We start from the raw sequence: 140,401 nt of genomic DNA, 5'->3' as shown, positions 1-140,401 counted from the left end.
ATGGGGGCTATACGAAGACGTGGATCTGCACAGACAATTTTCTATCATAGGCCATCGAATCCATTACAAACTTCAAATACCAAATTTTTAAACAATTCCGGTGAATAATGTCGTTGAAATCATCAAAATACCGAATATCGGGAGGTACCGTTATATGGGGGCTATACGAAGACGTGGACCTGCATAGACAATTTTCTGTCTTAGACTGTAGTATCCATTACGAACTTTAAATCCCAAATTTGAGACATTTCCGGTGCATAATGTCGCTTTAATTGCCAAAATACCGAAAATGGCGAGGTATCATTATATGGGGCTATACCAAAACGTGGACCTACATAGCCCATTTTCAATACCAAAAGTCCTGCAGACATATACATTTGAGTAAAATTTTATCAACCTACTTCTTTTCGTTCGGAATCTAGAGTGACGGATTGAGATCGCTAAATCGGGGGGTTTGTGAGGTTAATAAAGTATATTTCGAGGTGTTAAAAACGGAACGACAAACTTAATATACCCTCCATACTATGGTGGAGTATAAAATGGTATAAAAATGTGTTAGAAAATCGCACTGCAGATGGGATTACCGCCCGATCTCATATAAGCCTTGATTTGTACAAGTTATTGAATTATAGCAAACTCCTATTGTAATCGGTTAAATTTTGTCTGTACGTTATATTGTGAACAGGCCGTTTTCCCAGTAAAAAATGTTCCAAAATTATGTAATTGTTGTTTGTTTTGATTTTTTTAAAGAAATAATTTATAATTTTTTTTATTCATACACTGATAAAAAATAATTTTATTTAAACAATATTTTTAATATTTGTTATAAATAACTATTGTAAACGGCTAACAATACGGTTGCACTCAGTCCCAGGATTGTCATTGCGTTCTTGTGATTTATTATCGACTCGCTACCATTGCACAAATCACCTTGACAGAAACACATATAAACTTTTTTGTAATTGTAAATTGTATTGGCGCATCGATCCTGATTGTCGTCTGGTCCACGTTGTACACACATCCGTTGTATGGCCTGATCGTAATCTAGAAAAAAAAAAAGAAAAACGATATGTGGATGTGGATCAAATACTAAATCTCAAATTCATTATTCTTACCATCAACGGCATAAGTGCCACCGCCTTCAATTACTTTTCCGCACCAGCCCGATGCACATGGAATCGCAGTAACACCAGATTCTTTTTCCACATCGGTGGCATTGAATGTGAATGGGTCCTTACAGCTGCCTAATTCTCCACGGGATCGACATTGAAAGCAGCGTCGAAGTAATGCTGTAATAAGATGAAAAAAAAAGAAAATTTAAATGTAATATAAAGTACATTGGGAGATAATGTCGTTGAAAGTGGTGATGTGAGGTCTATGTGAGCTATGCGGAAATTGGTCAATAGAAACATATTCGTAAAACAAGATATTCGGTATTTTGATGATTTTAGCGACATTATTCACCGTAATTGTTTCAATTTCGGTATTTGAAGTACGTAAGGGATACTACAGCCTAAGACAGAAAATTGTCTGTGCAGATCCATGGTACAATGATATGAAGGTAGGGCTATGATACCATATGATATCAATTTTTTTCTTTATTTGTTTATGTATGTGTTTTCTTTTCAATAACAAAAAAAAAAATTTTCAGAAAACATTCAAATTCGGGTGTTTTCAAAATGTTTATTTCAACGTATGCATCGACAAAATCTAGAGTTTTGTAGCGAAATAATCCTTTAGAGATATATAGTACATGATTTTGAAAAGAAGTGTTGACCTTTCATTCAGTTATCGCGTTTTTCAATTATTTATTCAAAATAAATGCAACAAGTTGTTTGATTTTTTATTGTTTTGATACTATTTCTGACATTACAAGCCAAACAGGTAAACCTCTATACTTGCCATTTTTTCAAAGTTGACCTACCTTCTCTTCATTGTACCATGTGCAGATCCATGTCTTTGTATAGCCCCCATATAACGGTACCTCCCGATATTCGGTAATTTTATGATTTTAGCGACATAATTCACCAATTTTTTTTAAGTTTCGCATTTGAATATTTAGATGGTAGATTTGCAAATTAAAGTTGGTTTTGGAAAGGTGTACGAAAATTACTAAATGGTACTAAATTGGTAAATCCGAAATAAGCATCTAGTTCTCTGCAAATTACACACATCATAATATTTTTTATTAATCCAGGATGTGGTGTGAAGATGTAATATATGGGTCTATTCCTGGTACCTCCCCCAAAAGGGTAAAATTTTTGAGTATCCGTGAAGCTCATAAAACGAGAACTTAACATCCGATTCCATTCAGACTTGGTACATCTCAATATTTCCACCAACACAAGATCTGTTATAAAGATGGTAGAGATCGGACCATTCATTCTGGAACCTCCTCCACATAGAGTTCAAGATTTTGAAAAACAAAATGCTCACAGAAAGCGAGATAAGCATCCAACTCTCTTCAATTTTCACACATCCAAATATTTTTGCTACTACAAGATCTGCTGTGAAGATGATATAAATCCTCCTTCTGGTACCTCACCCACAAAGCGTCACAATTTTCAATACTTTTATCAGTAATAACTTACGAAACAAGTCGGCGATTCTTTACAGCTTACTATATCTAAATATATCTCTCGAAATGAATATGGATTTTATGATTTCGCATAAAATTGAATATAAATTTTCGATTTTCTTGTAATTTTGCCCATATAAATATTTTTATCTGTATTAGGTGGAGTATGAAATTTAATATTTCGGTCGAAATTATCTGATACCTCACACACATTTTAGCATTTTCTAAAAATAACATATATCATATAAAGTGAAGGAAGTAGTCGATATATAATCCAAATCTGGCACGTCTCAATATTTATATCATATTTATTTAGGTCCGATGCGAAATGGGCAATATTGACCATTCCTTCGGAAACTACTCTATAGAGGGTCAACAATTTGAATAGTCATAACAGAAGTCCAAAAATATTTTTATAATCTACTTGGGCTGAGGGTATATATCTGTCGGCAAATCCGACTGATTTTCTATAACCTGTTTTTAAAGAATTTGCCATTAAAACTTTGCGAAAAAAAAATTTAATTTAGAACTTATCTCTAATGAGTAGTTGAAACAAAAAGTCCCAGGGATTTGACAAAATGCTGCCATATTTTCCTTAAGGGTTCTTGGCAAACTTTTGCCAATATTGACACTCTATTTATTGGAGTAGACTCCAACAACTGAAATAGTATCATTAAAGTTAAATATTGGGTTCGCCCAGGCGAGTTCTCTTTTAATACACTTTGCCTTAAAATAATCTCTTTCAGTCACTCAATTCAAACTTTGACATTTCCTAAGCGAGAACCGTAAGAAATAACATTTAGAAAACAAGTAACGCACCTTCATTAAAATACCAAAGAAAAAACTACACGTTTGCATGTGTGTGCAGTCGTTGTGTTTACAGAGGCTAGTTCTTTTGCCAATGGGTCTTTCCAGAGGGTAAAGGAAGTGAGAAGTTAATCATTCGACATTGAGTATTTGAAGTGACAGAAACTACATTATTTGATGGTCTTATTACTCATAGTTGTACAAAGAAAACTCTGAGAATGACAAATAAAATAAACCCATAACAGTTATAATAACTTCAACAAAAAAATAAAAACAACAACAACACATAACATTAACACCACCAACAAGAAAGAGCAACATGGTACCATTTCGAATATATCACAATTACCAACATTGTACAGCGCACCAATTCACTTTTCCTCGTTTCACATAGGTATTGGTTTGTATGTGCCTTTGTATAATTGTAGGTATGTACGTAGATGTCTGTCTGCCTGACTTTGGTTAAACACAACAAAAGACTTCAACAAGACACGAACTTGATTTCTGTTGACCACTTTCCACAACCTTTTACTTTTCATTTATTTGGCCACTTACCATCCGATGAATGGAATAAACTTAAGACAATTATTATCACAGTTAATTGAACACTTAATTTGAACATTTTCGCGGTATTTATTTTCTATAAATTATATTTTCTTCTTCAAAATTGTATTTTCCATTAAATCTTTTGTGCAGAGTGGCAAATAAACATTTCTTTGACTGGTTCGATTGACAACTGAAACGTTTTGGTAATGCCACATTGTTAAAAGTCTTGCACGCCAAAAAGTGTTGCCAACCATGTATCGATAGTCATATTTGTGCTATGCACCGATAGGTGGTAGCATTGTAGAAATGTACGTTAAGTGACTTGCCAACAGTTCATCGAATAGTTGAGAACGGTTTTATCGACATTGATTGTAAGTCAATGACGTTCTTACCCTCGAATTGTAGATTACAATAAACAGATGGCGCTCGTCACAACACAATGAAATACTTTTCAACGTCTACCAATTAAAGACCGGAAAAAAGTATTATTTTTTCATCACAATTGTCTATAAATCACAATTCAATTTCTCTTAGTTTTTTTTCAGCACCAGTACCAGTGTTTTCTGAAAAACTTTTAGTTTATGTTCCAGAACTTGAAATAACCAAACATTCTAAATATCGAAACCATTAAGTAGTAAAGGTCAAAAGTAGGGCGGGGCCGACTATATAACATCCTACACCACTGTGCGTATTTAGTACACCTCAAGTAACAAAAAATTTTATACTAGGAATTTATGTGAACCTATGAATCAAATAACATTGATGGATAGGGCATGATATGACTTCGATAACGATTATATTAAAAACTATTTATTGGAGCAATAGATATACCGGACCGAGCTCCACCAAATTAGGTTGGATATGGAAAAATCTATTAAATTTGGGCTGATATTGCAAATATGGTGAACAATATCCGTAAAATCTGATGAAGATGTTTATCGAATCCATATAAACATCTAAACCGATCTCGGCAAAATTTGGCAGAGGTATTTTCAAGCAGTATCTGATGTCCGGTATCTAATATCATTATAGCTACATCTATTTTCTTCAAATTTGCTGTACTTGCTTTTAGACTGAATTCGGTCGGATGTGCTAAAATTCAGGTCATTTGGACATCGACGTTCTATCTTACAATATGACATCGACGAGTTATGGATAACCACTGGACACGCTATCAACGAGCACTTGAGTTGTCGAAGAGCTATCAAAAATCTATCCAAAAATATAGTTGCATTTCGAGTTTGGAGGGCATATTAATTTTGTTATTCCGTTTGTAAAATATATTTTTAAACCCCACAAATATAAATTTTAAACCCCACAAAGTATATATACTCATGATCAGCATGAAATTCTATGTCGATTTAGCAATGTCCGTCCGTCTGTGGAAATCAATCTAGCTACTCAACGAAATGAATTAGGTTGATAGAATTTTACTGAATTGTATATTATGTCTGCAGGACTTTTGGTTTTGAAAATGGGCCATGCAGGCCCACGTTTTGGTATAGCCCCCATATAATTGTAACTTCCTATTTTCGGTATTGTGATGATTTTAGCGACATTATTAACCGGAATTGTTTCAAATTTGCTATTTGAAGACCGTAATAGATACTACAGCCTATGACAGAAAATTGTCTGTGTAGGTCTACGTCTTCGTATAGCCCCCATATAACGGTACCTCCTGATATTCGGTATATTGATGATTTAGGCAACATTATTCACCGGAATTGTTTGAAATTCGGTATTTGAAGTTCGAAATGGATACTACAGCCTAAGACAGAAAATTGTCTGTGCAGGTGCATGTTTTCGCATAGTCCCCATATAACGGTACCTCCCTATATTCGGTATTTTTATGATTTTAGCGACATTTTTTACCGGAATTGTTTCAAACTTGGTATTTGAAATTCGTAATAGATACCACAGCCTAAGACAGGAAAGTGTCAGTGCAGAATCACGTATTCGTATAGCCCCATATAACGGTGCCTCCCGATATTCGGTATTTTGATGATTTTAGCAACATTATTCACCGGAATTGTTTCAAATTTGGTATTTGAAGTTCGTAATGGATACTACAGCCTATGACAGAAAAGTGTCTGAGCATGTCTGCGTCTTCGTATATCCCCCATATAACGGTACCTCCCGATATTCGGTATTTCGTGATTTTAGCCACATTTTTCAATGGAATTGTGTGAAATTCTACACAAGGAGTTCTTTGTGAGTACTTTACCGCCTGAAAGAGAATTATATATATGGGTCCACGATATTGTGTAGCCCCCATTTGACCCCCCGATATTCGGTATTTTGATGATTTTAGCCACATTTTTCAATGGAATCGTCTGAAATTCTACATAAGGAGTTTCTCGTGAGTACTTTACCCCCTGAAGGAGAATTATTTACATAGGTCCACGATATCGTATATCCCCCATATGACGGTACCTCCCGATATTCGGTATTTTGATGATTTTAGACACATTCTCCAATGGAATTCTCTGAAATTCTACACAAGGAGGTCTTTGTGAGTACTTCACCGCCTAAAAGAGAATTGTTTATATAAATCCACGATATCGTATAGGCCCCATTTAAGGTACCCCCCGATATTCGGTATTTTGATGATTTTAGCCACATTTTTCGATGGAATTGTCTGAAATTCCACACAAGGAGGTATTTGTGAGTAATTTACCCCCTGAAATAGAAAAATAGGTCCACGATATCGTATATCCGCAATATATCGGCACCTTCCGATATTTGTAACATTTTAACAGAATTTTTAATGGATTTTATTTTTTTGAAAATTTCTTAATTCGTTCCAAATGGTGGAGGGTGTTCAAAGTTCGGCCCGGCCGAACTTACTGCTTTTTTACGTGTTCCTTTATGACATCGGAAAAAATTCTTAGTAGATTTTTTCAGATTCAGGAACAGATCAATTTTTAATTTTACAATATTATCGTTTTGGGTGCCTACATTTTTTGCAAGAAGTTTTAAAATTAGCCTTATTTTAAATATGATAATTTATTTATTTTCTCCATTTTCCCATTCTACAAAAACAAATACCATAAGCCGGATAGAAACAAATGTATTCATGATGAAATTATAAGTTATATCAATGACAATTTTATCTGTTACATTGAAATGACTGTTGATGAATGTTCTTTGTTCCCTTAATGCTAACATGAGGAGGAGGAGGAGACACACACACCCACACACTCGTATAAATATATATGTAGTATATATAAATATGGCAAGTGTGTTGTACAGGACCCATTCCGTCATTCCATCACGATAATCATATAATTATATGCAAATAGAATTGCTTCCTTTTTATGTGATGATGATGACACTGCATAACGGCATCAGTTGTAATGTAAAGATGGTTGAACGAATAAAGCTGCGAATGAGCGAGAGAGCGAACGAATGGATAGATGGATGGATGGTTGAATATGACATTTTAAATAAATATAATACTGTTTAATTTACAACTCCATTATATTGCAATAAAATGTGAGAAGAATAACTACATAGTCTTATGTGTGGACTAACATACACTTGTACATAAATATATATAGACAGTATGTAGTATTTCTGTCTTATCAAATATAACTAAATTTATCATTATTAATTTACAATTTTAATTCGATATATATTTTAATTTCAATAAAAATAGATATATGACAATCATTGGGGGTGTAAGTTTCTATTAAATCTATAAACTATAGTTAAAGCAAGTAAGCAAAAGCTATAGTAGTGCGGGGACGACCATGTGATACCCTACAACACTACAATATGTTAGAAGCCCCTTATTATTTCGCTTTTGAAATTATGTCACGGAGCTCTGCCTAGATATTACACTTAGAATTTTGACCAGGGACATTTGGCCAATATTTACGCACTCCGTCGTCCTGTTAGTTGTTGTGGTCCATTTTACATCTAAATATAATCTAAAGGCCATCCATTTTGGTTCATTTGAACCACTAAATATTTTGCGATCTGCAAATTTAGTCTCATCTATATGATTTGCTTGTCTACGATATTTGCCTATATTCGTCAACGAAATCAGCGTAAAAAGCCAGAAGTTCGCCTTTTGTGTATTTATGATTTCGCATGCAAGTTATCTTCAGCGTTTCGGTAGAATGGAAATGTTGGTGTTGGTCGGCTGCAAAATCAGGAACATTTTTAGTTGTTCAACCCCTAAATATATTGCGGATATCTGTAAAAATAATAGGCTTAGCCCTTCTGAGCCTTAACCTACATTTGTGAAAAATTTCGTGAAGATCGGACGATAATTGCAACCTGTATATAAATAATAAACCCAACCTGTGTTGTAAAGTGCAAAAATATTACAAAATATACACTTCAATATTATAAGTCAAATTGAAAAAATCGCATGCGATAAAAAATATGAAAAAATAAAAAAACGTCACAAAGTACTACAAAATCTATATTAACATCATTATTTGCATCTTTTTATGCGATTTTTTTAGATTTTATACTTTTATGCCAAAAGGGCATTCTAATTTTACAAAATTTGTCAAAATAGCTCCAGCCATTCTGGAGATATAAGCATTCTAGCTAACATCCCCTTCCTTTCTATATATACATTGTATATATTTCGCCATATATATCCGATATTTTTACTATCGGCATCTACATAACGGTCAGAATTGACCTGTTCGTCTATTTGTGATTTCGTCGTCATTAAAAATATTAGCGGTTTAATGGAAAATTTGACTTTTATTTATCACAAATGCTATGGTCTATTTCAACCACTAAATATTACCCGATGACCATCAAAATTGGAAAGCTTCTGCCCAGCCCTAAGTTCTAGCCCCATGCTAACTTCCCCTTTGATTGGTCTATAATTGCGACCTGTAAAGCAACTGCAAAATCTGGAAATTTTTCAGTTTATGGTCCCTAAATATTATGCGATCATCTCCAAAAGAAATAGGGTTCTATTCTGACCTTAGCCCCACGAGGGCTCTATATTCTGACCTTAGCCCGATTAGGGCTCTATATAAAAGCCCTAAAAATATTTTTCCTTATAACTCGCACCCCCTTTTTGGGGTTTTGATCTACAAACCCAATTCCAATCCCATTGGAATTTCCACACCCCAGATAGACTGTCACGTCAGGAAATTTAATGACAATTTGCAGTAAATTAGGAAAAATTGATTAATTTGCCAAGAATAACAATTAAAAAAGAAGTAAGTTTGGCCGGGCCGAACTTTGAATACCCTCCACCATTTGGAACGAATTTAGAAGTTTTCAAAAAAATAAAAACCTTTTAAAAATTCTATTAAAGTCTTAAAAATACTAAATTATTTTTTATATATTGAGTTTTATACGACGTCGTGGCAACTCTTGTCATAAGCCATTGCAATATTCAAATACGAAGCTTGGAAAAAACTCCGGTTAATAATGTATCTAAAACCATCAATATATACAGGGTGAGATCGAAAAACTGCAACAAAATCAAGCGTAATAATTTTACATTTTTTTTAATTTTATTGAATGAAAGCAAAGAAGTAAAAAGACTTCGACCGGGCCGAACTTTTATATACCTCCACCATTGGGTTAAGAAAACATTAAAACCCATTATGACCAACAAAAAATGTGGCAAAAATCATCAAAATATCGAATATTGGGAGGTTCCGCTATATGGAGCTATACAAGAACGTGAACCTATACATACAATTTTTCGCCAACAGAGCTAGAACCCATTACGTCACACAAATACAAAACTTTAGACAAATCCGCGAAGAAATGTGACAAAAATCATCAAAATATCGAATATCGGGAGGTACGACTATATGGGGCTATACAAAAACGTGCAGCAAAAAAATACAATGTTTCGCCACCGCAGCCAGAACCCATTATGACGCACAAATACCAATTTTTAAACAAATCCGTGAAAAAATGTGGCAAAAATCATCAAAATACAAAAAATCGGGAGGTACCGTTATATGGGGGCTATACCAAAGCGTGGACATACAATATTTCGCCACACGAACAAGCACCTATTATGACCAACAAATACAAATTTTTAGACAAATCCATGAAAAAATGTGGTAAAAATCATCAAAATACCCAATATCGGGAGGTACCGTTATATGGGGACTATACCAAAACGTGGACCGATATATCTCATTTTCAATACCAACCATCCTAGATACAATACAAATTGTTCTGCTAATTTTGACGCTCTACGCCAAAAAAAGGTGGGCATTATCGTGATTTCAACAGACAGACAGACCGACAGACATCGTTAAATAAACATAGAATTTTATGCTAATTACGAATAATGCTGAATAACCTCCACCATTTGGAACGAATTTAGAAATTTTCAAAAGATAAAATCCGTTAAAAATTCTATTAAAATCTTAAAAATACCGAATGTAGCCATGAATAATGTATCTAAAATCAGTAAAATCCATAGGAATATAGGAAGGTAACCTTATATCGAGGCTATACGTAGACCTGGACCTGCATAGACAATTTTCTGTCATAGGTTGTAGTTCCCATTGCGGACTCTAAATACGAAATTTTAAACATCTCCGGTGAATAATGCCTCCAAAATTATCAAAATACCGAATATTGGGAGGTACCTATATATGGGGGCTATACGAAGACGTGGGCCTGCAGACGAAATTTTTTTCTCATAGACTGTAATACCCATTACGAATTCGAAATAAGAAATTTGAAACAAGTCCCTAAAATCGCCAAAATAACGAATATGGTGTGGTACCGTTGTATGTGGGCTATATCGTAGGCCTATATAGACAATAGTCTTCCAGGGGGTGAAGTACATAGAAAGAACTTCTATTATGGATTTATAGACCTATCCATTGAAAAATGTAGCTAAAATCATCAATATACTGAATATGGGGGATATACGATATCGTGGACCTATATAGACAATTCTCTTTCAGGGGGTAAGGCACTCAAAAATAACTTCTTGTTTAGAATTTCAGACAATTCCATTGAAAATTGTGGCTAAAATAATCAAAATATCGAATATCGGGGGGTACCGTTATAAGGGGGCTGTACTATATAGTAAACCGATATAACCCTCTTTGAACTTGACCTGCCAGCAGACAAAAGACAGATCTGTGCAAAATTTTAGCTTCCTATCTTCATTCGGACAAACGGACGGACGGGCAGGGCAAAATCGTCTTTGAATTTTACGCTTATCAAGAATATATGTACTTTGTTATTTCGATGAGTTACAACGGAATGACGAACTTAATATACCCCCCTTACTATGTATGGTGGAGGGTTAAATTAGGTAAATTCTGACGGGCCGGAAGGAACTCGAAACTTTTCAAAAAATTCCTAAAAATACCGCTCATATAAAAATCGATGTATAGGGATTATACGAAGACGTAGACCTGCACAGGTAACTCTTTGTCATAGGCTGCAGTACGAAATTTCAGGTACGAAATTTGGAACAATACCGGTGAATAATTTTGCTAATGTGATCAAAATATCGAATAAAAGAAGGTACTGTTATGTGGGGCCATACGAAAACGTGCACCGACATGGCCCATTTACGAACTCATTCTGCTAGTAAAATACACACCTGTGCAAAATTTTAGCCGACTATCTCAAGTCTTTTGAAAGACAGCGTGATTACAACACACACAGACGGATAGAGACACAGATGGACGGACATCGCTGAAATGTCTTGGAATTTTACGCTGATCCATTGTAGGGTCTATCAAGAATATTTCGAGGAGTTTCAAACGGAATGACAAAACTAATATACCCTCCATAGAATGGTGGAGTGTATAAAAATCGGTTACCGTTGTTAAAAATTTTACATTCATGCAAATCTTAAACAGAGCACTGCAGGGTGAGATAAAACATTGCAACAAAGTCAAACGCCATAATTTTTACATTTTTTTCTTAAGTGTTATTGAATGAAAAATGTCGGAAATAGCATCAAATTTTAGAATAAGTTTAGATTTGTTCGAATTGGTCACCTATGGCACGAATTATGGCCTTCAAACGGCCAATGAAACCGTCACACGCTGTCCAAATGTTGCTCTGCGGTCTTTTGTCCGATTCCCGTCAAAGCGCTTGCTTGAGGTGATCGACACTTTGGTATTTTTTAGTGCCAACCATGCTTTCCAAAATATTCCAGACACAATAGTCCAACGGATTGGTATCCGGAGATTTTGGGGGCCATTGTGCGCTGGAAATGAAGCGAGGAATCGCATTTTGTAATCATTCTTGGGTGGCTCGTGCTGAGTCCTGTTGGAATGTCCAAAGCTTTAATACACCCCAGAATATTTTCGCGACAATATTCGGCATTTATTCCGGTGCAATGCTCGATTAAAACTAGCAAGAACGACCATCGGCTGTTATGGCGGCCCACACCATCACCATGGCCGGCGCTTGAGTTCTGGTGGCCAACCGAAGGTGCACATTTTCACTGACCTCTTTGGCAAGTAAACACGATCATTTTTTCAATTTTTCAAAATTCGGCTGTTCGCCACTTTCGGCCAAGCGAAGCAACTCTTTAGCTCTTTAGAGTCTATTTTCTTTCTTTTGCGGTGTAAGTTCTTGCACTTTTTTGAATTTCTATGGCTTTACTCTGAGCTCATTTTTCAATATTCGCCGAATGGAATATTGCGATATGTTCAGCTCACGAGCCATTTTTCGGCCACTACGACGCGGGTTTCGATCAAGTCGCTTCTTTACTTTTCGAATCATTTCTGCTGATGTTGCTGTTTTCTTCCGTCCACTTCCTTGACGTGGGGCTATACTACCAGTTTTACGGTAACAAGCGATTTTACGAGACACAAAAGATTTATTTCCATTTAAATGCTGGAGTGCTCTAACGATAGCCACTTGTGGTTTTCCAGTCAAATATAAAGAAATCACGCTTGAATTCCACCACGAATAACTTCTTTTCTGGAAAATTCTCACCAAAATGCTTTTGTACGCTTATAAACAATATTAAGAGCTATCACTGGAATAATTTCAACAGCTGTCGGATGAGTGGCTTAGAAATGACAGCGGTCTGAAGTTGGTTGCAGTTTTTATACCCTCCACCATAGTATGGAGGGTATATTAAGTTAGTCATTCCGTTTGTAACACCTCGAAATATACATTTTAGACCCCACAAATAATATATATATTCTTGATCAGCATAAAATTATATGTCGTTTTAGCAATGTCCGTCCGTCTGTCCATCTGTGGAAATCACTCTAGCTTTCGAACGAAATGAAGTAGGTTGATAAAATTTTACTCAAATGTGTATTATGTCTGCAGGACTTTTGGTATTGAAAATGGGCCATGTAGATCCACGTCTTCGTATAGTCCCCATATAACTGTACCTCCCGATATGCGGTATTTTGATGATTTTAGCGACATTATTTACGGGAATTGTTTCCAAATTGGTATTTAACGTTTGCAACAGATACTACGGCTTAAGGCAGAAAATTGTCTATGTAGGTCCACGTCTTCGTATAGCCCCCATATAACGGCACCTCCCGATATGCGGTATTTTGATGATTTTAGCGATATTATTTACCGGAACTATTTTAAACTTAGTATTTGCAGCTCGTAATGAATACTACAGCCTATGACAGAAAATTGTCTGTGCAGGTCCACGTCCTCGTATAGCCTCCATATAACGGCACCCCCCGATATTCGGTATTTTGATGATTTTAGCGATATTACTTACCGGAACTATTTCAAATTTAGTATTTGCAGCTCGTAATGAAGAGCACAGAAAATTGTCTGTGCAGGTCCACGTCTTCGTATAGCCCCCATATAACCGTACCTCCCGATATTCGGTATTTTGATGATTTTAGCGACATTATTTACCGGAATTGTTTCGAAATTGGTATTTAAAGTTCGTAACAGATACTACGGCTTAAGACAGAAAATGCGCGATGTAGGTCCACGTCTTCGCATATCCCTCATATAACGGTACCTCCCTATATTCGATATTTTAATGATTTTACCTACATTATAAAAAGATTTTTTTTTCAAGTTTCGCATTTGTATATTGTAATGGCTTGTGACAAAAGTTGCCTATGCAGGTCCACGTCGTCGTACAAACCCTAATATAAGGATACATTCGGTATTTTTAGGATTTTAACAGAATTTTTAACGGATTTTATTTTTTTGAAAATTGCCAAATTTGTACCAAATGGTGGAGAGTATTCAAAGTTCGGACCGGCCGAACTTACAGAATTTTTACTTGTTTCATCTCATCTTGTTAATTATTTTGGTAGGCCTGGAAATATGGCCCTGGCGTATTTGGGTAATACGACCAACAAAGCAATTTACCAGCATGAAGAAGTTGAAGTTCTTGTGTATGCCGTCGAATTTTATGTAGCACTCTTGGTTCTTAAAATCGAATCGAATCTAAAAGTTCATTGACATGACAATAACTCGAAATTAGATTTTATTAACTCTTAGAAAAAAAAAACATTATTTTTGAACACCATAATAGGGATTACTTTGAAGCAATTTCTCATGTAAAATTCTAATAAGGATTCAGTTTATTGCTGTTGTTCTTGTCTGTTTGTTTGTTGCCCGTCACTTGCATTTGCTTATAATTCACTCAAGTGTACATCACAATCATCCATCCAATCATCATTATCTGCCTGGGCCTGGGTTCACATTACCATATTACTTTGTTGACAACTGCCACTGCCATCCAGTCATTCATTGCTCTCCCTTCTTCCTCTCTTTGATGGAAGAGAAATCCTGGAGGTGTTGAAGCGTTGAAGTGTTTTCGTTCATTTCATTTTAATAGGTTTTTATTCAAATCAAATCATATTTTTCCATTTCCTCTGTCATGCCATTCCATCATTTCGTTGCTGAAGAAACGAAATTTACATGAACGCATGTGCCTCTGGGTGTGTGTGTGTGTTTGTGCAAGTCCCTTTGGAGACCTAAGTGTAAAATTGTGAAAATGCCTTTGCCCTTCTGCCTTATTTGGCCCTATTCGCCATCATCATCAGCACTTGATTGTCTCCATTTCGACTACTACGATCTGCATATTGTCGTAATCATAACTGGAAAATTATGTTTCCCCTTAAAGCTTACATAGATGGTTGGTTGGTTGGTCGGATGGCTGAATTGCCTGGTTGTAAACACAGGGCAATATGCTTGTCATTGCCATGTGGGTATGTAAGCGCATGTAGTCGCAGTAGTGTTGATGTTGTTGACAGTTAGTTAATATTCATGGATTGGGAATTTATGAAACAATACACAATTTTGATTGGTTTCTGCCATGCTGCCTTGCCCCCCACCCAGTTTCATGGTAGGGAGGAGATCATGTAAAACCAAACAGGAACTTACATTAAGTATTCATGAATACGTTGTATGTGTGTGTGTGTGTGTGTGTGCGTGTGAGTCATTTTCACATTTCGATAACGAAAATGGAAATTTTTTTCCAATTTAAAATACAATTTTTACCAATCCTTGTAATTGACAAATGCGTCATAAAGTTGTTGAATTCTGAGGAATTATGCGGTACCCTTGAGAATTTAGAGACCCATATGCTTATTTGACCGAAACCAATATATTTGGTTATTTGTGGAAAAAAATTATTTTTCAGTATTTTGTGAAGAAATGTAAATTTGGAGTGGAATTCCGGACAGTGGAAGACGTCAACGTACCATCATTCTATGGAGGGTATATAAGCTATGTCATTCCGTTTGTAACTCCTCGAAATATTCTTGATAGATCCTACAAAGTATATACATTCTAGGACGATTTAGCGATCTCTGTCTGTCTTTTGTAATCATGCTATCCTTCGAACGAATTGATTTTGAAGGTTAAAATTCCCAGTAGGCAGGTTAAGTTCGTAAATGGACCATGTTGGTCCACGTGTTCGTATAGCCCCCATATAACGGTACCTCCCGATATAAGGTATTTTTATGATTTTAGTGACATTATTTACCGGAATTATTTCAAATTTTGTATTTGAAGTCCGTAATGGGTACTACAATCTATAATAAACATTTTTGTATGCATGTTCACGTTTTGGTATGACCCCCATTTAACAGTAGCTCTTTATATTCGGTATTTTCATGTCTTTAGCAGGATTATTCACTGGAATTTTTTCAAATTTCGTATGGGAAGATCTTAATGGGCAAATATAGCAAAAAAATTCGTATAGGTTGAGATGAAAAAACTGCAACCAACTTCAGACTGCTGTCATTTCTAAGCCACTCGTCCGACAGCTGTTAAAATTATTCCAGTGACAGCTCATTAAATTGTTTACAAACGTACAAAAGCATTTTGGTGAGAATTTTCCAGAAAAAATGTTATTCGTGATGGAATTCAAGCGTGATAGTTTGATTTCTTTATATTTGGCTGGAAAACCACAAGTGGCTAACGTTAGAGCACTCCAGCATTTAAATGTGAATAAATCTTTGGTGTCTCATACCATCGCTCGTTACCGTAATACTGGTGTAGCGTAGCCCGAAGTCAAGGAAGTGGACGGAAAAAAATAGCAACATCAGCAGAAATGGTTCGAAAAGGAAATAAGCGACATGATCGAAACCCGCATCGCAGTGGCCGAAAAATGGCTCGTGAGCCGAACATATCGCAATATTCCCTTCGGCGAATATTGAAAAATGAGCTCGGGGTTAGGCCATTGATATTCCAAAAAGTGCAAGAATCTACAGCGCAACAGAAAGAAAATAGACTCAAAAGAGCTAAAGAGTTGCTTCGATTGACCAAAAGTGGTGAACTGCCGAATTTGGTTTTCTCCGCCCCGATGAGAAAACATTCGTTGTCCAGCAGTTTGTAAACAAACAAAATGATCGTGTTTACTTGCCAAAGAGATCAGCTGAAAATTTGCACCTTCGGTTGGCCACCAGAACTCAAGCGCCGGCCATGGTGATGGTGGGGGCCGCCATAACTGCCGATTGTCGCTCTTCGCTCGTAATTATCGACCGTGGCATCAGAATAAATATCGAATGTTATCGCGAAAATATTCTGGAGAGTGTATTAAAGCCTTGGGCAGCGTGTGACGGTTTCATTGACTGTTTGAAGGTCATAATTCGTGCCAAAGGTGAGCAATTCGAACAACATTTTTGCCTTTATTTAACAAAATTTAAAAAAATAAAAAAAGTATGTCGTTTGACTTTGTTGCAGTTTTTTTTATCTTACCCTGTATTCAAATAAGATTATAATCTTAGGAGCAAATCGGGATTTTGGGAATTCTAAAACTAAAACTAAAAGAATACGAAAAGTACAAAAGGGATGAAACATAGCCCAGGAAAGAATCTCATTACCAAATAATGAAATGAAAAGGTAACTTATTACAGAACAGCATCCTACAACATTATTTAAACGCAGACATTTCAGGCAAGTAACTACCTACCAGGCAACAATCAAGAGCCAATAAATAAGTCGAAACAAGTAAAAAATCAGCTGATTTCGGATGGGCCGAATTTTTAATGCCCTCCTCTAATTCAAAGGATCTTAAAAAAATTTGTAAAAAATTCCATCGAAAAATGTCGCTCAAAGGAATTGAAATAGGACAGAGACAAAATCGACAATATTGACTCGCAGCTTCAGAACGTTCCCCATAAATGGTCAATAGTATGAATCATCATAACGCAAGTCAAAATATCTCTAACTTGTTATAATTTATTATTGGTACGGCCAACACGTGCCTCATCGAAATAACTGTTTACGCCCTAAGTCTCTTTGGACCAAATCCGTTTAAAGACATTCGGAGTCAATCGAGCGATGTCTGTCCGTCTGTCTGTCTGTCTGGCTGGTTCACACATTAACTCTCGAATAGAGTATCCGAATTGGTCCAGACCGAATATGGAGGTGGGTTCACTCCTTCTGGTATCTCCCCCACAATCACAGAACAAGAAAAAATCATCCGATTTTGTTCAAACCTTGCAAATCATAATATTTGTATCTGTGCGAAAATGGACAATGTAGGCCGACTTCTTCTAGTACCTCCTTCACAAAGGGTCACAATTTTGAATAATCTCAACTCTTATAAAATGTGAAATAAGAGCATAGACAAATTAAGGTATAGACTAAAAAGTTGTCTCATCTGTTATCTTCGAAAAAAGTGCTTCAATAGATGTCGTTCATGCTGTGAGAGAGCAAAAGTCTATTCACTCAATTCTCTCAAAATACAAAATATTGAATATTTTTATGATTCTTTATTATTTATCAATTAAAAACGAAACAGTGACTTTGTTTATTTTTACATTATCCAAATATGACGTGAAATATAAAAATAAAGAACTTAATTAGCAGAAAAATGAATAAATTGTTTTCGAAGTCGAGTGACTTCACTAGCCCTGAGTGACTTGACTGGCCCAAGATCAACAATAGTGACATCTGCCGGAAGGGGTAAATTTTAAAACTTTTTAGTCTATACCTTAATTTGTCTATGATAAGAGCCCAATTGTCTTATAATTTCGCATATCTCAAATTTTCTAACAACTATTGGTCTGGTATGTAGATGGGATATATCGCACCACTGCTTCTGATACCTCCCACATAACGGGTGAAAATTTTGAATATATATATCTGTCATGAAACACAATCCAATGCTCTTCAAATTTCATAAATTTGAATAATTTTATACCCTCCACCATAGTATGGAGGTTATATTAAGTTTGTCATTCCGTTTGTAACACCTCGAAATACACATTTTAGACCCCACAAATAATATATATATTCTTGATCAGCATAAAATTCTATGTCGATTTAGCGATGTCCGTCCGTCTGTCCGTCTGTGGAAATCACTCTAGCTTCCGAACGAATTGAAGTAGATTGATAAAATTTTGCTTATGTCTGCAGGACTTTTGGTATTGAAAATGGGTCATGTAGGTCCACGTTTTGGTATAGCCCCCATATAACGGTACCTCCCGATATTCGGTATTTTGATGATTTTAGCGACATTATTTACCGAAACTATTTCAAATTTAGTATTTGAAGTTCGTAATGAATACTACAGCCTATGGCAGAAAATTGTCTGTGCAATTTTTGTCATACTCTCATGTGAAATTGTTTTGAATACCAAACAACAAGGCGGTGTGCGATGTGTGGGTCAATGTCCCTGATCAAAAACTTAAGGGTAATATCTGAACAAAGCTCTATGATATTATTTCAAAAACGAAATCTTCCAAGATGGATTTCGACATAAGGGGACTTCCAATATATTGTAGTGTTGTAGGGCCATAGGGCGACTATGGCCTTGGCTTACTTGTTTAATATAATTCTTATCGAAGGCGTATCATGCACTATCTTATTTGGTACTAGAGACATAAGAGCATTCGTCAAATTTATTGAAAATCGATTCAAAGTTGGATATAGGTCCCAAATTGTGACTACTCTAAAGCCATGATACGTTGGTATGATCTATCTCACATAAATTCCCAATATAAACTTTTTTTGTTTCGGGAGCTCTACTAAATACGTAGGTTATCAAAAAAATTCAGGAAATATTTTTTTGTTGCAAAATAGTTCCCATAATTTTGGTTTTTATTAAAGCAACCACTGTTTAATAGTGGAGAAGGATGGTTATGTTTACCAGGGGGTAAGGCAGGGAATACTATGGTTTCGGGAAGAGCCAGCAATCCTTATCAGTTCCCTTGACTTTTTTCTGGGGATATTCTCACCAGGAGTTATTTTAAATTAAACTCCTAGACAGAAATGTTTTACCCAAGTGACGAAACCATGGTATTCCTGCCTTACCGTCTGGTCAGTCACATTTCTGTCTTACGGATTTTACCAAAATTGTCGTATGTGTCAAGTCATTTCATATGTCTTAACGTAAACTCTCCCCTACAGAGATACATAATTTTCCAAAAATAAAAAAAAATCCAACAGACTTTTCATCCTTCTAATCTACCAGTGATAACAATCTAGAACTTTAGTACAACATTTAAGATATAAATTGAATGCGGAATATAAACACACACACAAAGATTAAAAGAAAAAAAGAACTCGCCAAAATACTGTTTTGATTTTTTCTAATTTTGGCCACACACCCGGATCCATGCGCTGAGTCTCCTCCATTGAGTCAAATAAGCTATTCACAATTTGTGTTGAAAGAGATAATGCCGGTGTGTAAAAGCCGATAAGACAAACGACAGGTCCAATTATACTTTACTAGACAGCAGAGAAGAGGCAAAAAAAAAAAACAACAACAACTGCAGGACAGTGTCCACCAAAGACCAAGTAAGACACCCAAGGCGACCAACCATCCAACCACCCGGTCATACTTTAGAACAGAGAGAGGGTGTGAAATAATGAATACCACTTGGTTGGTTGGTTGGCTGGCGGGTGCATGTTGTGTTGGAGATTTTTTGCATTTGCTTCCTTGCGGATATGCGGCGGCCCATAGATTTGCTAGTTTGCCGTCTGTTTGGATGGTTGGTTTGTGTGGCTGCATTGAATGGTTTTGGGGATTTTTTGTTTTTGGTGGTCTGGCGTTGTGCGCTCTTTACCTGTTAACGCCGGCATTTATCTTCATTTCCTATCTATTAGTTTGCTATTTAAGTGCAAATGTTCGTAAATTAATTTCACAAATTGCATTTAATTCGCTACAAAATTGCATCGTAAACTCGATTTAATGTTTTGATAAGCATTTGGCGATACCTAAAATCTATTGGTGGACTTTGTGGGTATTGCTTGCTATGGAAGAGAATGTGTGGTGCCTTGCTATCATCTTTCGATTGCCAATAGTTGTCGATACATAAATATTCTCATTGACTTTGGTGTTGTTTGAAATCATCAATAAATCGAAATTAAATGCATTTCTGTTGTTCTATGTTCGGTTTGGAGTTGAATAATTAATTTATAATATGCGGATTTGCAGACAGGTATATGAGAGTCAGAATTGTATGTTATTAATTTTGTCTTATGGCAAAGTTACACAATTAGATCTGTGACAATCTGAATCTAATTTTTGTGCGCAAGCGTGATTTAAAAGCATGAGTCTAAATTTCCTAGAAAATGTTGATTGAAGGATTTTCGCATTTCGTTATATACCCTACACCATATGGTGGTAAGGGTATTATGCCTTTGTGCATTTGTTTGTAACATGGAGAAGGAAGCGAGATAAATCCATAGTTACTTTTAATGATATTCATAGAATCATTTTCTGAGTCGATTTATGCATGTCAGTCCGTCGTATTTATGATCCGATTGAGATTAAATTTTCCAAACAATATTCGTTTGGTCCAAGGACGAACGCTATTGAAATTGGTGAGAATCGGTTCAAATTTAAATATAGCTCCCACATATGTGTCTAATTCGATTTGGGGTCTTAAGTCCCTCACATGCTTATTATGCACTCACAACATGTATCAGATATCAGATACAGCTCAGAAATAAGTGTTTGAAATTTTGTCAAGATCGCTTCAGATTTAGATATAGATCCCATATATATCTTTATCCGATATCAGGTTATCATGCACCAAATGGCTAATACCATATTCATCCTCATCATTCAGGATAACACTAACTGGCACAAGGTCAGCAGTTAGAGTCGGAAAGGACCTCTCGGAGCCCTTCAATACCGAACGAGGGTTCAGGCAAGGTGACAGCCTCTCGTTTGACCTATTTAACATCCTGCTGGAAAAGGTCATACGAGATGCAAAGGTGAACGGAAATTGCACTCTGTACATCAAACAACACATGTTGCTCGTCTACGCCGATGACATCGACATAATGGGTCGAACATTGAAAGCGGTAACAGCCAACTTTGAACAAATTGGGAAGGAGTCTGCCAAAGTGGGTCTGGCAGTAAATGGCGAAAAGACCAAGTTGATGGTATCAACGCGCAAGACGTCCAGTAGACTCGGACCAACTGTGGAACTTGGAACTTGACCATATTCATCCTAGAATCAAATGCTTCACATTTGGTAGAAATCGGTTCAGATATAGCTCACATACGTAGTGTGCACTCCACAACAATGATATTTGGTACCAGATTACTTATGGAGCTCAAAAATACCTCTGTCAAATGTTATCGAGATCGGATCAGCTTTGGATATAGATCCCATATATATCTTTATCCGATATCAGGTTATTATGCACCTAATGTCTAATATCGATCCAAATGAACTGAATTTTGGCAATTCCAACTGAATTCATCCTAGAAGCAAGTGTTTTAATTTCAGATATTGCTATAGCTCCCATATATATGATTCATCCGATTTGGGGTCTCAAGTCACTCATATGCGTAATATGCACTCCACAAAAATGATCTTTGGTACCAGATATCAGATATAGCTCAGAAATAAGTGCCCAAAATTTTGTCAAGATCGGTTCAGATTTGGCCGGAATTCAGCCCAGAAGCAAGTACTTCAAATTCAGGTGAAAATCAGTGCAGATATAGCTATAGCTCCAATATATACGTTTCATCCGATTTGGTGTTGAAGTTCCTCACATTCGTAACATGCACCACAAAACAATGGTATTTGATACCGGACATCAGATATACCTCGGAAAAATCTCTGCCAAATTTTATCGAGATCGGTTCAGATTTTTATATACCTTCGATACACATTTTCATCCGATTTTACAGTTATTGTCCACCATATATGTAATATCAGTCCAAATAGGATAGATTTGTTCATATTCAACCGAATTTATCCATTTGGTGAAACCTCAGTCATATGACTAGAGAGGCTATATATCATTTGATACGGCCAAAGCGTGCCTCCTCGAAATAATAGTTTTAGACCCTAGGTCTCTTTGGACCAAATTTGTTTCAGGATCTAGCGATGTCTGTCGGTCCGAGTCCGAAGAGAGTATCCAATTTGATCCAAACTTGGTACATTGTCTTATTATTGTCAAACTTAGATCGAGTTCGGAGATGGGTAATATCGATCCACTCCTTCTGGTATCTCCCCCACAAAATGTGAACATTTTGAAAGAAAATAATTTACTGAACAGAAAGAGAAAGGATAATACGATTTTGTTGCAACTTTGCAAATCCTTATATATGCATCAGTGCTGGGTCAGGTGCGAAAATGGACAATATCGGTCCACTCCATTAAGTACCTCCCCTACAAAGGGACAAAATTTTGAATATTCATGAAGCTTATAAAACACGAAATTAACATCCGATTCCATTAAAATTTGGCACATCTCAATATTTCCATCAACACTAGATCGGCTATAAAGATGGTACCTCCCCCACAAAGCGTCAAAATTTTGAAAAACCAAAATGATAAAAAAAATTCGATATAAGCATCCGGTCGGTGAAATATATCGGTCTACTTCTTCTGGTGCCTCCCACACAAAGTGTCAAAATTTTGAATATTCATAAGTCTCATAAAATACGAAATTAGCATCCGATTCCATTCAGACTTGGTATATCTCAATATTTCCATCAATACGAGATCTGTTATATAGATGGTAGAGATCGGACCATCTCTTCTGGTACCTCCCACACATAGGGGTCAAGATTTTGACAAACAAAACGCTCAAAGCATGTGAAATAAGCATTCAACTCTCTTCAAATTTCACACATACACAAACATTTTTGCCAACACAAGATCTGTTGTGAAGATGATATATATATGTGAACCACTTCTGGTACCTCACTCACAAAGGGTGACAATTTGCAATACTTTTATCTGTCATAACTTACGAAACAAGTCAGCGATTCTTTTCAACTTGCTGTATCAAAATATATCTCTTTTTGTCCAGAAACCTGAGATAAATATGAATTGGATATAAATATTCGATTTTCCTGTAATATTGCCCATACCAAGATTTTACATTTTTTTGACGAAGCATGAAAATGGAATACTTCGATCGACTATATCTGGTACCTCATGCATATGTTCGCATTTTCCAAAAATTATCATATATTTCATGTAAAGTGAAGGATGTTACCAATATAGTCCAAACCTGACACGTCGCAATATTTATATCATATTTATTAAGGTCCGATACGAATTTTGGCACATTCCTTCGGAACCTACTCCATAAGGGGTTAAATATTTGAATAATCATAACAGAAGTCAAAATATTTTTAAATAATCGTACATTGGATGATGGTATATATCTGTCGGCAAAGCTGACAGATTCGTTTTAACTTGTCATGATTAATATAGAACCACTTTGTATGCCGATTATGCATGTTCGTTTGTCCATCCGACTGTTGGACCCATTGTACAATGTTTAGAGTTCATAGTCGAATCTTAATATTCGGTATTTCTAGTTTGTAATTGAAATTAACCCTGTTGACGGAAAGTTGTCTGGATAATCCCATATAGCGGTACCTCCCGAATTATTCAACGCATTTGTTTCAGATTTTGCACTAGGAACACACAACAGATAACTAATCCTATAGCTACAAGTTCACGTTTTGGTATAGCCCCCATGTAACGGTATCGCTTTACAACTTTATGATGTTTTGAAGACTTAGACTGCTTTCTCCAAGCGATTATTCCTGACAGTTTTATTTTAAGCTTTCATATACCTGACGATGGCTTTAACGCTTTTTTAATTGTTGATATTCTAAGGGAGTCTGCCTGATTTTCATACGATCTACAATGAAATTTTGTCAACAATGTCGACAATTTGATACGATCTTTAATATGTACAAACATATATATACATGTAAATATGATTTTGATATATATATTTTTTTGTAAGCAACATTCCACTCTCCAACACAATGCGAACAGATAATTATTTGTTTGACAACAGGAACAAGAATCTTCTAAAAGCCTATCATAGGCTTTTTTAAAGTTTCAGAATGTTGTTGATGTCGTTGCTATCAGTGATGTTCTTTTAGAGCTGTTAAGGCAACATCATTTGAATAAAATCAACGTTTAGAGGAAAAACAGCATCGACGACGAACAATGCAGACAGTTCGACGACGTCTGTTGGTGATCCATGCCATACATGTTAATAAACATATTGTTTGAACTCAACAAAAAAAAAAAAAATTACCACTCGATCGGAAATTGAATTTTATCTCAACAACCCGAAAGACATCGGGCATGTGCCACAAAACATGTTGTCACAACAACAACAATAACAGCAACAACAAGCTTAATGCATGTTGTCACATTTGCATCTTCAACAATGACCAACTTGGTCAGCCAGAACGTTTGTGCGTGTGTGTGTTTGATCTTGGCTTCAAAGGCTTGTTAATGCGTTTGGACACTAACACACAACTCTAGCCCATTAAAATGACGTTTGAGCGGCTCGAAACACTTTGAGATAAGATCAGATTTATAACCAAAGTTATTGAAGGGTTCTTGTGCGAGAGACATATTTTATAAACAAACATACATTACAATGGCAGATGTGTTAGAGCTATTAGGAATAATATGTTCAATACCACAACTTAATTATTTAATTAATTATTTTTTATTAACTTTTCTCTATTTGCTTTTTCTGAGAACTTTCAATATCGTGGTGTTTATAAAATATATAAGTACTTTATTAAAACTTTAAATTATTAATATAATGTTAATTAATAATGATTAGCATTTCTTTGGTTTTGTTCTATTTGAATGTAAAAACAAATAAAATAGTATCAGTAAATTTTGTGGACAGATGTGTGATTCTTGAGTTATGGTTATTCAAACTGTTGACCCTTTGTGGGGGAGGTTCCGAAGCAGTTGGCCAATATTGACCAATTCGTATCTGACCTAAGACTGATATAAATATACAACGTTCCAGATTGGAAGTATATCGAGTACTTCCCAGATATGTGCAAAATTTTGGAAAATGTGAAAAATATGCGTGGGGTAACAGATAAAGCGGACCGAAGTAGTCCATTTTCATAATTCATCTAATATAGCAAAAATATTGCTATGTGCAAAATTTCAAGACAATCGAACAATTTTATCCAAATTTATTCGAAATCATAAATTCCGATAAATTCCAAATTTAAATTAGGTTCCTGGTCGAGAGAAATATTTAGATATATATCAAGTTGTAAAGAATCGCGGACTACTTTCGCAAGTTATGACATATATAAATATTGGAAATTGTGACCCTTTGTGAGTGAGGTACCAGAAGAAGTTGGCAGATCTTGCGTTAGCAAAAATATTTGGATGTGTGAAATTCGCAGAGAGTTGGATGCTTATTTCGCTTTCATTGGACGTTTTGTTTTTTTTTTGGGGAAGGTCTAGAATAAATGGTTCGATCTATACCATCTTTATAACAGATCTTGTGTTGATAGAAATATTGAGATGTACTAAGTCTGAATGGAATCGGATGTTAATTTCTCGTTTTAAGAGTTTCATGGATATTCAAAATGTTGACTCTTTGTGGAGGAGGTACCAGAAGGAGTTTACTTATATATCCCATCTTCACAGCATATCTTATGTTAGTAGAAATTATGTGTGAAATATGAAGAGAGCCGGATACTTATTTCGGATTTTATGAGCTTAATGGATATTCAAAATTTTGACCCTTTGTGGGCGAGGTACCAGAAAGAATTGTCCGATCTCTATCGTTTTTATAACAAATTCTGTGTTGATGGAAATATTCAGATGTGCCAAATCTTTACCTACCAGAAGGAGATGACGGATATATCCCATCTTCGCAGTATATCTTGTGTTAGTAGAAATAATGATGTGTGAAATATGAATAGAGCCGGATGCTTATTTCGGATTTTATGAGCTTCATGGATATTCAAAATCTTGACCCTTTGTGGGGGAGGTACCAGAAGGAATTGTCCGATCTCTACCGTTTTTATAACAAATCCTGTGTTGATGGAAATATTCTGATGTGCCTAGTCTAAATGGAGTCGGATGTTATTTTCGCGCTTTATGTGCTTAATGGATATTCAAAATTTCGACCTGTTGTGGGGGAGGTACCAGAAGGAGTGAACGGATATATTGCCTTCACATCAGATGTTATGTTAGTAGAAGTAATGAGATGTGTGAAATATGAACAGAATCGGATGCTTATTTCGGATTTTATTAACGTTTAGGTTATTCAACATTTTGACCCCTTATGGGGGAGGAGAAATAAATGCTCCGGCCTCTACCATCTTTATAACAGATGTTATGTTGATGGAAGTATTGCGATTTCCCAAATCTGAATAGAATAGGATGTTAATTTCGTGTTTTATGAGCTTCATGAATAATCAATATTTTCACCCTTTTTGGGGGAGGTACCTGAAGGAGTAGACCGATATATTTCATCTTCACACCAGACCTTGGTTTAATAAAAATATTGTTATGTGTGTAATTTGAAGAGAGCCGGATATTTATTTCGGATTTTATAAACGTTATGGTTATTCAAAACTTTGCCCTTTTGTGGGGAAGGTACCAGAAGAAATAGTCCGATCTCTACCATCTTTATAACCGATCCTGTGTTGATGGAAATATTGAGATGTGCCAAATCTGAAGAGAATCGAATGTTAATTTCGTGTTTTTTGAGCTTCATGAAAATTAAAAATTTTGACCCCTTGTGGGGGTAGGTACTTGATGGAGTAGACCGATATTGTCCATTTTCGCACCAGACCAAGCAAATAATGCAAATATTAGGATTTGTAAGGTTGGAATAAAATCGGATTATCCTTTCTCTTTCTGTGCAGTAAATTATTTTCTATGAAAATATTGACATGTTGTGGGGAACGAGAAGGAGTAGATCGATATTGCTCATCCCCGAACTCGATTTAAGTTTAACAATAATATTACGATGTACCACGTTTGAGTCAAATCGGATACTCCCTTCAAGAGTTATCGTGCGCGCCATCCAGACAGGCAGACAGACGGGCGGACAGAAGTAGTTAGATCGACTCCAAATGTTCTGAAACGGATTTAGTCCAAATAGACCTAGGTCTACAATCGTTATTTCGATGAGGCACATTTTGGCCGTATCAAATTACATATACCCTCTTTAGCCATATGGCTGAGGGTATAAAAAATTACTCATATACCTATCAAATTTTTTTTGGGCTTGCTAAGGCGGTCACGTTATGTTTTTGGATAACGTTACGCTCAAATCAAATACACGTGTCTTTAATTTCTCAGCCAAGTTCAGTTACTATTTTCCATCAACAATTATTTGTATTTCCAAGTGTTATTAAAGACAATAATTTGCCTGGAATTCAAAAAATGTTTCGCCCGATAATATCTTGACGCCATATAAAATGTTACTGCTTCCGTATTTAGTAAATTCAAAATTATTTTCAAAATATTTGAAACATCTAAAATCTTTGAAATCAAAAGCAACCCATGGTTTTTTCCCCAAAAATTCGTATTAAGTTAATTTTTCACTCTGTAAGACACCGATGTTAATATTATTAGTTAATTGTCAGATTTTCGATATTCGTTAATTCAAACGTTTTCCCTCCTGCTGTTCGAAAGAAAATTTATGGGCACGCGTACCACAATATTAATACGCTGGCCGTTACAGAAATTTAGAGCTGTAATTAAATAAAGATTTAGTTCAAAGCTTTTAAATTTAAATCATGGCCTTTTTTTGGGATGTCGTAGAGTCTATGCCGAACAAATTTACCATGAAAGTTGCATTTAAAAGCAATCAAAATAAAACGGAATTCGGTGGCTTGATTTCGAATGTTATTCGCGCCTTAGGGTGCATCAGCTTCAGCCTTTTCAACTTCTTCGTCTTCGTCTTAATTTAAAGATGGAAATTATAACAAATGCTACCGGAGATTAATTTAAAAGTGGAATAGCAACACAGTAGCCAATCTCTTCGGAAAAGGTCGGACACAAAGGTATGTGTCGGAGTGTGAGTGAGTGTCTGTAAATAGTAGAAGGAGGGGGGAGCTTCTTTTGTGTTGTTGATTTATCCAAAAATTAATTACAAATAAATTGCTTTCAAAAATCATTATTATCGATTCCATCACCCCTTGACACGCCAACAGGTCGAAGAACAGCCACTCCACTCTACCAACCTACCTAACGGATGAAAGAAATTAAGACAATTTTTTAAAAATAAATTATGATACATCAATTTTCAGATGAAATCGTCGAAATATGAAGTTTGAAGTAGAAGAACAAAGCGATGACGAAGGATTAGGTTGGAATGAAATTTTAAGACATAAAATACAGGTCACCTCCTAAATCGTCGCATGCAATGTAAGAAACCAGCTAATATATCCGTCGATTGCGTGTGGAGATTCCAAAAAATTGCCATTTTGATTTCGAATTCAGAAAAGTTTAATTGGAAACAAAAGAAATTCATTTCTTTTCGAAATGATTTTGAATTGTGTATATCAACAACGCTAATGACTTATAAAATGGTTTTTGAGGGGGTGAGGGAGTGATTTAAGGTTTGAGACATCGAATTATTTTTGTTGTTATGAAATTTAATTGGAAACCGGATGAAATTAGTCAAAATCAAATAAAATGGTTTAAGTTGAACAATTTCGTACTCGAAGATCCGAAATAACAGGAAATACTACTAATTTAGGTTGAAATCATTTTAAAGGTACCAAGGGAAAAATACTGTTGTTCTCAGGCAATAAATAAATAAAAATCCAGTTAATCTTCCCTCAAAGAACCCAAAATATTAATAGGAAATTGTTGCCGAAATTTTTAATTAACCGAAAGATAGGTTTTGCTCTTATAATGTGGCTGTGTCAAAACGTAGACCAACATTCAGTTTTAAGCGAGGAGTAAAACTAAGCAGAGAGAGAGTTCCAAATGTCAAATTACAGTCGATTTTTATACCCTCAGCCATATGGCTAGAGAGGGTATATATCATGTGATACGATCAAAATGTGCCTTATCGAAGTAACGATTTTAGACCCTAGGTCTCCTTGGACCAAATCCGTTTCAGAACATTTGGAGTCGATCTAGCGATGTTCGTTCGCCCGTACGTATACCTGTCTGGCTTGTTTGCGCTCATGATAACTCTTGAAGGGAGTATTCGATTTGGTCAAAACTTCGTAATATTATTATCAAACTTAGATCGACTTCGGAGATGGATCCACTCCTTCTGGTACCTACCCCACAAAAGGTCAAAATTAAAAAAAAAAAAACAGATTTTACTCCACAACAAGTTAGTAAGCAGCTAAGTTCGGCCGGGCCGAAATTTTTATACCCTCCACCATTCGGAACTAACATGAAAAATATCAAAAAAGATTTCTATTTCTATACGAAGACGTGGTAATGGATAAGTAATTTTTGTTCGTAAGCTGTAGTAACGATTCCGAACTTCAAATACGAAATTTGACGCAATTCCGGTGAATAATGCCGCTAATATCATCAAAATGCCGAATAAAGGGAGGTACCGTTGTATGGGGGCTATACTAAGACATGGACCTGCATAGACAATGTTCCGTCACAGGTTTTAGTACCCATTACGAAATTCAAATACGAAACTTGACTCAATCCCAGTGAATAATGTCGTGAAAATCTTGGAAATACTGAATATCTCGGGGTAGCGTTTTATGGGTGCTATACTTAAACGTAGACCTATATAGACAATTTTATTTCAGGGGGTAAAGTACTCAGGGGGAACTTCTTATGTCAATTTTCAGACTATTCCAATGAAAAATATGGCTAAAATAATCAAAATACCGAAAAATACGATATTGCGGACCTATATAGAGAATTCTGTTTCAGGGGGTAAAATACTCACAGAAAACTCCTTGTGAAGAATTTCAGACAAAAACATGAAAATACCTGTTACGGGAGGTACAGTTAAATATTTTTACCAAATTTGATATAATACGAGATAGTCGACATACATGGGGGACCTAAAAAAATTGCAGCAAAGTCAAAATCCATAATTTCTACATTTTTATACCCTACAACACTATGTGTTGGGGGTATTATAAGTTTGATTGGGCCAGAATTTATGTAACACCTCGAAATATTGGTTTCCCATATAGGAAAGTATATATGGATCTTCCTAGCTCGCCGAGCTGAGTCGATCTAGCTATGTATGTCCGTCCGTCCGTCTGTCCGTCTGTCCGTCTGTCCGTCTGTCCGTCTGTCCATGTTAATTTGTAATCACTCTACAGGTCGCAATTAAGGCCCGATCTTCACGAAATTTAAAATGGAGGTGGGGATAAGGTCAGAATAGAACCCTATTTCTTTTGGAGATGATCGCCAAATGTTTAGGGGTTGAAATGGACCAAATACTGAAAAAATGTCGGATTTTGCAGTAGCTATACAGGTCGCAATTATAGACCAATCGACGCGGAATTTCGCATGTAGCTAGAGTTTAGGGCGGGGAAGAAGCCTACCAATTTGGGTGATTATCGGATAATATTTAGCGGGTAAAATAGACCATATCTTTTGTGTTGAAAAAATTCAAAAATTTTCATTAGACCGCGAATATTTTAATTCCGGCGAAATCACGAAGCCATGACAAGGTTACTTCTGATCTTTACATTGATGTTAACATCCAACAAATCGGATATATAGCAAAATATGTGCGATATATATGTCTATCAAAGAAGATATGCTTGAAAGATCTCTTATATGTCGAGAACGGCTGAACTCATTTCGACAGTTCTCATTAATTTAGAAGGGCCTCTTGGCAGGAAAGAAAAACGTCTTAAAAAATCGCATAAAAATATCTCTCTAAAGATGAAAATGTTGATTTTGTAAAATTTTCTCACATTTTTTCAATTTTGTCATATTTTTGGCATATTTTCATTTTGAATTAAACATTTGGTAATATTTCTACAGCTAACAAAACTAAGTAGTTAGGATATCAAATATCATATACAGATCGCATTTATGGCCCGATCCTTACGAAATTTTGCATGGGGATCAGATGAGGGTCAGAATAGAAGCTTACTCTTTTTGGAGATGATCGCCATATATTTAGGGGTTGAAATGGACCAAAAAACTGCAAAATTGTCGGTAGGTCGTAATTATCGCCCGATCCTCACGCACATTTGAATGGGGGTTACCGGACATTGCAAAAGCCAAGCAGTTTTGGATGGCCATCCAAAAATATTCAATGTGTGAAATAGTTTGCCAACTTTTGTAGACAAAATACGAAAATGTACATTCCAGTGACTTTTTGGAGAATTCACAAATACAGGAAAGACACACTTCTGACTATTTCGTTAACGATGATTTCGTTGAAGAATATAGTCAAATGTCTGTATCTCATATAGATGCGTTTCAGTCAAAAATCAATAATAAATGTTAATTTTTTCCCACTTCTGAGAGATTATAGGTCTTTGGGAAATATTGGTTCCAGATCTAGGAAGACCATTTACGTGCAACATCTGCCAATAAATTGGAAATGAGCAAATTAGTTTAAGTTGCTATTATTTGAAAATTAGAGAACGAAACCTAATGGTTTTCTTTTATTAATTGTCACAATATCTTGTGTAATTCTTTCGAGTATCTCGCCTATATAAACTGTATCGTTTATTATAGTGTTGTAGGGTATTCAACGGTCGGCCCCGCTCGACTGTAGCCTTTGCTTACTTGTTAATTCCTCTTTTTATTAGCTTCATGGTTATTTAAAATGTTGACCCTTTGTGAGGGAGGTACCAGAAGGAATAGTCCGATCTCTACTATCTTTATAACAGATCTTATGTTATCAGATATTATGTTAATGGAAATATTGAGATGTGCCAAGTCTGAATGGAATCGGTTGTTAATTTCGCGTTTTATGAGCTTCATGAATATTCAAAATGTTGACACTTTGTGGGGGAGGTACCAGAAGGAGTGGACCAATATACTCCATCTTCACACCAGACTTTGGGTTAACAAGAATATTGTGATGTGTGGAATTTGAAGGCAATCGGACTCATATTAGCTCATTTTATAGTGCTTATAATTATTCAAAAATGTTGGCCCATTGTGTGAGAGGTAATTGATTGAGGGGACGGATAGTGTCCATTTTTGCACCTGGTGCAAATTGTAGGATTTGTAAAGTTGGAGCAACCTCGGATTATCCTTTCTCTTTTTGTGCTGTAAAATACAGGGTGAGATGAAAAAACTGCAACCAACTTCAGACTGATGTCATTTCTAAGCCACTCGTCCGACAGCTGTTAAAATTATTCCAGTCACAGCTCATTATATTGTTTACAAGCGTACAAATGCATTTTAGAATTTTTCGGCAAAAACAAGTTGTTCGACGTGGAATTGAAGTCTGATAGTGTGATTTCTTTATATTTGGATGGAAAACCACAAGTGGCTATCGTCAGAGCCCTCCAACATTTAAAAGTGAATAAATCTTTTGTGTCTCGTAATGGTTCGAAAAGTAAAGAAGCGACTTGATCGAAACCCGCGTCGCAGTGGCCGAAAAATGACTGGTGAACTGAACATATCGCAATATTCCATTCGGCAAATATTGAAAAATGAGTTCGGGGTAAAGTCATTGATATTCCAAAAAGTGCAAGAACTTACACCGCGTCAGAAAGAAAATAGATTCAAAAGAGCAAAAGTGTTGCTTCGCTTGGCCGAAAGTGGTGAACTGCCGAATTTGGCTTTCTCCGATGAGAAAACAAAATGATCGTGTTTACTTGCCAAAGAGGACGGTTGACCACCAGAAATCAAGCGCCGGCCATGGTGATGGTGTGGGCCACCATAACAGCCGATGGTCGCTCTCCGCTCGTATTAATCGACCGTGGCATCAGAATACATGCCGAATATCATCGCGAAAATATTCTGGAGGGTGTAATAAAGCCTTGGGCACGTAAACATTTTGGCCGCAGACCTTGGACATTCCAACAGGACGCGCCACCCAAGAATGTTAACAAAATGAGGTTCCATAATAATAATGGCCACCAAAATCCCAGGATACCAAGCCGTTCGACAATTGTGTCTAGAGTATTTTGGAAAGCAAGGTAGGCACTAAAAAATACCAAAGTATCGATCACCTCAAGCAAGCGCTTCGCCGGGAATGGGCCAAAATACCGCAGAGCAATATTCGGGCATCGTGTGACGGTTTCATTGTCCGTTTGAAGGCCATAATTCGTGCCAAAGATGACCAACTCGAACAGATCTACTTATTCAAAAATTTGATGCTTTTCCCGACAATTTTTTCTTTCATTCAATAAAATTAAAAAAAACAAGTAAGCAAAGGCTACAGTCGAGCGGGGCCGACCGTTGAATACCCTACAACACTATAATAAACGATACAGTTTATATAGGCGAGATACTCGAAAGAATTCCACAAGATATTGTGACAATTAATAAAAGAAAACCATTAGGTTTCGTTCTCTAATTTTCAAATAATAGCAACTTAAACTAATTTGCTCATTTCCAATTTATTGGCAGATGTTGCACGTAAATGGTCTTCCTAGATCTGGAACCAATATTTCCCAAAGACCTATAATCTCTCAGAAGTGGGAAAAAATTAACATTTATTATTGGTTTTTGACTGAAACGCATCTATATGAGATACAGACATTTGACTATATTCTTCAACGAAATCATCGTTAACGAAATAGTCAGAAGTGTGTCTTTCCTGTATTTGTGAATTCTCCAAAAAGTCACTGGAATGTACATTTTCGTATTTTGTCTACAAAAGTTGGCAAACTATTTCACACATTGAATATTTTTGGATGGCCATCCAAAACTGCTTGGCTTTTGCAATGTCCGGTAACCCCCATTCAAATGTGCGTGAGGATCGGGCGATAATTACGACCTACCGACAATTTTGCAGTTTTTTGGTCCATTTCAACTCCTAAATATATGGCGATAATCTCCAAAAAAAGTAAGCTTCTATTCTGACCCTCATCTGATCCCCATGCAAAATTTCGTAAGGATCGGGCCATAAATGCGATCTGTATATGATATCTGATATCCTAACTACTTAGTTTTGTTAGCTGTAGAAATATTACCAAATGTTTAATTCAAAATGAAAATATGCCAAAAATATGACAAAATTGAAAAAATGTGAGAAAATTTTACAAAATCAACATTTTCATCTTTAGAGAGATAATTTTATGCGATTTTTTAAGACGTTTTTCTTTCCTGCCAAGAGGCCCTTCTGAATTAATGAGAACTGTCGAAATGAGTTCAGCCGTTCTCGACATATAAGAGATCTTTCAAGCATATCTTCTTTGATAGACATATATATCGCACATATTTTGCTATATATCCGATTTGTTGGATGTTAACATCAATGTAAAGATCAGAAGTAACCTTGTCATGGCTTCGTGATTTCGCCGGAATTAAAATATTCGCGGTCTAATGAAAATTTTTGAATTTTTTCAACACAAAAGATATGGTCTATTTTACCCGCTAAATATTATCCGATAATCACCCAAATTGGTAGGCTTCTTCCCCGCCCTAAACTCTAGCTACATGCGAAATTCCGCGTCGATTGGTCTATAATTGCGACCTGTATAGCTACTGCAAAATCCGACATTTTTTCAGTATTTGGTCCATTTCAACCCCTAAACATTTGGCGATCATCTCCAAAAGAAATAGGGTTCTATTCTGACCTTATCCCCACCTCCATTTTAAATTTCGTGAAGATCGGGCCTTAATTGCGACCTGTAGAGTGATTACAAATTAACATGGACAGACGGACAGACGGACGGACGGACATACATAGCTAGATCGACTCAGCTCGGCGAGCTAGGAAGATCCATATATACTTTCCTATATGGGAAACCAATATTTCGAGGTGTTACATAAATTCTGGCCCAATCAAACTTATAATACCCCCAACACATAGTGTTGTAGGGTATAACAATCGATTCCATTTGGACTTGGCACATCTCAATATTTCTATCAACACAAGATCTGTTATAAAGAGGGTAGAGATCGGACCATGCCTTCAGGTACCTCCCCCACAAAGGGACAAAGTTTTGAATAACCAAAACGATTATAAAATCCGAAATAAGCATTCGGTTCTCTTCATATTTTACACATCCCATTATTTCTAATAATAAAAGATCTGTTGTGAAGATGGTATGTATCGGTCCACTCCTCTTGGTACCTCCCTACAAGGGGTCAAAATTTGGAATATCCATGAAGCTCATAAAACGCGAAATTAACATCCGATTCCATTCTGACTTGGCGCATCTCAATATTTCCATTAACATAAGATCTGTTATAAAGATGATAGAGTTTGGACCATTTTTCCTGGAATCCCCCCCTCCAAGGGTCAAAGTTTTGAATAACCAAAACTGTTATACGAAATAAGCATCAGGTTCTCTTAACATTTCGCACATCCCATTATTTGTACTAACACAAAATCTGCTGGGAAAATGGGATATATCGTTCCACTCCTTCTGGTACCTCTCCTACAAGGGGTAAAAATTTGGAATACCCATGAAGATCATAAAACGCGAAATTTACATCCAATTCCACTCAGACTTGGCACATATCAATATTTCCATCAGCACAAGTTTTTTTATAAAGATGGTAGAGATCGGACCATTTCTTCTGGTACCTCCCCCACATAGGGTGGAAATTTTTGAAAAACAAAATGCTCAAAGAGATCGTAACAAGCATACAACTCTCTTCAAATTTCACACATTTTTGCTAACACAAGATCTGTTGTGAAGATGATATACATCTGCGAACCTCTTTTTTGGTACCTCACCCATAGAGGGTAAATATTTCTCTCAATCAGAAACCTGAGATGAATTTTTTGATTTTGTTTAAAATTTAATATAAATGTTCGTTTTTCTTGCAATTTTGCCCCTGTAATCATGCCGAACAAATTATATAATTTAAATGTTGTGGAATGCAAGGCATTCTCTGGAATGTAAATCAAATTTTTTTCATAGATATTTTTAAGATCGGACATACCTACAGTTAATTATTTCCATTTGTCAGTAATAACTTCCAGGAATAATAAGCTCACGTTGAAAAATCATTTAATTATTTAACTATTATAGACTACATCATCGTCATCAGTGCTATGGTATTTATCGGCCATACCTTAATAGCCTTGCGATGGCGTTAAAAGTTTTAGCTTTTAATGCTGACCGACATTCAAAATTGATATTTCTGAAAAAAAAAAAAAAACAAATCACACAATGTTTGTTGTGTTAACTTGAATTGTCGTGTGGCGTCAGTCAGTCATTTATTCTTACGATGGCGGTAATTATTTAAACGTCGGTGTATTTTTCTGGATTGGGGATCATAAAAGGCCGAAAACCTAAATCACATTTAACATACATCCTGCTTAGCTTGCAAGCCGTTCTGAAACTTTAATCCTTTCGGTGCTTTAATATCGCTCAATGTTTTTTGGTGTCCCGTTCAGTTTTTTTTTTTTTTTGCTGGGAATGAGAAAATGATCTCTGAGTGTTGTTGTGGCTTTGAGTGATTGCGTTTGAAAATTGAATGCTCACCTAATTGTGACTTAACACAACATTTACCGCTTTTGTTTGCATTAATCGCGTTGATATTTCGCCGGCTCTCAACAAGTTTTGACCTTAATATGCCGCGCCTACATAAGCCTGCGTTTGATGAATTATTGAAAAGTTTCTTCGTTTCAACATGGGCACAAACATGTTGTGTGCCCTACAAGCTGGGGTGAGAAGAGGTTTTAATGTTGAAATATTATATGTTATGAAAATATTTTCGGGCCAGGGATCGATTGTTTTTAGTAGAAGACACTTTTTTCTATTCTTCAATCGATCTGAGAACCCAAAATTCATCCACAGGAGTAGCCATGGGAGCCATTTTGTCCTTTAGGAAAAAATCGAACCTTTCCATAGAAGGAAAATCAGTCCTCAGGATCAGGAATTAGAAAAAAATCGCTCCTCATGACCCATTTTTTTTCCCGTATAGAAAAAAAATCGCTCCTCATAACCCATTTTTTCCCGTATAGAAAAAAATCGCTCCTCAGGACCCATTTTTTTCCGTATAGAAAAAAATCGCTCCTCAGGACCCATTTTTTTCCGTATAGAAAAAAATCGCTCCTCAGGACCCATTTTTTTCCGTATAGAAAAAAATCGCCCCTCAGGACCCATTTTTTTCCGTATAGAAAAAAATCGCCCCTCAGGACCCATTTTTTTCCGTATAGAAAAAATCGCCCCTCAGGACCCATTTTTTCCGTATAGAAAAAAATCGCCCCTCAGGACCCATTTTTTTCCGTATAGAAAAAAATCGCCCCTCAGGACCCATTTTTTTCCGTATAGAAAAAAATCGCCCCTCAGGACCCATTTTTTTTCCGTATAGAAAAAAATCGCCCCTCAGGACCCATTTTTTTCCGTATAGAAAAAAATCGCTCCTCAGGGCCCATTTTTTCCGTATAAAAAAAAGCTCCTCTTCAGGACCCATTTTTCCGTATAAAAAAAATGCTCCTCTTCAGTACCCATTTTTTCCGTATAGAAAAAAGATCGCTCCTCTTCAGGACCAATTTTTTTCGTATAGAAAAAAATTCGCTCCTCTTCAGGACCAATTTTTTTCGTATAGAAAACCTAAATACCTCTTGTAGGGTATAGAACTGCCAATTCAAAACTTCATTCATAAACGTCAAGTCATTTGGCGGAATGAAAAAGTTAACGCAATGTTGTTGTAGTGATCGCTAAATGACCATCAAAGTTCCGCTATTATTCATTCACTCATTCATAATTTTCGGTTTTTTTACCTTCTCTGATTCGCAGCTTATTTCGCTTTTGGGTTTTTTTATTCATAATTCATTCATACAAAATCCATCACATTCCATATGACCAATCCGTCCTCGTCCCCGCCAAAAAGTCCATTCATTAATATCGTGATTATGGCATTTTAAGGCGTTAACTTTGCTTCAGCAACCTCATCTTTCAAACGAAAATTCATGAAGAGAAAATGAAGAGAGAATCCATATAGCATGGGTGTGTAGGTATATGTAGCCTCTAGGACTATGTGTTGGTGCACGTGATTTCATTCACATTAGAAATTGTTCTCAATCATTAGTAGCCACTTCGACATAATTATCATTGGCGGTTTTTTCGTTGCTCTCTCCTTCTCTCTCCCTCTCTCTCTCTTCTTCCAACTGTAATCAAATCATAACCTCCATGCCGGATTTCTAGCAAAAACATAAAAATCTTGCCGCATGTCACGTCACGTCATGTCATTTCATCAACAACATCATCGTCAACAACAATTGGACACAAACGAGTTCTTGTTTCGCCACAACTAAGATTCCCCAAAACCCAGCCAAGAATTATATTCGAAATTGTCTCAAAGAAGAAAATTGGAGAAAATCTTCCATAAAAATCCCCCCAAAAAAGCCAAAATAGCTGGTTTTAATCACGCAATCTTGTTGTCGCTGTCGTTTGCGTTTTGTTAGATCATTCATTCAGTCAGTCAGTCATTCATTCATTGATTGTTCGTTTGGGTCGGTGTCTTTGGTGTCTTGATTTGTGTTCGGACACAAAAAGGGCCAACATGATTTGTTAGGTGTGTGCGCGCGCGGATCGTAGTGCTCGTCAGCTGAGGGGGGATTAAAAGATTTACCACACCACTACTTAATCAAGTGAGATTTGGTTTGGCCCAATTCATTCATACATTGAGAGGGCTTTTTCATTGAAATTAAGAGTTGCCACGTTTTCATATGAAGATACGCAGAGGTGATGATTTGTTGTTTCCAGGTGGTAATATATCATCGGGATACTCCCAATTTTGTCCAAATTTTATTCGTCTTAATAACTGTTTTAGACCCTAGGCCTCATTGGACCTAATCCGTTTCAGAGCATTTGGAGACGATCTAGCGATGTCCGTCTGTCTGGCTGTTGCGCGGGATAACTCTCGAAGGGAGTATCCGATTTGATCCAAACTTGGTACATGGTAATAATTTTGTCAAACTTAGATCGGGTTCAGAGATTGGCAATATCGGTCCACTCCTTCTGGTACATCCGCCAGGTGCAAATTTTCATAAAAAAAAAACTTTTTCTGCACAGAAGGAAAAAGGATAATCCGATTTTGCTCCAATTTTGCAAATCCTAATATTTGCGTCAGTGCTAGGTCAGGTTTGAAAATGGACAATATCGGTCCACTCCATTACGTACGCCCCTCACAAAGGGTCAAAATTTTGAATAACTACAACTCTCATAAAATGTTATGTAAGAGTCCGATTGTCTTCAAATTGCACACATCCTAATATGTTTATGAACCCAAGATCTGGTATTAAGAGGGAATATATCGGTCCACTCCTTCTGGTACCTCCCCCACAAAAGTCGAAATTTAGAACATCCATTAAGCTCATAAAACGCGAAATTAACATCGGATTTAATTTAGACTTGGAACATCTGAATATTTCTATCAACATAGCATCTGTTATATCTATCTTATATCTGTAGATATTGAACCATTCCTTCTGGGAACACAAAGGGTAAAATTTGTGAATAACAAAAATCCGAAATACACATCATGTTCTCCTGATATTTCACACATACAAACATTTTTGCTAACACAGGATTTGTTGTGAAGATGGGATGTATCGGTCGTCTCCTTCTGGTACCACCCCCACACCCTAAGCGGTGGAGGTACCAAAGAAGTGTCAAAACGGTCTATTTTTGCACCTGACGTAAGACTGATACAAATATTATTTTAACCAAATTTTACATTTTCATGTGAAACCCAGATAACTATCAGTGTAGATACAAACAAGTTGTCTGTTTTAACATGGCTAGATCGATTCCAGATTTCATCCATAGACCAGAGCTCTCGCGGTAACTTCTTCTGTGACGAAATTCATGTCCGTCCTTGGGCCAAACAAATATTGTTTGAGAAACTTCATCTCAATCGGATAATAAATGCGACCTGCATTTTGTTCACAAAAATACATGGACAGAAGGACGGACAGACGTATGGACGGGCAGACGGACTAATATGCATAAATGGACTCAGAAAGTGATTATACGAAGATTCTCAAAAATAACTATTGGTCTATCTCCCTTCCTTCTCCACGTTACAAAAAATACGTAATGACATAATACCCTTACCACTATGTGTTGTAGGGTATAAAAATATATAACGGAAATATTTTTCCTTTTCATATTTTCATAGAACAAGAATCCAGCTCCAGATTGAACCGATTCGTTTTAAAACGCAAAAGCAAATTATCAGTTTGCCCCCTGATGGCAACCCTTCTTCGCATATTTTGTCAATAAAGTTCGTTGGCTATAAGTCAACTAAGCTGTCTGTGTGCGTGTAGTTGTGAATTTGATTTGACCCTCATTAGGGATTTGTTCAGACAATTTTCAAAATTTTATTAATTGGCTTTCATATGTTTCATGAATTAAATCTCCAAACAAATGAGTGTTACAATTATTAGTGAGAATTTCATATTTAAAAAAACGACGAAATTTCGAACCCAAATTTTAAGAAGATTATGAATAGTGATTTAAAAAAATAGTGGCTATTTAATTAAACGAGAAACATTTTTATATTTAGTTTATTTATTTTAATAGTTATGGCCGTATTTGATTTTAGAAGAATTAAATCATAATTTCCGTTTGATCTGTTCCCTAAAAAATAATATATATTGCGCTGTAATTATACTCTACACCACATAGTGCTAAGGGTATTATGTCTTTGTACATTTGTTTGTAACAGGGAGAAGGAAGCAAGATAGACCCATAGTTACTTTTCAAGATCTTCATAGAATCACTTTCTGTGTCGATTTATGCATGTCAGTCCGTCTCTCTGTCCCTCCGTCCATGCATTCTTGTGAACAAAATGCAGGTCGCAAACAATATTTGCTTGACCCAAGGACGAACCCCATTGAAATTAGTGATAATCGGATCAGATTTAGATATAGATCCCATATATCTTCAATCGATTTGGGGTTATTTGTGCACCAAATGGCCAAAATCAGTCCAAATGAAATGAATTTTGGTACATCCCACCGAATTCAGTCTAGAAGCAAGTATATCAAATTTGGTGTAAATCGGTTCGGGAGCTATAGCTCCCACATATATGTTTTATCTGATTTGGGATTTAAAGTTTCTCACATTCGTAATATGCACGCTACAACAATGATATTTGGTACCAGATATCTTTTGAGCTTGGAAATACCTTTGGCAAATGTTATCGAGATCTGCTAAGATATGGGAGCTATATCCAAATCCAAATCTATATCCTAAATCTAAATCTATATCCTTAGTCCGATTTCAGGCTTATTGTGCAAATAATGGCTAATATCAGCCCAAATGGAGTGAATTTCGGGACTTACGTTTCCATTTTGCGGAACTCAGCTCTGATATATAATTTTTAAATATACGACTTTTCGAAGTGATATCACGCACTCTAAAGCAATGCTATTTGGTATAAAATCTACTTGAAATAAATTCTTTTTTAGCTCTACTAAATAAAGCAAGTAAAAAAGCAGTAAGTTCGGCCGGGCCGAACTTTGAATACCCTCCACCATTTGGAACGAATTAGAAAATTTTCAAAAAATTAAAATCCTTTAAAAATTATTTTAAAATCTCTAAAATATCTAATATAGGAAAGTGCCGATATATGGGGGGATATACGATATTGTGGACCTATAAAGACAAATCTATGTCTGGGTGTAAAGTACTCACAAGGAACTACTTGTGTGGATTTTACGACAATTCCATTGAAAAGTGTGGCTAACATCATCAAAATACCGAATATCGGGGGGTACAGTTATATGGGGGATATACGATATCGTGGACCTATATAGACAATTCTTTTTGAGGGGGTAAAACTCCCACAAGGAACTCATTTTGTGGAATTTCAGACAATTCCATTGAAAAATGTGGCTAAAATCATCAAAATACTGAATACCGTGGGGGTACCGATATATCGGGGCTATACGATATTGTGGACCTATATAGATAATTCTCTGCCGAGGTATAAAGTAAACGCAAGGAACTACTTGTGTGGATTTTCAGACAATTCCATTGAAAAATGTGGCTAACATCATCAAAATACCGAATATCGGGGGCACCGTTATATGGGGCCTATACGATATCGTGGACCGATATAGCCCATCTTCGAACTTGACCTGCCTGCAGACAAAAGAGAGATCTGTGCAAAATTTTAGCTTCCTATCTTAATTCGTTTAGACTGTAGCGTGATTACAACAGACGGACAGACGGACGGACAGCGCTAAATCGTCTTAGAATTTTACGCTGATCAAGAATATATATACTTTGTTGGGTCTAAAATGATTATTTCGATGAGTTACAAACGGATTGACGAACTTAATATACCCTCCATGGTATGTATGGTGGAGGGTATAAAAATTCATTTGGCTACAATCATCAAAATACCGAATACCGAGGGGGGTACCGTTATATGGGGATATACGACAATACTCTAGCAGGGGTTAAAATACTCAGAAGGAACTCCTTGTGTGGATTTTCAAATAATTCCATTGAAAAATTTGGCTACACTTATTAAAATACATCGTTATATGTGAGCTATACGATATTGTGGACCGATTAGCCCATCTGTCCAATATTTTAGCTTCCTATCTTAATTCATTTTGATTTTAGTGTGATTAGAATAGACGAACGGATAAGGCTACATCGTCTTCGAATTTTACGCTGATCAAGAATTTATATACTTTGTTGGGTTTAAAATTATTACTTCGATGAGTTACAAACGGAATGACGAACTTAATCTACCCTCCATACGATGAAAATGGTCTACGCAGCAAAATGGAGTTTACATAGATAAGTGGACATTCTACTTTCGTATAGCAAGTTTTCATACGATGAGAATCTACTTCAAGAGGATTTATTTCAAGTATATGTAATGGATATGACAGCTTTAATCCAAATTCAGTGGGTTAACCCTCTGTAAACGTATTGTAAAGCAAATAATAGACTTTAATTGCAAATTTTGTGAAAAAAGATTTATATCCTCAAAAATGCATTTAAAACCTTGAAAATACCTTAAACCGACAACTTATATGGGAGCTATGTGCTAAGGTGAGTCAGTATTAAACGACTATTTCCGAAAATGTTTTACTATACTCAAAACCTTAAATGTCAAATTAGAATGTTAGGAAATAAAATTATATGAGTGATTTATCTAAATGAGTACTGATATATACCGTTTTTAATATCAATCATTCTAGGAAGTATATAAAAGTCTGTGCCAATTTTTAATGACAACTAGTCCTTTCTAATTTTTCTGATAACTCAATTTCAGTTTCTCTAAATTCCATTTGTAATAATCCTCGTTAATATACGGGGTTTTCATTTGTTGATCCTCGTTGTTGATGGCCTAAGTGGCGTTCTTTACAAGTTGTACAACATGTCGTTGATTTGTCATCTTCATGTCCGCCAACCCTAACAAACGGTACTTACATTTGAAGTTTTGACCTAATTAATTAAAATATGACCAATTGCCAGCGAAGCATTTGAAACTTCATCTAATTAATGTCACTCCACGTAAAATAGTATGACATTAAAGGCAAAACAACGGTTTATTATGTTTTGTTAAAATTTTATTTTGTATTTAAATGTTCATTGTTTTCTTAAATTAGGTCAAAAAGTGGTCGCAATATTGAAAATTTATTTGTTAATTAAAAATACAGAGAAATAAGAATGGCAATTTTAACGGGGTCATGAGTAGATGGTTAATGATTTTAATTTGTGATTTTGCCAACTTGCTGACATGGTCGAATTAGATAAAGTTTCTGAAAATAATTTTGAAATAAGCATCGGTAAAAAATAATCTAAAGAGGGTATTTTTAAAGTTTTAGTAAGTCTTCAAAGAGAATTCACCAAAATAAAAATCATAAGTTAGTAAACCGTAGACCGTAGATCAATGAATTGCAATACTGTCAAATCATAATTTTGGAAGGTCGATATCAGAGACGAAAAAATCCTCATCAAATTTCAAATTTGCACTGCCTATTAAAAATATGTGCAACAATCTTTCAAAAAAAAAAAAAAAAACAAGTTAAAAAGCAGTAAGTTCGGCAGAGCCGAACTTTGAATACCCTCCACCATTTGAAACGAGTTTGGCAATTAAAAAAAAAAAAAATAATAATAATAAATAAAAAAATCCGTCAAAAATTCTGTTAATATTTTAAAAATACAGAATATAGCCGTAATTTTGGGGTCTATACGACGTGCCTACATAGGCTTTGTTTGTCATAAGCCATTACTATATCAAAATTCGAAACTTGAAATAAACTGTGAATAATGTAGCTAAAATCATAAAAATACCGTATATAGGGAGGTACCGTTATATCGGAGCAATGCGAAGACCTGGACCTGCATAGACAATTTTCTGTTACGGGCTTTAGCATCCATTACGAACTTCAAATACGACATCTCAAACAATTTCGTCGAGTATTGTACCTAAAATCGTCAAAATACCGAATATAGTGAGGTACTGATTTATGGGGCCTATACGAAGACCTGGACGTACATAGACGATTTTCTGTCACAGACTGTAGTTCCCATTACGAACTATAAATACGTAATTTGAAACTACTCCGGTGAATAGTAAACCTAAAATCGTTAAAATACCGAATAATGGGAGGTACAGTTATAAGGGGGCTATATGAAAACGTGGACCTACATGGTCCATTCACGAACTTAACCTGCCTACTGGCAAAATAAACATATGTGCAAAATTTTAGCCTTCTATCTCAATTCGTTCGAAAGATAGCGTGATTACAACAGACAGACGGACATCGCTAAATCGACTTAGAATTTTATGCTGATGGGTCTGACATGAGTATTTCGAGAAGATACAAACGGAATGACTAAGTTAATATACCCTAAAAAAATGGTAAGGAAAAATCAAAAGTCGGGCGGGGCCGACTATATTATACCCTACAGCACTATGCATATTTTGTAACAAAAGAATTTATTTCAAGCGGATCATACCATCTACCAACATTTGGTATTAGAGCAGTTTTGAACTAATATATGGCAGGCATATCCGATTCTGAATCGACTTTCACTTAATTTGACGGAGACATTTTAATCTTTTATACCAAATAAAAAATATAGAGTGCAAAGGATTATATTAAAAAATATATATCGGATCCGAGTTCCGCAAAATGGAAACGTACGTCTCGAGATTCACTCCAGTTAGGGTGATATTAGCCATTATTTGCACAATAAACCTGAAATCGGATTGAGGATATATATGGGAGCTATATCCAAATCTTAGCCGTTCTCGATAAAATTTGGTAAAGGTATTTCTGAGCTCTACAATGTGAGTGACATAAACACCAAATCGGATGAAACATATATATGGGAGCTTTAGCTATATCTAAGCCGATTTTCTCCAAATTTGATGTACTTGCCTCTACACTGAATTCAGTCGGATGTGTAACTATTTACGAATTTTTGGCAGATATTGGCCATTTGGTGCTCAGTTAACCCGAAATCGGTTAAAGATATATATGGGAGCTATATCTGAACCGATCTGTCGGATGTGCCAAAATTCAGGTCATTTGGACAGATATTGGACATTTGGTACACAATTAACCTGATATTTGTTGAAGATATATATGGGAGCTATATCCAAATCTGAACCGAATTAGAATTTGACAGTGGTATTTCTGGGCTTTACCTGATGTCCGGTACCAAATATCATTCTTGTGGAGTGCATATTACGCATGTGAGGTACTTAAACCCCCAAATCGGATGAAACATATATATGGGAGCCATAGCTATAACTGAACCGATATTCTCCAAATTTGATGTACTTGCTTCTAGACTGAATTCGGTCGAATGTGCCAAAATTCTGGTCATTTGGACTTATATTGGCCATTTGGGGCACAATCGGTTGAAGATGGGCCGCTATATCTAAATCTGATCCGATTATCACCAATTTCAATGGGATTCGTCCTTGAGCCAAACAAATATTGTTGGCAAATTTTCATCTCAAGCGGATAATAAATGCGACCTGCATTCACAAGAATACATAGACGAACGGCGGATGACATGCGTAAATCAATGAAGATTCTCAAAAGTACAAACAAATGCACAAAGACATAATACCCTTACCACTATGTGGTGTAGGGTATAAAAAAACACCATTCGGCCATCTGGGATTTATATCAGCTTAATATGAAAATGAATCGATTGACTAAAAACACGTTCTTTCATCACAATACCCGTACACCCGCTCACAGGCCTTTCCTTAATCGAAATGTTGTTGAAGATAAATCTTTTAATTTGTTGTTAACACACACAGAGACACAGAGATATAACCAGCTTTTGTTCACCACGCCACTGCAAACTCAACCCACCTCGCTCATAGGAAGAAAATGTCGCACCGAACTTCATAAATTATCCACTGAACCAATTTACACAAATTAAGAACTTCCGCTTTGTCGCCTTTTTCCATTAGGGCTTTTAACCAAAAAGGTATGAGGGTGTGTGTGTGCTCGAGTATTGGGGGAACTTCGGCTTTTTCTCTTTATCTGTCAGCTTTGTAAAAAAAAGAAATATGGCTAATTTACATAAACAAGAAAATAGACAAAAAAAAAAAAAAAAAAAAACAACATACAGCACTAGCTATATGCACTTTAATCTACAAAAAAAAAAAAAAAAAAAACAAGCGTTAACACCCGACAACAATCTCAAATAACCTGCATTCATTCATTTATCGACAAAACAAAAGCTTTACCATATGCTAAGAGACAAGTTTAAATTTTGTAAAGCTAAGAAATCTATAAATCTGGTCGGATGTCTATCGTGGGAGAACAAATGAGCAAACCACTTAGAAGACACATTTTTGTTTAAAATACCCATGAATCAAATGTGTTCTTTAGATTACGCTGTGCAACGCAAAAAAAATAATTTCAGAAATACAGGGTGAGATGAAAAAACTGTAACCAATTTCAGACTGCTGTCATTTCTAAACCACTCGTCCGACATCTGTTAAAATTATTCCAGTGACAGCTCATTATATTGTTTACAAGCGTACAAAAAATTGTTGGTGAGAATTTTCCAAAAAAAAAGTTATTCGTGATGGAATTCAAGCGTGACAGTGTGATTTCTTTATATTTGGCTGGAAAACCACAAGTGCCTATCGTTAGAGCACTCCAGCATTTAAATGTGAATAATTATTTTGTGTCTCGTACCATCGCTCGTTAACGTGATACTGGTAGCGTAGCCCGACGTCAAGGAACTGGACGGAAGAAAACAGCAACATCAGCAGAAATGGTTCGAAAAGTAGAGAAGGGACTTGATCGAAACCCGCGTCGCAGTGGCCGAAAAATGGCTCGTGAGCTGAACATATCACAATATTCCATTCGGCAAATATTAAAAAATGAACTCGGTGTAAAGCCATTGAAATTCCAAAGAGTGCAGAAACGTACGCCGCAACAGAAAGAGAATAGACTCAAAAGATCTAAAGAGTTGCTTCGCTTTTCCGAAAGCGGTGAACTGCCGAATTTGGTTTTCTCCGCTCCCATGAGAAAACATTCGTTGTGCAGCAGAGGTCAGCTGAAAATGAGCACCTTCGGTTGGCCACAAGAACTCAAGCGCCATTAGCGCCATAAGAGCCGCTGGTCGCTCTCCGCTCGTATTAATCGACCGTGGCATCAGAATAAATTCCGAATATTATCGCGAAAATATTCTGGAGGGTGTATTAAGGTCTTGGGCACGCAAAATATTCGGCCGCAGACCTTGGACATTCCCACAGGACTCAGCACCATCGCACTCAGAACGAGCCACCCATGAATGGTTACAAAATGAGGTTCCTCGCTTCATTTCCAGCGCTCGATGGCCACCAAAATCTCCGCATACCAATCCGTTGGACTATTGTGTCTGGAGTATTTTGGAAAGCCAGGATGGCACTAAAAAATACCAAAGTGTCGATCACCTCAAGCAAGCGCTTCGCCGAGAATGGACCAAAATACCACAGAGCAACATTCGGGCAGCGTGTGACTGTTTCATTGGCCGTTTGAAGGCCATAATTCGTGCCAAAGGTGACCAATTCGAACAAATCTAAACTCATTCTAAAATTTGATGTTATTTCCGACATTTTTTGCTTTCATTCAATAAAATTAAAAAAAAATGTAAAAAAATATGGCGTTTAACCCTGTAGTCCAGCTGATTATGAAATCAGAGTCAAAAATTTAAGTTTTAAAGGAGGGGGAACTAGCACCTTTTTATACCCTACACCACAAGGTGGTCAGGGTATTATGTCTTTGTGCATTTGTTTGTAACAGGCAAAAGGAAACGAGATAGACTCATAGTTCCTTTTGATGATCTGCATAGAATCACATTCTGAGTCGATTTATGGACATGCGTCCGGCCGTCCGTCCGTCTGTCCATGTATTTTTGTAAACAAAGTACAGTTCGCATTTATTGCCCTATCCAGATGAAATTTTGCACAAATCAATTGTTTGGCCCAAGGACGAACCCTATTGAAATATATATCTTCGTCCGATTTGCCTTTTATTGTGCACCAAACGTGTAATATCAGTCCGAATAGTATGGAATTTTGCACATACAACCAAATTAGGCCTGAAAATAAGTATGCCAAATTTGATCGAAATCGGTTCAGATATAGCTATAGCTCCCATACATATTGTTCATCCGATTTGTTATTTTTGTCCTCCGCAGCAGTAATATGCACTCTGTAACAACAATATTTGGGGAAATATATATAAAATACAGCTCAGAAATATATTTGCTAAATTTTATCGAGATCGGTTCAGATTTGGATATAGCTCCCGTATGTAACTTCGTCCGATTTACCTTTGATTGTGCACCAAACGTCTAATATTTGCCCAAATGGGATGAAATTTGGCACTTACGACCGAATTGAGTCTAGAAGCATGTCAAATTTAGTGAAGATCGGTTCAGATATAGCTATAGCTCCCATATATATTGTTCATCCGATTTGTCATATTTGTTACCCACAGCCGTAATATACACTCCGTAACAACGATATTCAGGGAAATATATCAAATACAGCTCAGAAATATCTTTGCCAAATTTTATCGAGATCGGTTCCGATTTGGATATAGCTCCCATATATATCTTTATCCGATTTCAAATTAATTGTGCACCAAATGGGCAATACAAGTCCGAATTGAAAAGATACAAATGCTTCGGCATATTTAGTCCTTTGAACTTTAAATTATAGTTATAATCATAGCGTGTATGATTGAATTCTCCCATAAAAACTTTTAATTGTTATGCACAGCTCTGCTAAATTAGCAAAGTGGTGTAGGATATCATAAAGTCGGCCCCGTCCGACATTAAGACTTTCTTTACTGGTTTAAAAGCTATGAATATTTCAAATCACGAAAAAATGTTCATAGTTTAAGCATTATTTTCTGCACAAATTAGCTTGAGAGATAATTCGAACACTTAATACTGAAAAAAAGTTGGAGAAATGTTTATCTAGCACTTTTATCTTTTACGAATTAACCCAACTTTTTTTTAAACAACACAGACTATCTCCCTTACTTACCTAACCCCATACACACTAACTAGAAAAGGGCAAAATCTGTGCAATTATGGATTACGACACCTTTTTTTAAGCTCCGGGCTGCCAGCCGTTCCATTAAAATCCCTTTATCTTTTTTTGGTATCAACGACGATGACGAGGAAAGCAACACCACCAAAGAAAAGCAATGAAGTTTCATTCCCAAGGGAAACAACACTTCTCCGCACAACAACAACAACAACAATTATTATTGGGATGTTTTTGTAGCAAAGACAGTGAGTGTATGGGTTAAAAGGAGATTTACTGAAAGAGAGTGAGGAAGCTGTAGCTATAACGCCATTAGATTGGTTACACACATCCATATCCCTGTTTAAAAAGGGGGATGAGGAGACACTGCTGGATGGTGGTTGTATATCCTGGGTGGTTGTATCAACCGCCCATCCTCGCAGCTTTATCATCACAACAACAACATTTGCCAACATTAACAGCTTTAGTCGTTTGGCAAAAAGGTCGGTGGCAAAGTATTTTTGTGCATTTGTATGCACGAAGTATCATTTGTGGGCAATTAGCAAACAAGTGTGAAATTCCCTTTTTTGCCAAACGTTTCCAAAGAAAATGTAGAGAGCTGGCTGGCTGTTTGTGTCCTGCGTCCTTCCATTTGGGGTTGCTGTTGTAGCAATTTTGTGTTATATACACACAGTTCAGCCTAAATAAGGTAGGTATATAAAAAAGTATGTATATGCTAAGGGTTTGAGTTTGAGAAAATTAGTCGATTTTTTGTGTTAAGACATCGGAGATGGGTAGCTATTTATATCTAGGGCTCTTAAAATGTCAGGATTGTCACTTGAAAACTGGAAAAAAATGGGGAGTAAGATATTTATATAATTGTAGGGAAGAGGTATTGTAGTACTGGTGCTTAGGAGTATTTAAAATATTGTTTCGCATAGAGCAAAAAATGGTGTAAGCCCTTAGCGAAATAAAAGACAAAAGCAGGTTCTAACAGCGAATAGGCATTGAGAGTTTGTAACGGTTTTTCATCGGCATTGCGAGCAACCATACCACCGTGGCATAATTTATTCTTATTTTGTTCAGACTCCTCTACAATCGATGGACTCAATATTGACGGCTGTTGGGTTAACTTCTTCAGTCATAGAATCGAAGCTTTATTCGAACAAATGAACATTGATACTTTACACCGCGGTTGTTTTGGCTTCACCTTGAGTATCATGTCTTGGCAAGAGTATCATGTTTTTGTGCATTTGTTTGTAACATGGAGAAGGAAACGAGGTAGACCCATAGTTCCTTTTGGTGGTCAGCATAGAATCACATTTTCAGACGATTTATGCATGTCCGCCCGTCCGTCTGTCCATGTATTTTTATAAACAAAATTAAGGTCGCATTTATTATTCGATTGAGATGAAATTTTCCAAATAACCTTTGTATGGCTCAAAGACGAAACCTACCGAAATTTCACCAATTTCTGTCCAAATTTAGATATGGCTCCCACGACCGATTTCAGGTTTGTGTGGCCCAAATGATTAATATCAATCCAAATGTAGTGAATTTTGACATTTCCTACCGGATTCAGCCAACAAGTATGTACTTCAAATTTGGTGAAAATCGGTTCAGATATAACTATAGCCCCCATATGTATGTTTCATCCGATTTTAGGATTCTTGTGCACCAAATGGTTAATATCAGTCCAAATGGTGTGCATTTTGGCACTTCCGACCGATTTTAGTACTTTAGTAAATTTTTAGTACTTTAGTAAATTTTATGAAAATCCGTTCAGATATAGCTATAGCTCCCATATATATGTTTCATCCGATTTGGTGTTTAAATCTCCAACTTTCGGAATATGCACTTAATTTGTAATCACTCTATAGGTCGCAATTATGGCTTAATCCTCACAAAATGAAAATGGAGGTGGGGTTAGCATCAGAACAGAAAACTATTGTTTTTGGAGATGATCGCAAAATATTTAAGGGTTGGAATGGACCAAAAACAGAAAAAAAGTTGATTTTTCTGTTGCTCTACAGACCACAATTATAGACCAATCTACGCGGAATTTTGCATGGAGTTAGAGTTTAGGGCTTGGCAGATGGATGGTCATCGGACCATATTTAACGGGTAAAATAGACCATAACTTTTATGTCAACAAAATACGAAAATGTCCACTGAACTGCGAATATTTGATATCCTCACACGAAAATGTCACTTTTGACCGTTACATTGATGCTCATATCCAAGATCTCGCGTATATAGCAAAATATATACAATCTCATATATCAGAGAAGGGAATATTAGTAAGACCGCTTATAAGCAAAGAACCGCTGGACTGATTTTCACAATTCTCATCAATTCGGAATGGTCTTTTGCCAGAAAAGGATAAAATAAAATATAAAATATGCCAATAAAAAAGTGAATATTTTTTGTGACATTTTTATACCCTCCACCATACATAGTATGGATGGTATATTAAGTTTGTCATTCCGTTTGTAAAACCTCAAAATATACATTTTAGACTCCAAAAAGTATATATATTCTTGATCAGCATGAAATTCTATGTCTCTTTTAGCGATGTCCGTCCGTCTGTGGAAATCACTCAAGCTTCCGAACAATGAAGACAGATAAAATTTTACTCAAATGTATATTATGTCTGCAGGACTTTTGGTATTGAAAATGGGCCATGTAGGTCCACGTTTTGGTATAGTCCCCATATAACGGTACCTCACGATATTGGGTATTTGGCAGATTTTAGCGACATTATTCACCGGAATTGTTTCAAATTTCGTATTTGAAGATCTCTATGGGTACCACAGCCTATGACAGAAAATTGCATATGCAGATCCAGGTCTTCATATAGCCCCCATATAACAGTACCTTCATATGTGCGGTATTTTGATGATTTTAGCAACATAATTCACTGGAAATGTATAAAATTTGGTATTTGAAGTTCGAAATGGATACTACAGCCTATGACAAAAATTTGTCTGTGCGGGTTCATGTCTTCGTATAGCCCCCATATAACATTACCCCCCGATATTTGGTATTTTGATGATTTTAGCGACATAATTCACTGGAAATGTATAAAATTTGGTATTTGAAGTTCGAAATGGACACTACAGCCTATGACAGAAAATTGTCTGTGCGGATCCACGTCTTCGTATAGCCCACATATAACGGAATCTCCGATATTCGGTATTTTGATGATTTTAGCGACATTATTTACCGCAATTATTTCAAATTTAGTATTTGAAGTTCGTAATATATGCTACAGCCTGTGACAGAAAATTGTCTGTGCGGATCCACGTTTTATAACCCCCATGGTACCTCCCTATATTCGGTATTTTAATGATTTTAGCTACATTATAAACAGATTTTTTTTTTCAAATTTTGCATTTGAATATTGTAATAGCTTGTGGCAAAAGTTGTCTATGTCCACAACGTCGTATAGACCCTAATATACGGGTACATTCGGCATTTTTAAGATTTTAACAGAATTTTTAACGGATTTTATTTTTTTGAAAATTGTTGAATTTGTACCAAATGGTGGAGGGTTTTCAAAGTTCGGCCTGACCGAACTTACAGCTTTTTTACTTTTTTTTTTTTGAAAATGTTGAACATTTGTGTGGATGATATCAGATGGAGTGACCCGATATTGCCCATCTCCGAATTCTACATAAGTACTGTAAAAATGCTACGATGTACCAAGTTTAAACGAAATTTGCAAGAAAATTATTGTGTGCACGGACAAACGGGCGGCCATGGCTATATTGACTAAAACGGAATACGTCCAAAGTGATCTAGAGTCTAAAAACCATTATTTCGATGAAGCACATTTTCGCTATTTCAAATTATATATACCGTCTGTAGCTATGCGAAAGAGAGCATACAAGTTCAGAGTTACATTTCTTCGCTATTTCTAAGGGTAAAATATTAAAGCACTTAATATTTTTTAATACTCAAAATCAAACATCAGATTTCAACTCCATTTCTTTTGCTAGGGTCAACATTTAGCAAGTCAGGCTTTTAATGTGAACGAGTATAGAGATAATGGGAAGGATTTGAAATAGGTTTCCCTGACATTGCAAGCCATGCATCTTTCAGATCGCCAACATTCACCGACTCCGGGTATACACAAAGAATCCGATTTCAGCTCTAATAGAAAAATTTTACCTCGATCCAATTTTTTACTAATTAAAATTAAATCAAACCTAAAACATTTAAAAGGCATAACAAAAATTAACCTTTTTTCGTTTTCCCCTTCAAAAGTTTCCCCCCATTCGAAAAGGTAACAATAGTTAATTATATCATTTGTAATTATGTTTTTATTTCAACATTTTCGTAATAACATCTTCGAAGACTACCCAACGGCTTCAATCAGTTGTCATGTTTGCTTTTGGTGTAGTTGTTGTTGTTGATTAGGTAGCTATTTCAAGTTTTCAGATTAACCTCCCTACTTAATTAACACGTTAAAGTATCATTAACGACGAAGAAAAGTTCATTAATTATAACCACTTCCAGTTGGTGCCATTTGGTTCAGTTACAGAATACAAAACTTCAAAAAAAAGAGATGAAAACAACAACAGTAATTAGGAAAGTTTCCTCAAACCTAACGCTAAGCCAAAAATAAAAAAAACTATGGCGTACAGGAAACGGAAGTCTGGGAAAATTTTCGGTTTCATCTTACAAAATAGCGCTTAAATCTTTGGCCCGAAAAACAAAGACAATGTCGAACGTACGAAAATATCATTACCAATACCATTGTCAGGCGAAAAGCAAAATAGAGGAAACTTCAAGAGAAAAAAAATCGACTTGTTTGTATTTCAATTAAGCCATTTTGAAAAGAAAAGAGGGAAAAACAAACACCACGAAGAAACGAGCGAACGAACGACATACAATCAACTCTTTCTCTCGTTTGGCCCAGGTTCCGTCAGTTTGGTTTTTGGGCGTCAGAAGAAATGAATGCCAACGCATTTAAACTCGGTAATAAAACATATAAATGTGTGTTTATAAGACCATGGAAACCCCTCTTCCATCTCCTCCCCTTTTGACAAAAAGGCAGACGAAACCCATCCCCACGAAACACCCAAAACACCAAAGTCTAAAAATAAAACAAACAACAATAAAAATGCACGACGCAAAGTTACGAAAAATGCTTTTGACATCGATATCGAAGAGTTTAAAGTCGCTTGAGTAGGTACGTGAAAACAACAACAACAACGATCTGAGCTCCCTTCACTTACAATTTATTTCGCATAATGTAAAATACCTACACATACAAACAAAAACATCTACCCCAAACCAAACGAAAAAGGGCCTTCGAAACAAAAAACCTCTGAGAGATGTGATGATGGGTCATCACACACACAAAGATAGAGAAAGAGAGAGAGGATAACAACAACTACGCCATCTCGCATCAATGGCCCAACAACATTGGCAGTTGTTTGTTTGTGCAACTTCATCAAAACCATCATTATTTAACTGGCGTCAATTTACTGTTTAAATGTCAAACAAAAAAGTGTTAAAAGCCGAAAAAATAACAAAAGAAATCTCTACCTACCAACCTACCCAACCAACGATTCTCTTTTGAAAAAGTAAAACAACAATTTCGTTGTTGTAACAGCCAGCATCATTGCGTTAAAACTCCCATTCGTTTACCTTACACAGAAACAACAATGGGTGCGAAAGAGACAAACAACTCTCAATGAGAATCATGATGAGTAGAAGCAAAAACCCGTTAGACCAGATGAAGAGGCGTGGCTTGGCATTGTTGTTGATGCAGAGGATGCTGTTTGTGGGTAATAAGAAAAAAAAAACAACTGCTACAATCTCTTTGCAATTAAAAAAAATCTCACAGAGAGAGAGAGAGAGAGTTTAAATGAGAAACTTATTCCCCTTGAAAGTGTATGGTGTGTTTTTTTTTGGTGGTTTATTTTCATTTTCTTACCTTTATTGTGGTAGACTTCCCCTTTATTTGCTATAAAATGGTGAGTTGAGTTCTTTGTTTGTTTCTCAATTCCACCACACTGCCCCTGTATTGTTGGAGTTGAATTAAATACACTTTTCTTATGGCAGTTTTTTTGGTTTTCGTGACAAAATGGCTGTTATGTGGTGGATAGCTATATTGTCGTACATTGTGTACATGCAAGATGTTATTTTCTATTTTTTACCATGTTCACCGTCCTTAGCGTTTATATTTGACCTTCAACATGACCTAAATTGCTGTAATTTTGATTAAAGAAAATATAAACTATTTAATTACCAAACGAGTAAAATAAGAATATTATGGAATAACTTTGAAGGTGTGTACTTGGGTATTCCTGCCTGTAAGGAATACAAATAACGTGAATTGTAAAATACATTTTTGTGAAAACTAAAGCGTTTTAATAACGAGTCAAATTAGTTTATATTCCATCGGATATTATGGTTATGATAATTGTTTGAAATGTTCTTATATTGACAATTTTTTTTGTAAAATTAGCTAAGCTTTTTTTGGAAGCTGTAGGGATACATTTATTAGCCATCTTGTACGAATGAGAAAAAGCCTGTTGTTTGGAAAACAAGTGAGCAAAGGCTACTGTCGGGTGAGGTAGGTAGATCTGAAACCTATGTGATTAAATATAAAAATTTGAAATTTACATTTTGTCATTGTGGGCGAAACAAGGCATGTTCTTGGATACGTTAAATTTAAAATACTCCTAACATTTTTAAAGTTAACAACTTGCTACAAAACTTCTAGTACAAGAATATGTGTGTAAAACATTTAAATATTTATTGAAAAATATAACAGATTTTCCTAAAGGCGAATAACTTCCATTTAAACATAATAAGTAACCGGAAATTGAAAAAATATGGTTAATCTATAATCTAAAATATTTTTTAAATAACAAATACAATGATTTTATAGTGCTTATTCATTATTTAGTACATTCAAATATATTCAAGTATAGAAGATCTGTCGACTGTAGCTGTCCTAAAGTCGTTCGGTTTGACATATTGAAAAAAGCGAAATATTAATATTAAATATTAATTATTAAATATTTAATTTTCCTACACCAGAAGGTCAGGGTATTATGTCTTTGTGCTTTTGTTTGTAACAGGCAAAAGGAAACGAGATCGACCCGTTTGATGATCTGCATTGAATCACATTCTGAGTCGATTTATGCATGTTCGTCCGTCTGTCTGTCCATGTATTTTTGTAAACAAAGTACAGGTCGCATTTATTGCCCGCTCCAGAAAAAAATTTGCACAAGTCATTTGTTTGACCCAAGAACGAGCCCTATTTAAATTGAAGACAATTGGTCACAATTTAGATGTAGCTCCTATACATATCTTCGTCCGATTTATTGTGCCCCAAACGTGTAATATAACTCAAATAATATGGAATTTTGCATAGACGACCAAATTAAGCCTAGAAATAAGTATACCAAATTTGATCGAAATCCGTTCAGGTACAGCTATATCTCCCATATATATTTTTCATCCGATTTGACATTTTTGTCCTACGCAGCTGTAATATGCACTCTTTTACAACGATATTTGGGCAAAAATATCAAATACAGCAGAGAAATACCTTTCCCAAATTTTATCGACCTCGGTTCAAATTTGGATATATTTCCCATATATAACTTCGTCCGACTTACCTTTTATTATGCACCAAATCTGTAATATTAGCCCAAATTTGATGGAATTCGGTACTTACGACCAAATTGAGCCTAGAAAGAAGTATGTCAAATTTGATTTCAGATATAGCTAGAGCTCCCTTCATATGTAGACATGAGTTTTAACTTAGCTTCATAAAAAATAGTCAAAGAGCGAACACCATCACACGATATAGGCAGTCAATTAAACGATCTCGAACGTAAAGTAAACCGATCATCGAACTCACTTTTCAATAAGTCCATTAGAGAATCTCATCTTATGGGAGCGCTCAAAATTTCACAGTAACGTTGCGATTCGCAGCATATTTGAGGAAGTGCGGTCCAATGATACACCAAACTGTGACTTTTTCTGGATGCATTCGTAGCTTCTGGCTGATCTTTACCAAAAAAATTTGACAAATTTGCTTATTTACATACTCATTGAGCCAAGAAATGAGCTTCGTCCTTCAATGGAAAAAAAGCGCAATGAATTTTCTTAACAGAATAGGCATTTTGATAATAAAATTATATGATCTACAAATTTCAATGGACAACAACCACTCCACCGGTTTTAATCAGGGCTAATTAAAAATGGACGTCTTAACACTGGCAACCATGGTCACGCTGCTACGATACCATAAAAAATTGCCGATGTCGAGCGACTTTAATGGATGCAATAAAAGTCTCTTATGCGAAAAATACAATTTCGAATCGAATTTTAATTTTTCAGAAAAAAAAATTATAAATGATTTAGAAGGGTTTGTTTAAGTGAATCTGAAAAATAACAGAATCTTCTGACAAACATCCCCACCAACTCACCGGTTCATTTCTCGAAATAATGTTGTCTTTAAAATGTGGAATACATCGGTCCACCCTTCTCGCACCTACTCCAAAAAAAAAAAAAAAAAAAAATCATCACTACAAAAATAAATAAATAAATAAATAAAATAAAATAAAAAAATAGATGCAACTCTTTTAAATAAAGTGGATGAAGTAGTCGATATAGTTTAAAACTGCCACACCGCATTTTTTATTTTCTGTCAGACTTAGATTTGATGCGAAATGGTAAATATTTTGGCCCACTCCTTCGGTACCACCCTAATAAAGGGCCAACATTTTGAACAATCATAACAGAAGTCAAGATATATTTTAATAAACGGGTATAGGCTAAGGGAATACATCTGTCGGCAAAAACGACAAATACGGGGTTGTGAGCTCCTGAGCACATTTTATATTAATTGTGAGATATACATTTTTAATAAATTTCTAAACAAAATATACAATTTTCTAAAGATATGTTTTTTTTAATATTCTGGAAGTTCCGATCTGCTCAAGAACTTCTTTTGCTTATTGTGATCTTTTTTTTTGTCATATTTTAAACTTCTTTAAGTTAGGTATGAGAACGAGAGAGCGATATTGTACATCTCCGAACTCAATTATAGTTAGCACGGATGTGTTTCCAATATGTAAGAAACATCCTTGCATAAAACTCTCTATATAGGTCTAGGTTTTGGTATAGTCCCCATATAATTGTTATTTTGATCATTTGAGTCACGATTTTCACCGGAAATATTTCAAATTTGGAATTTGAAATTCCTTTGTACAGCACTCATATAACGGTTTCAAGTTTCTTATTTGAATATACTAATGGCCTAAAAATTAAATATACTCCTATATTCGCGAGATTTTAGCAGTTTTTTTCGACGGACTGAAAATTTGCAAAATCCCCCTAAATGGTGTAGGGTATTCAAAGCTCGGTTCGGCAGAGTTTACTGCTTTTTCACTTGTGTTTATAACCTTCACCATGGTATGGAGGGTGTATTAAGTTTGTCATTCCGTTTGTAACACCTCATACATTTTAGACCCCACAAAGTATATATATATTCTTGATCAGCATAAAATTCTATGTCGATTTAGCAACGTCCGTCCGTCTGTGGAAATCACTCTAGCTTCCGAACGAAATGAAGTAGGTTGATAAAATTTTACTCAAATGTTCTGCAGACCACTTTTGGTATTGAAAATGGGTGATGTGGGTCCATGTTTTGGTATAGCCCCCATAAGTACCTCTTTCTTTTTGGTATTTTGGCGATTTAAGCGACATTTTTCACCGGAATTGTTTCAAATTTGGTATGTCAAGTTCGTAATGGGTACTACAGCCTATGACAAACAATTGTCTGTGCAGGTCCACGCCTTCGTATAGCCCCTGAATATCGGTACATTCCTATATTCGGTATTTTGATGATTTTAGCTACATTATTCACCGCAATTGTTGCATATTTCGTATTTGATCGTTGTAATGGGTACTACAGCCTGTGGCAGCAAATTGCCTTTGCAGGTACACGTCTTCGTATAGACCCCAAAATAACGGTAACTCCCTATATTCGGTAATTTTAAGAATTTAATAAATTTTTTAGTGGATTATAAGTTTTATTTGTATTATTATAATTTTTTTTTAAATTAACAAATTTGTTCCAAACGTTGGAGGGTATTCAACGTTAGGCCCACAAAACTTATTTCTTTTTCATTTGTTCTTTCCATAAAATTTGTACAAATGTTTTCATTCAAAAAAGTAGATGTATATTCTTTTGTGACTTCGTTTTGGAAAAATTCCGTGATAACCTGTTTATAATTCCGATTCAGAGATGTATTTTAATAATCTCTGGAAGATATAGTGTTAGGTCTTACAAAATTGCAAAAAAAAAAAAAAAACAAATAAATACATAAAATAAAGATATAGAGCTTTCTACCACTTTTACTTATTCTTCTAGCAATGTGAACAGTTTTCAAATTCCAATACAAAATTGTTGGACCCACAACATTGTTCACTTGACATACCTATTCAAAGTTAATATCTTTCATACTTGTATTACTACTTTAGCATTTTCATCCCCTTAAAAATCATTAGTAGAAATTGTATTCGAAAGGAGTTTCTTGGTTTCAATTATAATTTAATAATCAATAATTTCCTTTAATTGGTAAAATATTAATGACTATAACGTATAAGAGATAATATTTCAATTACTTTTAGTATTATTAACTAATTCATGAGCCCCAATAATGTTGTGAATAATTTGTCTTTTATTCATTGTAAAATCCACAGGCAGAATAAAAAACAAATTCTAAACAAATAGAGAAAATATCGAGAAAACAAGTAAGCAAAGGCTACAGTCGACCAGGGCCGACCGTTGAATACCCTACAACACTATAATAAACGATACAGTTTATATAGGCGAGATACTCGAAAGAATTCCACAAGATATTGTGAAAAATAATAAAAGAAAACCATCAGGTTTCGTTCTCTAATAGCAACTTAAACTAATTTGCTCATTTCCAATTTATTGGTAGATGTTGCACGTAAATAGTCTTCCTAGATCTGGAACCAATATTTCCCAAAGACCTATAATCTCTCAGAAGTGGCCAAAGATTAACATTTATTATTGGTTTTCGACTGAAACGCATCTATATGAGATACAGACATTTGACTATATTCTTCAACGAAATCAGCGTTAACGAAATAGTCAGAAGTGCGTCTTTCCTGTGTTTTTGAATTCTCCAAAAAGTCACTTTGTCTACAAAAGTTGGCAAACTATTTCACACATTGAATATTTTTGGATGGCCATCCGAAACTGCTTGGCTTTTGCAATATGCGGTAACCCCCATTCAAATGTGCGTGACGATCGGGCGCTAATTACGACCTGCTGATAATTTTGCAGTTTTTTGGTCCATTTCAACTCCTAAATATATGGCGATCATCTCCAAAAAGAGTAGGCTTCTATTCTGACCCTCATCTTATCCCAATGCAAAATTTCGTAAGGATCGGGCCATAAATGAGATCTGTATATGATATCCTGATATCCTAACTACTTAGTTTTGTTAGCTGTAGAAATATTACCAAATGTTTAATTCAAAATGAAAATATGCCAAAAATATGACAAAATTGAAAAAATATGAGAAAATTTTAGAAAATCAATATTTTCATCTATAGAGAGATATTTTTATGCGATTTTTTTAGACGTTTTTTCTTTCCTGCCAAGAGGCCATTCTGAATTAATGAGAACTGTCGAAATCAGTTCAGCCGTTCTCGACATATAAGAGATCTTTCAAGCATGTCCTCTTTGATAGATATATATATCGCACATATTTTGCTATATATCCGATTTGTTGGATGTTAACATCAATGCAAAGGTCAGAAGTAAACTTGTCATGGCTTAGCGATTTCGCCGGGAATTAAAATATTCGCGGTTTAATGAAAAATTTTGAATTTTTTCAACAAAAAAGATATGGTCTATTTTAGCCGCTAAATATTATCCGATGACCACCCAAATTGGTAGGCTTCTTCCCCGCCCTAAACTCTAGCTACATGCGAAATTCCGCGTCGATTGGTCTATAATTGCGACCAGTAGAGAAAGTGCAAAATCAGGAATTTTTTCAGTTTTTGGTCCATTTCAACCCCTAAACATTTGGCGATCATCTCCAAAAGAAATAGGGTTCTATTCTGACATTAACCCCACCTACATTTTAAATTTCGTAAAGATCGGGCCATAATTGCGACCTGTAGAGTGATTACAAATTAACATGGACAGACGGACAGACGGACAGACGGACGGACGGACATACATAGCTAGATCGACTCAGCTCGGCGAGCTAGGAAGATCCATATATACTTTCCTATATGGGAAACCAATATTTCGAGGTGTTACATAATTTTTGGGCCAATCAAACTTATAATACCCCCAACACATAGTGTTGTAGGGTATAAAAAAATCCAAATTGTGTTGATTTATATGGATGAGTAGCAATTGACTGTGTTTTAGCGATGACGATGAGCCCGGGAGAGTAACAACATTTATTTGATTGTTGAGTAATTTCAGAAACACGAGAGGGGGAACAAAATTGTTTTTATAGGAGAATAATGAATGTCAATTGAAAACAATTATGACCAATAAATGACCACCCCAAACAATGCAGAAGGAATAGCCACGCACAACACACACACACAGACAGTGAGCAAACAATATGAAGGCTTTGGCAGAGAGAGCACAAGTGGGCTCCAATGAAACCCATTAAAATGTGTGGCAATACTTTACTCCAACAAACACTGTTGCTAGAAGAGCACAACTCTATGGTGGAGAGCAACTTGCAAAAGGGGAGTTTCTATGGTTGAATGAATAGAGTAGAAATGAAAAAGAAGAAGAGAGAGCGCCAACCTTATTGTTGTGTAAATATTCAAAGAGAATGGAGTCATTAGTGAGTGGGTTAGGAAGGTGGGCAAAGACAAAAAAAAAAACACTGGGAGCAATTTAAAAATTACTGGTTTTTCTTCTCCCATTGCTGGAGTCCCCCCACCAAATTACACTCACACAAACACACACACATGTCCACAGAAAACACTGACTTGCCAAAGCACCTGGTAAGGCTTTAGTATCGGTCGAACAGCATTTAAGCTAAGACGTGAAATCTGTGCCGTATGCTTATTTATGATTATGAGACAGACGTATGATTTGATGAGATTAACAACAATAAAAAAATAATAATAAATAAAAAGCAATAATAAATCAAATTGTAGTTTTAGTTTTGCAAATGACAAAAATAATTGCAAAAAATCATAATATCAATTAATCGGTTATTTGTATCCTTCAAACGAAAAGTTTTCCAAGCTCAAGTGTCAAGTGAAAAAATAATTTTTCAAAACAATTTGAAAAAATTCAAAACAACTTCATTCAAGTGCAATATTTTCGTTAATTTTTTTACGTAAAATAATTCATAAATTTCCCAACAAAATATTTAACAAATGACAACTATGCCTCCGGAAATGTCCACAACGGCTACAAATCCTTCGTCGGTAGATTTGTCACCAGCTCGGGCGAACACCGACCCACTGGCCACGGCCTTGCATGCATCGCGATCACGTTTTATGATAACGGATATTTTGTCAGCCCAACAAACACATCAAGCAGCGGGTCCGGTATCACCTCCAAATCCTCAGCCACCACCGTACTCGCATCAACATCCGCAACAGCAACATCAGGCCGCTTTACAACATTACATCGCTCAACAACAGCATCTATTACAACAACGTCATCATCGTCTTCAGTATCGTCATCATCAAAATAATAATTCTCCAAATTCTTCACCACCGCCGCCGCCAGCACCACCACTTCACTCCTCCACATCTTCGTTACAACATCATTTACCCCCACCACCGCCGTCGTCGTCTTCATCATCATCACCAGCCGGAACCTCTTCACACTTTCCACCTTATCATCCTCATGCCCTGGCCCATTTACCGCAATCGGCCTTAATGGGATTTTCCGTTGCCGGCGGACGTGAAATGCTTGGTGCTGCCGCCAGTGCTCATTATGCCGCCATGCAGCGCCACAATGAACGAGAACGTTTGCGAGATTTAGATGATCTGGCATATCGGACAGCAGCAACACAGAGCTCCCAAAATCTGGATCCCGACGACCGCTCACGCTCACCCCAGCCGTTATATTTGCGAAGTGATCCTAGGGATATAGCCATTGGCAGTAGTGCGGGAAATGGTGGTAGTGGGGGTGTTGCGGGTGGAGGCGGCGGCGGTGATAGCAGTGTAAGTGGCGACCAGGCCAGCACAATAGACGATAGTGACAGTGATTGTGGTAAGTGATTATTTTTGGCAATTTCGTCCCAGGCAATGCAATTTGCATTTAAATAAAAAAAAAATAATAATAATTCTGTGCCAAAATTTCACAACTACCCCAAAACGTCTGGATGATTAAGACATGTTTAATCAATTTATTAAAAACGCACCCAAAAATGACTTTCGAATCCATTTCTGAGGTCGGAACTAGCAATAAATTAATATTTCCATTTATTATGTGCCAAAAAGTAACCTTTTTGGAGGTTGGCTTTAGAGTAGTCACAATTTGAGAACTATATCAAACTCTGAAAAAAATCTATCCAATTTGGGCTGATATTACATATATGGTGGACAATGACCTTAAAATCAGGTGAATATGTAAATCTGAACTGATCTCGATAAAATTTGCCAGAGGTATTTTCAAGCAGTATCTGATGTCCGGTATCAAATATCATTTTTGTGGAATGCATATTACGCGTGTGAGGGACTTTAAACCCCAAATCGGATAAAACATATATATGGGAGCTATAGCTATATCTGAACCGATTTGAAGTACTGGTCTAGGATGAATTCAGTCGTAATTGCCGGATTTGGGTGGTTTAATGGCGCCAAATTATTAATATCAGCCCAAATGAACTGACTATTGTCACTTTGGACGGAATTTAGTCTAAAAGCGAGTGCTTCACATTTTGGTGAAAATAGGTTCAGATATAGCTCCCATGTGTATTTTTCATCCGATTTGGTGTAAAAAAACCCTCACATGAGTAATATGCATTCCATAACAAGTTAAAAAGCAGTAAGTTCGGCCGGGCTGAACTTTGAATACCCTCCACCATTTGGAACAAATTTGGAAATTTAAAAAAATAAACTCCTTAAAAAACTCTGTTAAATTTTAAAAATACCGAATATTGCCGTTATATTGGGGTCTCTACGACGTGGACCTACATAAGCATTGTATGCCATTAGCCATTACCATATTCAAATTCAAAACTTGAAATAAACGGTGAATAATGTAGCTAAAATCATCAAAATATCGTATATAGGGAGGTACCATTATATCGGAGCTGTGCGAAGACCTGGACCAACATAGACAATTTTCTGTCACAGGCTATAACATCCATTACTAACGTCAAATACGATATCTCAAACAATTTCGGTGTGTATTGTACCTAAACTCGTCAAAATATCGAATATATAGAGGTACTGATATATGGGGCCTATACGAAGACTTGGATCTGCATAGACATTTTTCTGTCACAGACTGTAGTTCCAATTACGAACTCTAAATACGTAATTTGAAACTATTCCGGTGAATAATGGAGAAAAAATCATCAAAATACCGAATATAGGGAGGTACCGTTATATGGGGGCTATATGAAAACGTGGACCTACATGGCCCATTTACGAACTTAACCTGCCTACTGGAAAAATAAACAGGTGTGCAAAATTTTAGCCTTCTATCTCAATTCGTTCGAAAGATAGCGTGATTACAACAGACAGACAGACGGACATGGCTAAATCGACTTAGAATTTTATGCTGATCAAGAATATATATAATATGTTGGGTCTGACATGAGTATTTCGAGGAGTTACAAACGGAATGACAAAGTTAATATACCCTCCATAGTATGGTAGAGGGTATAAAAATTGTATTTGATACCGGTCATTAGATACTGCTCGAAAATATCTCTGCCAAATTTTATTGAGATCGAGATATAAAAAATATGACTTTTCCCAAATTATCAAGAAATAGACGTGCACGCCAAACTGCAACTAAGTCAAACGCCAACATTTTTATTTTTTTTTTTAATTTTATGGAATGAAAGCAAAAATGTCGGAAATAGCATCAAATTTTAGAATAAGTTTAGATTTGTTCGAACTGGTCAAAGAAAAAGTCACACGCTGCCCGACTGTTGCTCTGCGTTATTTTGGCCCATTCCCGGCGAAGCGCTTGCTTGAGACGATCGACACTTTGGTATTTTTTAGTGCCAACCTTGCTTTCCAAATAACTCCAGACACAATAGTCCAACGGATCGGTATCCGGAGATTTTGGTGGCCATTGTGCGCTGGTACTGAAGCGAGGAACCTCATTTTGTAACCATTCTTGGGTCATTTTGTTTGTTTACAAACTGCTGGACAACGGAGAAACCCAAACGGCAGTTCACCACTCGATTGAGTCTATTTTCTTTCTGTTGCGGTGTGAGTTCTTGCACTTTTTGGAAGTTCAATGGCTTTACCCCGAGTTCATTTTTCAATATTTGCAGACTGGAATATTGCGTTATGTTCAGCTCACGAGCCATTTTTCGGCCACTGCGACGCGGATTTCGATCAAGTCGCTTCTTTTCTTTTCGAAGCATTTCTGCTGATGTTGCTGTTTTCTTTCGTCCACTTCCTTGACGTCGTTACCGGTATCACGGTAACGAGCGATGTTACGAGACACAAAAGATTTATTTAAATGCTGGAGTGCCCTTACTATAGCCACTTGTGGTTTTCCAGCCAAATATCACAGAAATCACACTAGCACGCTTGAATTCCATTACGAATAACTTTTTTTGCGGAAAATTCTCAGCAAAATGCTTTTGTGCGCTTGTAAGCAATATTATGAGCTGTCACTGGAATAATTTTAACAGCTGTCGGACGAGTGGCTTACAAATGGCAGCATATATACCATAATGCCCGATATTCGGTATTTAGGTGAATTTAAACACATTTTCAATGGATTTTTCCAAAGTTGATATTTGGAGTTCACAAAAGGTCCCATATCTTGTCTGCCCATGTACAAGTTTTCGTATAGCTCCCATATACTGGAAACCCTGAACATTCAACAGTTGGATGATTTTCAAACATATTTTCATATATCTTATGGTTGGGATTTGGAGTACACAATAGGACCCACATTCTGTTGCGTAAAGTTCTCTATTAGATACTTTTTAACAAATAGATAATTTTTAATAAAAACAAATAAAAAGCAATAGATTCGACAGAACTGAACTTGTAATACCGTTCACCATTTGGAAGAATTTGCAAATATTCAAAAAAAGGTCCGTTGAAAAATACTTCTAAAATCTAAAATCATAGACAGAAAATTGTCTGTGCAGGTCCACGTTTTATAGCCCCCATGGAACCTCCCTATATTCAATATTTTGATGGTTTTAGCTACATTATAAGCAGATTTTTTTTTTCATGTTTTGCATTTGATTATTGTAATAGCTTATGAAAAAGTTGCCTATACCGGTCCACGTCGTCGTATAGACGCTAATATACGGCTATTTTCGATATTTTTTAGATTTTAACAGAATTTTTTTCAGAAAATTGTCAAATTTGTACCAAATGGCGGAGGGTATTCAAAGTTCGGCCCGGCCGAACTTACAGCTTTTTTACGTGTTTTTATTTAAATTTTCTCAAAGGCCTAGGGTAAAGGTCTTAAGAAATGGCTGTAAGTTTCTCCAGGAATTTATACAAATTACGACTTCTCCCAAAATATATATATTAATATATTTATATATATTTACTATCGCATCACATAAATATATAAAATATCTCTGATGATCCAGTAAAAGTAGTTTGCACCAGGAAATGCCATTGGCTGCCGTTTTTTACTAAGCATTAAGGTTCATAGCACAACTATAATAAACAAAACTTCCTAAAATGGACACACCTTGCCCGACTGTTATATTGAAGGGATTTTTTTCGGGGTGATACTTTAAATAAGCTAGATAAATACTAAACCTCCTACAATGTTGTTGAAAACATTTAAGATTAATTTAGCCGTAGATTGGCTGGAGGGATTGAATGCCTAAGCATTGAACCATTCCACAGCAGTGACAGGCAATCTACAACTGTTTGATGAGACCTGTCAAAACTTTTCATTTTGACATTTACACCCCCTCTTTTTGGTGTAACGACGGCAGTGAAGTGTAATTTAATATTATGGCAAGATCAAATTGAAATAAATAAAAAAATACAACAACAACAACAATGGAAACAAATGATCACAACAAAATTGAAATGTAACTGATATTTTGTTTCGATTTCAATAGAAATTTAGACATTGCAACGACAACAACATCGGTAGCGGCAACAAACCTAAATACATTTACTGGCTGGTTCAATGGATGGCTGATTGACTGCCCGGCTAGCTGTCGTTGACTTCTCTTTGGACGAAAACCAAAAACAAAAAAAAAAAAAAAATAAGAAGTCGAAGAGGAAAAGTGAAAAATTAAATTCAATTAAAAGTAAACAATCTCTTAACAAGGTGATATTGTTGTTGTTGCCGCTGCTGCCATTGAATAGCTGGCAGTAAGCTGCCTTACACACATATCGGTTTGTCCGTCCGTCCGCCCGGCCAATATTAACTTTTGGCCGTTTTCGTTTTCTTAACATTTTGAGTTTGATCGACATTTGTGACATTTTCTTAGAGTTTGTTACGTTTTTTAATCGTTTAAGCGGCTTAAAGAAACCGAAAAAATCAACAACGTTTACACAGTCTTCAATGGTAAGCGGCCAGTTGTATGTGTTGTCCTCACCCCATTTGCTTCCAAAGAGGCTGATAGGCAAACTGACAGAGACACACAACACAGCTTATGGGCCAACTTCAAATATGATTCTTGAATGAAAACCTCCACAACCTCCATATAAGGAGAGGAAAACATTTGCGTTGAAATCTATAGCCAAGTAACGTAAAGTCAGCATGAATTGAAATGAATGAAGAGGAGGAGAAGGAAGAAGAAGAAAAAATTTAACGAAAAATCATCATCGAGATGCTGCTCTAAATGAAAACAACTCAAGTAATTGTTCAATAAATGCGTAAAAACGTTGAAAATGTTTTCGGGCGGAAGGATCGACGGGTGAATGAAATGGAGAAGCTTGTTTGAATGAATGTTGAAACAAATCATTCTTATGTATAAGCATATGTGTGTGTGCATTCGCATCTACCTTTAACGGAAATTCCACTAACATTATATTAATTGAGATTTTGTTGTTGTTGTTGTTAATTTACAGTGGAGAGCAAAGTCATGGCTTATTTTGGGGTAAAGACAGTGGGACCGGCATAGAAATAAGTCATAATTTAACGGCCAAAAAACTTTCGCCAAAAATTCATTTTAAAAATACCAAATACAGCCTTATATAAGGGCCTGTACGTCGTGCACCTACATAGGCATTGTTTGTCATAAGCCGTTACTATATTCAAATTCGAAACTTGAAATGAACAGTGAATAATGTAGCCAAAATCATCAAAATACCGTACATAGGGAGATACCGTTATACAGGAGCTATACGTAGATCTGGACCTACATAGACAATTTTATGTACAGGCTGTAGCTTTCATTACGAACTTCAAATACGTCATCTCAAACAATTTCGGTGAGTATTGTACCTAAAATCGTCAAAATACCGAATATAAGGAGGTACTGATATAAGGGGCCTATACGAAGACCTGGACTTGCACAGACAATTTTCTGTCTCAGGCTGTAGTATCCATTTCGAACTTCAAATGCCAAATATGAAACAATTCCGGAGAATAATGTCGCTAAAATCATCAAAATACCGAATATCGGAGGGTACCGTTATATGGGGGCTATACGAAGACATGAACTTGCACAGACAATTTTCTGTCTCAGGCTGTAGTATCCATTTCGAACTTCAAATGCCAAATATGAAACAATTCCGGAGAATATTGTCGCTAAAATCATCAAAATACCGAATATAAGGAGGTACCGTTATATGGGGGCTATACGAAGACATGAACTGGCACAGACAATTTTCTGTCTCAGGCTGTAGTATCCATTTCGAACTTCAAATGCCAAATATGAAACGATTCCGGTGAATAATGTCGCTAAAATCATCAAAATACCGAATATCGGGAGGTACCGTTATATGGGGCCTATACGAAGACGTGGACCTGTATAGACAATTTTCTGCCTTAGGCTGTAGTATCCATTTCGAACTTCAAATGCCAAATATGAAACAATTCCGGTGAATAATGTCGCTAAAATCATTAAAATACCGAATATCGGGAGGTACCGTTATATGAAAATGTGGACCTACATGGCCCATTCACGAACTTAACCTGCCTACTGGCAAAATAAAAATGTGTGCAAAATTTTAGCCTTCTATCCCGATTCGTTCGAACGATAGCGTGATTACAACAGACAGACAGACGGACATGGCTAAATCGTCACAAAATTTTACCCTGATCAAAAATATATATACTTTGTTGGGTCTAAGATCATTATTTCGATGAGTTACAAACGGAATGACAAAATGAATAGTATGGTGGAGGGTATAAAAAATAGCTAAGATGAACCGGGTCCTAATTTTTAATACCCTCCATCATTTTTAAGGAACTTCAAAAATTTAGAAAATATTTTGCGAAAAATGTTGCTCAAAGGATAATCGTTATATGGGGGCTTTACGAAGTCGGGGACCAGCATGCGTGATTTTATTTTCTCATAGGCAGTATTACCCATTACGAACTTCAAATACGAAATTTGAAAGAATTTCGATGAATAATGTCCTAAAAATGATCAACATACCGAATATCGGAAGGTATGGAGCATATACGAAGACGTGGACCTGCGTAGACAATTTTTTGTTCCAATTTTGTTCCAGGGCCAATTATATAGGGTGAGATGAAAAAACTGCAACCAACTTCAGACTGTTGTCATTCCTAAGCTACTCGTTCGACAGCTGTTAAAATTATTCCAGTGACAGCACATTATATTGTTTACAAGCGTATAAAAGCATTTTTGTGAGAATTTTCCAGAAAAAAATTTATTCGTGATGGAATTCAAGCGTGATAGTGTTATTTCTTTATATTTGGTTGGAAAATCGCAAAGTGGCTATCGTTAGAGCACACCAGCATTTAAATGTGAATAAATCTTTTGTGTCTCGTACCATCGCTTGTTACCGTGATACTGGTAGCGTAGCCGATGTCAAGTAAATGGACGTAAGAAAACAGAAACATCAGCAGAAATGGTTCGAAAAGTAAAGAAACGACTTGAACGAAACCCACGTTGCAGTGGCCGAAAAATTGCTCGTGAGCTGAACATATCACAATATTCCATTCGGAAAAAATTTTGAAAAATGAGCTCGGGGTAGTGCCATTGAAATTCCAAAAAATGCAAGAACTTACACAACAACGAAAGTTGTGAACTGCCGAATTTGGGTATCTTTCCAACAAAATAAGTTATACAGGGTGAGAAAAAAACTACAACAAAGTCAAACGCCATAATTTTTACATTTTTTTTAAAATTTTATTGAATGAAAGCAAAAAATGTCGAAAATAGCATCAAATTTTAGAATAACTTTAGATTTGTTCGAATTGGTCACCTTTGCACGAATAATGGCCTTCAAACGGCCAATGAAACCACACACTGCCCGAATGATGCTGTGCGGTATTTTGGCTCATTCCCGGCTAAGCGCTTGCTTGAGGTGATCGAAACTTTGGTATTTTTTAGTGCCAACCTTGCTTTCCAAAATACTCCAGACACAATAGTCCAACGGATTGGTATCCGGAGATTTTGGTGGCCATCGTGAGCTAGAAATAAAGCGAGGAATCTCTTTTTGTAACCATTCTTGGGTGGAGCGTGCTGAGTACGATTGTGCTAAAACCTGTTGGAATGTCCAAGGTCTGCGGCCAAAATGTTTGCATGCCCAAGGCTTTAATGCACCCTGCAGAATATTTTCGCGATAATATTCCGTATTTATTCTGAACGGAGAGCGACCATCGGCTGTTATGGCGGCCCACACCATCACCATGGCCGACGCTTGAGTTCTGGTAGCCAACCGAAGGTGCACATTTTCTGCTGACCTCTTTGGCAAGTAAACACGATCATTTTGTTGGTTTACAAAATGCTGGACAACAAATATTTTCTCATCGGAGAAAACTAAATTCGGCTGTTCACAACTTTCGATCAAGCGAAGCAACTTTTAAGCTCTTTTGAGTCTATTTTCTTTCTGTTGCGGTGTAAGTTCATGCACTTTTTATACCCTCCACCATAGTGCGGAGGGTATATTAAGTTTGTCATTCCGTTTGTAACACCTCGAAATATACATTTTAGTTCCCACAAAGTATATATATTCCTGATCAACATAAAATTCTATGTCGATACAATTTTATGTCCGTCGTGTATCCGTCTGTCCGTCTGTGGAAATCACTCTAAATTCCGAACGAATTGAAGTTGATTGATAAAATTTTACTTAAATGTATATCATGTCTGCAGGACTTTTGGTATTGAAAATGGGCGATGTAGGTCCACGTTTTGGTATAGCCCCCATGTAACGGTACCTCCCGATAATCGGTATTCTGATGATTTTTAGCGACAATATACATCGGAATTCTTTCAAATTTGGTATTTGATGTTCGTGATCGATGCTACAGCCTATGACAGAAAATTATCTGTGCAGGCTTACGACTTCGTAGAGCCCCCATATAACGGTACCTCCCGAGATTTGGTATTTTTCTTCGGTTTCTTGGTTTCTTCGTAAAGCCCGCTTATAACGGTACCTCCCGATATTCTGTATTTTAATGATTTTAGGGACATTTTTCACCAGAATTATTTCAAATTTTATATTTGAAGTTCGTAATGGATACTGCAGCCCATGGTACAATGATATCAAGGTAGGGCTATGATACCATATGATTTCAATTTTTTTATTATCTTGGCTTAATATGTCATCTTTATTAGTTTATGTATGTTTTTTCTTTTCAATAACAAAAAAATTGTTCAGAAAACATTAAGATTCGGATGTTATCAAAATGTTTATTTCATCGTATGCATTGACAAAATCTAGAGTTTTTGTAGCGAAATAATCCTTTAGAGATATATAGAACCAGGTTTTGAAAAGAAGTGCTGACCTTTCATTCAGTTTTCGGGGTTTTCAATTATTTATTCAAAATAAATGCAAAAAGTTGTTTGATTTTTTTATTATTTTGATACTAATTCTGACATTACAAGCCAAACAGGCAGACCTCTATACTTGCAATTTTTTCAAAGTTGGCCTACCTTCTCTTCATTGTACCATGCTACAGCCTACTTACTTGTTTACTTGTTAGTACATACATACATACTAAATGCAGGTCGCATTAACTATCCGATTGAGATGAAATTTTCCAAACAATTCTTGTTTGAACTAAGGTTGAACCCTATTGAAATCGGTGAGCATCGGCTCAAATTTAGATAAAACTTCAACCGATTTCGGGTTATTTGTGCACCAAATGGCCAATATCAGTTCAAAAACATGAGTAATATACACTCCACAAGAATGATATTTGCTATCAGGTATCAAACGCAGGTTTGGTGTTAAAGTCCATAACAAGGATAATTGGTACAGTACATCAGACACAGCTCGGAAATACTTCTGCCAAATTTTTTTAGAGATCGCTTCAGATTTGTATATACCTTCCATATACATCTTTATTGAAAATCGATTCAGAGTTGGATATAGTTCGCAAATTGTGACTACTCTCATGTCATGATACGTATTCAAATAAGGTTTATAGTTGTTATGACCTACTTCCTACAAAAATTCCCAAAATTAACTGTTTATGTTACGGGTATCATATAGTCGTCCCCGTCCGACTTTTGACCTTTTCTTACTGGTTTTAAATTTTTGGTGTTTTGGCCATTTAGTGAAACCATTATTGCCAGGAACTGCCTATAAAAGTCCGCGTATTGATATAGTCCACATTAAACGATAACTTCCGATTAAAGAGCTTTAGTTTTTTAACAATATTTGTTAAACGAATCAGATGCGATTTGACATAGATAAAATCTTCTTTCGCAAAAAATCGGTACACATATGGGACTCCCAGACAACCGAAATTAGTTGCAACTTCACTCTTCAGGTTCTTAGGGGAAACATACCCTTTCCTTTAAGGTTTTACAAATTTAAGAATTCATTAAAGCGATCCATGTATTAAAATTTCACAAAGTTGGAGAATTCCGAGCCTATTTTACTTGTTTCATATGAATCATCTCACAGAACGTTACATATTTGTATTGAATACAGTTCTCATATATTATTCTCCGTTCTTTCCACTGTGCTCATATGTCAAGAGTCAATTCCAGTTGGGAAGCCATAACCTAAATCATCAATGAGTCGACGGTATCAATGAATGCCAACAATAGCGAGATTTTCGAAAAAGGTTCGATACATTTTCCAATCTACATTGGATCTAATTTTGATTTATAATTACTTCAGATTCGAGGGGTCTTTGTTTTGTGATTGTCTTGACTTTTGTGTTTTTGAAAATCATTTTCATTTCGTGGAGAGAAAAGAAATGAAAACAACTTCAACAGAGGTGCTCATGTGTTGCCTTAATGTTCAGATTTGTAACAGTTTAAATGCATTTGACTACTGGATATTTCAATGACGGACTGGGTGACTGACTCTATCCATTCAGCAAATCAGCGGCGGCGAAGGAGATCACTCTTGCACTCAATAGAAATGGAAAGTAAATCAGTTTCCATTTGAAATGTATGTATGTATGTAGTATGGAAGTATGAATATCTTTATAGCCGTTGAAATGTTGTCTTCGTTATTGGCGTACTAACAACTTGGTTATGTTTTCATTAAGACGACAGGTGAAGTGCGCATGCCTGAATGTGGGAACATTGCGATTAAGCTGCAGCATATGTGGAGGGGGAAGTCTATTTCTCTATTACCCCCCGTTGCAGGCTTGTAATGGGTATTTCTTTGAATTGTTATTGGCTTCTCTTAAAGCGGAAATTAGATTTTGTTGATTGTTGTTTAAAACAAGAAATTGTTGTATTTAAATTAAGCGATATGCTGTTGAAGTGTTAGTGGGAGATATGGGTATTGTTGGTGGTGAGATTATTAGAAACTGAACTAGGAGGTGGAGGGTAGAGGAAATATATTCGCAGGAGATATGTAATATTATCAATCAGAAAGAGTGGCATTAAGTTTGGCCGGATGAACTTTTTTTGAAAGGTTTTTTTTTTTAACCGCTTTCGTTCCACCAAACCATGGAGGGTAAATTACAGACAACTTTCTGTCATAGGCTGTAACTTCAAATACTAAATTTCCGGCGAATAATGTCGCTTTAATCACCAAAATACCGGAAATAGGGAGGTTCCATTATATGGGGGCTATACCAAGACGTGGACCTACATGATCCATTTTCAATACCAAATGTCCTGCAGACATAATACACATTTGAGTAAAATTTTATCAACCTTCTTAATTACTAAAATGTATATTTCGAGGTGTTATCAACGGAATGACAAACTTAATATACCCTCCATACTATGGTCGAGGGTATAAAAATTACTTATGAAGGACCACGTCTTCGTATAGCCGTTCCTTAAAAATGGTGGAGGGTATTAAAAGTTTGGCCCGGCCGAACTTAGCTGGTTTTTTACGTGTTTTTGTTTTATTTGTTTCTCTTTTAGTAGCGTAAACAAAGAAGCGTTCACCTGACCCTGAGAGAATCAGGACCGATTTCAATATAGTTTAACCAAATTTATTTTTAATCCAAATTCCGCCAGATATTACATTTCAATTTCATTGAAATCGGCCGAAAATGTATATGGGAGCTATACCCAAATCTGTACTGATTTCGATATAATTTTCAAATTTATTTTGGTATGACATTTCATTACACATTCCTAATTTTATTGAAATTTGGTGCATCAAATATACGAAATAGGCCGAAAATATATATGGAAGCTATGTCCAAATCTGAACAAATTTCAATATAATTTGGCAAAATTATTTTCCTATCAAAATCCGTCACTTATTCCAAATTTTATAGGAATCGAACATAGTGTTCGGTGCATCAAATAAACGAAATCGGTCGAAAATATATATGGGAGCAATATCCAAATCTCAACCGATTTTAATATCATCCAGTAAAATTTATTTTTGTAACGATTTCCCCTACACATTCTAAATTTGGAGACGGTATCTATAAACGATCCATAAAAATGTGCATTCAGAAACAAATTTTTTTGGATGTAAATTTGATTCTGATGCCATAACTTTATTTCCAAGTGGAATTTTAAAAAATTATATAGCCTATGTTACTTTCAGGCGATACTGTAATAGTGGAAATTTTCAGTTTAGCAGTTTTTGAGTCTATAAATTCCTCTTTTATAAATATATTAAGGAATTCTAACCTAAAACATGGCACACGAACTCATAATTTGACGTACTTACTCATACACTTACATACATGTATTGTAGACCGGCAAATATTTCAACAATGAAGTAGAAGAATAAAAGCCTAAAAGGTAACACAAGTTAATAACAATTGAATCTGCACAGACACACACTCACACACACACGCGAAAGCCAATAACCCAACAATGTGTGACTGTGTGACTGACTGACTGACTGGTGGGCTGAATGAACTAATGAATGAATTGCGGTAAGTAACAATTTTGTGGATCAAAAAATTGTAAATATTTTTTTTGGAAAAATACTTTCTTAGCTACTCAATAACCAACAGAGGCGAAATAAAAATAGAAATACTCAAAATATTCAGCCAAACATGTTACAGCAGTCAGTGTTTAGGGTACTGTGTTTGGTAGTAGGTGGGTTATTAGAAGAACTCATAATCGACATTTAGGAGCTAAATTTCAGCAGCATAAATAACATGGGTCATTAGAAATCTACTTTTTGTGGCATTTTATTAGACATTTTACTATTCGAAAATATGAAATATATTTTCTTTTAAAACAGCACGTTCGAAAATAGTTGTTCAGAGTTCTTAGTTTCGTGAATATCTAACTTTAATCCAAAATATCCTCTTTTACAAGTAAATATATAGAACAAATTTGCATACCCTCAGTCATATGGCTAGAGAGGGAATATATCATTTGATACGTCCAAAACGGGTTTCACCGAAATAACGATTTTAGATCCTGGGTCTCTTTGGACCAAATCCGTTTCAGGACATTTGGAGTCGATCTAGCGATGTCCGTCCGTCCGATAACTCTCGAGGGGAGTATCCGATTAGATCCAAACTTAATATTATTGTCAAACTTAGATCGAGTTCAGAGATGGGCAATATCGGTCCACCCCCTACGGTATCTCCCCCACAAAATGTCAATATTTTCAAAGAAAATAATTTATGGCACAGAAAGAGAAAGGATAATCCGATTATGCTCCACTTTGCATATCCTAATATTGACATTAGTGCTAGGTCAGATGCAAAAATGGACAATATCGGTCCGCACAATCAGGTACCTCCCCACAAACGTTTAAAATTTGGAATAATTATTACTCATATAAAATGTGATGTAAGAATCCGATTATCTTCAATTTTCGCACATGACAATATTTTTACTAACCCAAGATCTGGTGTGAAGATGAAATAGATCAGACCACTCCTTTAATTTAAAAAAAAAATATATATATATTTTCTGCACAGAAAGAGAAAGGATAATCCGATTTTGCTCCAACTTTGCGAAACTAATATTTGCATCAGCCAGGTGCGAAAATGGACAGTATCGGTCTACTCCATCAAGTACCTCACGCACAAAGGGTCAAAACTTCGAATAATTCTTACTTTTATAAAATGTGATGTAGGAGTTCGATTGCCTTCAAATTACACACATAACAATATTTTTATTACCGCAAGGTCTGGTGTGAAGATGGAATATATCGGTCCACTCCTTCTGGTACCTCCCCCACAAAGGGTAAAATTTTGAATATTCATGGAGCTCAGAAAACACGAAATTAACATCCGATTCCATTCATATCTATATATATATATATATATATATATATATATATATATATATATATATATATATATATATATAATATATATATATATATTATATATATATATATATATATATATATATATAATATATATATATATATATATATCTATATAATATATTATATATATATATATATATATTATATATATATATATATATATATATATATATATATATATATATATATATTATATATATATATATATATATATATCTATATATATATATATATATCATCTGTACTGAAAGAGAAAGGATAATCCGATTTTGCTCCAACTTTGCGAATCGTAATATTTGCATCAGTACTAGGACAGGTGCGAAAATGGACAGTATCGGTGCACTCCTTCAAGTACCCCCCCCACAAAGGGTCAAAATTTTGAATAATTATAACTCTTATAAAATGTGATTGTAAGAGGTCGATTGCCTTCAAATTACACACATAACAATATTTTTATTACCGCAAGGTCTGTTGTGAAGATGGAATATATTGGTATACTCCTTCTGGTACTTCCCCCGCAGAGGGTAAACATTTTGAATATTCATGGAGCTCAGAAAACACGAAAATAACATCCGATTCCATTCAGACTTAGCTCACCTCAATATTTTTACCAACACAAGCTTTGTTATAATGATGATAGAGATCGGATAGTTCCTACTGCTACCTCCAACGCAAGGGGTCAACATTTCAAATAATAATAACTCTTATAAAATGCGAAGTAAGCATCCAATTCTCTTCAATTTTCGCACATGACAATATTTTTAATAACCCAAGATCTGGTGTGAAGATGAAATATGTCGGTTCACTCCCTCTGGTACCTCACAGACACATGGTTAAAATTTTGAAGACTTACATCTCTCATAATTTGCAAAATATATATCCGATTCTCTTCAAATATCAAACATCACATATATATAGCAATACATAATCATATATAGCAATACATAATCTGATGTGAAGCTGAAATATGTCATACTACGCTTTCTGGTACCTCCTCCAAAACGGGACAAAATTTTGAATAATTTTTTTTTTTGAAATCATAAAAAGCGACATGAGCATCAGATTATTTTCAAACTTAGCACATCCCAATATTTCCGCTAACACAAGATTTGCCGTGAAGACAGAATATATCGGTCCATTCCTTCTAGAGTGAATTGAATGATAAAAAGGCTTATAAATGCGTAGAAAGTACCCTATTCCCTTTAAATTTTACACATCCCAATATTTCTATTAACACAAGCTCGGTTGGAGATGATAGATATCGGTCCATCTTTTTTAGCTCCCTCACAAAAGGTCACAATTTTTATACCCTCCACCATAGTATGGAGGGTATATTAAGTTTGTCATTCCGTTTGTAACACCTCGAAATATGCATTTTAGACCCCACAAAGTATATATATTCTTGATCAGCATAAAATTCTATGTCGATTTATCGTTGTCCGTCCGTCTATCGGTCTGTCCGTCTGTGGAAATCACTCTAGCTTCCGAACAAATTGAAGTAGATTGATGAAATTTTACTCAAATGTATGTTATGTCTGCAGGACTTTTGTTATTGAAAATGGGCCATGTAGGCCCACGTTTTGGCATAGTCCCCATGTAACGGTACCCCTCGATATTCGGTGTTTTCATGATTTTAGCGACATTATTCACCAGAATTGTTTCAAATTTCGCATTTGAAGTTCGTAATTAATACTCCTGCCTAACACAGGAAATGGGCCATGAAGGTACATGTCTTCGTATAGCCCCCTTATAGCGTTACCTCCCGATATTCGGTATTTTGATGATTTTAGCGACATTACTCACCGGAATGGTTTCAAATTTCGCATTTGAAGTTCGTACTGGATACTTCATCCTATGACAGAAAATTGTTTGTGCAGGTCCATGTCTTCGTATAGCTCCCATTTAACGCTGCCTCCCGATATTCGGTACTTTGTTGATTTTAGCGACAATATTAACCGGGATTCTTTGAAACTTGGTATTTGAAGTTCGTAATAGATACTACAGCCTAACACAGGAAATGGGATATGTAGGTCCATGTCTTAGTATAGCTTCTGTCCACTTTATCTGCTCATTTACGCTCATTATTTAATTTTCCAAAAATTACTAAATTTCTCATGTAAAGGTAAATGAAGTAGGTGATATAGCACAAATCTGGCATATTTATATCAGACTTAGATCGGATACGAAATTGACAACAATGGCCCACTCCTTTGGAACTTCTCCTCATAAAGGGTCAACAGTTGGAAGCAACTCAAAATATATTCAAATAAACGAACAGTGGCTGAAGGTATACATCAGTCGGCTTGTTTTTGTACATTTTACTATTTGAAAATATAAAATATATTTTCATTTTAGAACTTCTCTTTCTGTATAGAAAATATTTGCTCAGAGTTCTTAATTTCATGAAAATATAACTTCAATAAAAACTACCCTCTTTTACAAATAAATATGTAGCGCCAATTTTTAATTTCTCATAATAAAACTAGTCAACAAAATTTCTATTAAAAAAATGTCCTAAAATAAAATTGCTGCCTTTGACGCTGTTCTAGTTTGTTGTCAATTGTGCTATTTTTGTTATTGTATTCTTTTAAATATTTATTTCATGCATAATCTCCAACATTGAAAAGCAGGCAGGAAATTGTTTATAAACGATATTTAAACTAAATATTTATAGAAGAGAGTAACAAAAAGATCAAATTAAAACTTGAAATTGTGCATGTCATAAAACGACGACAAATTACTACATTTCGTTTCGAATGAAACAAAACGTAACAAAAATGAAAAAAAAACTCAACATTCAACAATAAAAGAACAGTACAACCCACACAAATTCTATACAACAAATGGAACAAAAAAGCACTGAAATCTAAAAATTACTAATAACAAATAGAGAACAACAAATCGCCATGAAACATGGGCCATTAAAAAACCATAACAACAATAATAATAAGAACAAAAATCAAAACCCACACATGCACAACATTCGTTCAATGCATGTATTTGCACTTGTGTGTTTTTCATTAAATCCATGCCAATTGAAGTGAATGAACGGCAAAGGTAGGAAAACTATTCAGAAAATGGTTGGCTATGCGATACCCTATGGAAAGAAACTTGCTCTATATGGAGTGCAGAAATGTTTCAAATTTGGTATTTGAAGTTCGTAATGACAGAAAATTGTCTGTGCAGGTCCACGTTTTGGTATAGCCCCTATATAACAACACCTCCCAATATTCGGTATTTTGATGATTTTAGAGACATTATTCACCGGAATTGTTTCAAATTTGGTATTTGAAGTTCGTAATGGATACTACAACCACAGAAGACAGAAAATTTTCTGTGCAGGTTCACGTCTTCGTATAGCCCCCATGTAACGGTACCTCTCGATATTCGGTATTTTGATGATTTTAGCTACATTATTCACCGATTTTTTTTCAAGTTTCGCATTTGAATATTGTAATAGTTTTTGACAAAAGTAGCTTATGGATATAGGCCCAAATATAATGGCTGCATTCGGCACTTTTTATGATTTTAAGAGAATTTTTAACGAATCTTTCTCTTGAAAATTCGTGGAGGGTATTCAAAGTTCGGCCCGGCCGAACTTACAGCCTTTTTAAAGGTTTTTTTTTTTACAATGACAAAAAACTCCCTTTAAATCGTAGCAAATCGAAATATTCTAAACAATTATTTGCCGTGAAGTTCTACTCTGAAATTAAATCTAATCGAGAAGGCGTCAAATGTGTGAATCTTACCTAAACTCTGTGAATTCATACACTTACGAAAGTCGGGCGGTACCGACTATGTGATACCCTACACCACCATGCGTATTTAGTATACAGAAAAAGTTTATACTGGGAATTTATGTGAAGTAGATCATAACAACTATGACCCTTATTTGAATGCGCATCGTGGCTTTAGAGTAGTCACACTTTGGGAACTATATCCAACTCTGAATCGATTTTCAATAAATTTAAAGGAGGTTTTTGCACCTCTAGTACCAAATAACATTGCTGTATAATGTATGATATGATACACTGGAACGAGTTTCACCAAATGGAAAAATTAGGTTGAATATAAAAAAATCAATCCAATTTGGGCTGATATCAAATATATGGTGGACAATAACTGTAAAATCGTATGAAGACGTATATCAAATATATCTAAAAATCTAAATCGATCTCTATAACATTTGGCAAAGGTATTTTCGAGCTGTATCTGGTCTCTGGTATCAAATATCATTGTTGTGGAGTGAATATTACGCATGTGAGGGACTTTAAAACCAAATCGGAGGTGTTATAGCTCTATCTGAACCGATTTTCACACAAAATTTGAAATACTTGCTTCTGGGCTGAATTCCGTCGAATTGTCAAGATTCAGACCATTTGGGCTGATATTAGCCATTTGGTGCACAATAAACAAAATTTGATGAAACATATATATTTGAAGAACTTGTTTTTAGGATGAATTCAGTCGGAATTATCAAAATTCAGTCCATTTGGGCTGATATTAGCCATTTAGTGCACAATAATATATATATATATATATATATATATATATATATATATATATATATATATATATATGTTACCTACATTTACATTTTTACCGATTATCTCCAATTTCAATATGGTTCGTCCTTGGGCCAAATAAATATTATTTGAAAAATTTCATCTCATTCGGATAAAAAATGCGATCTGCCTTTTATTCTCAAAAATACATGGACAGACGGATGGACATGCCTAAATGGACTCAGAAAGTTATTCTATGAAGATCGTCAAGAGTAACTATGGGTCTATGAGTTGATGCCTGAAAGTTACATGAAATGTCGTTTTGGGCAGATGTTGTCAAAGAATGAAATATTTCTCATTAAATTTTACTATTACTCCCAGAATAAATGATACAGCTAAAAATGATAGCTCTTAAGAAAATTGCATTTTAGCTATATTGGTGGTGGAATTTATGGCTAGAGAGGGATATATCATTTGATACGGTCAAAATGTGCCTCATCGAAATAGCGGTTTTAGACTCTAGGTCTCTTTGGGCCAAATCCGTTTCAGGACATTTGGAGTCGATCTACCAATGTCCGTTCGTCCGTCCGTCTGTCTGGCTGGTGTGCACGATAACTCTCGACTAAGATCAAGTTCGGAGATGGTCCACTCCCTCAGATACCTCCCCTACAGAAGGTTAGCATTTTCAAAAATATTTTTTACAGCACAGAAAGAGAAATGATAATACGATTTACCTTCAACTTTGCACAATCCTCCAAATCCCATTATTTGCATCAGGGCCAGGTCAGGTGCGAAAATGGACAATATCGGTTCACTCCATCAGGTACTTTCCCCACAAAAGTTCAGAATTTTGAATAAATATAACTCGTATAAAATGTGATGTAAGAGTCGGATTGTCTTCAAATTACACAGATCACAATATTTCTATTAACCAAAAGTCTGGTGTAAAGATGAAATATATCGGTACCTCCCCAACAAAGAGTCAAAGTTTTGAATATCCATCAAGCTCATAAAACGCAAAATTAAAATCCTATTCCATTTAGACTTGGCACATCTCAATATTTCTATCAACACAAAATCTGTTATAAAGATGGTAGAGATGGGACCATTTCTTCTGGTACCTCACCCACATAGGGTACAAGATATTGAAAAACAAAACGTTCAAACAAAGCGAAATGAAGGGTTGAACTGTTTGGATAATCATAACAGAAGTCAAAATACATTTAAATAAACGAAAAGTGGCTGAGGGTATACATCTGACGGTAGAACCTACAAATATTTTTTAATTTGTTTACTTATTAATAAGTCTAATAGTCTCCAATACATAGATAATGGCCAAGATCGACCCGATACCAGAAGCAAACCAGTGTGTCATTAAGAAAGCTCGGCAGGCCCAATAGGGGTGCAATAGACATCCTCTTGCCAAACACGCCTGGTGTGATATTCAAGATCTAGAGAGCAAGGTTATGAAATCGTCAGTTTCATTATCCTTTGTTTTCTGCAATGTTGGGGAGTTTTTTTCCGAAACCACAAAATGACATTTGCAGCACAATATCAAGCCATTTGATTTTCAAACGATTATTTCGCTGAATTACAAACCGATTGACCAACCAAATATACCCTCCATCAGATGGTGCAGCGAACAAAAAAATCCATAACACAAATAATAATGGGCCATTGCTTTAGAATGCAATGCATTTAAGCTTAAAATTACAACTAAGTGCTGCAACAAGTCAGGCATTGCAGCTCAACGTAGTGTAGAATGAGCAAGTAAGTAAAAAGCAACTACAACAACAAAAGCAACAACTGCGTAACTAGCTACAAATGTGAACAATAAAATCAAAACGTTTCGATTAAACTTTTAATAACACGTTAAAATGCTGGCATATTTGTATTTAGATGTTGAAACAATAACAACAACAAAAACTGCAATAAAAATATCATAACAACAACAACAATTCAATTCTCGGTTTTAGCAGAAAATGCTGCCAACAGCAACAACAACATCATGTGTATAAATGTTGCATTTTTGCCGCTTTGTTGCATTTTGTGCTTGCATGGAGGGGGGTTCATATTTTGTTGTTGTTGTCCTAGCTTATTGCTTGCAGTTGTTGGCTTAGATTTATTTTTTACTCATTAATAACTTCTTTCTATTTACAAGTTTTAAACTCATTTGTCGGATACACATAACGTTTAATTATAAAGCCAATAATTTCATCATTCATTTCGTTTGAATGGCGGGGTTCCGTTTGACAGGCGGCTTGGATTGTTGTTTGGGCGTATGGAACAATTGCGAGAGCTTGATAAAAGGTTTGTTTTTGTTGTTGGTAGGGGTGGGGTGGGGGTTTAGGTATTAATATGTGACCAAAACCTTATGGTTAGAAGCACTAATTCTCAAAGTTAGCCGAGTTATAGAGGATAGCGTGGGTCAAATTTAATTGGGCTGTATTGAAAACTTTTGAAATCTCACTTAGACTTTCTTCCAATGTGCGAAGGTGCTAAAAAGTACTAAAAACTGCGAATATATTATATTACATACCTTTAGGGCTACAATCCTTAAATCTCGTATTAAAGCGGAACACTAGTAATACGAGACATCAGATGTGTTTGAGTTTTTGGAAATTCGTACTAAAAAGTGATAGATAGAAGTGCATATAGGTCACGAGACATAAGGTAAGTTCGTGATTTGTAAATTTATATAAAAAGGGTACTAAATAGTAATAATATATGCGCTTTTGGGCCAATATTCTATAATTTTAGAGATGAAATCTTTAAAATTCGCATGGTGATCATTATTGATGTTGGCCACAAGAGAAAGTGTTTTTTTGGACCTTTGTACTTTGTCTTATAAAAGGTATTAAATATTAAAAAAATATTTTAATTTTAGAGCCAGAGTTCAGAAATCTATATAGGTATATATAATTGTAAAAGTTGAGTGACTTATTGCCTCTTAAGTGAGGGTGAGATAAAAAAAACTGCCACAAAGTCAAACGCCATAATTTTTTACTTTTTTTTAAATTCAATGAATGAAAGCAAACAATTTCGGAAATAGCATCAACTTTTAGAATAATTTTAGATTTGTTTGAAATGGTCACCTTTGGCACGAAATGTGGCCTTCAAATGGTCATGAAACCGCTGCCCAAATGTTGCTCTGCGGTATTTTGGTCCATACCCGACGAAGCGCTTGCTTGAGGTGATCGACACTTTGGTATTTTTTAGTGCCAACCTTGCTTTCCAAAATACTCCAGACACAATAGTCCAACGGATTGTAATGCGGAGATTTTAGTGACAATTGTGCGCTGGAAATGGAGCGAGGAACCTCATTTTGTAACCATTATTGGGTGGCGCGTGCTGAGTCCGATGGTGCTGAGTCCTGTTGGAATGTCAAAGGTCTGCGGCTAAAATGTTTGCGTGCCCAAGGCTTTAATACACCCTCCAGAATATTTTGGCCTTAATATTCAGCTTTTAATATACGTGAGAAGAGCGACCATCGGCTGTTATGGCGGCCCACACCATCACCATGGCCGGCGCTTGAGTTCAGGTGGCCAACCGAAAGGGGCACATTTTCAGCTGACCTCTTTGGCAAATATACACGATCATTTCGTTTGTTTACCAACTTCTGGACAATGAATATTTTCTCATCGGAGAAAACCAAATTCGGCAGTTCACCAATTTCGGCCAAGCGAAGCAACTCTTTAGCTCTTTTGAGTCTATTTACTTTCTGTTGCGGTGTAAGTTCTTTCTTTACCCCGAGCTCATTTTTTAATATTTTCCGAATGGAATATTGCGATATATTCCGCTCACAAACCATTTGTTGGCCATTACGACGCGGGTTTCGATCAAGTCGCTTCTTTATTTTTCGAACCATTTCTGCTGATGTTGCTGTTTTCTTCCGTCCACTTCCTTGACGTCGGGCTACGCTACCAGTATCGCGGTAACGAGCGACGGTTCGAGACACAATAGATCTATTCACATTTGAACACTGGAGTGCTCTAACGATAGCCTCTTGTGGTTTTCCAGCCACCAAAAGGCCAATAAAAGTCCATATGACCTGAATTTTGGTACATCCCACCGAGGCTAGAAGCAAATACCTCAAATTTTGGTGAAAATCAATTTTGGCACATCCGACGGGATTCAGATCCGTAGCAAGTACTTCAAATTTTAGTGAAAATCACAGGAAATCACATTCAGGTATAGCTATAGCTCCCATATATATGTTTCATCCGATTTGATATTTAAGTGCCTCACATCCGTAATATACATTCGACAACAATGATATTTGGTACCAGATATCTTATAAAGCTTCGAAATACCTTTGCCAAATGTTTTCGAGAATGGCTTAGACTTGGATATAGCTCCCATATATATCCTTAATCCGATTTCAGGTTTATTGTGCAAATAATGGCTAATATCAGCCCAAATGGAGTGAATTTCGGGACGTACGTTTGCATTTTTTGCAACTTGGCTCCGATATATATATTTTTTAATGTAATCCTCCTCCAGGTGATATCATGCACTCTATAGCAAACTATAACTGCTCTAAAGCCAAATGTTGGTAGATGGTATGATCTACATGAAATAACTTATTTTATTACGGGAGCTCTTCTAAATATGCATAGTGGTGCAGGGTATTATATAGTCGACCCCGCACGACTTTTGACTTTTCCTTACTGGTTTTATCTGCAATATTGCCTAAGACACTATATACCTAAAATTCATAGATTTCGAGGAATCAAAATCCGAATATTTATCAAGAAGAGTAACATGCCCCCTTGATTATGATTATTTTGCAATGCAAACTTTCAAAATGCCGATTCACGTGTCTTCTTTTTTAACTCTACCTTTATAATCTGCTGGATTTTCTCCGTATTGGTATCGAGTGGTGCTGTTATATAGAAGTGTATATAAACGCGAACCTGTATAACCAATTATCTGGTATCTATTGCGAATTTTGAGTTAATTTCATTGAAAATGTGGCTAAAATTGGCGAAATACCGAATGTCGGAAGATACCATTGTATAGGGGTATATACTAAAATGTGAACCAGAAGAGGCATTTTTTTGTCTTAGGAAGTTGTACCCATTGTGAACTTTAGAACAAATTTGAAACAATTCCAGTAAAATGTGTGTCTGAAATCATCAAAATAGCAATTGTCTGGAGTTACTGTTATATGGGGACTATAGCAAAACTTGAATCTACAGGAGAGTTTTCTGTGAGGATATTTTCGACATACTGGGAACACAACTGTCGATTTAAAATGGTGACTAAAACACCGATCCACAAATTTTTTCGCCCCCCCTAATATACTTTCTTTTTTTTTAAAGATTTTGACAAAAAGAAAGGTTTGCCAAACATCCCGGTTGTCAATCAATTTTGGAATACAAGCCAACAATTTGGATGTAACATCGTTTAAAACAACTTTTTACACATGTTGTTAATCTATCGCCATAAATTTGAATTTTTTTTAACAAATTACATGCCATACATCCCAACATTTAACAAAATTCATTCAAGATATTAAACAAAAATATGTTTCATCGACAATGTTGTTATCGTGTCCATTTTAATGATACACACATATATTAACAAGCTCATCAAGCAGAATAACATAAATAATTAAAATGATAGTCGAAGTAAAGTTTTTAAACTTTGCATGTTGTCGATGGGTTGTTAAGTGGTCGGCGGTCATCATCGTCGTCATCATCATCAACATTTCGATCATAATTTAAATGATGATGTCATAAATTTCTTTTTAAAAAGTCATCTTTTAAAACAACAGGTAAACCTTAAACGTAATTCACTTAACCTAGAGAAACCTTAAAAGTTTATCGAAAAAGCTAAATTTTATGCAGAACTGTGGACAAGAAGAACAACAAAATCGTAAAAAAATCCGTAATTTTTTAGATTCAAATGTGGCTAGAGTTTATAACATGTTGCCGATGAACGATTTCAAATGAAGCATGACATAAAGAGGAGTGTGTGACAGTGCAAGGAGACAGAGAAATCACACGCTCCACTCCAAGGTTCGACGAGGTACCTGTTAAGTGTTAACAGGTCAACACTGAAAAAATAAACATGGAACACAAAATATTATGGATCGTTATGGACGATTGCATGAAATTATTAATACGACGAAATTTTTAGAAATTTGGAAGGAATTTGAAAAATTTGAAAAAAAAAATATTAAAATCGTAAAAAATTATGTTAAAAATACCGAATATAGCCGTTTTATTAGGGTCTATACGACGACGTGGACCTGTATAGGAAACTTGTCATAATTCATTACAATATTCAAATGCGAAACTTGAAAAATAAAACCGGTCAATCGTCAAAATACCGAATATAGGTAGGTACCATTATATGCAGACTATGCGAAGACGTGGACCTGCACAGACAATTTTCTGTCATAGGCTGTAATATCCATTACGAACTTCAAATACCAAATTTGAAACAATTCCGGTGAATAATGTCGCTAAAATTATCCAAATGCTGAATATCGGAAGGTGCTGTTATATGGGGCTATACGAAGACGTGGACCTGCACAGACAATTTTCTGTCATAGGCTGTAATATCCATTACGAACTTCAAATACCAAATTTGAAACACATCCGGTGAATAATGTCCCTAAAATCATCCAAATACCGAATATCGGGAGGTACCATTATATGGAGGCTATGCGAAGACGTAGACCTGCACAGACAATTTTCTGTCATAGGCTGTAATATCTGATACGAACTTCAAATACCAAATTTGAAACAATTCCGGGGAATAATGTCGCCAAAATTATCCAAATGCTGAATATTGGAAGGTGCCGTTATATGGGGGCTATTCGAAGGCGTGGATCTGCACAGACAATTTTCTGTCATAGGCTGTAATATCCATTACGAACTTCAAATACCAAATTTGAAACAATTCCGGTGAATAATGTCGCTAAAATTATCCAAATACTGAATATCGGAAGGTGCCGTTATATGGGGGCAATGCAAAGGCGTGAACTTGCACGGGCAATTTTCTGTCATAGGCTAAAGTATCAATTTCGAATTTCAAATACCAAAGTTAAAACATTTCTGGTGTCGCTTAAAATGCCAAAATACCAAAAATAGGGAGGTACCGTTATTTGGGGGCTATACCAAAACGTGGACCTACATGGCCCATTTTCAATACCAAAAGTCCTGCAGACTTTAATATAAATTTGAGTAAAAAAGACGGACGAACATAGCTATTGAGATCTCTGGTGGTATCGGGAATTGAGATATGAAGCTCTAGCAACATAGACCTCAATAACAAAATTTCAGGTTTCCAGCCCTACCCTTTACCCAACAACAAATTTAGTTTTCGAAATGTGTACTATAATTTCACGAGAAGTAATAATGGTACAATATTTGGTATTGGGTGAAGGAATAGATCTGAAATTTGATATGGATGGCCCTGTTGGTGTCTGTGATTGAAAGAAGGAGCTGGTGTTGGATATTCTTACTATAATTGTACGAAATTTTGGTAATCTAGGCAATTAAAGAGTTGAAACTTTGAAATTTGATATGGATGTCTATGTTGGCGTCAGAGTTGGATGTGGATTTTTGAAAATCCGCACTATAAACACACGAAAAATACCACGAAATGTGCCGTTGGTTGTTGGCATAGATATGGAATTCTGAAATTTGGTATCGGGGTCACTGTTTGTATCTGTGTTGTAAAAAAGGAGGTAATATTAGGAATGCATTACTGTACCGAAACTATGGTATTAAATGTCCGGATTGGGTCTTAGGATAGAGCTGGAGATCTAAAATTTGATATGGAGGCCACTGTTAGTATATAGTTTTCAGAAAAGGTGGTGGATTTGGGAATGAGAACTGTGAATACTAAATAGTACTAATTTTGCACTTGAGTGAATTGATAGAGCTTGAATCCTGAAATTTGATATTGAGGTCACTCTTGGTTTCTTCAATTTAATTTGGATTAGATTTAAAAAAAAGATTTCAAAGGTTTTTTTTTTTGGTGCAAAAACTAATAATTTTTCGACTATCCTTTTGAGTATCAATATGAACTGCTGAAACGAATCTAACATTTTAAGGTGGACTCTTCGCTGATGAAGTAGCTGGCAAGTGCTAGTCACTCAAATTAAATCTTGTCTGTTTTTGTCAGTGTATTAATGTGATATTTTTTCTTTTCCTATTCTCTTTCATTAATATTTTTTTTGTATATCAATTTCAAATATTTTGACCGACTTCCCAAATATCAATCACTTAGGATTGAACACTATTTCAAAGTGATATTTGAAATATTTGCTATTTTTTGCGATGATTCATTGAAATGAAATTGATATTTTAGGTATCATAATCGCACGCGTCTCATATGACACGAGTTGGATGTGTTCGGTCGAGCTTTTGGAAATAAATCCGTTAATAAATATTTTGAGGGAAAAAGTGTGAGTTGTCCTTGAATGTGTCATTCAAGCGTGCTATATTTGTATGGAAGTGAGTGAACATATAAAAAAACAGTTAGGAAAAGTCAAAAGTCGGGCTTATGCATATTTAGTAGAGCTCCCGTAACAAAATAATTAATTTGAAGTAGATCATACCACCTATCAAAATTTGGCCTTAGAGCAGTAATATACATATTCAATTCTGGTCCGATTTTCACTTAATTTGACGGAGACATTTTAATCTTTTATACCAAATTACATTGCTATAGAGTGCATGATATTACTTCGAGAAGGATTATATTAAAAAAATATATATCGGAGCCGAGTTTCACAAAATAGAAGCATACGTCCCGAAATTCACTGCATTTGGGCTGGTATTAGCCATTATTTGCACAAAAACCTGAAATCGGATCAAGGATATGTATGGGAGCTATATCCAAATCTTAGCAGATCTCGTTAAAATTTGGAAAAGGTATTTCTGAGCTCTATAAGATAGCTTGTACCAAATATCATTTTTTGTCGAATGAATATTACGACATGATTCTATGATGATCCTTAAAAGACATAATACCCTTGCCACTATGTGGTGTAGGGTATAAAAATCCCGTACTTTGTAAAGAGCATTTATTTGAAAACCCTTTGAACGTAGGCCATAATATATGTTCGGAATCTTGATACCTATACTAGATCGTGCATGAAGATGTGATATGTCGATTCAACCCTTCTGGTACCTGTTGCAGAATGGCCAGTTTTTTTTTTTCAAATTATTCTATATGTATGAGAAAGCCAAGGAGATAAAAAACTGCACCAAAGTCCAACGCCATAATTTTTACAGATTTTTTTCAAATTCTTTTGATTGAAAGCAAAAAATTTCGGAAATAGCATCCGATTTTAGAATAAGTTTAGATTTGTTCGAATTGGTCACCATTGGCACGAATTATGGACTTCAAACGGCCAATGAAACCGTCACACGTTGCCCGAATGTTGCTTTGCGGTATTTTGGGCCATTCCTGGCGAAGCGCTTGCTTGAGGTCATCGACACTTTGGTATATTTTAGTGTCAACCTTGCATTCCAAAATACTTCGGAGATTTTGGTGGTCATTGTGCGCTGGAAATGAAGCGAGGAACCGCATTTTGTAACCATTCTTGGGTGGCGCGTGCTTAGTGCGATGGTGCTGAGTCCTGTTGGATTGTTCAAGGTCTGCGAGCAAAATATTTGCGTGTCCAAGGCTTTGATACACCCTCCAGAATATTTTCGCGATAATATTCGACATTTATTTTGATGCCACGGTCGATTAATTCGGGCGGAGAGCTACCATCGGCTGTTATGGCGGCCCACACCATCACCATGGCCGGCGCTTGAGTTCTGGTGGCCAACCGAAGGTGAACATTTTCAGCTAACCTGTTTGACACGATCATTTTGCTTGTTTACAAACTGCTGGACAAAGAATATTTTCTCATCGGAGAAAACCAAATTCGGCAGTTCACCACTTTCGGCCAAGCGAAGCAACTATTTAGCTCTTTTGAGTCTTTTTCCTTTCTGTTGCGGTGTAAGTTCTTGCACTTCTGGAATCTCAATGGCTTTACCCCGAGCTCATTTTTCAATATTTGCCGAATGGAATATTGCGATATATTCAGCTCACGAGCCATTTTTCGACCACTGCGACGCGGGTTTCGATCAAGTCGCTTCTTTAATTTGTGAACCGTTTCTGCTGATGTTGCTTTTTTATTTCCCTCCACTTCCTTGACGTTGGGCCACGCTACCAGTATCACGGTAACGAGCGATGGTACGCGACACAAAATATTTATTCACATTTGTGGGTTTCCTGCCAAATATAAAGAAATCACACTATCACGCTTGAATTCCATCACGAATAACTTTTTTTCTGGAAAATTCTCGGCAAAATGCTTTTGTACTTTTATAAACAATATCATGATTTGTCACTGGAATAGTTTTAACAACTGTCGGATGAGTGGCTTAGAAATGACAGCAGTCTGAAGTTGGTTGCAGTTTTTTCATTTCACGTTGTAGACGATTAAATTTAAAATACATATACTAAAATATTTGAATAAGACTTTGGAGAGTTAGGGCAATATCGGCCCAATCCTTCAAATATCTCTCCCACAGTGGGTCAAAAATTTCAGTAGCTATGAGTGTTGGAAGCCCCTATGTGTAAGGCTTTCCTTTGTGCTACCTCCTCTGTCAGCAAATCAATCTTATCTAACTTTTTGTCGACCATTGCCAAATAATTTTGGTGGATATTGAAGCATACATGTGTATAAACAATCTAAGATACATAACATCTATTCTGAAAAACCCCACAACAATGTACTGCCTTCGATAATTTCCATTTAAACAAAATTTATTTTTGCGTAAAATAACCATATTTTCTGCTCAACTTACTTGTAATGTTGGGCGCCAATGGTCTAAGAACGTTTTTGCTCTGTCGTTAGTTTTTCATTAATTCGCCCAAAGAGAGCGAACTATAAAATAATTATAATTTATGCTTAACACATTTTTAATAATATACACTTAACGTTTTCCATGGAAAATTTGTTAAACTGCAACCAAGAAGTTGAAGAACTGCAGTCTGTCGTACTCGTACGTTTTGGGCCAGAAACAAAATTGCAAACCATGTTCGTTGTCTAAGTCTTTCGTTTGCAATTTCATGCAACTCTCTAACACATTCAGTTATAATACTTCGGCCATGGTGTTATCTCGCTGTTCATTAAATTCTCCAACATATATGACCCAAGGCACGCAAACTTATTAAACGTCTGAATGAGCGGCAAGAATAGTAAAAATTTAAAAATATATTAAAAATAAGTTGCATTTACTGTTATATTAACCCTTTTTACTATGGCAATAGCCTGCGTGACTTTGTGTGTGTTTTTACCATAAACATCGAGAATTTCCACCAAGTGTAGAAATGAATAATTGCCAACAACAAATAAAAAAAGGGAACACAAGTGCTGTGAATAGAGAATGTTTAAAACATTTTCTTTCAGAGATTAAATAACGATAATCGTTTAACAACTGTACAAGCATACCATTTACCGCACACAGACTCGGCTAGGTGAAAGATGGCGAACAATTTGCGATGATGGTAGGTAGTATGAAAATGGAGGGGAAAAATCAATAAAGGGCGGAATTTTTACATGAGAGGTACTATTTGGAAAAACTACTACTATATGGCACTTGAAAATACTAAAAATATTTTTTTAGATAAAATGATTCCTTTTCTGATCTCCATCTAAAAATTTTGTACATAAATTAATAGATATGACCGCGTTTTAAACAAGAATGTACTAAAAGTTGCAAAATATTGTACGGTTAAAAACGCCAAGAATTCATCAATATTAAAAACGTATTTTTGGATGAGTTTAGACAAAATTCACCCATTAAGGCATCATTTTAGGAGGATGACGTCAAAGACAAAATAGTTCTGCATCAAATTTCACTGTGAGTCACCAAAAAAGAAAAATCTTATAGCCAAAAAAAAAAAAAAAAAGAATCAAGATAAAGAGTAATAAATTCGTCCGGCCGAACTTTGAATGCCCTCGACCATTTGGGATCAATTTGGAAATAAATAAAAAATCTGTTAAAATAAATAGAGGTCTATACGAAAATGTGGACCTACAAAGCAATTTTGTAGCTCAGGCTGTAGTACCCATTACTAACTGCAAAAGCGAAATTTGAAACAAGTACGTAAATAAGGTCATTAATATCATCAAAATACTGAATATTGGTAGCTACCGATATAGGGGTGCTATACGGAGACTTGGGCCTACATAGACAGTTTTCTGTTATAGACTGTATAACCTATTAGGAACTTCAAATACGAAATTTGAAACGTGGTCCTTTATAGCCCATTTTCAAAGCCAAAAATCCTGCATACCAAACACATTTTTGAGTAAAATTTTATCAACCTACTTCAATTCGTTCGGAAGCTAAAGTTTTTTTCACAGTTTTTTTACCCTTCACCATGGTGTGGGGGGATATTAAGTTCGTTATTCCGTTTGTAACATCTCGAAATACACAATTTAGGCCCTACAAAGTAAATATATTCTTCATCAGCATAAAATTCTGTGCCGATAATGTCCGTCCGTCTGTCTGTCCATCCGTCTGTGGAAATCACTCTAGCTTCCGAATGAAATGAAGTAGATTGATAAAATTTTTGTCAGATGTGTGTCTACAGGACTTTTGGTATTGAAAATGAGTTATATAATGAAATAAAAAACTGCAACAAAGTCAAACGCCATAATTTTTACACTTTTTTTAAATTTTATTGAATGAAAGCAAAAATGTCGGAAAATCATCAAATTTCAGAATAAGTTTAGATTTGTTTGAATTGGTCACCTTTGGCACGAATTATGACCTTCAAAGGGCTAAAGAAACCGTTACAAACTGCCCGAATGTTGCTCTGCGGCATTTTGGGCCATTCCCGGCGAAGCGCTTGCCTGTGGTGATCGACACTTTGGTATTTTTTAGTGCCAACAACATTGCTTTCCAAAATACTCCAGACACAATAGTCCAACGGATTGGTATCCTGAGATTTTGATGGCCATTGTGTGCTGGAAATGAAGCGAGGAACCTTATTTTGTAACAATTCTTGTGTGGCGCGTGCTGAGTGCGATGGTGTTGAGTCCTGTTGGAGTGGCCAAGGTATGCGGCCAAATTGTTAGCGTGCCCAACGTTTTAGTATACACTCCAGAATATTTTCGCGATAATATTTGGCATTTATTCTTTTATCGGCTGTTATGGCGGCCCACACCATCACCATGGCGGGCGCTTGAGTTCTGGTGGCCAACCGAACGTGCAACATTTTCAATTCTTTAGCTCTTTTGAGTCTATTTTCTTTCTGTTGCGGTGTTAGTTCTTGCACGTTTTGGAATTTCAATGGCTTTACCCTGAGCTCATTTTTTAATATTTGCCGAATGGAATATTGCGATATGTTCAGCTCACGAGCCATTTTTCGGCCACTGCGGCGCTGGTTTCGATCAAGTCGCTTCTACACTTTTCGAACCACTTTCTGAGTCGATTTATGTATGTCAGTCCCTCTGTCCTTCCGTCCATGTATTCTTGTGAACAAAAGATCGCAGGTCGCATTTTTTATCGGACTGAGATGCAATTTTCCAAGTCTTGAAGCAAGTACATACAATTTGGAGAAAATCGGTTCAGATATAGCTATAGCTCCAATATATATGATTCATCCGATTTGGTGTTTAAGTCCCCCACATGTGTACTCCACACGAATGATATTTGGTACCGGACATCAGATACTGCTCGAAAATACCTCTATTAAATTTATTCGAGATCGGTTCAGATTAGGATATAGCTTCCGTATATATCATTATCCGATATCAGGTTGATTGTGCGCCAAATAGCCCAAATGGACTGAATTTTGGCAATTACGACAGAATTCATCCTAGAAACCAGTACTTCAAATTTGTTGTAAATCGGTTCAGATATAGCTATCCAATTTCGAGTTTAAATTCCTCACATTCGTAGTATGCATATTTGGTATCAGATATGACATAGAACTCAGAAATACCTTTTCCAAATTTTATCCAGATTGGTTCAGATTTGGATATAGCTTTAAAATATATCTTCCACCGGGTTAATTGTGCACCAAATCGCCAATATCTGCCCAAAAATCCTAAATTTTGGTACATCCAATTGAATTCAGTCTGGAAGCAAGGACATCAAATATGGTGAAAATCGGTTCAGATGCAGCTATAGCTCTCATATATATGTTTCATCGGGTTTTGATGTTTTAATTCCTCATATTCGTAATATGCAATCTGCAACAATGATATTTGGTATCAGATATGACGTAGAGCTCAGAAATGCCTTTTCCAAATTTTACCAAGAACGGCTAATATTTGGATATAGCTCCTATATATATCCCTAATCCGAATTCAGGTTTATTGTGCAAATAATGGCTAATATCAGACCAAATGGAGTGACTTTTGGGGCGTGATATTTGGTATCAGATATGACGTAGAGCTCAGAAATGCCTTTTCCAAATTTTATCGAGAACGGCTATGATTTGGATATAGCACCCATATATATCCTTAATCTGATTTCAGCTTTTTGTGCAAATAATGTCTAATATCAGACCAAATGTAATGACTTTCGGGACGTACGTTTGCATTTTGTGCAACTCGGCTCCGATATATATTTTGTAATATAATCCTCCACCTGGTGATATCATGCACTCTATAGCGAACTATAGCTGATCTAAAGCCAAATGCTTATAGGTGGTATGATCTACTTGAAATAAATTCTTTTGTCACGGGAGCTCTACTTAATGTGAATAGTGGTGTAGGGTATCATATAGTCGGCCCCGTCCGATTTTTCTCTTTTCCTTACCGATATTTAATTTAACTTAATTCGTTTATTCCAAAATAATAAAGATAATTCAGATAGCCCTTGAAATCATGTTTTTAAAAAATCCACGGATTCAGCTCTAACACACCTTTGACTGGGTTCTCTATAATACCAGGTGACTACGACAACGTTGCTGGCCTTTTGTTTTAGGTTTGAAAGATCTTCTCCCCAATGAGGGGACATGCAAAATAAATTCTTATCACACACATACAAAAGTTGAGATTTCGCATTCATAGTCGTACCGTTCATCTCAAATAATTCAATTTTTGGTGTGAGCACCTCTCTCCGCAATTCCCTTTTCATTTTTATTAACAGTTTACTGATTTTTCCAGCCCATCCTTGTAAACCCCAATTCCATTGGGAGGATTTCACCTAAAAGCTACATACCTGCAATAAAAGATGCAACCGAGCTTAATTGAAATGCAAACATAAAGCAAAAACAACAGCTCCGCAACACATAAGTATTATAAAAGTCAGATTATAAACAAAACCGCATTTGATGTAATAAAAAAAATGGAAAACAGAGAACTCTTTACAAAAGTTTTTATTTAGTAGCTCTACCGCGGGCGTGTGACTAAGTGTTGGTGTGTTTTGTGCAGATTTCTGTGTGGCAGGAAAGAAATATGTTTAGCCAAGCGGTAAATTTACTCTACAACGACGACTAATGAAGAAAACCAACTGCCAACTAATGGAAACAACATTGGCGGCAACGAGGCAGGCAGGCAGTCAGTTTACAGTTGCACATTTAACCATGTTTAATGCAATTTAGCCACAAAACACTTAATTATACATTTAAAGTAAAAAATAGCAACAGCAACAACATCAGTGCACATTATGCCAGCAAAATCTCTAAAATACAAAAGTGATCCTCTCTCTCTACCAAATGGCGGTGTTTCTCTTGTGGCAGAGGAGGAGGCGGCAGAGTGAACTTGGGGGCTTAGAAATTTTCACATTCTGTCACAAGCGTCTCCACTTCCCAATAACCAGTTGTAACCACAATTTTCACATTTAAGCAACAGCGGTTTTAATATCACAACAAATATCTGAGGTATTTTCAGCAGCGTTTATGTATTTTCCCATTCTCCGTTAAGTTTACCCGCTGTACCCGTCACTCATATGGAAGTCAAAGTTGATGCTATCTCTTTATTTTAGCATTTTTTCCTTCATTCCGGCGGAGTAAACAATTCAAAAGATTTACATAATTTTGTAGTAACCACAACAAGAAAAGTGGAAAATGTACTTCTCTATTTATGACTGACAGTTAAGCTGGCATATTTGGAGTAAAGGTGGAAGAGCACAGTGGGGGTTAGTGGAAAAATTAGGTTAAATTAAATGGAAAAATTAGGTTGTTTTGAAAGTCCATAATGATATTTATTTGATTTCATTATTTACAGGACACAGAAGGTCGACAAAAATTAAAACAAGTAAACAAGTAAGCAAAGGCTACAGTCGAGCGGGGCCGACCGTTGAATACCCTACAACACTATAATAAACGATACAGATTATATAGGCGAGATACTCGAAAGAATTCCACAAAATATTGTGACAAATAATAAAAGAAAATCATCAGGTTTCGTTCTCTAATTTTCGGATAATAGCAACTTAAACTAATTTGCTCATTTCCAATTTATTTATTTATTTGTAGATGTTGCACGTAAATGGTCTTCCTAGATCTGGAACCAATATTTCCCAAAGAAGTGGCAAAAGATTAACATTTATTATTGCTTTTTGACTGAAACGCATCTATATGATGCGAACTGGAATGGACAGTTTCGTATTTTGTCTATAAAAGTTGGCAAACTCCTTCACACATTGAATATTTTTGGATGGCCATCCAAAACTGCTTGGCTTTTGCAATGTCCGGTAACCCCCATAATTACGACCTGCTGACAATTTTGCAGTTTGTTGGTCCATTTCAACCCCTAAATATATGGCGATCATCTCCAAAAAGAGTAGGCTTTTATTCTGACCCTCATTTTATCTCCATACAAAATTTCGTAAGTATCGGGCCATAAATGCGATCTGTATATGATATCCTGATATCCTAACTACTTAGTTTTGTTGGCTGTAGAAATATTACCAAATGTTTAAATCAAAATGAAAATATGCCAAAAATATGACAAAATTGAAAAAATATGAGAAAATATTACAAAATCAATATTTTCATCCTTAGAGAGATATTTTTATGCGATTTTTTAGACGTTTTTTCTTTCCTGCCAAGAGGCCATTCTGAATTAATGAGAACTGTCGAAATCAGTTCAGCCGTTCTCGACATATAAGAGATCTTTCAAGCATATCTTCTTTGATAGACATATTTATCGCACATATTTTGCTATATATCCGATTTGTTGGATAATAACATCAATGTAAAGGTCAGAAGTAACCTTGTCATGGCTTTGTGATTTCGTTGGGATTTAAAATATTCGCGGTTTAATGAAAAATTTTGAATTTTTTCAACAAAAAAGATATGGTCTATTTTACCCGCTAAATATTATCCGATGACCACCCAAATGGGTAGGCTTCTTGCCAGCCCTAAACTCTAGCTACATGCGAAATTCCGCGTCGATTGGTTTATAATTGCGACCTGTAGAGCAAGTGCAAAATCAGGAATTTTTTCAGTTTTTGGTCCATTTCAACCCCTAAATATTATGCGATCATCACCAAAAGAAATAGGGTTCTATTCTGACCCTAGCCCCACCTCCATTTTAAATTTCGTGAAGATCGGACCATAATTGCGACCTGTAGAGTGATTACAAATTAACATGGACAGACGGACAGACGGACGGACGGACATACATAGCTAGATCGACTCAGCTCGCCGAGATAGGAAGATCCATACATACTTTCCTATATGGGAAATCAATATTTCGTGGTGTTACATAATTTTTGGCCCAATCAAACTTATAATACCCCCAACACATAGTGTTGTAGGGTATAAAAAGCTGTAAGTCCGGCCGGACCGAACTTTGATTACCCTCCACCATTTGGAACAAATTTGTCAATTAAAAAAAAAATAAATAAATAAATAAATAAATAAAATCCCTTAAAGATTCTGTTAACATTTAAAAAATACCGAATGTAGCCGTTATATTAGGGACTATACGACGACGTGGACCTTCATAGGTAACTTTTGTCATAAGCCATTACAATATTCAAATGCGAAACGTGAAAAAATATTGGTGAATAATGTAGCTAAAATAGGGAGCTACCACTATGTGGGGGTTATACAAAGACGTGGACCTGCACAGACAATCTTCTGTCATAGGCTGTAGTATTCATTACGAACTTCAAACACCAATTCTGGGGAATAAAGTTGCTAAAATCATCAAAATACCGAATATCGGAAGGTTCCGTATATGAGAGCTATACGAAGACGTGGACCTGCACAGACAATTTTCCGTCTAAGGCTGTAGTATCCATTTCGAACTTCGAATACCAAATTTGAAACAATTCCGGTAAATAATGTTGCTAAAATCATTGAAATACCGAATATCGGGAGGTACCATTATATGGGGGCTATACGACGACGTGGACATACATGGTCCATTTTCTGTCTTAGGCTGTAGTATCTATTACGAACTTCAAATACCAATTTTGAAACAATTCCGGTGAAAAATGTCGCTAAAATCATCAAAGTACCGACTATTGAGAGGTCCCGTTATATGGGGGCTCTACCAAAACCTGGACCTACATGGCACATTTTCAATACCAAAAGACCTGCAGACATAACATACATTTGAGTAAAATTTTATTAATCTACTTTATTTCGTCCGAAAGCTAGAGTGATTTCCACAGACGGACAGACGGATAGAATTTTATGCTGATCAAAAAATATATTCTTTGTGGGGTCTATAATGTTTTTTTCGAGGTGTCACAAACGGAATGACCATACTATGGTGGAGGGTATAAAAACAGTAAGGAAAGGTCAAAGGTCGTTCGGGGCCCCTATGCGTAGTTAGTGAAGTTCCCTTAACAAAAAGAGTTTATATTGGAAAATTATGTGAAGCAGATCATACCAACTATGAACCTTATTTGAATGCGTATCATGGCTTTAGGGTGGTCTTTAAGTATTATTTCTAGGATGAAATCAGTCGGAATTTGCGAAGATTCAGTCCATTTGGACAAAGATATATATGAGAGCTATATCCAAATCTGATCCGTTACCGATGAAAGATATTTCTGGGCTGTAGCTGATATCTTGTGCCATATATCATCCTTGTGAAAGCCATATTACGAATATGAGGGACTTAAATACCAAATCGGATGAAACATAGATGTGGGAGCTATAGCTATATCTGAATCAATTTTCACCAAATTTGATGTACCTACTTCTAGCCCTAAATCTGTCGGATTTACCAAAATTCAGGTCATTTGTCACAATTAAATATGGTTCTATTTCTATTCCTTCTCCATGTTACAAACAAATGCACATAGACATAACACCCTTACCCTTGGTGTAGGATATAAATAGTCATAATGCTGCATTATGCTGCGATCTTTCTATATCAACGAGCTGAGTCGGTCAGAACCAAAGACAGAATTTTTTCCTGATTTTGCAGTCACTCTAGTGGTCACAACGCCCAGAAAAAAACGGATTCAAGATTCTAGTTTCAGAAATCTTGAAATTTTACACGAGAGTCAGTCTTGGTGCGTAGGCGTGTAATTAGGCTTGGTTTTTGGAAATTCGTACAATAAGGATACTAAAAGAATTGAAATGAACTAAAAATTGAATACTTTGTATTGGACAAAGAGAATGAGCTAGAATTCGGAATTTTGGAATGAAAGTCACTGCAAAATAGAAGTACCAAGGTTTTACGAAAAGTTCTATAATGGTACTAAACATCTAAAATGGTACCATTTGGTATTATGTGAACGGATAGAGCGAAAACTTGAAATCCGGTATGAGAATTAATGTTAGAAAGTAAGTTTGATATTTGAAGGTGGTTTTGGAAATGTGTACTGTATTTTGTACTATTTGCTATAGGGTGCGTGAAATGTGAAATTTCGTATTAGGTTCGCTGTTCATGTGTATGGAGGTGATGCCGGAATATGGAGGTGATGCCGGAAATTTGTACTATAATTGTATGAAGAGAGAAGGAAAGAAATATTTAGATTGTATCTGTGTTTGAAATTTGGCGGGGCTTGAAAAATATCAAATTGTACTAAATTTCGTATTGGGAGAAGGGATTGAGCTTGAATCTCGAAATTTGATATTGGTCTTTGTTGGTATTTTGTGGTAGTCTTTTTCGAAAAAGTACTAAGTGGTACTAATTTTGTGGTAACTGTTGGTAGTTACGATGGAGAGATGTAGATTGTTTTGGATATGCGTACCAAATGTTACTAAATTTGGTATTGGATGAAGAGATAGAGCTGAAATTCGGTTATTTGATATTGAGGTCACTGTTGGTTTCTAGGGTTTTTATATGGAGAGGTTGAAATAGTTTTGGACAAATTAATTAAATTAATGTTGTGCAATGTGTTTACGTAAATCCTCCTCGGTAAACTTTAAAATTAAGGATTGCTGACGAAGATGTATGTTATAAAGGCCAGTTACCCTTTTGCAATATATATTCATTGCTCTTCGAATATTCTGGACTTAAGCTTTGCTCTGCTTTGAAAGTTCAGAAATTCGGAATATAAGGAAGTTTTTTACGAGTCTTTTTTAAAAGTCTGACAGTTTTTTCCGTTGTCTGACAGCTGTATTGACAGTTTAAAGTGACGTCTCGACTCAGTATTATTGGCAAATCATCATGATTGGGTTAACTCCAGAACAGCTGCAGAGAACTCGACATATATTTCGAAGTTTTCGTATGGACCCAATAAAACTGTATCTCCAGACATTCGGTATTTTGATGATTTAAGGGATGATATTCATCGAAAATGTTTCAAATTTTGTATTTGGCGTTTTTAATAGGTACCACAGCCTCTGGCATGAAATTGTCTATGCAGGTACAGGCCTTCGTGTATCCCTCATATAACGGTACCTCCCTAAATTCCGCATATTATTAATTTTAGCGACATTGTTAACCGGAATTATTTTATATTTCCTATTAAAAGTCTATGACAGAAAATTCTCTGTGCTGGTCCAGGTCTTCGTATAGATCCCATTTATCGGTACCTCCCTATATTCCATATGTTGACGATTTTAGGTACAATATTCACAGGAGTTTTTTCAAGTTTCGTATTTGAATATTGTAAAGGTCTAAGACAAAAGTGGTCCATGCTGGCCCACTTCTTAGTCTAGACCCCAATATAAGAGTCACATCCTATTTTCGGTATTTTTAAGATTTTAACAGACATTTTAACGGATTTTGTTTTGAAAATTTCCCAATTCGTTCCAAATTGTGATGGATATTCAAAGTTCGGCCCGGCCGAACTTATGGTTTTTTTATACCCTCCCCCATACTATGGAGGGTATATTAACTTTGTCATTCCGTTTGTCTGTCCGTCTGTCTGTAGTAATTACGCTATCTTTCGAACAAATAGAGATAGAAGGCTAAAATTTTGCACACATGTTTATTTTTTCGGTAGGCAGGTTAAGTTCGTAAATGGGTCATGTAGGTCCACGTTTTCATATAGCCCCCATATAACGGTATCTCCCGATATTTGGTATTTCGTCGATTTTAGTGACATTATTCACCGAAATTGTTTCAAATTTGGTTTTAGAAGTTCGAAATGGAAACTACAGCCTAAGACAGAAAATTGTCTATGCAGGTCCATGTCTTCGTATAGCCCCCATATAACGGTACCTCCCGATATTCGGTATTTTGATGATTTTAGCGACATTATTTACCGGAATTGTTTCAAATTTGGTATTTGAAGTTCGTAATGGATACTACAGCCTATGACAGAAAATTATCTATGCTGGTCCAGGTCTTCGCACAGCTCCGATATAACGGTACCTCCCTATATACGATATTTTGATGATTTTTGCTACATTATTCACCGTTTATTTCAAATTCCGAATTTGAATTTGGTAATGGCTTGTGACAAATTATGCCTATGTAGGTCCACGTCGTATAGACACCAATATAACGGCTATATTCGGTATTTTTAAAATTTTAACATAATTGTTTAGGGATTTTATATCCAAATTCATTCCAAATAGTGGAGGGTATTTTTAACTAGTTCTTGTTAGCCTTCTCAGTGCCATCATATGTGCTCGACAGGAATGATATTGATTATTAGGAGTCACATGCAGCAAAAAAGTACATCCTTCTTATTTAGTGGAAATCGATTCAGATTAAGATATAGCACCAATATTATACATCCTTTCGATCCAATATTTAAGCCCCTACGTAGGCGTAAAATGCATTTAATAACCTTCCTAGTTGGTACGATTTATATTCCTCAAATTCCCAATATAAACATAAATTGAAGGCATAATATAATCGGCCCGCCTGACATTTTTCATTTCTGTACTTTTTTCACATTTCCTTAAAAAACCGTTCCCACTGTTCCACCACAGCATAGGGTTTAATATTTGCTCTTTACGCTTGGAACTGGCATACTTCATGAAGTTTACCAAAGCATTTAATTTGAACTAAATCATTTACACTTTGAATGCAGTTTTCCACATCCATTCCATTGCGCTATGGAACAGCTCTTTTTGCAGTGGGTCTTTAAATGGTCGTGTTGTGGTGGCAGAAAATGCAATCAAAACCCTTTTGCAGATAATTTCTTAGATCTTCAAAGTTTTGCAGTTTATAGGGAGAAGGGAAATGGGTTGTAGTTGTTGGAACTTAAAAGCCTGTGGCTTTGTTCATAGGTTCATTAATTCATTAACATTTTGGTTTTCTTTCCAGGGCGTGCAGCACAAGCAAATACAAGGCATTGCATTGTGGGTTAAGGCTTGGCGTGTATCACATTCCGCTCTAACAGTTTGTCGGCCGGTCTTTCATTCGGTCTACAAATGAAACATTTAACCACATTTTGCGGAAATGTTTTACAATCTGTTTTTTTTTTATATTACGATGTCTTAACGCTTCTCTTCTTTCTCTCTCCCCTCTCTTGCCGTTTTTGTATTTCTAATGCTATTGCAACTACCTCAACTAGTCATAATTGCCAGTGTACTATGTGCTGATCTTGTTGTTGCTTTTCCGGAAAAATCTTTGATTTCCTTATTACGTGCCATATGCATTTCCATTTAGCTTTTAATAACACAGTCTCGATATAATTGTCAGAGGCATGTCAGTAATTTGTAACCGACTCACGCTATGATGAACCAGACAAAAACAACCGACCGACTAGTCGCATTTTACAATAATCCCAATTGATTAATTGTCAATTAGAAAATGTTTAATGTGACATAAATCGTCATGGAGGTGTCGAATTACAGTGGTGTGCACTAGGTTTGATGTTGCACACAATAGCCGTTTTATTGAAAAGTGAGGTGAGGGGGAGCATCAGACGGGTGTTTATCCATTAAAACTTTATGGTATTGTAGATCACAAATTTCATTGTGTCATCTTGTGGTTCGATCAATTTGATGAAATGCAGTCAAACATTTTATTATGAAAACTGTACAGGGCGAGATGAAAAAACTGCAACCAATTTCAGATTGCTGTCATTTCTAAGCTACTCGTCCGACAGCTGTTAAAATTATTCCGGTGACAGCTCATTATATTGTTTACAAGCGTACAAAAGCATTTTGGTGAGAATTTTCCAGAAAAAAAATTATTCGTGATGGAATTTAAGCGTGATAGTGTGATTTCTTTATATTTGGCTGGAAAATCACAAGTGGCTATCTTTAGCGCACTCCAGCATTTAAATGTGAATAAATCTTTTGTGTCTCGTACCATCGCTCGTTACCGTGATACTGGTAGCGTAGCCCGACGTCAAGGAAGTGGACGGAAGAAAACAGCAATATCAGCAGATATGGTTCGAAAAGTAAAGAAGCGACTTGATCGAAACCCACGTCGCAGTGGCCGAAAAATGGCTCGTGAGCTGAACATATCGCAATATTCCATTCAGAAAATATTGAAAACTGAGCTCGGGGTAAAGCCATTGAAATTCCAAAAAGTGCAAGAACTTACACCGCAACAGAAAGAAAATAGATTCAAAAGAGCTATAGAGTTGCCACACTTGGCCGAAAGTGGTGAACTGCCGAATTCGGTTTTCTCCGATGAGAAAACATACGTTGTCCAGCAATTTGAAAACAAACAAAACGATCGTGTTTACTTGCCAAAGAGGTCAGCTGAAAATGTGCACCTTCAGTTGGCCACCAGAATTCAAACGCCGGCCATGGTCATTATGTAGACCGCTATAACAGCCGACGGTCGCTCTTCGCTCGTATTAAACGACCGTGAATAAATGCCGAATATTATCGCGAAAATATTCTGGAGGGAGTATTAAAGTCTTGGGCAAGCAAACATTTTGGCCGCAAACCTTGTACATTACAAGAGGACTCAGCACCATCGCACTTAGCACGCGCCATCCAAAAATGCTTACAAGATGATGTTTCTCGCTTCATTTCCAGAGCACAATGGCCACCAAAATCTCCGGATATCAATCTGCTGGACTATTCTGTCTGGAGTATTTTGGAAAGCAAGGTTGGCACTAAAAAATAGCAAAATGTCGATCACCTCAAGCGAACGCTTCGCCGGAAATGGGCTAAAATTCCGCAGATCAACATTCGGGCAGCTTGTGACGGTTTCATTGGCAGTTTGAAGGACATAATTCGTACCAAAGGTGACTAATTCGAGCAAATCTAAACTTATACAGAGATTTGATGATATTTTCGACAGTTTTTGCTTTCATTCAATAAAATTTAAAAAAAAATGTAAAAATCATGGCATTTGACTTTGTTGCAGTTTTTTTATCTCACCCTGTAATTTTTACACCTTCCACCATACATGGTATGGAGGGTATATTATCTTCGTCATTCCGTTTGAAACTCATCGATATAATAATTTTAGACCCAACAAAGTATATATATTCTTGATCAGCGTAAAATTCTAAGAGAATTTAGCTCTGTCTGTGCGTCCATTTGTTCGAATTAAGATAGGAAGCTAAAACTTTGCACAGAACAGTCTTTTTGTAGGTCAATTTCAATTTGGGCTACATCGAACCACTATATCGTATAGCCCGTATAATGGTTCTAACCGATATTCGGTATTTTGATGATTTTACGACAATTTTTACTGTAAGTATTTCAAATTTCGCATTTGAAGTTCGTAATGGTTTCTACAGTCTATGAAAAGAAATTGCGTATGCAGGTCTACGTTTTCATGTACTTAATATATAGTGAAACAAAAGACTGACTGAGAATCAACCCCCAAACGAAACTACTGAAGCTAAAAATCTAAGAACTTTGCACGAAGATCAGTCTTGGTGCGTAAGCGTATGGTAAGGCTGGGTTTTTAGAATTCATACTAAAGGAGTACGAAAGGTACTAAAATGTAGAAAAAATTGAATACCTTGTGTTGGACATACGGTATGAGCTAGAATTTAACTGAAACTTGAAACAAGGGCCACTGACGGATTGCAGTATAGATGTACCAAAGGTTTTGGGTCCTGTATTTGTACGGAAATTATTAAGTGGCCCCTAATTGCGTATTGGATGAAGGGATTGAGCTGAAATCCCGAAATTTTATATTTAGGTCTCTGTTGGGATCTGGAGGTGGCTTTGAATATGTGTACTCTAAGTACTAAATAGAACCAAATTTGGTATTGTGTGAAGGGATAGAGATAGATTACTGAAGATATCTGCGTTCGATATGTGATGGTGGTCTGGAAATACGTCCTCTATTTGTACGAAAAGTACTAGTACTAAATTGGGTATTGAAATCAAGAATTTTGTTTATGTATGTCACTGTTGGTGTCTGTGTTTAAGATATAAGGTGTTTTTGGAAATGTGTACTATAATTGTTCGAAAAGTACTAAATGATACTATATTTGCAATTGATTAATGCTGGAATCCTGAAATTTGAAGTGAATATCACTTTTGCTGTCTGTGGCTGAGAGAAGGACCTGGTTTGGTTATGCCTACTATAATTGTACTAAATGGTACTACATTTTGTGAAGGAATAAATTACACAGCTGAAATCCCGACATTTGATATTAAGGTCTTTGTTGGTATATAAAATTGAGATATGGAGATTGTTTTAAAAGTTCGTATTTTAACTGTACGAAAAGAACTAAATGCTATTAAATCTTTAAATTTGATATAAATGTTGTTTTCTGTGTTTATACCCTACACCACATAGTGGTAGGCGTATTATGTCTTTGTGCATTTGTTTGTAACTTGGTAATTCTGATTATCTTCACAGAATCACCTTCTGAGTCCATTCATTCATGTCAGTCCGTCCGTCTGTCTATTCATATATTTTTGTGAATAAAATGTAGGTCGCATTTATTATCCGATTGAGATGAAATTTTGCAAACAATATATGTTTGCCCCAAGGACGAACCCTATTGAAATTGATGACAATCGGTTTAAATTTAGATATAGCTCCCATATATATTCTCAACCGATTTCGGGTTAATTGTACACAAAATGGCCAATATCAGTCCAAATGACCTGAATTTTGGCACATTCGACCGAATTCAGCTCAGAAACAAGTACTTCATATTTTGTGAAAATCGGTTCAGTTATAGCTATTGCTCCCATTTATATATTCTATACGATTTGATCTTTTAAGTCCCTCACATGCGTAATATGCATTCCACGACAATGTTCTTTGGTACCAGATATCAGATACATTTCAGGAATAAGTGCCTAAAAGTTTGTCAAGATCGGTTCAGATTTGGATTTAGCTCCCATATATATGTTTATTCGATATCAGGTTTATTGTCAACTGAATCTTAGCAATTTCAACGGTCTAGAAGCAAGTACATAAAATTTGGTGAAAATCTGTTCAGATGTAGCAATATCTCCTATATATATGTTTCATCCGATTTGCGGTTTAAGTCCCTCACTTGCGTAAAATGCACTCCACAAGAATACAATTTGATACCAGATATCAGATACAGCCCAGAAATACCTCTGTCAAATTTTATAGAGATCGGTTCAGATTAGGATAAAGCTCCCATATACATGTTCATTGGATATCAGGATTATTGTGCACCAAATGGCTAATGTCAGGTCAAATGAACTGAATTTTGGCACCGACGGAATTCTTTCAAGAAGCAAGTACATCGAATTTGATGAAAATCGGTTCAGATATAGCTATAGCTCCGGTTCATCGGTTCAGATATAGCTATAGATTTGGATAAAGCTCACATATATATCATTATCCGATTTTAAGTTTATTGTGCACCAAATGTCTTTCGACGGAATTTAGCCCAGAAGTAAGTACTTTATGTTTAGGTGAAAATCAATTCAGATATAGCTATAGCTCCCATATATATGTTTAATACGATTTGGGGTTTTAAGTCCCTCTCATGCGTAATATGCATTCCGCAACAAGAATATTTAATATCGGACAAAGGTACAGCTCGAAAATACCTCTGCCAAATATTATCGGCATCGGTTCAGATTTTTATATAACTTCGATATACATCTTAATTCGATGTTACGGCTATGGTCTACCATATATATAATATAAGCCCAATTTGGATAGATTTTTCCATATTCAGGCAAAATTTTCCATTTGATAAAAATCGGTTCGGTAATAATTCTTACCGAAGTCATATCATGCACTATGCAGCAATGTTATTTGGTACTAGAGGAACAAAAGCGTCCGTCAACTTTGTTGAAAATCGATTCAGAGTTGGATATAGTTCCCATACTGTGACTACTCTAAAGCCATGATAGGCATTCAAATAAGGCTCATAGTTGGTATGATCTACTTCACATAAATTCCCAATATAAACTTTTTTGCTACGGAAGCTCTTTTAAATACGCATAGGGTGTAGGGTATCATATATTCGGCCCGCTTAACTTTTGGCCTTTCCTTACTATTTTTTGTTTAAAATTCGTGCTCTGTTAAGAATGTTAAAATAAAGAGAAAAACTGCGTTCAGCGACCATGGCCATTTTTGCTCAATAGGTACGTAAATAGACAGAATTGTCAATGCATCCAGAGAAAGTCACAGTTTGGTGCGGTTTATGGCTTGGTGGTATCATTGGATCGTACTTCTTCAAAGATGCTGCGAATCGTATCGTAACTGTAAATGGTGAACGCTACCGTGAGATAATATTCATTCTTTTTTGTTAAAAATACTAGAACTTGACTTGCACAATATGTGGCCGGTACTTAGATGCCTAGGTCGTGCGATTTAAAACCTTTAGACTATTTTTTGTGGGGCGTTTCAATTGAAGCATTTATTCGTGAGATATCGACTGAAATGTTGGAAAGAATATGCCAAAATTGGACTAAGTTGATGGACCATTTGAGTCGCGGTCAATATTTGCATGAAATAATCTGAAACAAATTTTAAAAGCTCTTAATAAATCACCCTTTATGTGAGTTTGGAAAGTGTGGGTCCGATATATGTATCTATATTAATTAAAGAGTAAAGTAATCAATCCCCGACTATATGGCTTGGCCTTGGTCCGAGGTGAGGTACTAGAACGGTACGAAAATTATTAAAAAGTACTAAATATGATGCCTTCTGTATTCAAGAAAGCAGAAGAGCTGGAACTCTTAAATTTGGAATGAGGGTCACTGATGGAGTGTATGATGCTACCATTTCGTATCATGAGAATGGTTAGATCTAAAAACTTAAAATTTGGAATAGGAATCAAGGTTGAGGAGTGTAGACGATGTAAGGTAGGTAGTTTGGAGGTGTATACTCATGTACTAAACGGTACTAAATTTAGTGCACGAAAAGTGCTAAAGGTTACTAAATATGGTACAACTTTGATTTGAGTGAACCAATTGAGCTGGAATTCTAGAATTTGGAACTAAGATTAATATTGTATGCTAGGATTGTGGAATGTACCTAGTTATCGGAATGTGTACTTATGTGTGCTAAATGTTACTAAATTTGGTACAATTTAAAATTTTGGGAGAACCAATAGAGTTGGAATCCTGAATTATGGAAATGAGATTGCTAGTATTGTTGGACTGAGGAATGTAGATAGTTTTGGAAATTCGTACTTATGTGTACTAAATGGTACTAAATTTGGTACAATTTAAATTTTGTATGCAACGGTAGCGTTGGAAACCTGAAATTATCACTTAAGCGTACTTAATTGTACTAAATTTGGTACAATTTGGATTTGGGTGAACCAATAGAGCTGGTATCCTGAAAATTGGATATAAGACTACTGTCGAAGTGTAGGATTGGGGTATGTAGGAGGCTTTGAAAATTCGTACTTATGTGAACTTAATGTTATTAAATATGATACATATTGGAATTGTGATGAACCGGTGGAGCTCGAATTCTGAGATTTGGAGAAATTTGAGAATCACTAATGGAGTGCAGGATAGATGCACCAAAGGATTATTGGAAATTCGAATTTTAAATTTAGGATATGTTCTAAAATGGTACTAAACTCATTGTATTCGTTTTTATACCCTACACCACAAGGTGGTCAGGGTATTATGTCTTTGTGCATTTGTTTGTAACAGGCAGAAGGAAACGAGATAGACCCATAGTTCCTTTTGATGATCTGGATAGAATCACATTCTGAATCGATTTATGCATGTCCGTCCGTCCGTCTGTCCGTCCGTCCGTCCGTCCGTCCGTCCGTCTGTCCATGTATTTTTGTAAACAAAGTACAGGTCGCATTTATTGCCCGATCCAGTTGAAATTTTGCACAGATCTTTTGTTTGATCCAAGGACGAACCCTATTGAAACTGGAGATAATCGGTCAAAATTTAGATATAGCTCCCACATATATCTTCGTCCGATTTGGCTTTTATTGTGCACCAAACGTGTAATATCAGCCCGAATTGTATGGAATTTTGCTTATACACCCAAATTAGGCCTGAAAATATGTATGCCAAATTTGATCGAAATCGGCTCAGATATAGCTATAGCTCCCATATATATTGTTCATCCGATTTGTTATTTTTGTCCACCGCCGCCGTAATATGCACTATGCTAAAACAATATTTGGGGAAATATATCAAATGCAGCTCAGAAATACATTTGCTAAATTTTATCGATATCGGTTCAGATTTGGATATAGCTACCATATATAACTTCGTCCGATTTACCTTTTATTGTGCACCAAACGTCTAATATTTGTCCAAATGGGATGGAATTTGGCACTTACGACCGAATTGAGTCTGGAAGCTAGTATGTCAAATTTGGTGAAGATCGGTTCAGATATAGCTATAGCTCCCATATATATTGTTCATCCGATTTCTAGTATTTATTACCCACAGCCGTAATATGCACTCCGTAACAACGATATTCAGGGAAATATATCAAATACAGCTCAGAAATGTCTTTGCCAAATTTTATCGAGATCGATTCAGATTTGGATATAGCTCCCATATATATCTTTATCCGATTTCAAATTAATTGTGCACCAAATGGGCAATACAATTCCGAATTTAAAAGATACAAATGCTTCGGCATATTTAGTCCTTTGAAATTTAAATTATAATTATATTCATAGCGTGTATGATTAAATTCTCCCATAAAAACTTTTAATTGTTATGTGGAGCTCTACTTAATTAGCAAAGTGGTGTAGGGTATCATAAAGTCGGCCCCGCCCGACTTAAGACTTTCTTTACTGGTTTTACATTGATTTCGTCGAAAAAAATACAATAACTCCGAGGAGATCTTCTTAAAATGACAACTTTACATTTAGGCATGTCTGTATGTAATCACTTTTCTTTTTTTTTTTTTAACAATTTTTTTCCTTTTCTCTGTCGTTTACAGGTGCCAAAGACGATGATGGCCAGAGCATTAAGAGCAATGACAATCTGATGGGCTTAAGCAAAAAACAACGCAAGGCACGCACCGCATTCACCGATCATCAACTGCAGACGCTGGAAAAGTCATTCGAACGTCAGAAATATTTGAGTGTCCAGGATCGTATGGAATTGGCTAATAAATTGGAATTGAGTGATTGTCAGGTTAAGACGTGGTATCAAAATCGAAGGTAAGAGGCAAAGTGAAGGCGGTGCAGAGAGTGTATTGACTGTTAAGGTGATTATTTGCATTTTTATTGGGAAAAAAGAAAAAAAAACGAAAAAAGAGGAGTAAAAAAATTGCAAACTATCAATTTAAGATGCTTTAGGTGAAGAGGAAAAATGTCTTCGGTTTATGAAATGTTGGTGTTAACACTTTTTAACACATTGATTGTTTTTTTTTTCATCTTAAATGCAATCAATGCAGTTGTCATGGTCTTCTGAACTGGTATTTCTTTTTTTTTTTTTTTGGTATTTTGGTCGATTGACCGCTTGAAGATGTTCTTAATGAACGATGACAATTTAGTTATTAAGTCTTTTAGTATTGCAGAATCGATAAATTTTAATTTTAGTTGACGTTGCTGGATTCGCTCGAGGTGGATGCTGGGATACCCAGTTAAAAAAAGCCATAATGTTTTGTTTGTAATTATTCATTTGAATTTTTATGCATTTTTAAGTGGATTGCCATATTCGCGGCAATGGTGTCCAACTTTTCTAAAGATTTGGGTCAATTTTTTTTGGAAATCCATAAAAGATAATTGCATTTTTAAAGGGTCCACATATGTAGAACATTGTTGGAAAATTTTAATGGCATCCAAAAGTAAACAATTTAACAAAATTAACAAGTAAGCAAAGGCTACAGTCGAGCGGGGCCGACCGTTGAATACCCTACAATACTATAATAAACGATACAGTTTATATAGGCGAGATACTCGAAAGAATTCCACAAGATATTGTGACAAATAATATAAGAAAACCGTCTGGTTTCGTCCTCTAATTTTCGAATAATAGCAACGTAAACTAATTTGCTCATTTCCAATTTATTGGTAGATGTTGCACGTAAATGGTCTTCCTAGATCTGGAACCAATATTTCCCAAAGACCTATAATCTGTCAGAAGTGGCAAAAGATTACAATTTATTATCAATTTTTTTTCACTGAAACGCATCTATATGAGATACAGACATTTGACTATATTCTTCAACGAAATCAGCGTTAACGAAATCAGCGTTAACCTCTTTCCTGTATTTGTGAATTCTCCAAAGAGTCACTGGAATGGACATTTTCGTATTTTGTTTACAAAATGTGGCAAACTATTTCACACATTGAATATTTTTAGATGGCCATCCGGCTTTTCAATATGCGGTAACCCCCATTCAAATGTGTGTGAGGATTGGGCGATAATTACGACCTGCTGACAATTTTGCAGTTTTTTGGTCCATTTCAACCCCTAAATATATGGCGATTATCTCTAAAGGGAGTAGGCTTCTAATCTGACCCTCATCTTATCCCCATGCAAAATTTCGTAAGGATCGGGCCATAAATGCGATCTGTATATGATATCCTGATATCCTAACTACTTAGTTTTGTTAGCTGTAGAAATATTAATTCAAAATGAAAATATGCCAAAAATGTGACAAAATTGAAAAAATATGAGAAAATTTTACAAAATCAATATTTTCATCTTTAGAGAGATATTTTTATGCGATTTTTTTAGACGTTTTTTCTTTCCTCCGAAGAGGCCATTCTGAATTAATGAGAACTGTTGAAATCAGTTCAGCCGTTCTCGACATATAAGAGATCTTTCAAGCATATCTACTTTGATAGACATATATATCGCACATATTTTGCTATATATCCGATTTGTTGGATGTAAACATCAATGTAAAGATTAGAAGTAACCTTGTCATGGCTTTGTGATTTCGCCAGGATTTAAAATATTCGCGGTTTAATGAAAAATTTTGAATTTTTTCAACAAAAAAGATATGGTCTATTTTACCCGCTAAATATTATCCGATGACCACCCAAATTGGTAGGCTTCTTCCCAACCCTAAACTCTAGCTACATGCGAAATTCCGCGTCGATTGGTCTATAATTGCGACCTGTATAGCTACTGCAAAATCCGACATTTTTTCAGTATTTGGTCCATTTCAACCCCTAAACATTTGGCGATCATCTCCAAAAGAAATAGGGTTCTATTCTGACCCTAACCCCACCTTCGTGCAAAATTTCGTAAGGATCGGGCTATAATTGCTACCTGTAGCGTGATTACAAATTAACATGGACAGACAGACGGACGGACATACATAGCTAGATCGACTCAGCTCGGCGAGCTAGGAAGATCCATATATACTTTCCTATATGGGAAACCAATATTTCGAGGTCTTACATAAATTCTGGCTCAATCAAACTTATAATACCCCCAACACATTGTGTTGTAGGGTATAAACATGTATTTGGAGTAAGAAAAGAAGAGTTAATCATTATAAACTATATCTTAAATTCTTAATTTAAATTAAATTTGCATTTTTAAAACGATGAAAACGATTTGTCCAAGACTTCCTTTATTTTTGCTCTGGTTTATGATGAGTTTCATTGAATATTTTTTTTATACCCTACACATCAGGGTATAATGTCTTTGGGCATTTGTTTGTAACAGGCAAAAGGAAACGAGATAGACCCATAGTTCCTTTTGATGATCTGCATAGAATCACATTCTGAGTCGATTTATGCATGTCCGTCCGTCTGTCCGTCAGTCCATGTAGTTTGTAAACAAAGTACAGTTCGCATTTATTGCCCGATCCGGATGAAATTTTGCACAGATCATTTGTTTGGCCCAAGGACGAACCCTATTGAAATTGGAGATAATCGGTCAAAATTTAGATATAGCGCCCATATATATCTTCGTCCGATTTGCCTTTTATTGTGCACCAAACGTGTAATATCAGCCCGAATAGTATGGCATTTTGCACATACAATCAAATTAGGCCATGAAAATAAGTCTGCCAAATTTGATCGAAATCGGTTCAGATATAGCTATAGCTCCCATGTATATTGTTCATCCGATTTGTTATTTTTGTCCTCCGCAGCCGTAATATGTACTCTGTAACAACAATATTTGGGGAAATATATCAAATGCAGCTCAGAAATACCTTTGCTAAAATTTATCGAGATCGGTTCTGATTTGGATATAGCTCCCATATATATCTTCGTCCGATTTACCTTTTATTGTGCACCAAACGTTTAATATTTGTCCAAATGGGATGGAATTTGGCACTTACGACCGAATTGAATCTAGAAGCTAGTATGTCAATTTTGGTGAAGATCTGTTTAGATATAGCTATAGCTCCCATATATATTGTTCATCCAATTTGTTATATTTGTTACCCACAACCGTAATATGCACTCCGTAACAACGATATTCAGGGAAATATATCAAATACAGCTCAGAAATATCTTTGCCAAATTTTATTGAGATCGGTTCAGATTTAGATATATATCCCATATATATCTTAATCCGATTTCAAATTAATTGTGCACCAAATGGCCCCGCCCGATTTTAAGACTTTCTTTACTGTTTTTTTTTTTTTGTAAAATTCCCTCAAAATATATTCTTCCAGAAAAATGTATGAAATACCTGGAAAGCCGTTTCTGGTGCATTTCATATACCCATTTTATATCGCCTGCTAAAGATTATGTGTCGTACAGTGTATAACTCCTTAAAATATTCAACTATCACATAAAGGGAGACATATGTTGTTGGTTAGCGTAAGACATGGTATATCGGAGTTTTGAAGAAAATCCATTCAGAGTTTTAATTTAAATTTCAAAATCTGGAACACTTGTGGAAGAGGCACAGATCTAAGTTTAATGAAAACATTTGGACGTTATCAGATAATCCCGTCGAAACTCATAGAACGCACAAGACAGTCAGACAGACAAATAGACGGATCCCTCTAGATCGACTGCCATAAAATGGATTTTCTGCAAAGATATATGGAGTCTTAAGCCATTTTTTCGGCGAACCTTAATTTGGCCGTTTCAAATGATAAATGCCCTCAGTAGCCGTAAGGCAGGATATATAAAAATTGTATAGAGGCTTTACGAAAAATATCTGGAGATTTTTCCGTTAAGTAATTATATATGTGAGTTTTTCAAGAAGAGGTTTTATTTGTAGTACCAAAACAACGGCACCTTATCTTTCTTGGGGGCCAGAAAGAATTCGGAAGACGTTAAATCACAAGATATTCAAAGATACAAGTCTTCTTTGCGAGAAAATTTTTGTATGGATTCAGTATTTGTTATAGCCTCCATATAACGGTACCTCCAGATTTTTATACCCTACACCACATAGTGGTGAGGGTATTATGTCTTTGTGCATTTGTTTGTAACATGGAGAGGGAAGCGAGATAGACCCATAGTTACTTTTGAGTATTTTAATAGAATCACTTTCTGAGTCGATTTATGCATGTCAGTCCCTCTGTCCGCCCGTCTGTGCATGTATTTTTGTGAACAAACTGAAGGTCGCATTTGTTATCCGATTGAGATGAAATTTTGCAAACAATATTTGTTTGGTCTAAGGACGAACCCTATTGAAATTGGTAGGAATCGGTTCAAATTTAGATATAGCTCCCACATATATCTTCAACCGATTTTAGATTAATTGTGCACCAAATGGCTAATATCAGCCAAAATGAACTGAATTTTGGCACTTCCGATTGAAATGCAGTCTAGAAGCGAGTATTTAAAATTTGGTAAAAACCGGTTCAAATATAGCTATAGCTCCCATATATATGTTTCATCCGATTTGCCGGTTAGATCCCCCACATTCGTAATATGCACCCAACAAAAATGATCTTTGGTATCAGATATCAGATATAGCCCAGAGATACCTCTGTCAAATTTTAGCAAGATCGGTTCAGATTTAGATGTAGCTCCCATATATATCTTCAACCAATTTCGGGATAATTGTGCACCAAATGTCAATATAAGTCCAAAATTCTGAATTTTGGTCCATCCCACCGAATTCAGTCTAGATGCAAGCACATCAAATTTGGTGGAAATCGGTTCGGATATAGCTATAGCTTCCATATATATGTTTCATACGATTTGGTCTTTAAGTCGCTCACATGCGTAATATGCATCTAACATCAATTCTATTTGGTACCAGATATTCCTCAGAGCTCGGATATACCTTTGCAAATTTTATCGAGATCAGCTCAGATTTGGATATCGCAACATTATACACCAGAATTCTTTCAAATTTTGTAATTGAAGTTCGTAATGAATACTACAGGATGTGACAGAGACGGACAGATTGTCTGTGCAGGTCCACGTCTTGTTCGGTATTTTGATGATTTATTATTCACTGATTTTTTTAAGTCTCTCATTTGAATATTGTAATGGCTTATGACAAAAATTATCTATGCAGGTCCATATCGTCGTATAGACTCTAATATAATAGCTACATTCAGTGTTTTTAAGATTTTAACAGAATTTTTAACGGATTTTATTTTTTTAAACATTGCCAAATTTGTTCCAAATGGTGGAGGGTATTCAAAGTTCGGCCTGGCCGAACTTATTGCTACTTTACATGTTTTTTTTAAACCACAAAATGTTTATATTTAAAAGTCAAAATTTTGAAATTTTGAAATTGATTCGGCGATTCTTTTCAAACTTGGTATATCTACATATTTTTCTCAATCAATGATCTGATACGAATATGGAATTTATCGCTAGTACCTCCCCCACAAAAAATTAAAAATAATTCTCAAAAAATGGAAATTTTTCAAATTTTGCACATTCAAATATTTTTAATCAGTTTTAGATAAGTGGACCTTATCTAAAAAAATTGGTACCGCACTCATATTTCAACATGAATGCAAAAATTATCACGTGAAGGCAGTAGTCAATATGATCCAAATTGAGCACGTTGTAATATTTGTATCCGAGTTGATTCAGATGAGAAATGGATAATATTAGTCCACTCCTTCAGTATCTTCTCCAAAAAGGGTCAACACTTCAAATAATCATAAAGTAAGCCAACATATATTTTAATACATTGACATAGGCTGAGGGAATACATCTGTCGGCAAAACCGACTTTTTAATCTGTTTTCTTTAATTTTGGCAAATTTTCGAATGTAAATACAATTTTCTAACACATCACGAACTTTATCGAAGTTTGGACATCGTTGACATCACAAAAAATTGCATTTGAAAATTTACAAATACTCTTCCAAGTGTATTTGATTAAGTTATTCAAGTTTGATAGTCATCAGCTAGTGACTTGTGTACCGTCGTAAAATGTTAAGAGTTGCATATTTTCCACCATTTACACTGTCATTTCGTCGTTGAGTTAATATTTCCAAATGTGGCATTTGTTGCAACATAGGCTTCATTTGGCTAACAAATCATTTTTGATTACGTTTCGCCAAAGAGGAAAATTAAAATCTGGCCAAGTGGACGTTAATTGTTTAATCATTTGGCAATAATGCTAAACATCCTCCGTTTGTTGATCAACGAAAAATTACAAAAATTCAACAATTTTGTTTTGAGTGAAAGCGTTTTCAAAAGCATTTTGTGTTTTTTTTATTATCTCTAGTTAGTTTTTACTGATCAACTGACTGACGTTTTGAGCCGTGTGATTTGTTACCAGTTGCTGCGGCTGTTGGTATTTCGTATTTGCTTCAGATCAAATTCAAGTTTAACAAATAATTACCAGGTTTATAGTCTTCAATCTCAATGTACCCGTATGTGGCAGTAACATTGCCATTCATATTGCCATCATTAGACTTTGAAGCTTGAAGCGTTTAGCAATTGTAGTTTAATTGATCGACAAATGCAAATGTCAGAGATTTGGAGAAGAAAAAACATTTTTTGCGAAATTTGCATTGCAAAATGTTGAGCGGTTGTTTTGCGGTTGTTAATTAACTTAGGTTAATGTGTGTTAATCGCTAGTGTTCTCAGTACATTATGCAGTACATTGAATGTGATAGCAATTAAAAAACATACCGAGAATGCTATCCAGTATTCTGATATACTCGTAATGTGTTTTAATTTGTTTATTGTGAATATTATCTGCATTATTTTTTAATTGAAGTATATTTTTATACCCTTCATCATACCATGGAGGGGATATATATTTTTTTATTCTGTTTGAATAAAGGCTTTTAAACATTGGACCCACCAGATACACTGTTCGTTGATATACTTATATGTACGAAGTTGTAAGATGATTATGCTTAATACTGTGTAATTGGAGGTTTTGGATTTTCAACATAGAGAAATTTTAGATCCTGGTAATCCTTATTTAGAAATTTAAATTTTATTTCTCTATGGATTAAAATTCTTGCTGAGGAAATTTGCAAAAAAAAAAAAAAAAAAAACATTAAAGAAAGTCTTAAAGTCGGTCGGGGCCGACTTTACGATTCCCCACACCACTTTGCTAATTTAGTAGAGCTCCACATAACAATTAAAAGTTTTTATGGGAGAATTCAATCATACACGCTATGATTATAATTATAATTTAAGTTCAAGAGACTAAATATGCCAAAGCATTTGTATCTTTTAAATTCGGAATTGTATTGCCCATTTGATATATATGGGAGCTATATCCAACCAACTGAACCGATCTTGATAAAATTCGGCAAAGATATTTCTGAGTTGTATTTGATATATTTCCCTGAATATCGTTGTTACGGAGTTCATATTACGGCTGTGTGTAACAAATATAACAAATCGGACGAACAATATGTATATGGGAGCTATAGTTATATCTGAACCGATCTTCAACAAATTTGACATACTAGTTTCTAGAATCAATTCGTAAGATCCAAATTGCATCCCAATTGGTCAAATACTAGACGTTTGGTGCACAATAAAAGGTAAATCGGACGAAGTTATATATGGGAGCTATATCCAAATCTGAACCGATCTCGATAAAATTTAGCAAATGTATTTCACAGCTGTATTTGATATATTTCCCCAAATATTGTTGTTACAGAGTGCATATTGCGGCTGCGAGGGCTAAAATAATAAATCGGATGAACAATAAATATTGGAGCTATAGCTATATCTGAATCGGCATACTTATTTTCAGGCCTAATTTGGTTGTATGTGCAAAATTCCATACTATTCGGACTGATATTACACGTTTGGTGCACAATAAAAAGCAAATCGGACGAAGATATATATGGAAGCTATATATAAATTTTCACCGATTATCTACAATTTCAATAGGGTTCGTCCTTAGGCTAAACAAATGATTTGTGTAAAATATCATCTGGATAGGACAATAAATGCTGTACTTTGTTTACAAAAATACATGGGCAGACAGACGGACGGACATGCATAAATCGACTCAGAATGTGATTCTATGCAGATCATCAAAAGGAACTATGGGCCTATCTCGTTTTCTTTTGCCTGTTACAAACAAATGCACAAAGACATAATAGTGTACCTAAAAGCATCAAAATACCGAATAAAGGTAGGTACCGTTATATAGGGGCTATACGAAGACGTGGACCTGCATAGACAATTTTCTGTCATAGGCTGTAGTATCTATTTCGAACTTCAAATGCCAAATTTGAAACAATTCCGGTGAATAAATTCGCTAAAATCATCAAAATACCGAATATCGGGAGGTACCGTTATATGGGGGCTATACCAAAACGTGGATCTTCATGGCCCAATACCAAAAGTCCTGCAGACATAACATACATTGGAGTAAAATTTTATCAATCTACTTCAATTCGTTCGGACGCTAGAGTGATTTCCACAGACGGGCAGACGAATAGATGGACAGACGGACGGGCATCGCTAAATCGACTTAGAATTTTATACTGACCAAGAATATATATACTTTGCGGTGTCTAAAATGTATATTTCGAGGTGTTACAAACGGAATGACAAACTTAATATACCCTCCATACTATGGTGGAGGGTGTAAAAAAAAACAGTAAGGAAATATCAAAAGTCGGGCGGGCCGATTATATGATACCCTACACCACTATGCGTATTTAGTAGAGCTCCCGTAACAAAAAAAGTTTATATTGGGAATTTAATTGAAGTAGATCGTGCCAACTATGAACCTTATATGAATGCGCATCATGGCTTTAGAGTATTCACAATTTCGAAACTGTTACTAAATCTGAATCGATTTCAACAAATTTGACGGAGGCTTTTGTACCTCTAGTACTAAAAACCATTTCTCTATAGTGCATCATGATATGACTTCTATAAGGGTTACATTAAAAAATATTTATTAGAGCAATTGATATACTGGACCGAGTTTTACAAAATGGAAAAATTCAGTTGAATATGAAAACAGCTATCACCGACATCAAGGAAGTGGACGGAAGAAAACAGCAACATCAGCCAAAATGGTTCAAAAAGTTAAGAAGCGACTTGATCGAATGGCCGTGTCGCAATGGCCGAAAAATGGCTCGTGAGCTGAACATATCACAATATACCATTCGGCAAATATTGAAAAATGAGCTCGGGGTAAAGCCATTAAATTTCAATAAAGTACAAGAACTTACACCGCAACAGAAAGAAAATAGACTCAAAAGAGCTAAAGAGTTGCTTCGCTTGGCCGAAAGTGGTGAACTGCCGAATTTGGTTTTCTCCGATGAGAAAACATTCGATGTCCAGCAGTTTGTAAACAAACAAAATGATCGTGTTTACATGCCAAAGAGGTCAGTTGGAAATGTGCACCATCGGTTGGCCAACAGAACTCAAGCGCCGGCCATGGTGATGGTGTGGGCCGCCATAACAGCCGATGGTCGCTCTCCGTTCGTATTAATCGACCGTGACATCAGAATAAATGATGAATATTATAGCGAAAATATTCTGGAGGGTGTATGAAAGCCTTGGACACGCAAACATTTTGGCCGCAGACCTTGGACATTCCAACAGGACTCAATACGAGCCATCCAAAAAAGTTTTCAAAAAGAGGTTACTCGCTTCATTTCCAGCGCACAATGGCCACCAAAATCTCCGGATACCAATCCGTTGGACTATTGTGTCTGGAGTATTTTGGAAAGCAAGGTTGGCACTAAAAAATACCAAAGTGTCGATCACCTCAAGCAAGCGCTTCGCCGGGAATGGTCCAAATTATCGTAGAGCAACATTCGGGCAGCGTGTGACGCTTTCATTGGCGGTTTGAAGGCCATAATTCGTGCCAAATGTGACCATTTCGAACAAATCCAAACTTATTATAAAATTTGATGCTATTTCCGACATTTTTGCTTTCATTCAATTAAATTTAAAAAAAATATGGTGTTTGCCTCTGTTGCAGTTTTTTTTACCTCATCCTATAACCTGATACCAGATCAATATATATGGGAGCTATATCCGACCTCCATAAGATTTTACAGAGGTATTTCTGGGCTATATCTGATATCTGGTTCCAAATATCATCCTTGTAGAGCATATATTGCGAATGCGAAGAACTTAAACACCAAATCGGATGAAACAAACATATGTCAGCTTTAGCTTTATCTGACCCTATTTTCTCCAAATTTGATGTACTTGCTTCTAGGTTGAATTCAGTCAGATGTTCCAAAATTCAGCTCATTTGGACTGATGTTGGCCATTTCGTGCGCAATTAACCCGAAATCCGTTGAAGATATATCTAAATTCCGACTGATTCTCATCAATTTCAATAGATTTCGTTATTGGGCCAAACAAATATTTTTTGGAAGGTTTTTTGCTACGGCTTCCTTTAAAGTCAATTTTTAACCATATTTTAAAAAAGGTACCACAAATTAAAAACCATTAAGTTTGGCCGGACCGAAATTTTAATACCCTCTAACTTTGGGTAACAAAATTTTTTATAAAAGTACCTGAAGTCAAACGTATTCCACTTTAAACTACAAATACCAGTAAGACCATTTGAATAATACTGTTAAACTTTTCAAAAAGTGGCTGAGGGGTCATACCAAAATTGAACCTCTACAGACAATCTTATACTTCAAGAATTGCCATCTACCAAATCTTCTTAAATACCAAATTTGGAACATTTTCGTGGGTATATGTGTCTAGGATTATCAAAATACCGAATATCGGTGGGTATTGTTATATGTGTTATATATGGAAAAACGTGGACCTAAATTTTCAATGTTCTGCAGCTAGGACGCTAGAGTGATTTCCACAGACGGGCAGACGAATAGATGGACAGACGGACGGGCATCGCTAAATCGACTTAGAATTTTATACTGACCAAGAATATATATACTTTGCGGTGTCTAAAATGTATATTTCGAGGTGTTACAAACGGAATGACAAACTTAATATACCCTCCATACTATGGTGGAGGGTGTAAAAAAAAAACAGTAAGGAAATATCAAAAGTCGGGCGGGCCGATTATATGATACCCTACACCACTATGCGTATTTAGTAGAGCTCCCGTAACAAAAAAAGTTTATATTGGGAATTTAATTGAAGTAGATCGTGCCAACTATGAACCTTATATGAATGCGCATCATGGCTTTAGAGTATTCACAATTTCGAAACTGTTACTAAATCTGAATCGATTTCAACAAATTTGACGGAGGCTTTTGTACCTCTAGTACTAAAAACCATTTCTCTATAGTGCATCATGATATGACTTCTATAAGGGTTACATTAAAAAATATTTATTAGAGCAATTGATATACTGGACCGAGTTTTACAAAATGGAAAAATTCAGTTGAATATGAAAACAGCTATCACCGACATCAAGGAAGTGGACGGAAGAAAACAGCAACATCAGCCAAAATGGTTCAAAAAGTTAAGAAGCGACTTGATCGAATGGCCGTGTCGCAATGGCCGAAAAATGGCTCGTGAGCTGAACATATCACAATATACCATTCGGCAAATATTGAAAAATGAGCTCGGGGTAAAGCCATTAAATTTCAATAAAGTACAAGAACTTACACCGCAACAGAAAGAAAATAGACTCAAAAGAGCTAAAGAGTTGCTTCGCTTGGCCGAAAGTGGTGAACTGCCGAATTTGGTTTTCTCCGATGAGAAAACATTCGATGTCCAGCAGTTTGTAAACAAACAAAATGATCGTGTTTACATGCCAAAGAGGTCAGTTGGAAATGTGCACCATCGGTTGGCCAACAGAACTCAAGCGCCGGCCATGGTGATGGTGTGGGCCGCCATAACAGCCGATGGTCGCTCTCCGTTCGTATTAATCGACCGTGACATCAGAATAAATGATGAATATTATAGCGAAAATATTCTGGAGGGTGTATGAAAGCCTTGGACACGCAAACATTTTGGCCGCAGACCTTGGACATTCCAACAGGACTCAATACGAGCCATCCAAAAAAGTTTTCAAAAAGAGGTTACTCGCTTCATTTCCAGCGCACAATGGCCACCAAAATCTCCGGATACCAATCCGTTGGACTATTGTGTCTGGAGTATTTTGGAAAGCAAGGTTGGCACTAAAAAATACCAAAGTGTCGATCACCTCAAGCAAGCGCTTCGCCGGGAATGGTCCAAATTATCGTAGAGCAACATTCGGGCAGCGTGTGACGCTTTCATTGGCGGTTTGAAGGCCATAATTCGTGCCAAATGTGACCATTTCGAACAAATCCAAACTTATTATAAAATTTGATGCTATTTCCGACATTTTTGCTTTCATTCAATTAAATTTAAAAAAAATATGGTGTTTGCCTCTGTTGCAGTTTTTTTTACCTCATCCTATAACCTGATACCAGATCAATATATATGGGAGCTATATCCGACCTCCATAAGATTTTACAGAGGTATTTCTGGGCTATATCTGATATCTGGTTCCAAATATCATCCTTGTAGAGCATATATTGCGAATGCGAAGAACTTAAACACCAAATCGGATGAAACAAACATATGTCAGCTTTAGCTTTATCTGACCCTATTTTCTCCAAATTTGATGTACTTGCTTCTAGGTTGAATTCAGTCAGATGTTCCAAAATTCAGCTCATTTGGACTGATGTTGGCCATTTCGTGCGCAATTAACCCGAAATCCGTTGAAGATATATCTAAATTCCGACTGATTCTCATCAATTTCAATAGATTTCGTTATTGGGCCAAACAAATATTTTTTGGAAGGTTTTTTGCTACGGCTTCCTTTAAAGTCAATTTTTAACCATATTTTAAAAAAGGTACCACAAATTAAAAACCATTAAGTTTGGCCGGACCGAAATTTTAATACCCTCTAACTTTGGGTAACAAAATTTTTTATAAAAGTACCTGAAGTCAAACGTATTCCACTTTAAACTACAAATACCAGTAAGACCATTTGAATAATACTGTTAAACTTTTCAAAAAGTGGCTGAGGGGTCATACCAAAATTGAACCTCTACAGACAATCTTATACTTCAAGAATTGCCATCTACCAAATCTTCTTAAATACCAAATTTGGAACATTTTCGTGGGTATATGTGTCTAGGATTATCAAAATACCGAATATCGGTGGGTATTGTTATATGTGTTATATATGGAAAAACGTGGACCTAAATTTTCAATGTTCTGCAGCCGAAGCTAGAATCCATTACGAACTACATATACCAATTTTTAGAAAAATCCGTAAATGTGGCAAAAATCATAAAAATACCGATTATCGGTAGGTACCGTTATATGGGGGCTATACAAAAATTTGGACCTATGCATGTAATGTTTCTCCACTGGAGCTAGAACCCATTTCGAACTACAAATGCCAATTTGTAGACAAATCCGTGAAAAAATGTGGCGAAATTATCAAGTTACCGAATATCGGGATTTACCGTTGTATGGGGCTTTTCCAAAACGTGGACCCATATATCTCATTTTCAATTCCAACCATCCTAGACACAATACAAATTGTTCTGCCAAATTTTGAAGCTCTACGTCAAATAACAACAGACAGGCGGACATCGTTAAATCGACTTAAATGTTTATGTTGGCTATGAATATATATACTTTATGGGGTCTACGACGAATATTTAGGGATGTTACAAACGGAATGGCAAAGTTAATATACCCTCCTTTTCAAGGTGGATGATATAAAAGAACTCTTCTTAGGGTTAAAATGGTCGACCAAAATATTTCTCATATTTTTGTCCTTACATTAAAAATTAGCATAATTTATTTACTTAAAATCAAATTCCATTTGCAATTAGAAATCGAATTTTTCCCTCTCTCTCTCTCATCACAGCCTGCAAAAAAAGGGGTTTGCATCTTAAGTCTTTTGTTTGGCCCATTTCGTCTCTGTTTTCTAGTTGAGTGAATTCAATTAAATGAAAGGCGCCGGTCTTAATGAAACTTAGGCGCCGTCTTATTTACATAAATTTGCAAATAACAGCAAGAGCTGAGCATCACTGGCTCACTCCCTGGCGTTTGAAGCAATTTAGAGATTTTCATTAAGCCGCTCACTGCCCACTAATCCTTTTGCAGCGAGTACACCTCGTCATCATCATCGTCGTAGTCATGGCATTTGTGTAGTACAAATATTTCTGGTTTTAATAGGATTACACTGACTTTTCGTATTGGATTAAGGTGAGCTATAGGCAAACAGTCTGCAGCAAAAAAAAGTGCAATTATATTGTAAAAGAAGATGCCACGATAGGCGAGCGAGTGGCCTTTGGGCAAAACAAAGTAGCAGCAGGATATTTGTACGACAGCAAAAAACGGACAATGCCACAGCATTTAGAGGCTGTAAAAGGCCGGTAGGCGTATAACAAAACAATTAAGTGAGAAATATAAACAGACAGCAATTTGGGATGGTAGGGAGAGGGGGGCGAGAGGTAAGGATGCGTAGTGAGGCATTTTTTTGTTGCCTTGGTTTTTGGTAGATATTTTGGTCCGAGTGTAATTTTGTGAATGACTTTACAAGTTTTTTCGGGGAGTTTGCATTACCTGGCCTACATCGTTTTTAGTGTTGTTGTTGTTAAATGGCCTCTTTTTTCTGTTTGCTTTTCTCTCTCTCTCTCCGTTGCGCGGCCAATGATTAATGATGTTCAAATTGCATTGACATATGCATTAGTGGTAGCCAAGCTCCTTTGCATTTAGTAGCTTACGGTGGCTTGTCATTCCTGTATTGTGTTTTTTAATGATGTTCTCTTTTGGGTATGCTGCCTCCCATGCCAGGCATTTTTTGTCCAGGCTTATACATAAATTGTTTCGTTTTTTATAGTCATTTATAGTTTCATTGGGTATGCCATAACGAATTGCATTGTTTGGGCATTGAAAACGAAACGAAACGTTTTCATTTTTTATTTGTATTTTTTTACCACAAAAATGCTACTGAATCGAATTCGGAAGTGTGTGTGAGTTGGCGTTTTTTTGTCGATAAGTTTATTTTGTGGATTATATTATTTTTTTTCAATATTTATGAAACATTTAGTGGTATTTTCCCAATGACATGCAAATATTTCAAAATAATAATATACAACTGCTTTGCGGTTTATTTATAAGTTTTCTCAAAATATGTGTAAGTTCTACCGTTTATAACACTTAAGTGCCTATATTCTTGGTTAAGTAGGCCATTATGTTTAAAAAGGAGGGAAATATTAAATTGATGGGTCGAAAAAAAGCACTTTGTATCAATATCAAATGGATTTTCAATAAATATAGAAACAAATATAGTATGAAGGAATATGCAGAATGAATGGCAAGCCAAGCATCATCATTTCGATAGCATCATCATTTTTAGAAAAATTACAATTTTTGATATTTTCCACTTAATTCCGGGTATTTCAGCAAACTTGGAATGAAAAATAATAACCAGTAAAGAAAGTCTTAAAGTCGGGCGGGGCCGACTTTATGATACTCTACACCACTTCGCTAATTTAGTAGAGCTCCACATAACAATTAAAAGTTTTTATCGGAGAATTCAATCATACACGCTATGATTGTAATTAAAATTCGGACTTGTATTGCCCATTTGATATATATGGGAGCTATATCCAAATCTGAACCGATAAAATTTGGCAAAGATATTTCTGAGCTGTATTTCATATATTTCCCTGAATATCGTTGTAACGGAGCACAGTACAGTATATATGGGAACTATAGCTATATCTGAACCGATCTTCACCAAATTTGACATACTAGCTTCTAGACTCAATTCGGTCATAAGTGGTAAATTCCATCCTATTTGGACAAATATTACACGTTTGGTGCACAATCAAAGGTAAATCGGACGAAGTTATGTATGGGAGATATATCAAAATCCGAACCGATCTCGATAAAATTTAGCAAAGGTATTTCTGAGCTCTATTTGATATATTTCCCCAAATATTGTTGTCACGGAGTGCATATTACGGCTGCGGAGGACAAAAATAACAAATTGGATGAACAATATATATGGGAGCTATAGCTATATCTGAATCGATTTCGATCAAATTTGGCATAGTTATTTTAAGTCCTAATTTGGTTGTATGTGCAAAATTCCATACTATTCGGGCTGATATTACACGTTTGGTGCATCATAAAAGGCAAATCGGACGAAGAAATATATGGGAGCTATATCTAAATTTTTACCGATTACCTCCAATTTCAATAGGGTTCGTCCTTGGTCCAAACAAATGATTTGTGCAAAATTTCATCTGGATCGGGTAATAAATGCGAACTGTGCTTTGTTCACAGAAATACACGACAGACGGACGAACATGCATAAATCGACTCAGAATGTGATTCTATCATTAATCAGATCATTAAAAGGAACTATGGGTCTATCTCAATTCCTTTTGCAATTGTAACAATGGGTCTATCTCGCTTTCTTCTCCATGTTATAAACAAATGCACAAAGACATAATACCCTGACCACCTTGTGGTGTAGGGTATAAAAATACAGAAGTATTCGTGATTTCCAATCGTTTTTATACCCTACACCACATAGTGGTAAGGGCATTATGCCTTTGTGCATTTGTTTGTAACATGGAGAAGAAAGCGAGATAGACCCATTGTTACTTTTGAGGATCTTCAGAGAATCACTTTCTGAGTCGATTTATGTATGCCAGTCCGTCTGTCCGTCCATGTATAATTGTGAACAAAATACAGGTCGCATTTATTATCCGATTGAAATGAAATTTTGCAAACAATATTTGTTTGGTCCAAGGACGAGCCCTATTGACATTGGTGAGAATCGCATCAGATTTAGATATAGCTCCCATATATCTTCAACCGATTTCGGGTTAATTGTGCACCAAATGGTCAATATAAGTCCAAATGACCTGAATTTGGCACATCTGATCGAATTCAGTCTAGAAGCAAGTACATCAAATTTGGGGAAAATCAATTCAGATATAGCTCCCATATATATGTTTCATCCGATTTGGAGTTGTATGTCCTCACATGCCTAATATTCACTCCTGAAGAAGGATATTTGGTACCGAATATCAGATACTGTTCGAAAATACCTCTGTCAAATTTTATCGAAATCGGTTCCGGTTAGGATGTAGTTCCCATACATATCTTTATCCGATATCAGGTTTATTGTGCACCAAATGGCTAATATCAGCTCAAATGGGCTGAAATTTGGCAATCCTATAAGTCAGTACTTCAAAGTTGATGTAAATCGGTTCAGATATATAAGTCTCATATATAAATTTTATCCGGTCCCATATATTAGTTTTATCCGATTTGGGGTTTAAAGTACCTCACAAGGTTAATATGCATTTTACAACAATGAAATTTGGTTCCATTTATCAGATACAGCACAGAAGTACCTCTTTTTTTATCAATATCGGTTCAGATTTGGATATAGCTCCCATATATATCCTCAACCGATTTCGAGTTAATTGTGCACCAAATAGCCAATATCCGTCCAAATGACCTAAATTTTGGCATATCCGACCGAATTCAGTCTAGAAATAAGTGCTGCAACTTTGGTGTAAATCGATTCAGATATAGCTATAGCTCCCATATATATGTTTCATCCGATTTGGTGCTTAAGTCCCTCACATTCGGAATATGCATTCGACAGCTCTGATATGTGGTACCAGTTATCAGATACAGCCCAGATATACTTCTGCCAAATTTTATCAAAATCGGTTCAGATTTGGATATGGGTCCCATATATATCTTCAACCGATTTCGGGTTAATTGTGCACCAAATGGACTGAATTTCGGCATATCGGACCAAATTCTGTCTAGAAACAAGTACAATAAATTTGGAAAATCGGTTCAGATATAGCTAAAGCTCCCATATCTATGTTTCATCCGATTTGGTGTTGAAGTCCCTCACATATATATCCTTAATCCGATTTCCCCCTGTTGATGGTGGATTTGTGACCAAAAAATGGTTTTGCAAAATGTCTTGTAGAACACATAAATAGTACCATATTTGGTACAATTTTGTAGTGGTTAAAAATGTTGTACTTCAAATCTGAAATTTTATATTAGTGTCGCCATACATGTGTGTGAAGGTGGTTTCGGAAATGTGTACTATAATTGTACGAAAAGTGCTGAATGGTACCGTATTAGCTATTGGGTGAAGGAGTAGAAATAAAATTCTGAAATTTGAAATTGAGATTGCTGAAGGTGTTTGTGTTTGAGATTTGGCGGTGTTTTGGAAATACGTCCTATTTTTGTACGAAAAGTTCTAAATGGTACTAAATTTGATATTGGGTTAAGGGATAGGGCTGGAATCCTCAAATTTGATATTGAGGTTTCTACTGGTATATATAGGTGGTTGTGGAAGTGTGTACCATAATTGTACGAGAAGTGCTAAAATGTACTGAAGTTAGTATTGCATGAAGAAATTGAGCTGAAATCCTGAAATTTGATATGATATTTAATGTCACTGTTGATGTCTGTGGTTGAGAGGAGCTGGTTTTCGATATGTGTACTGTAATTGTACTAAATGGTAGTAATTTGGTATTGGGGGAACTAAAGAGCTTAAATTTGATATTGAGGTCACTGTTGTTATCTGAGACATGGAGATTGTTTTGGAAATGTGTACTAGATTGGATCGAAAAGTTCTAAATGTTACCAAATTTGGTATTGGGCGAGGGAATAGAGTTGGAATTCCGAAATCTGGTATGGATGTCAATGTTGGTATCTGTGGTTAAGATATGGAGGTGGTTTTGGGGAATTTGTGCTATAATTGTACGAAAAGTACTGAATTTGGTACTAGGTGAAGTATTAGAGCTAAGATATAGCTGTAGCTGTCGGTGTCTGTAAGGAGGTGGTTTTGAAAATATGTAATATAATTGTACTAAGTGGTACTAATTTGGGTATTGTGTAAAGGGATAGAACTGGAATCCCGAAAATTCATATTGCAAATGCGTAATATATTTGTCCGAAAAGGTCGCAGTGGTACTAATTTAGAGACAAAAATATTTTTATCCTTTTTTGAAATCAAAGTCAGTATCCGATTTATTTCAAATCTTGGGCATAGTATTATTCGAAAATTTATTGTTATAGCAATCTTCCTGTTCGTACCCTATCTTCAAAATATCAGATTTTCATAAAACTCAATATTTCTGCTCATTTTATGTCTGTTGTGAAGATGGGATATCCATTTCCGTTTAGTAGCTCTGCTGCAAAGGGTCAAAATTCAGAAAAAGCCGACACTCCAACAAGTAGTTCGGAAGGGCCAGACTTTGAATATCCTGCACCATTTAGAAGGTACCGGCTATTTTTTAAATTATTCCTTAAAAAATACCTCTAGAATTATTAAAATACCGAATATCCGGTACAGTCATTTGGAGATATACGAAGATGTGGGCAATTTTCTGTCGTAGGACGTAGAACTCATTACTAACTTCTAACACTAAAATTTTGGAGCTTAACTCTGTCAGAGCAAAAAAAAATCTTAAAATTTCTTTCCTTTATTCTTTCAGAACCAAATGGAAACGACAGACCGCAGTGGGGTTGGAACTTTTGGCCGAGGCCGGAAACTATGCTGCCTTTCAACGACTCTACGGTGGATCACCGTATCTCAGTGCATGGCCATATGCTCATACCCCGCCAAGTCATCACCTGGGTACAAATTCCCCCATAGATTTATATTATCGTCAGGCGGCAGCAGCTGCAGTACTACAAAAACCCTTATCGTATCGTATGTACCCCTCTATGAGTCACATAAATCCACTGTCCAGCAATGGTTTGGCTAGTATGCCTCTAACACCGACACCCATGTCTCAACTTAGTGCTTCCAATTCTTTGCAATCGCTTAGTAGCTATTATCACACAGCTACACAAGCATTTGGTTCTACAAACAGTTCTTCGCCGACAAACAGTTCGCATCTACGCCTCAATAAAAGTCCCAGCCGAAGTGGCGATGACAACGAGACGGAGGCGAGTAATCGCAAAAGTGTAGAAATTATTGAACGTTCCTGCAGTCCACCATTGAATCCGGGCAGTCCACCGGAAAGGCATGAATCTCATAAAACAACCGGTAGTAATAGTAGTTGCTCATCCATTACCGTCAATAATAAAACAACAGCAACAGCATCAAATGCACCAACAACAACGGCAGCTACGGCGACCACTCTAAGCGATAATGAAGCGGATGATGAAGATGACGCCATCGAAGTGTGAAATGCATTCGAGCAACCGCCAACCATTTACGAAGCAACCTGCCATAAAATGTGTTTTTACGTGAACGTCAGTCAGTCGGGCCAATGCCATAGCAAAATAGGTGAGCGTTTGATTGAGAATTTGATGAACTGGAACCAGGTACTTTTAATAAGAATAATTCACTTTTTTTTTCTAATTACAGAACAATTCTCTTCCCTGTGCAGGCGAGACAGAGAGGGAGGACAAGTGGCAAAAAGATAGAAGCCAAATCTGCAGATGCCAAAGAATTCACACACGTTTTGAGACGTTTAAATGGATGAGGTGCTGAGATATTCGGAAGTCATGGACTTCTGGTATAATTTCCGTGTATATGGATCTCAAATTATTATTTTGTATATAATTGTATTATATTTAGATGTTAGATAAATAATAAATAAACACAAATTGAAAATAAATCTTGGGTTTGTATGAATACTACTGTTGTGTCACATTCATTATTTCAGAAACGATAGTTCCGGATTGTTAATAATTTTGAGAAAAACCGAAAAAAACACAGATGACAAGCAAAACCAGTAAAGAAAGTCCTAAAGTCGGACAGGCCGATTTTATGATACCCTACACCACTTTGCTAATTTAGTTGAGCTCCACATAACAATTAAAAGTTTTTATGGGAGAATTCAATCATACACCCTATGATTATAATTATAATTTAAAAATCAAAGAACTAATTATGCCGAAGCATTTGTATCTTTTAAATTCGGACTTGTATTGCCCATTTGGTGCATAATTAATTTAAAATCGGATAAAAAAAAAAATATATATGGGAGCTATATCAAAATCGGAACCGATCTCGATAAAATTTGGCAAAGATATTTCTGAGTTTTATTTGATTTATTTCCCTGAATATCGTTGTTACGGAGTGCATATTACAAATAACAAATATAACAAATCGGATGAACAGTATATATGGGAGCTATAGCTATATCTGAACCGATCTTCACCAAATTTGACATGCCAGCTTCTAGACTCAATTCGGTCGTAAGTGCCAAATTTCATCCCATTTGGGAAAATATTAGACATTTGGTGCACAATCAAAAGTAAATCGGACGAAGTTATATATGGGAGCGATATCCAAATCTGAACCAATCTCGATAAAATTTTGCAAAGGCATTTCTGAGCTCTATTTGATATATTTCCCCAAATATTGTTGTTACAGAGTGCATATTACGGCTGTGGGTAACAAACACAACAAATCGGATGAACAATATATATGGGAGCTATAGCTATATCTGAACCGATCTTCACCAAATTTGACATACTACCTTCTAGACTCAATTTGGTCGTATGTGTAAAATTTCATCCCATTTGGGCAAATATTAGACGTTTGGTGCACAATAAAAGGTAAATCGGGCGAAGTTATATATGGGAGCTATATCCAAATCTGAAACGATCTCGATAAAATTTAGCGAAGGTATTTCTCAGCTGCATTTCCCCAAATATTGTTGTTACAGAGTGCATATTACGGCTGCGAAGGACAAAAATAACAAATCGGATGATGATGAAAAGTAACAACGATTTCGATCAAATTTGACATACTTATTTTTAGGCCTAATTTGGTTATATGTGCAAAATTCCATACTATTCGGGCTGATATTACACGTTTGGTGCACAATATAAGCAAATCGGACGAAGATATATATGGGAGCTATGTCTAATTTTTTACCGATTATCCCCAATTTCAATAGGGTTCGTCCTTGGTCCAAACAAATGTTGTTTGGAAAATTTCATCTCAATCGGATAATAAATGCGACCTGCATTTTGTTCACAAGAATACATGGACAGACGGACGCACGGACGGGCGGACAGACGGACAACTGACATGCATAAATCAACTCAAAAAGTGATTCTATGCAGATCATCAAAAGGAACTATGGGTCTATCTCGTTTCGTTTCGTTTTGCCTGTTACAAACAAATGCACAAAGACATAATACCCTGACCACCTTGTGGTGTAGGGTATAAAAAAGCAGTTAAGTTCGGCAGGGCGGAGTTATTTCTATCCTTCATAATTTGTAAAATAACTCATGTAAAAATATGTCTGTAAATGCCGAAATTCCCCTGTTCGGGGGTATACGTCACTTCTGTCATTTGGAATATCCAATCCAAATTTCAAATAATTCAGTTAAAAAAGTTGCCTACAATCATCAAAATAACGAATATCGGGTGGATAGGGACTATAGAAAAACGTTGACTTATATATAGAAATTGCTCTATATACTGCCCATTATGGAATCCAAATGCTGAAGTTTTAGTAATTCTGTTAGATAGACTGTGGCAAAAATCCTCAAAATACTAAATATTGCAAAGTACCTTTAAATGGGGGCCATAGGAAAACTAGGACTTACATAGGCAATGTTCACAGGTTATGTTATGAACTCTACATTTCGAATGTTAAATTATTCCGTTAGAAAGTATGGCTAAAATCGTCAAAATATCGAATATCGGGGGTACCATAATATAAGACTTCAGGAAAACGTGGACCCATAGAGACACACTCTAAATACCGAATATCGGAAGGTACAATTATGTGAGAGCCATACGAAAATTATGACTGATATGGCTCATCTTCAAACTTGAACTGACTGCGTACAAAAGACAACTCTAGGCAAAATTTAAGCTTCTTATCACATGATTACAGCAGACGGGCGGACAGACGGATATGGCTAAATCAACTTAAAATGCAGTTCGCATTAATCATCGGATTGAAATGAAATTTTCCCAAAAATAGTTTTTTGGTCCAAGGACGAGACCTATTGAAATTGGTGAGTACATCAAATTTGATTACACTCGGTTCAGATATAGCAATAGCTCCCATATATATGTTTCATCCGATTTGATGCTTAAAACTCTCACTTTTGTAATATTCACTCTACGACAATGGTATTTTGTACCAGATTTAATTTTATTGAGATCGGATATAGCTCCCATATATATCTTCGTCCGATTTCAATTTCATTGTGCGCCAAACATGTAATATTCGTCCAAATAGGATGTGCTAATGCACATCTGATCGAATTAATTAGAATCAAGTGCTTCGAATTTGGAAAACATCGGTTCAAATATAGCAATAGCTCATCCGATTTGGTGATTTAAGTTGCCCACGTGAGTTTAAACACTCCATAAGAATAATATATGGTACCAGGTAACATATGGAGCTTAAACATACATCTGTCAAATATTATCTAGATCGGTTGAGAGATATGGATTTGGAGTTTATTCTGCGCCATATACTTAATATCAGTCCAAATGGACTGAATTTAGGCAATTCCGACTAAATTTATTCAGGTGCTTTAAATTTGGTAAAAATCGTTTCAGATATAGCCATATACAGAGTGAGATGAAAAAAACTGCAACCAACTTCAGACTGCTGTCACTTCCAAGCCACTCGTCCGACAGCTGTAAAAATTAATCCACTGACAGCTCATTATATTGTTTACAAGCGTACACCAACATTTTGGTGAGAATTTTCCAGATGGAAAATTCATGGGTGATAGTGTGATGTCTTTATATTTGGCTGGAAAACCACAAGTGATTATCGTTAGAGCACTCCAGCATTTAAATGTGAAAAAAATCTTTTGTGTCTCGTACCATCGCTCGTTACCGTGATACTAGTAGCGTAGCCCGACGTCAAGGAAGTGGACGGAAGAAAACAGCAACATCAGCAGAAATGGTTCGAAAAGTAAAAAAAGCGACTTGATCGAAACCCGCGTCGCAATGGCCAAAAAAAAATGGCTTGTGAGCTGAACATATCACAATATTCCCTTCGGAAAGTACTGAAAAATGAGCTCGGGGTAGAGGCATTGAAATTCCAAAAAGTGTAAGAACTTACACCCCAATCGAAAAAAAATCAGGAGGGTGTATTAAAGCCTTGGGCACGCAACCATTTTGGCCGCTGACCGTGGACATTCCAACAGGACTCAGCACCATCGCACTCAGCACGCACCATCCAAGAATGGTTACAAAATGAGGTTCCTCGCTTCATTTCCAGTGCACAATGGTCACTAAAATCTCCGAACACTCCGGACTATTGTGTCTGGTGTATTTTGGATAGCAAGGTTGGCACTAAAAAATACCAACGTGTCGATCACCTCAAGCAAGCGCTTCGCTGGGAATGGTCTGTAGAGCAACATTCGGGCAGCGTGTGACGGTTTCATTGGCCAAAGGTGATGAATTTGAACAAATCTAAACTTATCGTAAAATTAGACGTTATTTCCGATATTTTTTGCTTCCATCCACTAATATTTAAAAACAAGTGAAAAAGAAGTAAATTCGGCCCGGCCGAACTTGTAATGTTCAACTAACTATTGGTTTACCAAATTGCTTGTACAAGGACAGTAGTCCTTGAATATATTCTTGACTTTTAGGATGAACATGAAGGATATACGATGGAACTAGGGTTATATGACATTCGAGAGCAATCAGACGAATGGGAGCCATTGATTTGCTAGCTTTCAGCCGTGTGGGGGGGTTCGTGTCTGTTATTGCAGTCAAATAAATATCCTACCAACATAAACAAAAAATATTTAGTATTGTAGACTCCCGATAAACAAAGTAATAATGGTGATTAGACTAGTTTCTGGCCAACTATTGTACCCCTGTTGGTCCAGATATTATATAATTGACGTCGGAAAATCAATCCTAGATATTAATATCCAATTCTTTTAGCAAACTCCTGATGTTCGTTGGAGTTTGAGCCTCTAAACCCATTCCCAACCATGGTCTCAAGGCTAAATTTTATTGAGACCCCAAAAGCAAATACGTTTCCTCTCTAAACTACTTCACCACAGTAAGAAATATATATGAATATTTAGAAATTCATCTTATTAATTCAAGATTTATTAAATAAAATTGACATAAGCTCTTATTATATACCAAAAAAAAAATTCAGAAAATCAGAAAATTTAAATCTAAGAGTCTAACTGGTTGAGTATTCATTTTTATGGACTATTTCTATGAAAATTTATAATTATAGTTCAATATCTTAATGGCAATAGGAAGCCAATAATTACCAATTAGTTTGCTTAAAAAAATATAAATTTATAAAAAGGAGTTCAGGAAATTATATAATAATAAGTATACATAATCCTATAACGTAATGCAATTAATCAGTATAAAAGAACTGAGAAGACAAAAAATACCTAGATCAACGTTACAGATGCGTGATGTAATCAAAAAAAAAAAAAAAATGTGTCTACATTCCAATGGAATAACAAGTTTAGGCAATAAAGATTTCTGCCATTGGCTCAAGGATAACTTGTTCCAAGGACATTTCTTCTCTAGTAGACGGATCCTTTTGATTACATGACATCCGAATTTTTAAAGCATATGCAAATATTTTAATATGAACTTCAATTTTTTTTTTTTTTTTTAACACTCACGATTGTTTGTTTTTACTTTCTCCTTTAAGGATTTTTACATACTTGCGCGCGTGCGTAGTATCCTTTAATTCCACATATATATGATGATTCGCCGAGGCCTCGATGAACAGGATGTATGTGTGTAGGATTGAGGATATATATTGTTGTAGTGTATGTGTCTCTGTTTAAAGAAGGGGTAATTAATATTAAAATGGTTGCATATGTTAAGGGTGTTGTTCTACATATTTTTGTGATACTTAGGACATTTTAATTGGTTTTGGTTGGTTGTGTACTGATTTGATTATTGATGGATTTTTGCTGGTTTTTGCTTGCTTAAGGTATAGTTTGGTTTTTGGTATGTTTTATATTTAATCACGCATAATTAATTTTTTTGATGTCGGTGGGATTCGAACCCTCGATGCTGATCATTTTCAGCACTCTGTGCATGTTGCGTCGCCCGCTTCCACTCTGGGCTACTAGGCTTGGTTGCAGGCTACTGGCTAATGCTCGCTTTTACTAGGCTAGACAACAACCACTGTGGATTCTAAAATGGCACAGTCCACGAATAAATCTATTTTTAGAATACCAGCTACAACTCTTTCCAATTACTGTCAGGTGGTGGAATCCCTTTTTGTGCACGTGTTGGCGCACACAGTGGAGTATTTTTTCACTTGTGATTTTTTTCTGGTTCGTTATTTTTGGCGGCAAAAGCAAGGTTATGATGTATGTGGTCTTCGGCCGAATATTATTAGCCGAAGTAACAAAAAAAATGCCAATGCAAATATACGGCCACTAATGCAAATATAAAGAAAAGAAACTATTCTAACACCAATTTTTTTATATTTAATTTCATTGCTGCTTACCTAGTTGTTTTATAATGGATTTTTTTATTCGTGCTTGTGATTTAGCAAGGAGTAAAAAGCTTGACAATCGAATCAAAACTTCCTTAAGGGTAAATTTTTTTTTTGTGTTATAAAAAGATTACTTCAATCTTAAAATTTCATAAAATTCACCTGGTTTGGGGTTATTATAATTTAATCAATTATAAATTTATGTACGTTGAAAACTAGTGATTATTAAATGTTTCACTGGTCGGTTATGCAACGATTGTGCTTTATCAAAGTTTGTTTTTTTTTCTTATTCACGGTGTTGTCTCTAACAATGTAGGCGAACAAAAGAACGATTTGATTTTGTTGAGAAGCTGTGTGAGTCGTGTTCAGGCGTTTCATTATTTTCC

General features: G+C 35.8%; 2 protein-coding genes across 2 annotated transcripts; one reads left to right on the top strand and one right to left on the bottom strand.

Moving 5' to 3' along the window:
- Positions 1–723: 723 nt before the first annotated feature.
- Positions 724–4,133, bottom strand: LOC101892114 (uncharacterized). The gene is made up of 3 exons (XM_005185829.4): positions 3,941–4,133; positions 1,116–1,289; positions 724–1,044 (listed from the first exon to the last, which is right to left on the bottom strand). Exons 1-3 carry the CDS (start codon positions 4,005–4,007, stop codon positions 824–826), a joined length of 462 nt encoding a protein of 153 aa, XP_005185886.1. The 5' UTR covers positions 4,008–4,133; the 3' UTR covers positions 724–823.
- Positions 4,134–63,176: 59,043 nt separating this feature from the next.
- Positions 63,177–134,194, top strand: LOC101892452 (homeobox protein B-H2-like). The gene is made up of 4 exons (XM_005185831.4): positions 63,177–64,402; positions 113,242–113,464; positions 133,071–133,870; positions 133,952–134,194. The coding sequence occupies exons 1-3, from the start codon at positions 63,556–63,558 to the stop codon at positions 133,768–133,770; spliced, it is 1,770 nt and encodes a 589-aa protein (XP_005185888.2). The 5' UTR covers positions 63,177–63,555; the 3' UTR covers positions 133,771–133,870; positions 133,952–134,194.
- The last annotated feature ends 6,207 nt before the right edge of the window (positions 134,195–140,401 follow it).

This window comes from Musca domestica, unplaced genomic scaffold (genome assembly GCF_030504385.1).
Source record: "Musca domestica strain aabys unplaced genomic scaffold, Musca_domestica.polishedcontigs.V.1.1 14, whole genome shotgun sequence".
In the NCBI taxonomy this organism is placed as follows: domain Eukaryota; kingdom Metazoa; phylum Arthropoda; class Insecta; order Diptera; family Muscidae; genus Musca; species Musca domestica.
The sequence above is the reverse complement of the archived record's forward strand: the minus strand, read 5'-3'. Positions and strand labels throughout refer to the sequence as shown.

Coding starts and splice junctions, on each gene's coding strand:
- LOC101892114 (XM_005185829.4), bottom strand. CDS start 4,007: ATGTTCAAATTAAGTGTTCAATTAACTGTGATAATAATTGTCTTAAGT. Junction 1,290..3,940: donor TTTATTCCATTCATCGGATG/GTAAGTGGCCAA, acceptor ATCTTATTACAG/CATTACTTCGACGCTGCTTT. Junction 1,045..1,115: donor TGGCACTTATGCCGTTGATG/GTAAGAATAATG, acceptor TTTTTTTTCTAG/ATTACGATCAGGCCATACAA.
- LOC101892452 (XM_005185831.4), top strand. CDS start 63,556: ATGACAACTATGCCTCCGGAAATGTCCACAACGGCTACAAATCCTTCG. Junction 64,403..113,241: donor CGATAGTGACAGTGATTGTG/GTAAGTGATTAT, acceptor TGTCGTTTACAG/GTGCCAAAGACGATGATGGC. Junction 113,465..133,070: donor ACGTGGTATCAAAATCGAAG/GTAAGAGGCAAA, acceptor TTATTCTTTCAG/AACCAAATGGAAACGACAGA.